Source organism: Triticum aestivum, chromosome 6D (assembly GCF_018294505.1).
Source record: "Triticum aestivum cultivar Chinese Spring chromosome 6D, IWGSC CS RefSeq v2.1, whole genome shotgun sequence".
NCBI lineage: Eukaryota > Viridiplantae > Streptophyta > Magnoliopsida > Poales > Poaceae > Triticum > Triticum aestivum.
In genome coordinates this window covers 184,291,305-184,435,483 of record NC_057811.1, presented here as the reverse complement: position 1 = coordinate 184,435,483, position 144,179 = coordinate 184,291,305, and positions in this window count along the sequence as shown.

Sequence of the window (144,179 nt, the reverse complement as noted above, 5' to 3'; positions counted from 1 at the left end):
AAGCTTAAGCCCTAGAAAGCTTCTCTCTTCTCATTTCTGACCCCTCTCCTTTTTCTACTCTTTTAGGAATGGCGAATGCAAGGAGCAAGTTCATGCAACTAGATGAAGACACGCCGTTTGGTCGACACTTGAAGGAAGTCACCAAGTACTTGAACATAGGAATACCAAGCATCACCGGAACCTACAACGCCACATTACCTGAAGAGGAGAGCTGGAAGATTCAAGTTATCATTCCAGGAAGGACGTTTGTGCCAGTTACTGAACCCATAAGATTGGTTTTCGAAGCACCAACCTGGAGTTTAGGGAAGAGCATGGCCGCACACATCGCCATGGGACGCATTGGAGAAGTCTATCACCAGGAGCTTAAGGATACAATTTACCAAATTTGTGGACGCCGAGACGCGCAATGGGAGATGATCAGAACCAAGAAGGATGGATCAATTGCAGCTTTCATCCAGGAGCAAAACCAACACATTCGTCGCCAGGAGAACCAGATGTGCTCGGACAAGGAAGAACTGAAGAAGGCATTAACGAAGATCAAGGAGCTCCAAGGAAGAACTCAAGGCTACACGCGAAGATTATTTGGAGGAAATCAACGCACTAGTAGGGAAGAATGACGACCTGGAGAAGAAGATTGGAGTATTCATGGGAAATCCAGTGCCAAAAGCAGAAGTCGACGAATGCACTTGTCCGGATAACTACATCATCATCGACGACACCGACTCGGAACCAAGTGAAGACGACTGGGTTGATGAAGCTGGAGCAGACATCATGGAGTCTTCAACGGATCAGAATTTCTAGTAGACCACCATATCAGTAGTAGTTTTCCCCCATTTAATAGTATAGTTCAAGCACTTTGTAACGCTAGTTAGATCGATTGTTTTGCCTTGTTTGAATTGATTGAGTGATATTGATTGAATTTGTCTCATGAGCATATGGGTAGTGTTTTCTCTCTAGACCTCATTCTATTCTTAACTCTCATCTTTTCTAAACCTATCAGATGCCTCCGAGACGCGACACCGGATTTGTTTTCCCGCCAGAGATCACCCAGTTGATTCAGCAACAGAATGCCCTGATGCAAGTGTTAGTGCAGAACCAAGGCAACAACAACAACAACAACAACCCACCGCCACCACCACCTGTTGATCACTTAGCCCGTTTCCTGAGGCTAAACCCGCCGGTGTTTTCCAGTAGCACCGAGCCGATTGTTGCAGATGATTGGCTCCGCAAAGTTGGAAGGGAGTTGACCACTGCAGGATGCACAGATGCGGAAAGAGTGCGTTTTGCCGCACATCAGCTTGATGGACCCGCAGCATCATGGTGGGAGAATTATACAGCCACGCACCCTATTGACACTGTCACATGGGACCAGTTTCAGCAAGCTTTCCGTACAGCTCATGTTTCAGCAGGAGCTATGGCTATGAAGAAGCGTGAGTTTCGCAACCTACGCCAAGGAGGACGCACCGTAGGCCAGTATGTGGAGGAATTCAGTAAGTTAGCACGTTATGCACCAGATGACGTTGCTACAGATGCAGCCAAGCAGGAGAAGTTTTTGGAAGGACTGAATGATGAGCTGAGTATGCAGTTGATGGTAGCAACTTTCAACAACTACCAGGAGCTGGTAGATAGAGCTCTCATGATTGAAGGGAAGCAACAGCAGATTGAAAACCGTAAGAGGAAGTATGGACAAGGGAAGTATAACTCAGGAGCTCAGCAGAAGCCTCGATTTACCCCAAAGCCGGGAGGACAGTTTCAGCATACCCATGGAGGAGGTAGTTCGCACAACCATAATGGCTCCAAGAATGGTAATGGGAATGGAGGAAGCAACGGACAGAACCGCACCAACCCATCTACCCCAGCCAAGAGGGACCTGAGCCAAGTCACTTGCTTTAAGTGCCAGAAGAATGGACATTATGCCAATGAATGTCCTGAAGCCCAAAATGGAAATGGCAATGGAAGCTCTGGGAAGAAGCCGAACCCGTTCAACAAAGGACACGTGAACCACGTGAGCGTGGAGGAGGTTGAAGCTCAGCCTGATGCAGTAATAGGTAAGTTTTTGGTTAAGTCATTTACTGCAACCGTTCTTTTCGATACTGGTGCATCGCATTCATACATATCAAGGGGATTCGTGAATAAGTTTAAGATGTCCACCAAAGTTCTCAGAAACCCTATGTTAGTAACCTCGCCAGGAGCAGAGTATATGGCCACCCAAGGATGTTTTCAGATACCATTGGCCATTGGTAGGCATGTTTTCCCCTCAGACCTCATTGTTTTGGAATCGCAAGGTTTGGATGTGATTTTGGGAATGGATTGGCTATCGTTGTATGGAGGAAACATCGATTGTGCCAGCAAGACGATTTTGCTTACCACCCCAGAAGGAAAAAGGATCAAGTATGTATCCCGGCATATGCCGAAGAGGACTCAAGTAAATTCCTTATCAGGAGTTGTACAGGAGGAAGTACCAGTGGTGAAAGATTATCCGGATGTATTTCCAGAAGAGTTGCCAGGCATGCCACCGGATAGAGACATTGAGTTCTTGATTGAACTTTTGCCAGGCACAGGGCCAATATCTAAGAGACCGTACAGGATGCCCGCAAAGGATTTGGAGGAAATTAAGAAGCAGATCAAGGAGTTACTGGATAAAGGCTATATTCGCCCAAGTTCGTCACCTTGGGGATCACCAGTACTTCTAGTGGAGAAGAAAGATGGATCGCTGAGGATGGTTGTTGATTACCGAGGATTGAATGAAGTGACCATCAAAAACAAGTACCCACTGCCGATGATCAACGATTTGTTTGACCGCCTACAAGGAGCTAAAGTATTTTCCAAGATCGATCTACGATCAGGATACCATCAGTTAAAGATTCGAGAGCAGGATATACCCAAGACGGCTTTTACCACCAGATATGGACTGTATGAGTATACCGTTATGTCATTTGGACTGACTAACGCACCTGCCTATTTCATGAACCTGATGAACAAAGTGTTTATGGAGTTTTTGGATAAGTTCGTCGTAGTGTTCATTGACGATATTTTAATCTTTTCCAAGGATGAAGAAGAGCATGAGGAGCATTTACGATTGGTACTTGAGAAGCTCAGAGAACATCAATTATACGCCAAGTTCAGCAAATGTGAGTTTTGGCTGAAGGAAGTTGGATTCCTTGGACATGTTATTTCTGGAGAAGGAATAGCAGTAGACCCTGCCAAGGTTGACACAGTGACAAGTTGGGAATCACCCACGACAGTTGGAGAAATCCGGAGTTTTCTTGGACTTGCAGGATACTACCGGAGATTCATCGAGAATTTCTCAAGGATTGCTAAGCCCATGACTGAGCTATTGAAGAAGGACACCAAATTCAATTGGACTGAGGAATGTGAAGCTAGTTTCCAAGAGTTGAAGAAACGATTGGTTACATCACCAGTGTTGATTCTGCCAGATCAACGCAAGGATTATGAAGTTTATTGCGACGCTTCTCGTCGAGGACTTGGAGCAGTGCTTATGCAGGAAGGAAGAGTTGTGTCATATGCTTCACGACAACTTAAACCCCATGAGAAGAATTATGCTACGCATGATTTGGAATTAGCAGCCGTGGTGCATGCATTGAAGACATGGAGACATTTTCTCATCGGAAACCATTGTGAGGTGTACACGGATCACAAGAGTTTGAAGTACATTTTCACGCAGAAGGAGTTAAATCTCAGACAGCGGAGATGGTTGGAGCTCATTAAAGATTATGATATGAGATTGCATTATCACCCTGGAAAGGCTAACGTAGTAGCAGACGCGTTGAGCCGCAAGAGTCATGTCAACACCCTCATGACAGGAGAGTTACCTCAGGAGTTAGCCGAGGACCTTCGCGAGCTATGTTTGGAGATAGTCCCAAGAGGCTATTTAGCGACATTGGAGATTCAGTCTACCTTGATGGAAAGGATCAGAGAAGCTCAGAAGACAGACAAGGAGATTGAAGAGATAAAGGAGAAGATGAGCAAAGGAAAAGCCAAGGGATTTCGTGAGGATGAGCACGATACCTTATGGTTTGAGGACCGCGTATATGTGCCAAATGATCCGGAGATCAGGAAGTTGATTTTGCAAGAAGCCCATGATTCACCGTACTCGATTCACCCAGGGAATACCAAGATGTATTTGGATTTGAAGAATACTTTCTGGTGGACCGGAATGAAGAAGGATATTGCGGAATATGTAGCAGTTTGTGATGTATGTCAGAGAGTGAAGGCAGAGCATCAGAAGCCAGCAGGATTGCTACAACCATTGCCGATACCCGAATGGAAGTGGGATAAAATAGGCATGGATTTTATCACAGGATTACCCAGGACTCGTTCAGGCTATGACTCGATATGGGTTGTAGTCGACCGTTTGACGAAAGTGGCTCATTTCATTCCAGTGAAGACCACTTACACCAGTGCTAAGTTGGCAAAGATATACATGACCAGGATCGTATGTTTGCATGGAGTTCCGAGGACCATTGTATCAGACAGAGGAACCCAATTTACCTCGAAGTTTTGGAAGCAGTTACATGAAACATTGGGAACCAGGCTGGAATTTAGTACAGCTTTCCACCCACAGACAGATGGACAGACCGAGAGAGTCAACCAGATTTTGGAGGACATGTTGAGAGCATGTGCACTAGATTATGGATCTAGTTGGGACGACAATTTGCCATATGCGGAGTTTTCTTATAACAACAGTTATCAGACCAGTTTGAAGATGGCCCCTTTCGAAGCCTTGTACGGAAGGAGGTGTAGAACACCGTTGTTATGGGACGAAGTTGGAGACCGTCAGTTGTTTGGACCAGATTTGATTAAGGAGTCTGAACAGAAAGTGAGGTTGATTCGCGATAGGCTCAAGGTAGCCCAGTCCAGGCAGAAGAGTTATGCTGATTCTAAACGAAAGGAGACAGTTCACGAAGTCGGAGACCGAGTTTATCTTCGAGTATCACCACTTCGAGGAGTGAAGCGCTTTGGAGTTAAGGGAAAGTTAGCGCCCCGTTTTATCGGACCATACAGAGTTGTGGAACGTATGGGAGAAGTTGCTTACAAGCTGGAATTGCCCGAAGGATTGTCTGGAGTACATGATGTATTTCACGTTTCGCAGTTGAAGAAGTGCCACGCAGAGATGGCTGAGATACCACTGAGAGATACTGTGCCACTGGAAGCGATTCAGTTGGAAAGTGATTTGACCTATGAGGAGAAACCAGTTAAGATTCTCGAGTATGCCAGCCGAGTTACCCGCAGCAAAGTTATCAAGTTTTGCAAAGTCCAGTGGAGTCACCACACGGAGGATGAAGCCACCTGGGAGCGAGAGGAAGATCTACGGAAAGACCACTCCCACCTGTTTTCTAGCCAACCCGAATCTCGAGGGCGAGATTCATCTTAAGGGGGGTAGGTTTGTAACATCCCAAATTTTCAATTTGGTATGTTATACATAGATCATCATTGCATATCATGTTTTATTGCATTTTGACAAATCCTCGATAAATCCTAAGCAACTCAAGGACCCTCGGAGAGAGTTGGGGATTTTCTCGAATTTTCATATTTGATTTTCATCAAATAATAAGACGAGGATTTTGGTTTTAATTATTTTCTCTCCGGAAAAATATTTCATTTTAAAAATAAACGAGAGGAGAAAATATGACTTCTCCAAAACAATTGAAATAATGGAGGAAAAATGTTAAAATCTTTTATTGGAATTTATTCGGATTTTATTTGCAATTTTTATTGCATTTAAAATATTGCATGTTTTCAAAATATTTATTTTGATTTAAAAAAATGTTCACCCTATTCTAGATTTTCTAACTAGACGGGGAAAATTTATTTTATATTTTTCTAATTTTTATTTATTTTTCTACGAATTATTGTCCGCGGAACTTATTTTTAAAAAAACTGTGCGACGCCCGACCGGGCCGAAGCCCAGCCGAGCGCCGGCCCGCCCGCGCCCTCTCCTTCCTCCGCACGGGAGCCGCCGCGCCGCCGGAGTCCGCCTCCCGCTCGGCGCCCCCTCCCCCAAGCCACCCCGGACCCCCCTCTTTATATACCCCCCTCTCTCTCTTCCCCTCAACCCGCCGCCGCCGCCGCACTCATCCCGCCGCCGCCGCCGCCGCCGGAAGCCGCCGCCCCTCGCCCTCGCCCGCACCCCCGCACCCCGCGCCCCGCCGGAGCCCTCGCCGGAGCCGCCCCGACGAGGTACTGCCGCTGCCCCGTTCGTCGTTGCCGGTTTCTTCTAAAAAAAACCCTTCGTTTAAAAAAACCCTAGATCGGTTTTTTTTCGGTTTTATTATTTTGCGAGCGTTCACCGAACCGTTCGTTTTAACGAACGCGTTCGTCGGTTTTTCTCTGTTAACGAACGTCCATTCTTTAACCGTTCGTCCGTTTTTTCTTTTTCGTCGGATTTTTCTGCGATTATCTCAGATTCGATTTCTGATCGAATTTTCGATTCTGTTTAACTTCTCGCTCGTTTATCGGAATCAGGCGATTCAAGCGCCTAGAGTTTCGTCTCGAAATTCTCTTTCCGTTTAACCTACTCAAACAAGTTTTGCTATAGTAAAATTTGACCTAGATCCAGATTAGTAAACAAAGTTTCTTTCTTTCGCCGTTTGACTTTCGTTGCTTCTTTCGAGTTGATTCTTTTTGCGAACCGGAGTTCTTAAGTTGAACTTTCTGGTTGGATCTTTCATTCGAGTTTTACCTGTGCATTAGATGAGTACTGATTGTATGCTTGTTTGTTTGCGATAGAGTACCCGGAGTGTGCCGCTTGTTACTTCGAATCGCTAGGTTTTGCGGATCATCAGCAAGGCAAGTAACACTTTGATCATATACCTTCCATACCCAGTTTTATTGCATTAGATCTGTTTTCCTCAAACACTTGCATGATTAGGATCTAATTAAATTGTGGGTATTGGGAAGTAGATGTGGTAGTACCTATTACCTGTTTTCTATTCAAACCCTTGGGAGTTACTTCTACGTTTGCTATTATTATTGCCATGCTATGCTCGTAGACGTGGTTTGGGTTTGAGTGAAATTCATGACAGATGTGAGATTGTTATTAATGGTTTACTTAAGGTGGCAACTAAAACTCACATCTGGGTGGATTGAGGTACCTGGGTATTCCAGGATTGCCTGTTTTTCTTTTGGACCGCCACCCAGGTTCAAAGGGATCATGAGATTATTCATGCTAGAAACTTCCGTGTGCAGCCGCAAGCTATTATGGGCTCTAGCATAGTTGACTAAGTTGTGTGAACTCTTACAGTGGTAGACTAGCAGATGTAGGGGAAAGTAGGTGTAACTGTCTACCCATACGTAAGGTGCAAACACTTCTGAAAGACTGTGTCTCGGTCATCCGTTTCTCAAACATCATGTAGTGCGAGAATCAAGCGGAGGCGATCGAGTCTTGTGGGGAAAAGTGCACAAACCTCTGCAGAGTGTACAAACTAATCATGGTTAGCCGTGTCCCCGGTTATGGACAACTTGAGTATCTAGTACTTGGATTATCATGTGAATCTCATCACTATGTTACTACTAATTAATTTTGTTGGGTTATTGATGACATTTAATTGGGATTGAGATGCTGTCAACCATCTCAATGTTTCACAACCACCATGATAGTTAAATAAAATTTATTCCTTTGAGGTAGGATAAAATTGGCTTTTCGCAAAACTGTAACCATAGAGCTTTCCACCAGCCATATATGCATGTAGTATAGCATTGTTATTGTTCATTATTCTCTATGTGTTACATTGCCAGCATATTCTATGTGCTGACCCGTTTTCGGGCTGCAACATTTCATGTTGCAGACTTTTCAGACGACGAGTAAGGTGCCTTAGGTCGTGGTCTTATACTCAGTGATGCCGCTGGAGTTGATGGACTCACTTATCTTCCAAGTCTTCCGCTGTTATCGTTATTAGATGGCCTTAAGCCATGTTTATCATACTTGATCTCTTCGGAGATATTCGATGTAATAAGTGTGTGATTGCTACTCTGTTATAAATCCTCCGTTTGTACTGTGCGTGTCAGCATTACTGATCCAGGGATGACACTGGTGCACAGCAGCACAGACCATTTGAGGTCTGGTCGCTACAGAAAATCTCATTGTAGTCAACACCTTGAACTTGTCGAAAACCTTTTGCGACAATTCAAGCTTTGTAGATAGTAACACTACTATCAGCGTCTATCTCCCTCTTCAAGATCCATTTATTCTCAATGGCTCGCCGATCATCGGGCAAGTCAATCAAAGTCCATACTTTGTTCTCATACATGGATCCTATCTCAGATTTTATGGCCTCAAGCCATTAATCGGAATCTGGGCTCTTCATCGCTTCCTCATAGTTCGTAGGTTCGTTATGGTCTAGTGACATGAATTCCAAAACATGATTACCGTACCACTCTGGTGCGGAACGTGCTCTGGTTGACCTACGAGGTTCGGTAGTAACTTGATCCGAAGTTTCATGATCATTATCATTAGCTTCCTCACTAGTTGGTGCAGGCATCACGGGAATGGTTTTCTATGATGAGCTACTTTCCAATTCGAGAGAAGGTACAATTACCTCATCAAGTTCTACTTTCCTCCCACTCACTTCTTTCGAGAGAAACTCCTTCTCTAGAAAGGATCCATTCTTAGCAACAAATATCTTGCCTACGAATCTGTGATATTGAAGGAAATATGCCCTAGAGGCAATAATAAAGTTATTATTTATTTCCTTACATCATGATAAATGTTTATTATTCATGCTAGAATTGTGTTAACCGGATACATAATACTTGTGTGAATACATAGACAAACAGAGTGTCACTAGTATGCCTCTACTTGACTAGCTCGTTGATCAAAGATGGTTACGTTTCCTAGCCATAGACATGGGTTGTCATTTGATTAACGGGATCACATCATTAGGAAAATGATGTGATTGACTTGACCCATTCCATTAGCTTAGCACTCGATCGTTTAGTATATTGCTATTGCTTTCTTCATGACTTATACATGTTCCTATGACTATGAGATTATGCAACTCCCGTTTACTGGAGGAACACTATGTGTGCTACCAAACGTCACAATGTAACTGGGTGATTATAAAGGTGCTCTACAGGTGTCTTCGAAGGTACTTGTTGGGTTGGCGTATTTTGAGATTAGGATTTGTCACTCCGATTGTCGGAGAGGTATCTCTGGGCCCACTCGGTAATGCACATCACTTAAGTCTTGCAAGCATTGCAACTAATGAGTTAGTTGCGGGATGATGTATTACGGAACGAGTAAAGAGACTTGCCGGTAACGAGATTGAACTAGGTATTGAGGTACCGACGATCGAATCTCGGGCAAGTAACATACCGATGACAAAGGGAACAACGTATGTTGTTATGCGGTCTGACCGATAAAGATCTTCGTAGAATATGTGGGAGCCAATATGAGCATCCAGGTTCCGCTATTGGTTATTGACCGGAGACGTGTCTCGGTCATGTCTACATTGTTCTCGAACCCGCAGGGTCCGCACGCTTAAAGTTTTGATGACGGTTATATTATGAGTTTATGAGTTTTGATGTACCGAAGGTTGTTTGGAGTCCCGGATGCAATCACGGATGAGATGAGGAGTCTTGAAATTGTCGAGACATGAAGATTGTATATTGGAAGCCTATATTTGGATATCGGAACTGTTCCGGGAGAAATCGGGATTTTACCGGAGTACCGAGGGGTTACCGGAACCCCCCGGGGGCTTAATGGGCCATAGTGGGCCTTAGTGGAGAAGAGGAGAGGCCGCTAGGGCAGGGCCGCGCGCCCCTCTTCCTCTAGTCCAAATAGAACAAGGAGAGGGGGGCGGCGCCCCCCTTTCCTTCCTCTCTCCCTCCTCTTTCCCACCTTCTCCTAATCCAACAAGGAAGGGAGGGAGTCCTACTCCCGGTGGGAGTAGGACTCCTCCTGGTGCGCCTCCTCCTGGCCGGCCGCACCTCCCCTCCTTGCTCCTTTATATACGGGGGCAGGGGGCACCCCAAATACACAACAATTGATTTGATCTTTTAGCCGTGTGCGGTGCCCCCCTCCACCATAGTCCACCTCGATAATACTGTAGCGGTGCTTAGGCGAAGCCCTGCGTCGGTAGAGCATCATCATCGTCACCACGCCGTCGTGCTGACGAAACTCTCCCTCAACACTCGGCTGGATCGGAGTTCGAGGGACGTCATCGAGCTGAACGTGTGCTGAACTCGGCGGTGCCGTGCGTTCGGTACTTGATCGGTCGGATCGTGAAGACGTACGACTACATCAACCGCGTTGTGCTAACGCTTTCGCTTTCGGTCTACGAGGGTACGTGGACAACACTCTCCCCTCTCGTTGCTATGCATCACCATGATCTTGCGTGTACGTAGGAATTTTTTTGAAATTACTACATTCCCCAATAGTGGCATCCGAGCTTGGTTTTATGCGTAGATGTCATATGCACAAGTAGAACACAAGTGAGTTGTGGGCGATATAAGTCATACTGCTTACTAGCATGTCATACTTTGGTTTCGCAATATTGTTGGATGAAGCGGCCCGGACCGACATTACGCGTACGCTTACGCGAGACTGGTTCTACCAACGTGCTTTGCACACAGGTGGCTGGCGGGTGTCAGTTTCTCCAACTTTAGTTGAACCGAGTGTGGCTACGCCCGGTCCTTGTGAAGGTTAAAACAGCACCAACTTGACAAACTATCGTTGTGGTTTTGATGCGTAGGTAAGAACGGTTCTTGCTCAACCCGTAGCAGCCACGTAAAACTTGCAACAACAAAGTAGAGGACGTCTAACTTGTTTTTGCAGGGCATGTTGTGATGTGATATGGTCAAAGCATGATGCTAAATTTATTGTATGAGATGATCATGTTTTGTAACCGAGTTATCGGCAACTGGCAGGAGCCATATGGTTGTCGCTTTATTGTATGCAATGCAATCGCCCTGTAATGCTTTACTTTATCACTAAGCGGTAGCGATAGTCGTAGAAGCATAAGATTGGCGAGACGACAACGATGCTACGATGGAGATCAAGGTGTCGCGCCGGTGACGATGGTGATCTTGACGGTGCTTCGGAGATGGAGATCACAAGCACAAGATGATGATGGCCATATCATATCACTTATATTGATTGCATGTGATGTTTATCTTTTATGCATCTTATCTTGCTTTGATTGACGGTAGCATTATAAGATGATCTCTCACTAAATTTCAAGATAAAAGTGTTCTCCCTGAGTATGCACCGTTGCCAAAGTTCGTCGTGCCCAGACACCACGTGATGATCGGGTGTGATAAGCTCTACGTCCATCTACAACGGGTGCAAGCCAGTTTTGCACACGCAGAATACTCAGGTTAAACTTGACGAGCCTAGCATATGCAGATATGGCCTAGGAACACTGAGACCGAAAGGTCGAGCGTGAATCATATAGTAGATATGATCAACATAGTGATGTTCACCATTGAAAGCTATTCCATTTCACGTGATGATCGGTTATGGTTTAGTTGATTTGGATCATGTGATCACTTAGAGGATTAGAGGGATGTCTATCTAAGTGGGAGTTCTTAAGTAATATGATTAATTGAACTTCAATTTATCATGAACTTAGTACCTGATAGTATCTTGCTTGTTTATGTTGATTGTAGATAGATGGCCCGTGCTGTTGTTCCGTTGAATTTTAATGCGTTCCTTGAGAAAGCAAAGCTGAAAGATGATGGTAGCAATTACACGGACTGGGTCCGTAACTTGAGGATTATCCTTATTGTTGCACAGAAGAATTACGTCCTGGAAGCACCGCTAGGTGCCAAACCTGCTGCAGGAGCAACAACAGGTGTTATGAACGTCTGGCAGAGCAAAGCTGATGACTACTCGATAGTTCAGTGTGCCATGCTTTACGTCTTAGAACCGGGACTTCAACGATGTTTTGAACGTCATGGAGCATATGAGATGTTCCAGGAGTTGAAGTTAATATTTCAAGCAAATGCCCGGATTGAGAGATATGAAGTCTCCAATAAGTTCTATAGCTGCAAGATGGAGGAAAATAGTTCTGTCAGTGAGCATATACTCAAAATGCCTGGGTATAATAATCACTTGATTCAACTGGGAGTTAATCTTCCGGATGATAGCGTCATTGACAGAATTCTTCAATCACTGCCACCAAGCTACAAGAGCTTCGTGATGAACTATAACATGCAAGGGATGGATAAGACGATTCCCGAGCTCTTCGCAATGCTAATGGCCGCGGAGGTAGAAATCAAGAAGGAGCATCAAGTTTTGATGGTCAATAAGACCACCAGTTTCAAGAAAAAGGGCAAAGGGAAGAAGAAGGGGAACTTCAAGAAGAACAGCAAGCAAGTTGCTGCTCAAGAGAAGAAACCCAAATCTGGACCTAAGCCTGAGACTGAGTGCTTCTACTGCAAGCAGACTGGTCACTAGAAGCAGAACTGCCCCAAGTATTTGGCGGATAAGAAGGATGACAAGGTGAACAAAGGTATATGTGATATACATGTTATTGATGTGTACCTTACCAGAGCTCGCAGTAGCACCTGGGTATTTGATACTGGTTCTGTTGCTAATATTTGCAACTCAAAACAGGGACTACGGATTAAGCGAACACTGGCCAAGGACGAGGTGACGATGCGTGTGGGAAACGGTTCCAAAGTCGATGTGATCGCCGTCGGCATGCTACCTCTACATCTACCTTTGGGATTAGTATTAGACCTAAATAATTGTTATTTGGTGCCAGCGTTGAGCATGAACATTATATCTGGATCTTGTTTGATGCGAGACGGTTATTCATTTAAATCAGAGAATAATGGTTGTTCTATTTATATGAGTAATATCTTTTATGGTCATGCACCCTTGAAGAGTGGTCTATTTTTGATGAATCTCGATAGTAGTGATACACATATTCATAACGTTGAAGCCAAAAGATGCAGAGTTGATAATGATAGTGCAACTTATTTGTGGCACTGCCGTTTGGGTCATATTGGTGTAAAGCGCATGAAGAAACTCCATACTGATGGACTTTTGGAATCACTTGATTATGAATCACTTGGTACTTGCGAACCATGCCTCATGGGCAAGATTACTAAAACGCCGTTCTCCAGAACTATGGAGCGAGCAACTAATTTATTGGAGATCATACATACTGATGTATGTGGACTAATGAATATTGAGGCTCGCGGCCGGTATCGTTATTTTCTCACCTTCACAGATGATTTAAGCAGACATGGGTATATCTACTTAATGAAACATAAGTCTGAAACATTTGAAAAGTTCAAAAAAATTTAGAGTGAAGTTGAAAATCATCGTAACAAGAAAATAAAGTTTCTACGATCTGATCGTGGAGGAGAATATTTGAGTTACGAGTTTGATCTACATTTGAAACAATGCGGAATAGCTTCGCAACTCACGCCACCCGGAACACCACAGCGTAATGGTGTGTCCGAACGTCGTAATCGTACTTTACTAGATATGGTGCGATCTATGATGTCTCTTACTGATTTACCGCTATCATTTTGGGGTTATGCTTTCGAGACGGCCGCATTCACATTAAATAGGGAACCATCGAAATCCGTTGAGACGACGCCTTATGAACTGTGGTTTGGCAAGAAACCAAAGTTGTTATTTCTTAAAGTTTGGGGATGCGATGCTTATGAGAGAAAGCTTCAACCTGATAAGCTCAAACCCAAATCGGAGAAATGTGTCTTCATAGGATACCCAAAGGAGACTGTTGGGTACACCTTCTATCACAGGTCCGAAGGTAAGACATTCATTGCTAAGAATGGATCCTTTCTAGAGAAGGAGTTTCTCTCGAAAGAAGTGAGTGGGAGGAAAGTAGAACTTGATGAGGTTACCGTCCTGCCCCCTTATTGGAAAGTAGTTCATCATAGAAACCGATTCCTGTGACGTCTATACCAATTAGTGAGGAAGTTAATGATGATGATCATGGAACTTCAGATCAAGTTGTTACTGAACCTCGTAGGTCAACCAGAGTAAGATCCGCACCAGAGTGGTATGGTAATCCTGTTCTGGAAGTTATGTTACTAGACCATGATGAACCTACAAACTATGAAGAAGCGATGGTGAGCCCAAATTCCGCAAAATGGCTTGAGGCCATGAAATCTGAGATGGGATCCATGTATGAGAACAAAGTGTGGACTTAGGTTGACTTGCCCGATGATCGGCAAGCCACTGAGAATAAATGGATCTTCAAGAAGAAGACTGACACTGACGGTAATGTTACTGTCTATAAAGCTCGACTTGTTGCGAAAGGTTTTCGACAAGTTCAAGGGATTGGCTACGATGAGACCTTCTCACCCGTAGCGATGCTTAAGTCTGTCCGAATCATGTTAGCAATTACCGCATTTTATGATTATGAAATTTGGCAAATGGATGTAAAAACTGCATTCCTGAATGGATTTCTGGAAGAAGAGTTGTATATGATGCAACCGGAAGGTTTTGTCGATCCAAAGGGAGCTAACAAAGTGTGCAAGCTCCAGCGATCCATTTATGGACTGGTGCAAGCCTCTCGGAGTTGGAATAAACGCTTTGATAGTGTGATCAAAGCATTTGGTTTTATACAGACTTTTGGAGAAGCCTGTATTTACAAGAAAGTGAGTGGGAGCTCTGTAGCATTTCTGATATTATATGTGGATGACATATTGTTGATTGGAAATGATATAGAATTTCTGGATAGCATAAAGGGATACTTGAATAAGAGTTTTTCAATGAAGGACCTTTGTGAAGCTGCTTATATATTGGGCATCAAGATCTATAGAGATAGATCAAGACGCTTAATTGGACTTTCACAAAGCACATACCTTGACTAAGTTTTGAAGAAGTTCAAAATGGATCAAGCAAAGAAAGGGTTCTTGCCTGTGTTACAAGGTGTGAAGTTGAGTAAGACTCAATGCCCGACCACTCCAGAAGATAGAGAGAAGATGAAAGATGTTCCCTATGCTTCAGCCATAGGCTCTATCATGTATGCAATGCTGTGTACCAGACCTGATGTGTGCCTTTCTATAAGTTTGGCAGGGAGGTACCAAAGTAATCCAGGAGTGGATCACTAGACAGCGGTCAAGAACATCCTGAAATACCTGAAAAGGACTAAGGATATGTTTCTCATTTATGGAGGTGACAACGAGCTAGTCATAAATGGTTACATCGATGCAAGCTTTGACACTGATCCGGACGATTCTAAATCGCAAACCAGATACGTATTTACTTTGAACGGTGGAGCTGTCAGTTGGTGCAGTTCTAAACAAAGCGTCGTGGCGGGATCTACGTGTGAAGCGGAGTACATAGCTGCTTCAGAAGCAGCAAATGAAGGATTCTAGATGAAGGAGTTCATATCCGATCTAGGTGTCATACCTAGTGCATCGGGTCCAATGAAAATCTTTTGTGACAATACTAGAGCAATTGCCTTGGCGAAGGAATCCAGATTTCACAAGATAACCAAGCACATCAAGAGACGCTTCGATTCCATCCGGGATCTAGTCCAGGTGGGAGACATAGAAATTTGCAAGATACATACGGATCTGAATGTTGCAGACCCGTTGACTAATCCTCTTCCACGAACAAAACATGATCAACACCAAGACTCCATGGGTGTTAGAATCATTACTGTGTAATCTTGATTATTGACTCTAGTGCAAGTGGGAGACTGAAGGAAATATGCCCTAGAGGCAACAATAAAGTTATTATTTATTTCCTTATATCATGATAAATGTTTATTATTCATGCTAGAATTGTATTAACCGAAAACATAATACTTGTGTGAATACAAAGACAAACATAGTGTCACTAGTATGCCTCTACTCGACTAGCTCGTTGATCAAAGATGGTTATGTTTCCTAGCCATAGACATGGGTTGTCATTTGATTAATGGGATCACATCATTAGGAGAATGATGTGATTGACTTGACCCATTCCGTTAGCTTAGCACTCGATCGTTTAGTATATTGCTATTGCTTTCTTAATGACTTATACATGTTCCTATGACTATGAGATTATGAAACTCCCGTTTACCGGAGGAACACTTTGTGTGCTACCAAACGTCACAACGTAACTGGGTGATTATAAAGGTGCTCTACAGGTGTCTCCGAAGGTACTTGTTGGGTTGGCGTATTTCGAGATTAGGATTTGTCACTCCGATTGTCGGAGAGGTATCTCTGGGCCCACTCGGTAATGCACATCACTTAAGCCTTGCAAGCATTGCAACTAATGAGTTAGTTGCGGGATGATGTATTACGGAACGAGTAAAGAGACTTGCCGGTAACGAGATTGAACTAGGTATTGAGATACCGACGATCGAATCTCGGGCAAGTAACATACCGATGACAAAGGGAACAACGTATGTTGTTATGCGGTCTGACCGATAAAGATCTTCGTAGAATATGTGGGAGCCAATATGAGCATCCAGGTTCCGCTATTGGTTATTGACCGGAGACGTGTCTCGGTCATGTCTACATTGTTCTCGAACCCGTAGGGTCCGCACGCTTAAAGTTTCGATGACGGTTATATTATGAGTTTATGAGTTTTGATGTACCGAAGGTTGTTCGGAGTCCCGGATGTGATCACGGACATGACGAGGAGTCTCAAAATGGTTGAGACATGAAGATTGATATATTGGAAGCCTATATTTGGATATCAGAAGTGTTCCGGGTGAAATCGGGATTTTACCGGAGTACCGAGGGGTTACCGGAACCCCCCGGGGGCTTAATGGGCCATAGTGGGCCTTAGTGGAGAAGAGGAGAGGCGGCTAGGGCAGGGCCGCACGCCCCTCCCCTCTAGTCCGAATAGGACAAGGAGAGGGGGGCGACGCCCCCCTTTCCTTCCTCTCTCCCTCCTCTTTCCCACCTTCTCCTAATCCAACAAGGAAGGGAGGGAGTCCTACTCCCGGTGGGAGTAGGACTCCTCCTGGCGCGCCTCCTCCTGGCCGGCCGCACCTCCCCCCTTGCTCCTTTATATACGGGGGCAGGGGGGCACCCCAAAGACACAACAATTGATTTGATCTTTTAGCCGTGTGTGGTGCCCCCCTCCACATTAGTCCACCTCGATAATACTGTAGCGGTGCTTAGGCGAAGCCCTACATCGGTAGAACATCATCATCGTCACCACGCCGTCGTGCTGACGAAACTCCCCCTCAACACTCGGCTGGATCGGAGTTCGAGGGACGTCATCAAGCTGAACGTGTGCTGAACTCGGAGGTGCCGTGCGTTCGGTACTTGATCAGTTGGATCGTGAAGACGTACGACTACATCAACCGCGTTGTGCTAACGCTTCCGCTTTCGGTCTACGAGGGTACGTGGACAACGCTCTCCCCTCTCGTTGCTATGCATCACCATGATCTTGCGTGTACGTAGGAATTTTTTTGAAATTACTACGTTCCCCAACAGATATAAGGTGTACCCAACATTTTCTTTTGGGTATCCTATGAAGACGCACTTCTCCGATTTGGGTTCAAGCTTATCAGGCTAAAGATTTTTCACATAAGCATCGCAACCCTGAACTTTAAGAAACGACAGCTTAGGTTTCTTGCTAAACCACAGTTCATACGGTGTCGTCTCAACGGATTTATAGGGTGCCCTTTTAACGTGAATGCAGCTGTCTCTAATGCATAACCCTAAAATGATAGTGGAAAATCAGTAAGAGACATCATAGATCGCACCATATCTAATAAAGTACGGTTACGATATTCGGACATACCATTATGCTGTGGTATTCCAGATGGCGAGAGTTGTGAAACTATTCCACATTGTTTTAAATGAAGGCCAAACTTGTAACTCAAATATATGCCTCCGAGATTAGTTCATAGAAACTTTATTTTCTTGTTACGATGATTCTCAACTTCACTCTGAAATTCTTTGAACTTTCCAAATGTTTCAGACTTGTGTTTCATTAAGTAGATATACCCATATCTGCTCAAATCATCTGTGAAGGTTAGAAAATAATGATAACCGCCGCGATCCTCAACACTCATTGGACCGCATACATCGGTATGTATTATTTCCAATAAGTCAATGGCTCGCTTCATTGTTCCGGAGAACGGAGTTTTAGTCATCTTGTCCATGAGGCATGGTTCGCAAGTACCAAATGATTCATAGTCAAGTAATTGCAAAAGCCCATCTGCATGGAGTTTCTTCATGCACTTTACACCAATATGACCTAAACGGTAGTGCCACAAATATGTTGCACTATCATTTTCAACTTTGCATCTTTTGGCATCAATATTATGAATATGTGTATCACTACGATCGAGATTCAATAAACCATTTACATTGGGTGTATGACCATAGAAGATTTTATTCATGTAAACAGAACAACAATTATTCTCTGACTTAAATGAATAATCGTATCGCAATAAACATGATCCAATCATATTCATGCTCAACGCAAACACCAAATAACATTTATTTTGGTCCAACACTAATCTCGAAGATAGAGGGAGTGTGCGATGGTGATCTTATCAGCCTTGGAATCACTTCCAACACACATCGTCACCTCGCCCTTAACTAGTCTCTGTTCATTTTGCAATTCCTGTTTCGAGTTACTAATCTTAGCAACTGAACCGATATCGAATACCCTGGTGTTACTATGAACACTAGTAAACTACACATCAATAACATGTATATCAAATATACCTTTGTTCACTTTGCCATCCTTCTTATCCGCCAAGTATTTGGGGTAGTTCCGCTTCCAGTGACCATTCCCTTTGCAGTAGAAGCACTCAGTTTCAGGCTTAGGTTTAGCTTTGGGTTTCTTCACGGGAGTGGCAACTTGCTTGCCATTGTTTCTTGAAGTTCTCTTTCTTTTCCTTTGCCCCTTTTCTTGAAACTAGTGGTCTTGTTAACCATCAACACTTGATGCTCTTTCTTGATTTCTACCTTCGCCGATTTTAGCATCGCGAAGAGCTCGAGAATCGTTTTCGTCATCCCTTGCATATTATAGTTCATCACGAAGTTCTAGTAACTTGGTGATAGTGACTAGAGAACTCTGTCAATCTTATTTGGAAGATTAACTCCCACTTGATTCAAGCGATTGTAGTACTCAGACATTTTGAGCACATGCTCACTGGTTGAGCTATTCTCCTCCATATTGTAGGCAAAGTACTTGTCAGAGGTCTCATACCTCTCGACTCAGGCATGAGTCTAAAATACCAATTTCAGCTCTTGGAACATCTTATATGCTCCGTGGCGTTCAAAACGTTTTTGAAGTCCCGGTTATAAGCCGTAAAGCATGGTGCACTAAACTATCAAGTAGTCATCATACCAAGCTTGCAAAACATTCATAACGTCTGCATCAAGGCGCATGAGGCCAGAGTGCTTAGTACCATCAATGGATGTAGCCCTATGCAGCGCCTGTCCTTGTACGCTGATGATGTGGTGCTCTTCATAAAACCAACATGGTTTGATCTCATGTTCGTCAAGGAAATTCTGACCATCTTCGGTGTGGCATCAGGGCTCAAAGTCAATTATACCAAATCTACGGCAATCATGATTAGGGCCGAGAGTGAGGATGAGGAGCTTGTCAAGTCTGCACTGGCATGGAAGATTGACACCTTTCCATGCAAATACCTTGGGCTAGAGCTAAGCATTAGGCAGCTCAAAAGATTCGAGTGGCAGCCGATAGTGGATACAGCTCTGCACATTTTGCCAGGATGGCAAAGGGGCCTTGTGACGAGGCCTGGGAGACTCATCCTTGTCAATCAAGTCATGAGAGCGCGAGCCACTCATCACCTCATGATCGCGGAGGCACCAAAATGGGCATTGGAAAGAGTGGACAAAGGCTGTCGTGCATTTTTCTGGGCTGGAACAGAGGCGGTGAATGGGGGCAAATGTGTTGTATCCTGGACTAGGGTGTGCAGGCCTAAGCACATGGGTGGGCTGGGAGTCATTGACCTATACAAGCACGACATCGCATTAAGACTAAGATGGGAATGGCTCTGACACACGGATGTCACTAGACCTTGGCAAGGGCTCAACTTGACCGCGGACAAAAAGGTGGACCAAGCATTTGGGAGCCTGGTTAAATGGAAAGTTGGCTCAGGAGGCAAGACCTTGTTCGGGAAAGACCGATGGATACACAGTGCAGCTATCAAAGATATTGCCCCATTACTTGTGGCAAAGGTGCGGACGCAAGTGGCAAACAGGAGACTTGTACGGGACGCGATGGACATGCATACAATGGATGGATGACGTTGTAGGAGACCTCTACACTGAGGGCCTCGCCCAATTCATTGGACTCTGGGAGATCCTCTTGGAAGTTCAACTAGATGCTCAAGTTGAGGACTACCCCATCTGGGCTTGGAACGCGACCGGTGTTTACACAGCTTCTTCTACGTACACGATGTTGTGTGAGGGAGGAGTTAGATTCCACTCCTTCGGGGCCATATGGAAGTGTTGGGCACCCCTTGCGTGCAAGATCTTCATGTGGCTGGCTGTGCAATACCGACTGTGGACATCAGATAGGAGAGCTAGGCACGGTTTGCAAGATCAAACATCAAAATGCTATTTGTGCGACCAGGAGGAGGACACGGTGGACCATATTTTGCTGCAGTGTGTGTTCTCACGGCAAGTGTGGTTCCGCTGCATCACTAGAATGGGATTGACGGCGGACCTATGTCCATCTAACGACTCAAGATTGGTGCAGTGGTGGACGGAAGCTAGGAAAAGAATAGATAAGCAATCTCGGAAAGGCTTTGACACTTTTGTGATGCTAATCTGTTGGACGCTATGGAAGCAAAGGAACGCGAGAGTATTTGGCACGGGCATGATCAAGAGCGAGTGGGATACGGTGGACATGATCTTTGATAATCTGAGGACCTGGGCCAGAGCAGGAGCCTTCGGAGGTCATCTATTATTAGAGTAGTCGAGTAGAGCTAGGGAGTGGTGTGGAGGCTTGGTTAGGGTCGACTTGTGACACCTAACTAGTGCATATGTAATCTCTTGTACATATTTTTCTCTCTTCTATAAAGCTATGGTACGCCATTGGCGTACCCTCGAAAAAGGACATAATTCTTCTATGCAGCAATGAGGATAATCCTCAGATCACGGACCCAGTCCGCATCATTGCTACTATCATCTTTCAACTTAGTTTTCTGTAGGAACATATCAAAAATAAAACAGGGGAGCTATACGCGAGTTATTGATCTACAACATAGATATGCAAATACTATCAGGACTAAGTTCATGATAAATTAAGTTCAGTTAATCATATTACTTAAGAACTCCCACTTAGGTAGACATCCCTCGAGTCATCTAAATGATCACGTGATCCATATCAACTAAACCATGTTCGATCATCACGTGAGATGGATTAGTCTTCAATGGTGAACATATCTATGTTGATCATATCTGCTATATGATTCACGTTTGACCTTTCGGTCTCCAGTGTTCCGAGGCCATGTCTGTACATGCTAGGCTCGTCAAGTTTAACTCGAGTATTCTGCATGTGCAATACTATCTTGCACCCGTTGTATGTGAACATAGAGCTTGTCACACCCGATCATCACGTGGTGTCTCAGCACGACGAACTGTCGCAACGGTGCATACTAAGGGAGAACACTTCTACCTTGAAATTTTAGTAAGGGATCATCTTATAATGCTACCACCGTACTAAGCAAAACAAGATGCATAAAAGATAAACATCACATGCAATCAAAATATGTGACATGATATGGCCATCATCATCTTGTGCCTTTGATCTCCATCTCCAAAGCACCGTCATGATTTCTATCGTCATCGGCTTGACACCTTGATCTCCATCATAGTGTAGTTGTCGTCTTGCCAACTATTGCTTCTACAACTATCACTAACGCATAGTGATAAAGTAAAGCAATTACATGGCGATTGCATTTCATACAATAAAGCGACAGCCATAAGGCTCCTGCCAGTTGCCAATAACTTTTAGAAAACATGATCATCTCATACAATAATGTATATCACATCATGTCTTGACCATATCACATCACAACATGCCCTGCAAAAACAAGTTAGACGTCCTCTACTTTGTTGTTGCAAGTTTAACGTGGCTGCTACGGGCCTCTAGTAAGAACCGTTCTTACCTACGCATCAAAACCACAATGGTGTTTCGTCAAGTTTGCTGTTTTAACCTTCAACAAGGACCAGCCGTAGTCAAATTTGATTCAACTAAATTTGGAGAAATAGACACCCGCCAGCAACATTTATGCAAAACAAGTTGCATGTCTGTCGGTGGAACCGGTCTCATGAACGTGGTCATGTAAGGTTGGTCCGGGCCCCTTCATCCAACAATACCGTTGAATCAAGATAAGATGTTGGTGGTAAGCAGTATGACTATCACCGCCCACAACTCTTTGTTTTCTACTCGTGCATATCATCTACGCTTAGACCTGGCTCGGATACCACTGTTGGGGAACGTAGCATGCAATTTCAAAAAAATTCCTACACTCACGCAAGATCTATCTAGGAGATGCATAGCAACGAGAGAGGGAGAGTGTGTCTACATACCCTCGTAGACCGAAAACGGAAGCCTTTGACAACGCGGTTGATGTAGTCGAACTTCTTCGCGTTCCGAACAATCAAGCACCGAACGTACGGCACCTACGAGTTCTACACACGTTCAGCTCGATGACGCCCCTCGAACTCTTGATCCAGCAAAGTGTGGAGGGAGAGTTACGTCGGCACAACGGCGTGGTGACGGTGATTGTGAAGTGATCCGTGCAGGGCTTCGTCTAAGCACTACGTGAATATGACCGGAGGCGTAAACTGTGGAGGGGGGCGCCGCACACGGCTAACAATGTTTGATGTGTGTTCTAGCGGTGCCCCCCTCATATATATAGGTTGGAGGGGAGGAGAGGCAGCCAAGGGGGCGCCCCAAGTAGGAGGAATCCTACTTGGGCACCTCCCAATTCGGCCTCCCCCCTTTCCTATTCCTATTCAGAGTAGTAAGGGAAGAGGGGGAAGGGGGAATCCTATTCCCTTTTTCCTTTCCTCCTTCCCCTTTCCTTCTCCAATTTGGCCAACCCATATGGGGGGCACACCAGCCCCTTTGTGGCTGGTGTGTTTCTAAGGCCCATATAGCTTGCCGGGATTTGCCCGGAACCCCTTCCGGTGACCTGATACGTACCCGGTACCCCCAGAACACTTCTAGTGTCCAAATACTATCATCCTATATATGAATCTTTACCTCTCGATCATTTCGAGACTCCACGTCATGTCCATGATCTCATCCGGGACTCCGAACAACATTCGGTCACCAAATCACATAACTCATATAATACAAATCGTAATCGAACGTTAAGCGTGCGGACCCTACGGGTTCGAGAACTATGTAGACATGACCGAGACACCTCTCCGGTCAATAACCAATAGCGGAACCTGGATGCTCATATTGGTTCCCACATATTCTACGAAGATCTTTATCGGTCGTACCGTAATGACAACATATGTTATTCCCTTTGTCATCGGTATGTTACTTGCCCGAGATTCGATCGTCGGTATCTTCATACCTAGTTCAATCTCGTTACCGGAAAGTCTCTTTACTCATTCCGTAATGCATCATCTTGCAACTAACTCATTAGTCACATTGCTTGCAAGGCTTATCATGATGTGCATTACCGAGAGGGCCCAGAGATAGCTCTTCGATACACGGAGTGACAAATCCTAATCTCGATCTATGCCAACCCAACAAACACCTTTGGAGATACATGTAGAGCATCTTTATAATCACCCAGTTACGTTGCGATGTTTGATAGCACACAAGGTATTCCTCCGGTATCCGAGAGTTGCATAATCTCATAGTCGAAGGAATATGTATTTGACATGAAGAAAGCAATAGCAATAAAACTTAATGATCATTATGCTAAGCTAACGGATGGGTCTCATCCATCACATCATTCTCCTAATGATGTGATCCCATTCATCAAATGACAACACATGTCTATGGCTAGGAAACTTAACCATCTTTGATTAACGAGCTAGTCTAGTAGATGCTTACTAGGGACACTATATTTGTCTATTTATGCACACATGTATCAAGTTTTTGGTTAATACAGTTCTAGCATGAATAATAAAAATTTATCATGATATAAGGAAATATAAATAACAACTTTATTATTGCCTCTAGGGCATATTTCCTTCATCTTTATCCTACACCTCCCATGGATTGATAAACCATAGGTCATCCACTTGAGGGAAAATTGCTACTGTCCTACAAAACTCTGCGCTTGGAGGCCCAACACGAGTCTACAAGAATAAAGTAGCGTAGTAGACATCAAGCTCTTTTCTAGCGCCATTGCCGCGGAGGTGAGTGCTTGAAGGTATATCTTTAGTTTCTTGTTTTATCACTAGTTTGGTTCATAAAATAAAACTACATAAAAATGGAATTTAGGTTGCATCATATTATTGATCATCTTTATAATATCTTTCTTGAAAATGATGGTTCAGAAAATTGTGCTCAATTGTTAGAAGAAGAAGTCAATAAAATGCTTGGCACAAAATATTTGAATGATGAGCATGATTGCAATGTTGTTAGTATGAATTCTTTGAATATCCAAAATGCTAATGATGATTGCACAAGTCATGACAAAAATGTTTCTTATAAGCATGTCACTTTTTGCGGAGTGAATTGGGAGTGCAATTGCACACCAAAAAGGGAAGATTAATTTTGTAAGAAGCATAAATATTTAGAAACGAAAAAGTTGCAAGAGAGGCTAGATGATTGTGCTGAAAGATGTAATTTTTTTGCCATCCTTGTGAACTTTGCAATGAGCATGGTCATTTAAATCTCCAATGCAAATTATTTCATGATCAAATCGTGTCCAAAAATTGTGATAACTTGATTACCCTTGAGCATCATAAAGAGCTTAGTCTTGTTTTGGGGTATGAGGAAATGAAATGTATAACTAAGGGTTTTCCAAATCCTGAGAGATTTCTTGATTTTGATCTAGAAGAAATTTATATGTTTTGTGCGGTAAATTGCATTGAGAATCCTTATATTGCCAACTATCTAAGGACAAGAAAACAAATAGAATATGAAGAGAGTACTAATGAAAGGGAAAATATTTCCCAATACCCTCCTAGTGTTTATTATGATGAATCAGGTAACGAGGAGGAACTTCCTATCCAATCAATATCTTCAACAAGGAGCTCGAAAAAATTAATTGAACCCACACATGATGTGGTGAAGAAGAAGAAAATAAGAAAGAATAGAGGTAAAAAGGTATCTCTCCCAAATAATGTTGCTCCTATTATTGTTGTGCCCCATGAAATTGAATCAAAAGTTATTCTGGAAGATGATGAACTTGATGATGATATTGCTTCTACGTCTTATGGCACAATGTTCGAGAGCACTATTGATGATGATTTTGTTATGCCTATTGCTTGTTGTGATGATTATGATTGGGAAGATAATGATACTTCTTATAATATTGGAAATCTTTTTGGCACTTGCTTGGAAGAATATGATAATAATGTTTGCTATACTATTGGTGCCATTCATGCTATTGATAAGAATGATTGTGATGATATGCAAAACCACAAGCTTGGGGATGCTATGTTTAATGAGTATGAAATGTTTGAAGATTTATTTGCTGGAAATAATGCTTGTCCTAAGCTTGGGTATGCTTTGCTTAATGAATATGATCCTTTGATTCCTTCTACTTTCGATAAGAAAATTTATTATGATGATAGCATGCCTCCTATTTATGATGATTAGATTGATGAAAGTGGGTTTGGAAGGGTGTCAACTCTAGGTAGTAGTGATCCCACTATTTTGGAGGGTGTTGAATCTTATTACAATATTTATGAAAGTGGATTTGGAGAGATCATGACTTTATTTAGTGAGACATCCACTATTATGGAAGAGGTTTCAATTGACTATGACAATAAAGTTGCTATCTATCATGATTATTATGGTGACATGTACGCCATAAAGAGTGATAAATCTTCTATGCTTGTGCATCATGAAAATAGTGATGTATGTGATAGTTATTTTGTTGAATCCATTCATGATGTTCCTCAAAATTATTATGAGGAAGGAACTTATGCTCTTACATCTCCCAATAATATCAAGTTTCTTCTCTATGTGTTGATTGTTTTGAAGTTGCACTTGTTTTGCCTTCATATGCTAGTTGATTCACGTTCCCATAAGTTGTTTGCTTACAAAATCCCTATGCATAGGAAGTGGGTTAGACCTAAATGTGCTAGTCATAAGCTTCATGATGCTCTCTTTATGTTTCAATTCTTATCTTTTATGCGAGCATCATTGAACTCATCGTGCCTAGCTAAAAGGCATTAAAGAAAAGCACTTGTTGGGAGACAACCCAACACTTTTACTTACTGTTTTTGTGTGTTCACATGATTATGCTACTGTATTGATCATGTTTTATTGCTTTTGTTTTAATAAAGTGCCAAGTAAAGCCTTTGGGATCATGTTGGGTGATAGTTGATTTGATCTTGCTGAAAAACAGAAACTTTTGCGCTCACGAAAATAAGTCTCATTTTTAACAGAAGAGTTTTTTTGAGTTGATTATTTTTGCAGAAGTTTAATACAAATTGCTCACGTGGTCCTAATTTTTTTTTCATAATTTTTGGAGTAGCAGAAGTATGGTAGTTATCCAGATCATTACAGACTGTTCTGTTTTTGACAGATTCTGTTTTCAATGCATAGTTTGCTTGTTTTCTAGTTTCTATGGCTTATATTGCTCAATATAAATTGTGGAAATGATATGATACAGTAGGCATTGTGTGAGAACAATTATGAATCTTGTCTTTGACAGTACCAAAAGTGAAATGGTTTGCTCTTTATCATACTAACCTATCTCACAAAGTTTCGTTAAGTTTTGTGTGATTGAAGTTTTCAAATTTTGGGTGAGATGTCGATATGAGGAGAATAAGGAGTGACAAGACCCTAAGCTTGGGGATGCCCAAGGCATCCCAAGGTGATATTCAAGGAAGGTCCAAGCAACTAAGCTTGGGGATGCCCCGGAAGGCATCCCCTCTTTCGCCTCCAACATTATCGGTAACCTCACTTGGAGCTATGTTTTCATTCGTCACGTGATATGAGTTTTACTTGGAGCGTCAATTTATTTTGTTAGGATTTTCTTGCTGTTATTTATAATAATTTTTTGCATCTTTCATTTCAATAAAAGTGGCATTGATAGCCTTTACTATGCTTATTTTGCAAATCTACATGTTGCTGTTTGAAAACAGAAAATTTACCGCTATTGCAAAAATTCCCTAGAAAATTAAGAATGTGATAAAATGTTGAAACTTTTTGCATAATAATCTCTGATAAATTGTCTACAGTGTGGTAGAATTTCATAATGTTTGGAGTTAGGGAAGTATTGATACTCTTGCATTCTTTACAGACTGTACTGTTTTGGTAGCTTGCTGTTATGTTTGCATTGTTTGCACATGTTTGCTTGTTTAATGATTCTATTTGAGGACAGGAGTATTAAATATGCAGAGGCATTTAGTATGCAATGTTGAATAATAATTTTAGTGATTTGCTATAGTAGAGAATGATAAGGTTTTTGCATTGGTTTGTACTAACTTATCTCACGAGTTCTTGTTGAGTTTTGTGTGGATGAAGCTTTTGAGATTTAGGAAAACCTTGATATGAGAAGAATTAAGGAGACACAAGAGAGCTTGGGGATGCCAAAGTCACCCCAAGACAATATTTCAATAAGTCTCAAGCATCTAAGCTTGGGGATGCCCCGGTAGGCATCCCACCTTTCTTCTTCAACAATTATCGGTTAGTGTCGGTTGAGCCTAAGTTTTTGCTTCTTCACATGATGTGTGATATCCTTCGAATGCCATTTTATTTTGTTTTGCTTGCTGTTTTAATAAAGTACTTAGATCTAAAACTTTAAAATAAAATAGAGTCCTCAAATAGTTGCCAGGGAGGCTAGGTAAGCGACATTCACATCCCGTCAACGAACCTCTTTTCTGTGGAATTGCTCTAGTGCTTCACTTATATCTTTTTGAGCAGGGTGTGCTTTAGTATTTTTGAAGAAACTCTCTCTTTCTTCACTTAAATTAATTTGAGAGAAAGAAATATTATTCTCATGATCTTCACTTATATATTTTTGGATTAGTTTGTCATTTACTCTTGTGCTTCACTTATATCCTATGAGTAAATTGTTGAATGAATTGAATATCATGAAGTTGAAATTATATCATGCCTAGTGGAAGCTTCACATTGGGTTTAGAAAGTGAAATCTTTTGAGGCTTGACAATCACAATATTGGTCATACAAGCAATTCACAAATAATTAGTATAAGGAAGAGAACTTTCACATGCAAATACACTATCATGGAAATCTTTTGTGATTGTTAGCCCCCATCAAAATATTATATGCCAAAATTGTTGACGTTGGACAAGGAAGACAACATAATATTTATGTTTGCTCATATTCACATAGAAGTCATATTGCCATAGATCCTTCAACATGTGGTGCTTGCCCCCCATCTTTGCTAGCCAAAAATTCCGCACCAAGTAGAGATACTACTTGTGCATCCAAAAACCCTTAAACCCAAATATTATTTTCAAGAGTCCACCATACCTACCTAAGGATTGAGCAAGATCCTTCAAGTAAGTTATCATCGGTGCAATAAGCAATAAAAATTGCTTCTAAAAGTGAGATCATTTAGTGTAAGAGAAAATTGAGCGTTGTACGAACTTGGATGGCAAAGAATAAAAGCGACAGACTGCATAATAAAGGTTGCCATCTTAAGGGGCAATACAACATGACGTTATTTTGCACTAAGGGATTGAGCATACAAACAAATAAGCGCATGGCAACCTCTGCTTCCCTCTGCGAAGGGCCTATCTTTTACTTTTCAGTATTTACTTTTATGCAAAGAGTCAAAGTTTTTCTCTCTATTCCTTGTTATTTTCCTCTTTTGGCAAGCATCATGTGGCGAGGAAAGATCTAGGCACACATGTCTAGTTGAATATGGGTAGCATGAATTATTATTGTTGACATCACCCTTGAGGTGAATACGTTGGGAGGCAAAATAATAAGCCCTATCTTTCTATGTGTCCGGTTGAAACGTTTTGCTCATGTGTATGTGGTGAGTGTTAGCAATCATAGAAGACTATATGATGGTTGAGTATGTGGAGTTCTTACTTAAACTCTGTTGAATAAGTTGAATTACAATTTCTTGGTGACTGAGAACATAGGTTGTCGAGTTTCAAGAGAATTCATTGTTTGAACCTTAACATGTGAATTGGTTGCTACTTTAACATGAGAAGTTTTATAAGAAAGAATTGCTGTTATGATGCTAGGAAAAGTGATTGAAATTATCATTGATCAAACTTATGCACTTTGCTAACATTAACACTTCATAAATTATTTCTTTTATCATTTGCCTACTCGAGGACGAGTAGGAATTAAGCTTGGGGATGCTGATACGTCTCCAACGTATCTATAATTTGTGAAGTATTCATGCCATTATATTATCATTCTTGGATGCTTTACAATCCTTTTATAGCAACTTTGTATATTTTTTGGGACTAACATATTGACCCAGTTGTTGGGGAACATAGTATTTCAAAAAATTTGCCTACGATCACGCAAGATCTATCAAGGAGAAGCATAGCAACGAGCGGGGAGAGTGTGTCCATGTACCCTCATAGACCGAAAACGGAAGTGTTTAGTAACGCGGTTGATGTAGTCGAACGTCTTCCCCGATCCAACCGATCCAAGTACCGAACGCACGGCACCTCCGCGATCAGCACACGTTCAACTCGATGACATCCCTCGAACTCTTGATCCAGTTGAGGCCGAGGGAGAGTTCCATCAGCACGACGGTGTGGCGACGGTGATGATGAAGTTACCGATGCAGGGCTTCGCCTAAGCACTACGACGATATGACCGAGGTGTGTAACTGTGGAGGGGGGCACCACACACGGCTAAAAGATCAACTTGTGTGTTCTAGGGTGCCCCCCTCCCCACGTATATAAAGGAGGGAGGAGGGGAGGGCCGGCCGGCCCCTAGGGCATGCCCAAGAGGGGAGTCCTACTAGGACTCCCAGTCCTAGTAGGATTCCACCAAAAGGGAGAGAGGGGGAAGGAAGGAGAGGGAGAGGGAGTAGGAAAGGGGGCGCCCCCTTCCTGTCCAATTCGGACTACTAAGGGGGGGGGGGCGGGGGGCGCGGCCTGCCCTAGCGAGCCTCCTCTCTCTCCAATAAGGCCCATGGTGGACCATTAGTTCCCTCGGGGGGTTCCGGTAACCCCCACGGCACTCCGTTTTTACCCGAAACTACTCGGAACACTTCCGGTGTCTGAATAACATGGTCCAATATATCAATCTTTATGTCTCAACCATTTCGAGACTCCTCGTTATGTCTGTGATATCATCCGGGACTCCGAACAAACTTTTGTACATCAAATCACATAACTCATAATAAAAAAAATCATCATCGAACGTTAAGCGTGCGGACCCTATGGGTTCGAGAACTATGTAGACATGACCGAGACACATCTCTAGTCAATAACCAATAGCGGAACCTGGATGCTCATATTGGTTCCTACATATTCTACGAGGATCTTTACCGGTCAAACCGCATAACAACATACGTTGTTCCCTTTGACATCGGAATGTTACTTGCCCGAGATTCGATCGTCAGTATCCTCATACCTAGTTCAATCTCGTTACCGGCAAGTCTCTTTACTTGTTTTGTAATGCATCATCCCGTAACTAATTCATTAGTCACATTGCTTGCAAGGCTTATAGTGATGTGCATTACCGAGAGGGCCCAGAGATACCTCTCCGATACACGGAGTGACAAATCCTAATCTCGATCTATGCCAACTCAAAAAACACCATCGGAGACACCTGTAGAGCATCTTTATGATCACCGAGTTATGTTGTGACATTTGATAGCACACAAGGTGTGCTTCCGGTATTCGGGAGTTGCATAATCTCATAGTCAGAGGAACATGTATAAGTCATGAAGAAAGCAATAGCAATAAAACTAAACGATCATTATGCTAAGCTAACGGATGGGTCTTGTCCATCACATCATTCTCTAATGATGTGATCCCGTTCACCAAATGACAACACATGTCTATGGTTAGGAAACTTAACCATCTTTGATTAACGAGCTAGTCAAGTAGAGGCATACTAGGGACACTCTGTTTTGTCTATGTATTCACACATGTACTAAGTTTCCGGTTAATACAATTCTAGCATGAATAATAAACATTCATCATGATATAAGGAAATATAAAACAACTTTATTATTGCCTCTAGGGCATATTTCCTTCAGTCTCCCACTTGCACTAGAGTCAATAATCTAGTTCACATCGTCATGTGATTTAACACCAATAGTTCACATCTTTATGTGATTAGTTCACATCTCCATGTGACTAATACCCAAAGGGTTTACTAGATTCAATAATCTAGTTCACATCGCTATGTGATTAACACCCAAAGAGTGGTCATGTTTTGCTTTGTGAGAGAAGTTTAGTCAACGGGTCTGCCACATTCAGAGCCGTATGTATTTTGCAAATTCTCTACGTCTACAATGCTCTGCAGGGAGCTACACTAGCTAATTGCTCCCACTTTCAATATGTATCCAGATTGAGACTTAGAGTCATCCGGATTAGTGTCAAAGCTTGCATCGACGTAACCCTTTACGACGAACTTTTTGTCACCTCCATAATCGAGAAACATGTCCTTATTCCACTAAGGATAATTTTGACCGCTGTCCAGTGATCCACTCCTGGATCACTATTGCACACTCTTGCCAAACTCATGGTGAGGTACACAATAGGTCTGGTACACAGCATAGCATACTTTATAGAACCTATGACTGAGGCATAGGGAATGACTTTTCATTCTCTTTCTATTTTCTGCCGTGGTTGGGTTTCGAGTCTTTACTCAACTTCACACCTTACAACTCAGACAAGAACTCCTTCTTTGACTGATCCATTCTGAACTTCTTCAAAATCTTATTAAGGTATGTACTCATCAAAAGTCTTATCAAGCGTCTTGATCTATCTTTATAGATCTCGATGCCCAATATGTAAGTAGCTTCACTGAGGTCTTTCATTGAAAAATTCTTATTCAAGTATCCTTTTATGCTATCCAGAAATTCTATATTATTTCCAATCAATAATATGTCATCCACATATAATATCAGAAATGCTACAGAGCTCCCACTCACTTTCTTGTAAATACAGGCTTCTCCAGAAGTCTGTATAAAACCTTATGCTTTGATCACACTATCAAAGCATACATTCCAACTCCGAGATGCTTGCACCAGTCCATAAATGGATCACTGGAGCTTACACACTTTGTTAGCACCTTTCGGATTAACAAAACCTTCTGGTTGCATCATATACAACTCTTCTTTAAGAAATCCATTAAGGAATGCAATTTTGACATCCATTTGCTAAATTTCATAATTATAAACCGCGGCAATTGCTAACATGATTCGGACAGACTTAAGCATCGCTACGAGTGAGAAGATCTCATCGTAGTCAACTCCTTGAACTTGCCGAAAACCTTTCGCAACAAGTCAAGCTTTGTAGAGAGTAACATTACCGTCAGCGTCAGTCTTCTTCTTGAAGATCCATTTATTCTCTATGGCTTGCCGATCACCGGGAAAGTCAACCAAAGTCCACACTTTGTTCTCATACATGGATCCCATCTCAGATTTCATGGCCTCAAGCCATTTCACGGAATCTGGGCTCATCATCGCTTCCTCATAGTTCGTAGGTTCATCATGGTCTAGTAACATGACTTCCAGAAAGGATTACCGTACCACTTTGGTGTGGAGTATACTCTGGTTGACCTACAAGGTTCGGTAGTAACTTGATCTGAAGTTTCATGATCATCATCATTAGCTTCCTCACTAATTGGTGTAGGAATCACTGAAACTGATTTCTGTGATGAACTACTTTCCAATTCGGGAGAAGGTACAATTACCTTATCAAGTTCTACTTTCCTCCCAGTCACTTCTTTTGAGAGAAATTCCTTCTCTAGAAAGGATCCATTCTTAGCAACGAATATCTTGCCTTCGGATCTGTGATAGAAGGTGTACCCAACAGTCTCCTTTGGGTATCCTATGAAGACACATTACTCCGATATGGGTTCGAGCTTATCAGGTTGAAGCTTTTTCACATAAGCATCACATCCCCAAACTTTAAGAAACGACATCTTTGGTTTCTTGCTAAACCACAGTTCATATAGTGTTGTCTCAACGGATTTAGATGGTGCCCTATTTAACGTGAATGCAACTGTCTCTAATGCATAACCCCAAAATGATAGTGGTAAACTGGTAAGAGACATCATAGATCACACCATATCCAATAAAGTACGGTTACGACGTTCGGACACACCATTACGCTGTGGTGTTCCAGGTGGCATGAGTTGTGAAACTGTTCCACATTGTTCTAAATGAAGGCCAAACTCGTAACTCAAATATTTGCCTCCACGATCAGATCGTAGGAACTTTTATTTTCTTGTTACGATGATTTTTCAACTTCACTCTGAATTTCTTTGAACTTCTCAAATGTTTCCTATTGTGTTTCATTAAGTAGATATACCCATATCTGCTCAAATCATTTGTGAAAGTCAAAAAATAACGATACCCGCCGCGAGCCTCAACACTCATCGGACCGCATACATCGGTATGTATTATTTACAATAAGTCAGTGGCTCGCTCCATTGTTCCGGAGAATGGAGTCTTAGTCATCTTGCCCATGACGCATGGTTCGCAAGCATCAAGTGATTAGTAATCAAGTGATTCCAAAAGTGCATCTGCATGGACTTTCTTCATGCGCTTTACACCAATATGTCCTATACGGAAGTGCCACAAGAATGTTGCACTATCATTATCAACTTTGCATCTTTTGGCATCAATACTATGAATATGTGTATCACTATGATCGAGATTCAATAAACCATTTATATTAAGTGTATGACCATAGAAGGTTTTATTCATGTAAATAGAACAACAATTATGCTTTGACTTAAATGAATAACCGTATTACAATAAACATGATCCAATCATATTCATGCTCAACGCAAACACCAAATAACATTTATTTTAGGTTCAACACTAATCCCGAAGGTAAAAGGAGTGTGCGATGGTGATCTTATCAACTTGTAATCATTTCCAATATACATCGTCACCTCGTCCTTAACTAGTCTCTGTTTATCTTGTAACTCCTGTTTTCGAGTTACTACTCTTAGCAACTGAACCAGTATCAAATACGGAGGGATTGCTATAAACACTAGTAAAGTACACATCAATAACATATATATCAAATATACCTTTATTCACTTTGCCATCCTTCTTATCCGCCAAGTATTTAGGGCAGTTCCACATGCAGTGACCATTTCCTTTGCAGTAGAAGCACTCAGTTTCAGGCTTGGGTTTAGCTTTGGGCTTCTTCATGGGAGTGGCAACTTGCTTGCCATTCTTCTTTGAAGTTCCCTTTCTTTTCCTTTGCCCTTTTGCTTGAAACTAGTGGTCTTGTCAACCATCAACACTTGATGCTTTTTCTTGATTTCTACCTTCGCCGATTTCAGCATCGGGAAGAGCTCGGGAATCGTTTTCATCATCGCTTGCATATTATAGTTCATCACGAAGTTCTAGTAACTTGGTGATAGTGACTAGAGAACACTATTAATCACTATATTATCTAGAAGATTAACTCCCACTTGATTCAAGTGATTGTAGTGCCCAGACATTCTGAGCACATGCTCACTAGCTGAGCAATTCTCCTCCATCTTATAGGCAAAGTACTTGTCAGAGGTCTCACACCTCTCAACACTGGCATGAGTCTGAAATACTAATTTCAACGCTTGGAACATCTCATATGCTCCATGGCATTCAAAACGGTTTGAAGTCCCGGTTCTAAGCCGTAAAGCATGGTGCACTGAACTATCAAGTAGTCATCATACCGAGCTTGCAAAACATTCATAACGTTTGCATCTGCTCCTGCAACAGGTTCGTCACCTAGTGGTGCATCAAGGACATAATTCTTCTGTGCAGCAATGAGGATAATCCTCAGATCACGAACCCAGTCCGCATCATTGCTACTATCATCTTTCAAATTAGCTTTCTCTAGGAACACATTAAAATTCAACGGAACAGTAGCACGGGCCATTTATCTACAACAACATAGATATGCAAAATACTATCAGGTACTAAGTTCATGATAAATTAAAGTTCAATTAATCATATTACTTTAGAACTCCCACTTAGATAGACATCCCTCTAGTCATCTAAATGATCACGTGATCCATACCAACTAAACCATGTCTGATCATCACGTGAGATGGAGTAGTTCTCAATGGTGAACATCACTATGTTGATCATATCTACTATATGATTCACGCTCGACCTCTTGGTCTCAGTGTTCCGAGGCCATATTTGCATATGCTAGGCTCGTCAAGTTTAACCCGAGTACTTTGCGTGTGCAAAACTGGTTTGCACCAGTTGTATGTGAACATAGAGCTTATCACACCCGATGATCACGTGGTGTCTCGGCACGACGAACTGTAGAAACGGTGCATACTCAGGGAGAACACTTATACCTTGAAATTTAGTGAGAGATCATCTTATAATGCTACCGCCGTACTAAGCAAAATAAGATGCATAAAGGATAAACATCACATGCAATCAATAGAAGTGATATGATATGGCCATCATCATCTTGTGCCTTTAATCTCCATCTCCAAAGCACTGTCATGATGACCATCGTCACCGGCTTGACACCTTGATCTCCATCGTAGCATCGTTGTCATCTCGCCAACTATTGCTTCTACGACTATCGCTACCGCTTAGTGATAAAGTAAAGCAATTACATGACGATAGCATTTCATACAATAAAGAGACAACCATATGGCTCTTGCCAGTTGCCGATAACTGTTACAAAACATGATCATCTCATACATCAATTTATATATCATCACGTCTTGACCATATCACATCACAAAAAGCCCTGCAAAAACAAGTTAGACATCCTCTACTTTGTTGTTGCAAGTTTTACGTGGCTGCTACGGGCTTCTAGCAAGAACCGTTCTTACCTACGCATCAAAACCACAATGATTTTTTGTCAAGTGTGCTGTTTTAACCATCAACAAGGACCAGGCATAGTCAAACTCGATTCAACTAAAGCTGGAGAAACAGACACCTGCTAGCCACCTATGTGCGAAGCACGTCGGTAGAACCAGTCTCATGAACGCGGTCATGTAATCTCGGTCCGGGCCGCTTAATCCAACAATGTCGCCGAATCAAAGTAAGACGTTGCAGGTAAGCAGTATGACTATTATTTCCCACAACTCATTGTGTTCTACTCGTGCATATAACATCTATGCATAGACCTGGCTCTAATACCACTTTTGGCGAACGTAGTATTTCAAAAATTTTGCCTACAATCACGCAAGATCTATCTAGGAGAAGCATAGCAACGAGCGGGGAGAGTGTGTCCACGTACCCTCGTAGACCGAAAGCGGGAGCGTTTAGTAACGCGGTTGATGTAGTCGAACGTCTTCGCGATGGACCAGAACACCCAGGATGGGCCAGAGAAGCACCTGGGGGTGCCCCGAGGGGGGCACAACCCACCAGGGCGTTCCCAGGTGGGTTGTGCCTACCTCGGTGGCCTCCCGCACCCCCTCTTTACCCTATAAATTCACATTCTAAAAACCCTCGGGGTTAACCTAGATCGGAATTTCCACCGCCGCAAGCCTCTGTAGCCACCAAAAACCAATCGGGGCCCCGTTCCGGCACCCTGCCGGAGGGGGAAATCATCACCGGTGGCCATCTTCATCATCCCGGCAGCCACCACGATGAGGAGGGAGTAGTCCACCCTCGGGGCTGAGGGTTTGTAACAGTAGCTATGTGTTTAATCTCTCTTTCTCTCTCGTGATCTTAAGATGTCACGAGCTTGATATATCATGGGCTTTGTTAACATAGATGGATCATATGATGTTTCTCCCCTCTCTACTCTTGTTGAGACGAATTCAATCTTTACCCTTTGAAGTTTTGTCTTGTCGGATTGAATTTTCAGATTTGAGAACACATGATGTATGTCTTGCGGTATGAATACTTGAGGTGACAATGGGGTATCATATTGATTCACTTGATGTATGTTATGGCACTCAACTTGCAGATTCCCGAGGTGACATTGGGGTAATCTATGCATAGGGGTTGATGCACCTTTTTATTATCTTTTCTCCGATAGAAACTTTGAGGTCTCCTTGTAGTTCTTTGAGTGGATTGAATATTATGATCATGAAGTTGTTTGATGCATATCGTAGACTTAACTCACGGATACTCATGGTGACATTGGAGTATCTAGGTGACATTAGAGTTGGTTGATGTGTGTCATATGGTGTTATTTTAGTACGAACTCTTGATTAGATCGATCGAAAAGAATAGCTTGCGTTATTTTAGTATGAACTCTAGGATAGATTGATCGGAAAGAATAGCTTTGAGGTAGTTTCGTACCTTACAAACAATTTCTATCTTTTGTTCTCCGCTAATAGGAATTCGGGAGTGATTCTTTATTGCACTTTGAGGGATAATCATATGATCCAACTATGTTAGCATTGTTGAGAGATTGCACTAGCGAAATTATGGACCCTAGGCCTCATTTTCAAGCATTGCAATACCGTTTGTTCTCACTTTTGTTACTTGCTACCTTGCTATTTTTTATTGTTACTATTACAAAATTCAATATCTACTATCCATATTACACTTGTATCACCATCTCTTCGCTGAACTAGTGCACCTATACAAATTACCATTGTATTTGGTATGTTGGGGACACAAGAGACTTTTTGTTATTTGGTTGCAGGGTTGCTTGAGAGAGACCATCTTTATCCTACACCTCCCACGGATTGATAAACCTTAGGTCATCCACTTGAGGGAAAATTGCTACTGTCCCACAAAACCCTGCGCTTGGAGGCCCAACACGAGTCTACAAGAATAAAGTTGCATAGTAGACATCACCCCGCTCCGGGAAAGACGATGAAAAAGGTGCCGGAGCCGCTGCTGAAGGTATGGAAGACGAGGTCTGTTTTCTGGGACTTGGAGTACTGGCACAAACTCGACATGCCTCATTGCCTTGATCAAATGCATATCTGTAAGAATGTCCTTGAGAGCTTGCTTGCGACACTGATGAACATGCCGGATAAGACCAAGCATAGGCCAAAGGCAAGAAAAGACTTGCAAGATTTGAAAATCGGGGCAGATCTGCACATGCCGCCCCGTAAAAAGTCAGAGGAGACAGAGACGGAGACGGGGGCGTGATAACACACAAGTATAGGGGATCAATTGTAGCCTCTTTCGATAAGTAAGAGTGTTGAACCCAACGAGGAGCTAAAGGTAGAACAAATATTCCCTCAAGTTCTATCAACCACCGATACAACTCTACGCATGCTTGACCTTCGCTTTACCTAGAACAAGTATGAAACTAGAAGTACTTTGTAGGTGTGATAGGATAGGTTTCAAGATAATAAAGAGCACGTAAATAAAATCTAGGGGCTATTTAGATAAAGACACAACTTAGTTACGTTTTAGTAGAGAGCTTTTGTCAACAAGAAAGTTATTTGTCCCTAGGCAATCGATAACAAGTGCCGGTAATCATTCTTGTAATTTTATATGAGGGAGAGGCATGAGCTAACATACTTTCTCTACTTGGATCATATGCACTTATGATTGGACCCCTAGCAAGCATCCGCAACTACTAAAGATCATTAAGGTCGTGAAACCCAACCATAGCATTAAGTATCAAGTCATCTTTACTCCCATACGTCATACCCCAGTTACTCTAGTTTAAGTTTCTGTCACTCTCGCAACCCACCATAAGCGAACCATGAACATATTGCAACACCCTACAGCGAGGGCCCCTCACGTTTGTGTGAGAACGGAGGGCACCGTAGGATAGCATCATAAATAAAATATACAATCATACCAACCAAGATCACGATTAACCCACAGGACAAAACGAATCTACTCAAACATCATAGGATAACCATAGATCACTGGGAAATAATATATGGAGTTGAGCACCATGTTTAAGTAGAGATTACAGCGGGGGGAAGAGGTGTTACACCGCTGTATAGAGGGGGGGCGGGGGAAGTTGGTGTTGACGGTAGCAAGATTGTTGATGTAGATCGCCGTCCCGATCGTTGCCCTAGTGGCACTCCGACGCCACCGGGAGAGAGGGGGAGAGAGCCCCCTCCTTCTTCTTCTTCCTTGGCCTCCCCCCTAGATGGGAGGAGAGTTCCCCCTCTGGTCCATAGCCTCCATGGCGCCGGAGGGGTAGGAGCCCCTCTGAGATTGGCTCTCCCTCTCAGTTCTCTTCTGTTTCGCGTTCTCCAGATCTGGCCGAAAACCGTTTCTTATATTCCTAGAGATCCGTAACTCCGATTGCGCTGAGATTTTAACATGATTTTTTTCCGCATATATGCTTCCTTGCGCCCGAAGTAGAGCCCCAACCGACGTACGAGGTGAGCACAACCCACCAAACCATGCCTGGCTCCAGGACCGCGCCCCGGTGTGTTGTGCCCACCTCGGGCCTTCGTTTGCGATGATTCCAACTCCCAAAAATCACATATATTCCAAAATAATTCTGCGTGAAATTTTATTGCATTTGGACTTCGTTTGATATGGATATTCCGTGATACAAAAAACATGCAAAAAACAAGAACTGGCACTGGGCACTGGATCAATAGGTTAGTCCAATAAATCATATAAAAATTTGCCAAAAGTATGTAAAAGTTGTATAATATGGGCATGAAACAATCAAAAATTATAGATACGACGGAGACGTATCAGCATCCCCAAGCTTAATTCCTACTCGTCCTCGAGTAGGTAAATGATAAAAAAGATAATTTTTGATGTGGAATGCTACCTAACATAAACTTGATCATATGTCTAATCATGGCATGAATATTAAGACATAAGTGATTCAAAGCAATAGTCTATAATTTGACATAAAGACATAAATACTCAGGCATCCCAACAAACAATCATGTCTTTCAAAATATCAACGCTAAAGAAAGCTATCCCTACAAAATCATATAGTCTTGTCATGCTCTGTCTTCTTAACACAAAGTATTTATCATGCACAACCCCGATGACAACCCGAGCAATTGGTTCATACTTTTTAATGCGCTTCAGCTTTTTCAACCCTGACGCAATACATGAGTGCAAGCCATGGATATAGCACTACGGGTGGAATAAAGTATGATGACAGGGGTAAATATAAAGAAGACAAAAAGTAAGAAAGTCTCACACCGATGCGGCTAACCAACGGGCTATGGAGAGGCCCATCAATCGATATCAATGCGAGCAGTAGGGATTGCCATGCAACGGATGCATTGAGAGCTATAAGTGTATGAAAGCTTAGTATGAAAACTAAGTGGGTGTGCATCTAATCCTATAATGAAAAATTCCCACTAGTTTATGAAAGTAACAACATAGGAGACTCTCAATATGAAAAACATGGTGCTACTTTAAAGCGCAAGTGTGGTAAAGGATACTAACAATGCCCCTTCTCTCTATGTTTATTTTTGTTTTCTTTTTCTTTTTTTTCTTTTTTCTTTTTCTTTTTTCCTTTTTCCTTTTTTTTCCTTTTTTTTTCTTTTTTTCTCTCATTATCCGGAGTCTCATCCCAACTTGTGGGGGAATCATAGTCTCCATCATCCTTTCTCACTGGAGCACTACTCTAAAAATGAATAATGATGATCATCACACTTCTATTTACTTATAACCCAAAGAAATAAAAATTACAACTCGATACCTATGGCAAAGTATGACTCTATATGAATGCCTCTGGCATGTACCAGGATGTGCAATGATCTAGCGTAACATGTATGAAAAATGATAAACGGTGGCTAGGCCACAAATACTATGTCAGTTATATGATCATGCAAAGCAATATGACAATGAATGCTCAAGTCATCAAATGAAAGCGGTGGAAGTTGCATGTCAATATATCTCGGAATGGCCATGGAAAAGCCATAATAGGTAGGTATGGTGGCTGTTTTGAGGAAGATATAATAAGGCTTATGTGTGATTGTAGTGACCTGACCTCAGACGTTCAAGTCTTTGTGCTTCAGTGTCATCCCTGGATCGGTAATGCTGACACACACAGTACTCGAATGGATTTATAACAGAGTAGCAATCACACACTTATTACATCAAAAGTCTTAAAAGAGAACTTATTACAATAAATATGGCTTAAGGCCATCTAAATAAGATAACAGCGGAAGGCTTGGAATATAAAGTGAGTCCATCAACTCCAATGGCATAGCTAAGTGCATGACAACGGCCTAGCGAACCTTACTCCTCGTTTGAAAAGTCTACAACATGATACGTTGCAGCCCGAAAACGGGTCAGCACATGGAATATGCTGGCAATATAACACAGTAGAGCAATGAATAGATAAATGCTATCACTACCTGCATATATGCCTGGTGGAGGCTCTAAGGTTATATTGTTTTGCGAAAAGCCAATTTTTCCCTAGAACAAAGGAATAGATTTTATTTTAACTATCATGGTGGTTGAAACATCATCTAGAAGGTTCCTCCAACTCAATCCCAATTAAATTAATCATTAACAACCCAACAAAATTTATTTAGAGTGATGAGATCAAATCGATAATTCGAGTACCAGATACTCAAGATGTCCATAACCGGGGACACGGCTAACCATGATTAGTTTATACACTATGCAGAGGTTTGCGCACTTTTCCCCGCAAGACTCGATCTCCTCCGTTGGATTTCTCGCACTACATGGTGTTTGAGAAATGGATGACCGAGACACAGTCTTTCAGAAGCATTAACTCTTTACTCTGGGTGGACAGTTACACCTACTTTCCCTCTACATCTGCTAGCCCACCACTGAAAGAGGTCACACAACATACCCAACTATGCCATAGCCCATAATGGCTTGTGGCTGCACACGGAAGTTTCTAGCATGAATAATCTTATGATCCCTTTGAGCCTAGGTGGCGGACCGTAGGACGATCACACGGGTACTCCGGGATATCCTAGGACAACACTGGATTCTCTAGGTGCCCACAAGCAATCCACCCAGATGTGTATTAAAGTTGCCACCTTAAGTTGAACCATTAATTAACAATCTCACATCTGTCATGGATACACTCAAACCCAATCCACGTCTACGAGCATAGCATAGCAATATAAGCATAACATAGAAGTAACGCCCAAGGGTTTGATAATGAAACAGGTAATAGGTTCTACCTCATCAACTACTTCCCAAACCCACATGTTAAGAGATCCTACTCATGCAATGTGTGAGGGTTGTAACTAATGCATAAAAACTGGGTAATAAAGGGGTATGATCAATGTGTTACTTGCCTTGCTGAAGATCTGCAAATCCTAAAGACTCGTAGTAGCACGCTTCGCACTCCGGGCATTCTATCGCAAACAAACAATAGAATACATAAGAAATCAAGCAAAGATGCAAGGGTAAATATCAAATAAGAAGATCTAACCATAAAGTTCAACTAAAGAACTCCGGTTTGCAAAAAGAATCAAATCAAACGGAGCAACGAAACTCAAACTGCGAAAGAAACAAGATCTGATTACTAATCTGGGCTAAAGTCAAATTTTACAGTACCCAAAATATTGTTCAAGTTGGTTAAACAGAAAGAGGGCTTCGAGACGAAGATCTAGGCGCTTGTTTCACCTGATTTGGATGAACGAGCGAAAAGTTATACTAGATCGAAGATTAGGGCAGAAATCGCGACCGAAAATAATCGCGGAAAACTCTGGAAAAAGAAAAACTGACGAATAGGCTAACGGATGAACGTTCGCTGTCAGCGGCTAACGGGTGAACGGCGTTTGTTAAAACGAACGTACGGACGAAAGTCCGCTATTTAACCGAACCGGAAAAAAACGAAACAAAACCGATCTAAAACAAAAAAAAGAGATCTAGGGTTTCGGAAAAAAACCGAGCGGCTTTCTAACAAAAACCGGCAGCGGCGGGCGGCTACCTCGGCGAGGTCCGGCGGGGTCGGCGGCGGCGGGGCGGCGGAACGGGGCGGCGGCGGCGCTACGGGGCGGCGGCGAGGCGGCGCGCGGCGGCTGGCTAGTGTTTCGGCAGGGCTGGCGGGTCGGGTGGGCTGGCGGGGCGGCTTATAAGGGCCGGCCGGGTCGGAGTCCAGGTCGGACACGGCCCGGTTAGGTCGGTAATTTAAAAAAAACCTGACGCGGAAAAACGAGTAAAAGAAATACTAAACTGACTCCAAAAATACTGAAATAAATTTTCACGGTCCTCTAATAATATCCCGAACAAAGTGAACATTTATTTGGACCTCTAATGCAATTTTGAAAAATGCATAATTTTTTCCTAATTCAAATAAAATTGCGATAAAAATCAAAATAAAATGTACTTATTGATTTTAATATCTTTCCTCCAATATTTCCTTATTTTTGGAGAAGTCATATTATCTCCTCTCATATATTTTAATACGAAATATTTTCGGAGAGAAAAATAATAAAACCAAAATGATCCTTGTTCAATATTTGGTAAAATTCAAATATGAAGAACGTGAAATCCCCAACTCTCTCAGTGGGTCCTTGAGTTGCTTAGAATTTCGAGGATCGCAAACGAAAATGCAATAAAATATGATATGCATGAATGACCTATGTATAACATTCCAAATTGAAAATTTGGGATGTTACAAACCTACCCCCCTTAAGATGAATCTCGCCGTCGAGATTCGGGTTGGCTAGAAAATAGGTGTGGGTGGTCTTTGAGTAGATCGTCCTCTCGTTCCCAGGTGGCTTCGTCCTCGGTATGGTGGCTCCACTGAACTTTGCAAAACTTGATAACTTTGCTGCGAGTAACTCGGCTGGCAAACTCGAGAATCCTGACAGATTTCTCCTCATACGTCAAATCACTATCCAACTGAATTGCTTCCAGGGGCACTGTATCTCTGAGAGGAATATCGGCCATCTCTGCATGGCACTTCTTCAACTGGGAAACGTGAAACACATCATGAACTCCTGACAGTCCTTCGGGTAACTCCAATTTGTAGGCCACCTCTCCCATGCGTTCCAAAACACGGTACGGTCCTACAAATCTCGGGGCTAACTTTCCCTTGACTCCAAAACGTTTAACTCCTCGCAGAGGTGACACTCGCAGATATGCTCTGTCTCCGATTTCATAGACTACCTCCTTGCGTTTTGAATCTGCATAACTCTTCTATCGGGACTGAGCTACCTTCAGTCTATCTCGAATCAGCTTAACCTTCTCTTCATATTCCTTAATCAAATCCGGTCCAAACAACTAGCGGTCTCCAACTTCATCCCACATCAACGGTGTTCGGCATCTTCTTCCATACAGGGCTTCGAACGGTGCCATCTTCAAACTGGCCTGGTAGCTGTTGTTGTATGAGAACTCCGCATAGGGCAAGTTGTCATCCCAACTAGATCCATAATCTAGCGCACAAGCTCTCAACATGTCCTCCAGAATCTGATTGACTCTCTCAGTTTGTCCATCTGTCTGTGGATGAAAAGCTGTACTGAACTCTAGCATGGTTCCCAAAGTCTGGTGTAGCTAGTGCCAAAACTTCAAAGTAAACTGTGTTCCTCTATCTGATACGATGGTCCTTGGAACTCCGTGCAGACATACGATCCTGGTCATATATATCTTGGCCAACTTTGCACTTGTATAAGTGGTTTTCACTGGGATAAAGTGAGCTACTTTGGTCAAGCGGTCCACTACTACCCAGATAGAATCATATCCCGATCGGGTCCTGGGTAATCCGGTGATAAAATCCATGCCAAGCTTATCCCACTTCCATTCGGGTATCGGCATAGGCTGCAGTAATCCTGCGGGCTTCTGATGTTCTGCCTTCACTCTCTGACATACATCACATACGGCTACATACTCGGCAATATCCTTCTTCATTCCAGTCCACCAGAAATGCTCCTTCAAATCCCAATACATCTTGGTGTTTCTGGGATGTATCGAGTATGGTGAGTCATGGACCTCCTGTAGTATCAATTTCCTAATCTCTGCATTGGTGGGCACATATACACGGTCCTCAAACCACAAGGTGTCGTGCTCATCCTCACGAAAACCTTTGGCTTTTCCTTCACTCATCTTCTCCTTTATCTCGGCAATTTCTTTGTCATTCTTTTGAGCTTCTCGAATCTTTTCCAATAATGTTGACTGAACCTCCAATGCTGCAACAAAACCCCTAGGAACAATCTCCAAACGAAGCTCCCTGAGATCTTCTGCTAACTCCTTGGGCATTCCTCTGCTCACGAGGGTATTGACATAGCTTTTCCGGCTCAAAGCATCCGCTACGACATTGGCCTTTCCTGGATGATAGTGCAACTTCATATCATAATCCTTTATGAGCTCCAACCATCTCCTCTGCCTGAGGTTCAGCTCCTTCTGAGTAAAAATGTACTTCAAACTCTTGTGGTCCACACATCGCAACGGTTTCCATTGAGAAAATGTCTCCAGGTCTTGAGCGCATGCACTACAACTGCTAACTCCAAATCATGTGTGGCATAATTCAACTCATGCGGTCGAAGTTGTCGTGAGGCATATGAAACAACTCTTCCGTCTTGCATAAGTACTCCTCCAAGTCCTGAGCGAGAGGCGTCGCAATACACTTGGAAATCCTTGCGTATATCCGGCAGAATCAGCACTGGGGCTGTAGTCAAACGTTTCTTCAACTCCTGGAAACTTGCTTCACATTCTTCAGTCCAATGGAACTTGGTGTCTTTCTTCAACAATGCCGTCATAGGCTTCGCAATCTTAAAGAAATTCTCAATAAATCTCCGATAGTATCCCGTGAGTCCAAGAAAACTACGGATCTCTCCAACTGAAGTGGGTTCCAACCACTCGGTGACGGACTGAACCTTGGTGGGGTCCACTGCTATACCTTCTCCTGATATAACATGTCCAAGAAAACCAACTTCCTTCAACCAAAACTCACATTTGCTGAACTTGGCATATAACTGATGTTCCCTGAGCTTCTCGAGAACTAAGCGCAAATGCTCCTTGTGTTCTTCATTCTTCGAGTATAACAAGATATCATCAATGAACACCACGACAAACTTATCCAAGAACTCCATGAACACTTTGTTCATCATACTCATGAAATAGGCAGGGGCGTTAGTCAGTCCAAATGACATAACTGTATACTCGTATAACCCGTACCTCATGGTGAAAGCTGTTTTAGGTATATCCTTTTCTCGGATCTTCAGCTGGTGATATCCTGATCGCAAATCGATCTTCGAAAACACTTTAGCTCCTTGCAACTGATCAAACAAATCATTGATCATCGGCAGTGGGTACTTGTTCTTGATCGTCACTTCATTCAACGCACGATAATCAACAACCATTCTTAACGATCCATCCTTCTTCTCGACCAAGAGCACTGGGGCTCCCCATGGTGATGAACTTCATTGAATGTAACCTTTCTCCAACAACTCCTTAATCTGCTTCTTAATCTCTTCCAGATCATTCGCGGGCATCCGGTACGGTCTCTTCGATATCGGTCCGGTGCCTGGCAACAGCTCTATCAAAAACTCGATGTCTCGATCTGGCGGCATGCCTGGTAGCTCCTCTGGAAATACATCCGGGTAATCCTTCACTACAGGCACTTCCTCCTGAACAACTCCTGAGAGAGAATTTACTTGGGTCCTCCTCGGCGCATGCCGGGATACATACTTGATCCTTTTTCCCTCCGGGGTAGTGAGCAAAATCGACTTACTAGCGCAATCGATGTTTCCCCCATACACCGATAGCCAATCCATGCCTAGTATCACATCGAATCCTTGTGACTCCAAAATAATTAGGTCTGAGGGGGAAACATGGCGTCCAATGGTCAATGGCATCTGAAAACATCCTTGACTTGCCATATACTCCGCTCCTGGTGAGCTTACTAACATAGGTGTCCTAAGTACTTTAGTGGGCAACTTATACTTATCCACGAATCCCCTTTATATGTATGAATGAGATGCACCAGTATCAAAAAGAACAATTACAGTAAATGACTTAACCAAAAACTTACTGATAACTACATTAGGCTCCTCTTCAACCTCCTCCACGTTCACGTGGTTCACTTGTTCCCCATTGAAAGGGTTGGGCTTCTTCCCAGAGCTTCCATTGCCATCCCCATTCTTCGCTTCAGGGCACTCAGTGGCATAGTGTCCAGTCTTCCCGCACTTGAAACAAGTAATGTGACTTAGGTCCTTCTTGGCGGGTGTGGCTGGAGTGGTGCGGTTCTGATTGTTGCCTGCTCCATTCCCATTCCTATTCTTGGGGCCATTGTGGTTATGGGAACTCCCTCCATTGTGGGTGTGGCCTCCATGGTTGTGGGTAAATCCTCCCGAGTTCGGGGTTAAGCGAGGCTTCTGCTGAGCTCCTGAGTTGTACCTTCCTTGTCCATACTTCCTCTTGCGGCTCTCACTCTGCTGCTGCTTCCCTTCAATCATAATATCCTTATCTACGAACTCCTGGTAGTTGTTAAATGTTACCACCATCAACTGCATGCTCATCTCATCATTCAGCCCTTCCATAAACTTCTCTTGCTTCGCGGCATCTGTGGCTACATCATCAGGGGCATAACGAGATAGCTTACTAAACTCATCCACGTACTGAGCCACAGTACGATTTCCCTGGCGCAAGTTGCAAAATTCATGCTTCTTCATGCTCATAGCTCCAGTTGAGACATGGGCTATGCGGAATGCTTGCTGAAACTGATCCCAAGTGATATTGGCTATGGGGAAAGTGGCTGTGTAATTCTCCCACCAGGAAGCTGCTGGTCCATCCAATTGGTGTGCGGAAAAACACACCTTCTCAGCATCAGTGCAACCTGCGGTGGTCAACTCCCTTCCAATCTTGCGTAGCCAGTCATCAGCAACTATTGGCTCGGTGCTACTGGAAAACACCGGCGGCTGCAACTTCAGGAAACGGGCTAAGTTGTCAACTGGAGGCGGGTTGTTGTTGTTGGTGTTGTTGCCTTGGTTCTAGACTAATATCTGCATCAAGGCATTCTGCTGCTGGATCAACTGGGTGATCTCCGGTGGGAAGACAAATCCGGTGTCACGTCTCGGAGGCATCTGATGTGTGTAGAGGGAAGAGATTAGAATAGAATGAGGTCTAGTGAGAAAACACTACCCATATGCACATGAGACAAACATAATCATTTCATATCACTCAATCAATCAAACAAGGACATACAATCGGTCTAGAACTAACGTTACAAAAGTGCTCGGACTACTACTATATACATGGGGAAAAACTACTGATCATATGGTGGTCATCTAGAAATATTGATCGGTGGAAGACTCCATGATATCTGCTCCAGCTTCGTCTTCATAATCATCATCACTACCATCAGGGTCGGAGTCGGTGTCGTCGATGATGATGTAGTCTTCAGAACGAATTTCCTTGGGTTCGTCGTCTTCTCCTCCTAGCGCGGGGTCTCCCAAGAATACTCCTATCTTTCTTATCAGGTCATCATTCTTCTCCACGAGTATCGTCATTTCCTCTTCATATCCATCGCGTGTACACTTGAGTTCCTCTTCTAGCTCTGTGATCCTAGTCATCGCCTTCTTCAAATCTATCATGCTTGAGCACATCTGGTTCTCCTGTCGACGAATGTGCTGGTTTAACTCCTGGATGAAAGCTGCAATGGACCTATCCTTCCTGGTGCTGATCATCTCACATTGCTCATCTCGGCGCCCACATATCTGGTAGATAGTGTCCTTCAGCTCCTGTTTGTAGATTTCTCCAATACGTCCCATAGCAATGCGGGCTGCCATGCTCTTCCCTAGGCTCTAGGTGGGTGCATCAAAGGAAAACTCTATTGGCACGGTGACTGGCGTGAATGTCCTTCCTGGAACTTGAACTCGAATCATCCATCGCTCCTCTTCTAGTAAAGTGGCGGTGTAGGTCCCGGTGAAGCTAGGTATTCCGATGTTCAGGTACCTAGTGACTTCCTTCAAGTGTCGTCCAAAAGGTGTGTCTTCATCCGGTTGTGCAAACTTGTTCCTTGAGTCCGTCATCCTAAAGAGTAGAAAATGGAGAGAAGTCGGAAATGAGTAGAGAGGAGTGACCTATGGCTTATCTTAGTGGTCGTGTCCTACATTCAGCATGTGCTCTGATACCATCTTGTAGCGACCCAACCTCAGACGGTCAAGTCTCTGTGCTTAAGTGTCATCCCTGGACCGGTAATGCTGACACACATAGTACTCGAATGGATTTACTCTGGGTGGACAGTTACACCTACTTTCCCTCTACATCTGCTAGCCCACCACTGAAAGAGGTCACACAACATACTCAACTATGCCAGAGCCCATAATGGCTTGTGGCTGCACAGGAAGTTTCTAGCATAAATAATCTTATGACCCCTTTGAGCCTGGGTGGCGGACCGTAGGATGATCACACGGGTACTTCGAGATATCCTAGGACAACACTGGATTCTCCAGGTGCCCACAAGCAATCCACCCAGATATGTATTAAAGTTGCCACCTTAAGTTGAACCATTAATTAACAATCTCACATCTGTCATGGTACACTCAAACCCAATCCACGTCTACGAGCATAGCATAGCAATATAAGCATAATGTAGAAGTAACTCCCAAGGGTTTGATAATAAAACAGGTAATAGGTTCTACCTCATCAACTACTTCCCAAACCCACATGTTAAGAGATCCTACTCATGCAATGTGTGAGGGTTGTAACTACTGCATAAAAACTGGGTAATAAAGGGGTATGATCAATGTGTTACTTGCCTTGCTGACGATCTGAAAATCCTAAAGACTCGTAGTAGCACGCTTCGCACTCCGGGAATTCTATCGCAAACAAACAATAGCATACATAAGCAATCAATCAAAGATGCACGGGTAAATCTCAAATAAGAAGATCTAACCAGAAAGTTCAACTGAAGAACTCCGGTTTGCAAAAAGTATCAAATCAAACAGAGCAACGAAACTCAAACTCCGAAAGAACAAGATCCGATTACTAATCGGGGCTAAAGTCAAATTTTACAGTACCCAAAATCTTGTTCAAGTTGGTTAAACAGAAAGAGGGCTTCGAGACGAAGATCTAGGCGCTTGTTTCACCTGATTTGGATGAACGAGCGAAAAGTTATACTAGATCGAAGATTAGGGCAGAAATCGCGATCGAAAATAATCGCGGAAAACTCTGGAAAAAGAAAAACTGACGAACAGGCTAACGAACGAATGTTTGCTGTCTGCGGCTAACGGGTGAACGGAAAACAAACGTGCGGACGAACGTCCGCTATTTAACCGAACCGAAACAAAACTGATCTAAAAAAAAGATCTAGGGTTTTGAAAAAAACAAGCGGCTTTCTAACGAAAACCGGCGGCGGCGGGCGCGCTACCTCAGCGAGGTCCGGCGGGGTTGGCGGCGGCGGCGGCGGGGCGGCGGAACGGGGCGGCGGGGGCACTGCGGGGCGGCGCGCAGCGGCTGGCTAGGGTTTCGGCGGGGCTGGCAGGTCGGGTGGGCTGGCGGGCGGCTTATAAGGGCCGGCCGGGTCGGAGTCCAGGTCGGACACGGCCCGGTTAGGTCGGTAACTTAAAAAAAACCTGACACGGAAAAACGAGTAAAAGAAATACTAAACGGACTCCAAAAATCCTGAAATAAATTTTCATGGTCCTCTAATAATATACCGGACAAAGTGAACATTTATTTGGACCTCTAGTGCAATTTTGGAAAACGCATAATTTTTTCCTAATTCAAATAAAATTGCAATAAAAATCCAAATAAAATTTACTTATTGATTTTAATATCTTTCCTCCAATATTTCCTTATTTTTGGAGAAGTCATATTATCTCCTCTCATATATTTTAATACGAAATATTTTCGGAGAGAAAAATTATTAAAACCAAAATGATCCTTCTTCAATATTTGATAAAATTCAAATACGAAGAATGTGAAATCCCCAACTCTCTTCGTGGGTCCTTGAGTTACTTAGAATTTCAAGGATCGCAAACGAAAATGCAATAAAATATGATATGCATGAATGACCTATGTATAACATTCCAAATTGAAAATTTGGGATGTTACAGTGATAGAGCATATCATATCACGGGGTTTGGATGCACCTGCGACGTTTGCACCACGTCTCGATGTGAGAAAGGGAAATGCACGGTACCATAGAGGCTAGCAAATTGCGGAAAGGTAAGAGTGTGTATAGTCCATGGACTCACATTAGTCATAAAGAACTCATATACTTATTGCAAAAGTTTATTAGCCCTCGAAGCAAAGTACTACTACGCATGCCCCCAGGGTGATAGATTGGTAGGAAAAGACCATCGCTCGTCTCCGACCGCCACTCATAAGGAAGACAATCAATAATAAATCATGCTCCAACATCATAGCATAACGAGAGACTATACGTGCATGCTTCGGGAAACACAAACCTTAACACCAATATTCTTACTAAACATAACCATTTACTAGTACCTACCACATATTCCATCTCTATATCGCAAAACTATTGCAAGGAATCAAACATATCATATTCAGTGATCCATAAGTTTTAGGGATAATTAGATTTATGCCCCTAGTTGTGTCCCACTCGTCTGTTTTACCCCTAATTCCCAAAAGTCACTGGTTCTGTCCAAGTCACTTTGCTCCTATTATGCTTTTTCCCTTTGACCGTTTGACCATCAGTTTGAAAACTCCATAACTAATTCATACTAAATCACAAAATGCAAATAAGATACCAAAATGTTCAGAAAAACATCACATATATGTCAGTGTCATTTGCATTCATGAAAAAAGTGTTGGAAAGTGCCCATCCGAGTTTTAGCTCTTATGCTACCACCATGAATAGTAAAATCTAAAAAAGTTCAAAAAAAATAAAAAAAGTTGGTGGCAAAGAATGACAAATGTTTTAAGTGCCTGCCAAGTTTCATCAGGGAATAACATTCGTGGGTGCCGCGGCAAAAAAAACAATCAGCACTCCAAAATAGATTATTTTTTTGCCACGACTTCCACGAATGTCGTTCCCTAATGAAACTTGGCAAGCACTTAGAACCTTTGTTGTTCTTCGCCACCATTTTTTTGAATTTTTTTAGAGTTCACTATTCATGGTGGTATCAAAAGAGCTAAAACTCGGATGTGCACTTTCCAACACTTTTTTCATGAATGCCAATGACACTGAAATATAGGTGATGTTTTTCTGAACATTTTGGTATCTTATTTGCATTTTTCTGATTCAGTATGAATTGGTTATGAAGTTTTCAAACTGACGGTCAAACGGTCAAAGGGCAAAAGCATAAGAGGAGCAAAGTGACTTGGACAGAACCGGTGACTTTTGGGGATTAGGGGTAAAACAGACGAGTGGGACACAACTAGGGGCATAAATCTAATTATCCCTAAGTTTTATGTAGGATTTTATGACTAACCATGCAATTGACCAATTCCTTTTGACTCTCTAAATAGATATAAGTGAAGCATGAGAGTTTAATTCTTTCTACAAAAGACCATGCTCTAATAAATATAAGTGAAGCAAAAGAGCATTCTACAAACCACGGTTTTCTATGTGAAGAGAAACAGGCAAGCCAAACTTCAAATGATATAAGTGAAGCACATGAAGCATTCTACAAGGCCATACTCAAAAGATATAAGTGAAGTGCAATGAGAATCCTACAAATAAACCATGGACTATCTCATACCAGCATGGTGCATAAAAGAAAAATGAAAACTAAATTCAAAAGACGCTCCAAGATTTGCACATATCACATGAACGAAACGAATCCGAAAACATACCGATACTTGTTGAAGAAAGATGGGATGCCTTCCGGGGCATCCCCAAGCTTAGACGCTTGAGTCTCCTTGAATATTTACTTGGGGTGCCTCAGGCATCCCCAAGCTTGAGCTCTTGCCTCTCCTCCTTCTCCTCACATCGAGACCTCCTCGATCTTCGAACACTTCATCCACACAAAACTTAACCGAACTTTTAGTGGCGGGGTTAGTGAATATGGCAATGAAATCCCATCATGTACTGCTGCAACATTATTGTATAATTATAAACAAACATTACCCACTGTATGCATGCTATCACAATTCTATGGCCCCAAGTCAAGGGGGCTTCAACAAGAATTCAAACATACGCAAATAATGAAGCTATAACAGCAATCTGTAAAAACAGGACAATCTGTAAAGATTTGAACATCCACCATACTTCTGTAACTCAAAAAAATCTGAAAAATTTAGGAAAAATAAAATTTTTGTATATAAAGACAGTGCAAAAAGTTTCAGAACCGTTTGATGTTCCAGTAAAAAATGTAAAATCGAACACTACAGCCAAAGTTTCTGTTTTGCACCGTACAAACCAACAAGCAATTTAAAAATCCTAAAGGTAAACCTTGGCACATTATTTTTATAATACAATGGAATTGTACAAGGGGATATTTATTTTTGTTGAAAAGTTTGTGTAATTAAGATTCACAAAGTTTCCATGGGCATGAACAAATTTCAAGGCATGCTCCCACTTCCACGGTGCTTGTCTATCTCACTTTCACTTTTCTTTTTGTGAAGTTTTAAGTTCCCCTCTATATTTTTTTTTGCTTTCAAACTTTATAAAAGCACTCAACATAAATAAATGACTCTCTAAAACTTCCGGGTTGTCTCCCTGGCAGCGCTTTCTTTAAAGCCCTTAAGCTAGGCATAAAGTGCTCAAGTAATGAATCCACCCGAATCCCAAGGTATATCAAAGCCAATTTTAATTAACAATGATTTGGCATTTAGTAGTGAGCACAAATAAACATATATCATGCAATGACGAAGTCTAAATCTCTTCCTATGCATCGGCATGTCATACAGGAACAATTCATGAACATCAAGTAAAGGCCAATACATAGCATAAGAAGTTTCTTGCAATTCTTTCGTGTTGGAAACATAGAGAGGCGGAGATATAGTTCCTCTCGCATAATAAATTTAAGTAGGAGCAGCAAGCACATGCATATTATATTCATCAAAATCATCATGTGTAGTGGTAGAATGCAACCCATCAATATAATCCTTAATAAGTGCAAACTTCTCCGATATAGTGTAGTTGGGAGAATCCAAAAAGATAAGAGGACTATCATGTGTGGGTGCAATAGCAACAATTTCATTCTCAACATAAGGGACTATATCAAGTTCATCTCCATAAGCATAATTCATATTGGCATCTTGGCCACAAGCATAGCAAGCATCAAGTTCATCAAAAAGGGATATTTCAAATGAACCAACGGGATCATAGCAATTATCATAGCATTCATCCTTCGGTAAGAATGAAGGGACATTAAACAATGTATGACTTGAAGAGTTACTCTCATTAGAAGGTGGGCACGTGTGATCAATCCGCTCTTCCACCTTTTGTTCTTCACTCTCCTCATCATCTTTTTCATCCAATGAGCTCACAATATCATCGATTTCTTCTTCCATGGACTCTTGCAAAATATTAGTCTCTTCTTGGACAGCGGAGACTTTCTCAATAAACACATCAATATCGTAATTGCATTTATAATTATCATAGCAATATTTAAGGATAGCAAAATTTTCAGGTCTATAAACTGAATCATCAAAATCTTCATACTTTTCGAACAAAGATTCAATTTCATAAGCACCCTTAAAAGAAACAAATTCTTCTATTCGTTCCACATCATAATAATCATATCTACCATTAGCATAAGAAGCCAAGGTTTCATTATCATTAAATTCACATGAAAAGGGAAGATGTGGAGCGTTCATCCTAGAGCAACAAGTATAATCATATCTCAAGCATAGCTCCCGAGCATACCAATGCAACATATGAATTTGTTCCATAACAATTTCCCTTATGAGTCAAGTGACAATCCCTAAAGTATTCACGTTGATCCAAAGTTACTCCCATTATATAGTTGAATGGGGTTTTCTCAGGATTATCAAAGTAGTGCATAATATCTTTTACATAACGAGCATCGTGGGTTTTAGGAGATTCCCCATCTCCATGAGTAGCAAGTACAACTAATTTTTTTGGTTTTTCGTGTTCCATATCCATAACTAAAGATAGAGAACAACTTAGAATAGGAAATAAAAACTACTTAGTGACAAAGCAAACAAGCACACACGAGAATATTCACCCCACGTCATTGCTCCCCGGCAACGGTGCCAAAAAAGGTCTTGATAACCCACAAGTATAGGGGATCAATTGTAGCCTCTTTCGATAAGTAAGAGTGTCGAACCCAACGAGGAGCTAAAGGTAGAACAAATATTCCCTCAAGTTATATCGACCACCGATACAACTCTACGCATGCTTGACGTTCGCTTTACCTAGAACAAGTGTGAAACTAGATGTACTTTGTAGGTGTGATAGGATAGGTTTGCAAGATAATAAAGAGAACATAAATAAAATCTAGGGGCTGTTTAGATAAAGACACGACTAAGTTAGTTTTAGTAGAGAGCTTTTGTCAACAAGAAATTTATTTGTCCCTAGGCAATCAATAACAAGTACCGGTAATCATTCTTGTAATTTTATATGAGGGAGAGGCATGAGCTAACATACTTTCTCTACTTGGATCATATGCACTTATGTTTGGACCCCTAGCAAGCATCCGCAACTACTAAAGATCATTAAGGTCATGAAACCCAACCATAGCATTAAGTATCAAGTCATCTTTACTCCCATACGTCACACCCCAGTTACTCGGATTTATTTCTGTCACTCTCGCAACCCACCATAAGCGAACCATGAACATATTGCAACACCCTACAGCGAGGGCCCCTCAAGTTTGCGCGAGAATGGAAGGCACCGTAGGACAGCACCGTAAATAAAATATACAATCATACCAACCAAGATCATGATTAACCCACAGGACAAAACGAATCTACTCAAACATCATTGGGAAATAATATATGGAGTTGAGAACCATGTTTAAGTAGATATTACAGCAGGGGGAAGAGGTGTTACACCACTGCATAGAGGGGGAGAAAGTTGGTGTTGACGGTAGCAAGATTGTTGATGTAGATTGCCGTCCCGATCGTTGCCCCGGTGGCACTCCGGCGCCACCGGGAGAGAGGGGGAGAGAGCCCCCTCTTCCTTCTTCTTCCTTGGCCTCCCCCCAGATGGGAGGAGTGTTCCCCCTCTAGTCCATGGTCTCCATGGCACCGGAGGGGTGGGAGCCCCTCTGAGATTGGATCTCCCTCTCTGTTCTCTTCTGTTTCGTGTTCTCCAGATCTGGCCGAAAACCGTTTCTTATATTCCCGGAGATCCGTAACTCCGATTGCGCTGAGATTTTAACATGATTTTTTCCGCATATAAGCTTCCTTGCACCCGAAGTAGAGCCCCAACCGACGTACAAGGTGAGCACAACCCAGCACGCCTCGCCTGGCTCCGGGACCGTGCCCTGGTGGGTTGTGCCCACCTCGGGCCTCCGTGTGCAGTGATTCCAACTCCCAAAAATCACATATATTCCAAAATTATTCTCCGTAAAATTTTATTGCATTTGGACTTCGTTTGATATGGATATTCTGCGATACAAAAAACATGCAAAAAATAGGAACTGGCACTGGGCACTGGATCAATAGGTTAGTCCAATAAATCATATAAAAAGTTGCCAAAAGTATGTAAAAGTTGTATAATATTGGCATGAAATAATAAAAAATTATAGATACGACGGAGATGTATCAGGGCGCGGGAGAAGAAGGGCAAAAAAGTAAAGGAAGAGGATTATTGCCCCCCTTCTTGATTCACCTTAAGTTTGACTGAGATGGATCGATTCTTCAAGTGCCTTACATGAATCAAAGTTAGTTCCGGTTACTGTGGGAAGATAAGCAGATTTCTAGACACGAAGAAGAGAAGGTTCAGCGGGATGAAGTCACATGACTGTCATGTGATGATGATGCAGATACTACCTGTTGCCCTTAGAGGGATAATGGACAAGAACATCCGTGACACGCTTATTGGTCTCTGTAACTTTTTCGACGTCATCTCTCGAAAGTCGATCAATGTGAAGCAGCTCCGAAGGCTACAGGAAGAGATCGTTGTGATACTAGATGAGCTTGAGATGTATTTCGTGCCCATGTTCTTTGACGTCATGGTGCATCTGTGTGTCCATATTTTCGATGACATAATAGGCCTGGGGCGGTCATTCCTGCACAACATGATATCGTTCAAGAGGATGAATGGGGTCATCAAAGGATTCGTTCGTAACATCTCCCGTCCGGATGGAAGCATCGTCCAGGGCTATCTAATACAAGAGTGCATCTCTTCCTACGAGAATTATCTATATGGCGGAGACCGGCCTGGTGTTGGTTTGCCCGTTAAGAAGCACCTTGGGAGGCTCAAAGGAGAAGGTCGCTCCAACGGTCGCAGGGAACTGCATGTGGCCTACTCAGATCGACGCAAGGACCTTGACAGTGCAAACTTAGTAGTGCTACAACACCTGGACGAGGTAGATCATTTCATGACACTGCACAAAGAAATCATTGCAAAGAAGTATCGTGACCGGGGGCTATGCAGGACGGATGCCGAAGTTACTAGAGAGCACAACTCCACTTTTCTGCATTAGTTCAAAGAGCATATTCTTGCTAATCCCCCGGAAGAGGGCTCTAAGGACGGATTGCTCATATACGCCTTAGCACATGGCCCCTCCGCCAACCTCACGACCTATCAGGTATACGATATCAACAGATACACGTTCTACATGGAGGCCAAAGATATGAACAGTGATTTCAGAACTCAGGGGTGACGATTGAATGCATGACCGGCAGCGACAACGGCGCAACTGAGAGATTCTACGGAAGGGTCGAGGAGATCTGGGAGTTTGACTACTCTGGACTGTACAGCGCGACGATGTTCCATGTCAGATGGGCTAAGAATGTCAAAGATAAAACCGGTATTTCACTACCATGTCTATACCCTACGCCAAGAGAGCTACCGTGGACGCCATCGCAAAAAAGGAGCCATGGGTACACACTAAGCATGTGACACAATGCTTCTTCATAACCGACCCAAGCAATCCCAGACGTGTTGTCGTGAGGAGAGGCAAAAGGAACATCATTGAAATGGATGGAGTCGCCAACGAGGAAGACTACGACCAGTACAGCAACCCGATGAGGGAAGATGACGATGTCGATGAAGTATACGTCAGAAGAAGAATCAATACTACATTACCTAAGAAAGATCATACTCCATGGAAAAGGAAAAGTCACAATGAGGGCTCAATTATTCGTCAACGAACAAGAAGGGAAAGAAACTCACTCAAAAAAGGAAACATCGGCGTTGAGAAACTGTTATGGGTCAAACGATGTAATATATATGTTATGGGTCAAATGATGTAATATATATGTTCCTATTTTGTATGCACACTTAACCGTTATGGGTCAAATGATGCAATATATATCGCCTTAGTTATATGCATTGTATCACCTTCCCTTTGTTCTGGCTCTCAGAAAAAAAGGAAAAGAAAAGAAAAAGAAGAAAAGAAAACGAAGGTAAAGAAAATAGAAGAAACAAACAGGAAAAGAAAAGAAAAGAAAAGAAAAGAAAAAGGAATAATGAAAACAATAGCAGAAGCGCCTGTTGAGGAAAAGCGCTATAGCTAATGGTGATAGTAGTAGTGCGGTTACGGAACACGCGCTGTAGCTACTTTAGTAAGCAGTAGCGCTTTTTTTTGGAAATGTGCTATAGCTACCTTAGCTATAGCGCATGTTTTGGAACCGTGGTACTGCTACATTGACATAACCCCCCACGGGCTTCCCTCCTCTGCTTCCTTCCCCAAATACCAACCCCGGCCTCTCTCTGTGCCCTCGCCGTCGGAGCCCCTACCCTCGCCCCGCCCGCCCTCGCCGCTGGATCCCCTGCCATCGAGCATCACCAGAGCCCCTCCCCTCGAGCATCGCCGGAGCACTCACCACTGTCTCCCTCGATAGCCACCGCTGCGCCAGCCTCGTCCCTTCCTCCTCCACCTCCCTGCCTATGTCTCCCCCGACAACCACCTCCCCACTGTAAGCCCTCCTCTCCTCTCCCCTCTTCTCTCTCTGCTCTCTGTCATTTGAACCTAGGTTAGTTAGGCTATATTATGAACCCTAGGTGCCATTTGAACCCTAGGTAGTATGAACCCTAGTTAGTATTAACCCTAGTTAGTATGAACCCTAGGTTACAAATTAGGACAGATTAGTTAAAGCAATTGTTGCTATTTAATTTTTTTAGTTAAAGCAATTGTTGCTATTAAAAAACAAAATTAGTATGGGTTAAATGAATTATAGGTATCTTAGGTGTAGTTAACAGAATTCTAGGTATTTACTTTTTTAGTTAAAGCCTTGTTGCTATTTAAATATGAAACAGAATTTGGACAGGAATTTAGCTAGGTTTTCAAATTAGGACAGAAATTTATCTATGTTTCAAATTAGGACAGAAATTTAGGTAGGCTGAATTTAGTTTCAAATATTGTGAAGAAAAATGACTTCTTGCATTTTTCTTCATGTTCTATATTTTTCTTCCTGTTACATGCAAATTTGAAGCGGACATATGTGATATGTGGACATGTGATTTGGACGTGTCATATTTGGAATTTGGACATGTCATATTTGGACATGTGATGTTTTGGACATGTCATATTTTTAAAATGATGATCATGTGCAGGGTAAATGATCCAAGTGGCCTATATTCCGCCAGAATGTTGATTCATTTCTGTTTCGGTGAATTTCAGGCGCTCGATATGTCCACTTTTTAGCAAATCTCATGCCGAAATTTCCCATGATTTTTGGCATGACGTGTGCTAGAAAGTAGGCATATCGAGTGCCGGGATTTGCTGGGAAACGACATTCCGACAAACCATAGACCTTTTTTTATGTCATTAATCGTTTTATTATAGTTTAAGGATTAAACAAGGAAACTTAATCATAGGAAACATGTCGAACAACGAAGAAACCGGGCCTTCTGACCACGATGCAGACAAGATGGATTATGAGGGTGAACAACAGTACCTCGACTATTTTTCTACTAAGCATAGTCAAGGTTTTTAGGGCGGCCTCAATGATGGTACTGACGCCGACATCGACACCGACGGTGCTGGCACCGATGGCAGCACCGAGACCGGCGGGGAAGGTACCGGCGCCGAAGCCGCTAATGAAAAGAAGAAGTAGAGGATACGAAAACCTAACAAACTCGGCATCAGACGACTGGTGATCACAAAGATGGCCCCTAGCAAGTTTGAGCCATTAGAGCCAGAAGAACCTCGCAAGTGCTACGGGAACCAAGTCGGATGCATCCTACGGGAAACCGCGAGCATCAAAGATGACCACTTAAGGGGTAAAGAACATTTGACGCAGTTGCTCCTAACAAAGCTGCACAAGAGATTCAAGTTCCCCGACCGGATAACGACATGGAACACCCGTGGGATGATCCAAAGATGAAAAAGATTAACAATCACGCCATGGGCATGTTCAACAATGATTTGGCCTCCTGTAAAGGGAGGGTGAAACGAGCTATTGAGGCTGAGGAACCCCTGTCCAAGATTCAGAAGGAAAATCCGACACTTACGGAAGAGGAGTTCCAAAAGTCAAGGACACTTGCACTACCGAGGTAGCGAAGGCTAAGGCTGCAAAATTCAAGAGCCTTCAGCAAAGGAACACAGGGAACCAATGCCTCGGAAGCCGTGGCTAGCTTGGCAAAAGGCCCATATGGGATAAGGAGGACGCGGAACGTGAAGCCACGGGTCTCCCAGAACCCTTCATGAAGTTCACCAACCCTTGGAGCGTGACTTCATCACGGCCCGCTACAAGTGGGACAAGGAAAAGAAGATTTTTTACACGGAGCCGATCATGAGGAAATTGATTAGAATACTGGTAATTATTCTTTTACCACCTTACATTTAGCTTCTGATCAAGTCGACTACACATTCGTAAATGATTCACGTTCCTTCCGCGGGACAAGCAACACAAGCTTGCAGCCGAAAGCCGGTTGTAGGATCAAAGGTATGTCTAGAGGGGGTGATTAGACTACTTGACCAAATAAAAATCTAGCCTTTTCCCAATTTTAAGTCTTGGCAGATTTTAGCAACTTAACACAAGTCAAGCAATCAACCTACACATGCAATTCTAAGAGTATAGCAGCGGAATGTAAATCATTGCATATGAAGGTAAAGGGGAGGAGTTTGGAGGGAGCAAACGCAATGTAGACACGGAGATTTTTGGCGTGATTCCGATAGGTGGTGCTATCATACATCTACGTTGATGGAGACTTCAACCCATGAAGGGTAATGGTTGCGTGAGTCCACGGAGGGCTCCACCCACGAAGGGTTCACGAAGAAGCAACCTTGTCTATCCCACCATGTCCATCACCCACGAAGGACTTGCCTCACTTGGGTAGATCTTCACGAAGTAGGCGATCTCCTTGCCCTTAGAAACTCCTTGGTTCAACTCCACAGTCTTGACGGAGGCTCCCAAGTGACACCTAACCAATCTAGGAGACACCACTCTCCAAAAGGTAATAGATGGTGTGTTGATGATGAACTCCTTGCACTTGTGCTTCAAATGATAGTTTCCCCAACACTCAACTCTCTCTCATAGATTTGGCTATGGTGGAAAGATGATTTGAGTGTAAAGCAACTTGGGGAAGGCTAGAGATCAAGATTCTTATGGTTGGACTGGAATGTCTTGGTCTCAACACATGAGTAGGTGGTTCTCTCTCAGAAAATGAATGCTGGAAGTGTAGGCACGTTCTGATGGCTCTCTCTCAAATGAAGAGGGGGTGGAGGGGTATTTATAGCCTCCACACAAAATCTAACCGTTACACACAAAAGAGCCAACTCGGTCAGACCGAATGGTGAAACTCGGTGAGACCGATTCAGTCCAGAATGTGAACGTTAGGATTTTCGGTGGGACCGACATGATCAACTCGATGAGATCGATGCACTAGGGTTAGGGCAAAACTTGATCTCAATTTGACCGATTACTTCAACTTGGTGGGACCGATTTCAGTAATAAGCAAACAGAGAGTTGGTCAGGCAAACTCAGTGGGACCGATCGCTCATTTCGGTGAGACCAAAACGTTACGAAAAGGAAACAGAGAGTTTTCATTGCCAACTCGGTGGGACCGATCGCTCATCTCGTTTATATCGAAACGTTATGAAGGGAAACAAAGAGTTTGCAATCCCATCTCGGTGAGACCGAGATCCCTACCGGTAAGACCGAACAGATTAGGGTTTCTGGCTATGGCTATGTCAAGTGAACTCAGTGGCGCCGGATAGATCAAATCGGTGGGGCCGAGTTTGACTTTAGGTTTGGGACATATGTGGAAATGAGAAAGTGGTTGAGGGATTTTGGAGCATATCACTAAGAATTTTGAGCAAGCAAGCCATTAAGCAACACCTCATCCCCTTTTAATAGTATTGGCTTTTCCTATGGACTCAATGTGATCTTGGATCACTAAAATGAAAATGTAGAGTCTTGAGCTTTTGCCAATATGTGTCCTTAGCATTTTGAGGGGTCCACATCTCTTAGTCCATGTCATGCCAATCATTGAACTATCTGAAATGATTATCTTGAAAGATTATTAGTTCAATGAGCTATATGTTGTTTAGAATTACCAAAACCACTCAGGGATTAGTTGCACTTTCAATCTCCCCCTTTTTGGTAATTGATGACAACATATAGATCAAAGCTTCGACAAGTGATAATAAGAATGAAATACATCGTGGCTTTGAGAAGTATGTGATAAGCAAGAGCTCCCCCTAAATTTGTGAATTATTTATGATTTTATTTTGAATGTGAATGCACAATAGATTAGGATCATGGGTTACTCTTCCATGTCACATACATCTTGGTGGAGCGCTCGAAATGATAGAATGTGAAATATGCACTCATCACCAAGACAAGATGTGAATGATCATACATGAGAGATAGAATATCATCATTCAAGCACAAACATTAAAGTATGATATGATCAAGCACATGAACATATAAGTATCTCACACACACATAAGTAGAGTATCAACCAAACAAGCAAGAAAATAAGTAGCAAGAGAGACCAAAAAGCAGCAAAACACACACTCTCTCGAAGCCTATGATCTATACACTTTCTCCCCCTTTGGCAACAAGTTACCAAAAAGCTCGAAAATGCATAGTGCTATACGACACTCTAAGCACGATCTCCGGGAGCTCCGGAGTGCAAAGATGGCATGGAGAGAACAACATCTGTGAAGACTTCTGCTGACGTCTGATGAGCTAGAGGGGTTGCCACTGGAGGGGCAACTGAGGCTGTGGCTGCAGAAGCTGAAATTGTGGCCCTAGAGTCAATCACTGGCACTGCTGCAGACCTCTATCTTCTAGGCACCCTCTGATAGGCATCTGTGGTTGTCTTGTCACTCCTGTCCTCAAGCTCTTCTTGTATCTTCTCCACTGAAGTCTGAATCTCTGTGACTTTGACATCCAAGTCATGAAGCTTTGTCTCAAAGATACTCTCAAGGCTATCTTGATTTCGAGTCAGGGTAGCTAGTCCTTTCTCTATTCTCACAGTGGCCTCAAGCAGATAATTGAGCTGGTCCTGCTTGGTCTTGAGATTGACTGCAGAAGGATCTGGAATCTTTGAAGCTTTTTCAGCTTGTGCCTTCTCTCTCTTCTCTTGAGCCTCAACAGAAGTTGGATGTGAAGTATCCATCACAACAATGTTATCCTCAAAATCATGCCTCAAGGGAAGGTGCTCTCTGTCCAACAAATATGTGCTTGTGCCCATCTTGGAGTTTATGAGCATTTGAATATGTGGAGCATAGCCACATGATCTTTTCTGATCTGCTGCAGTTCTCTTGATAGTCTCTACAATCAAACTCGTCACTTTAAATTTCTGTGGCACATCAAACATCTAAAGCAAGTTGATGGAGTGGCCTCTGATCATCCCGTGATCTCTTGACTTGGGCAATAAAGTGTGCCTCAATATAGTGTTCATGGTGGCCAAACCAGACAACAAGTAATATACTGAGCCTAGCTTGTGTGTCTCCAAGGCCTTGTCAGGTATCTCCTTGTACATATTGGCCATGGAGTTGTGATCTTTCTTATGCTTGCATAGACATCAGTGTCATCTTCAGCTTATTTGGGGGCATTGATCAACTTGGCCTACTCATCAATAGTAGATTGGTACCTAGTACCCTCAGTCATCCAGACCATCCTTCCATCTGGGTAAAAATGTGCAGTGGAATAGAACCGCATCACCATCTCATCATTCCATCTTGTCAACTTCTGGCCAACAAATGTGTCAATTCCATTCATTCTGAAGCTCTCATGAACTCCAAGAAAATGGTCTTCATTGTCGTCAATGTATTTCTAGTCCACCCATCTCATGTCACACACAATGGGCTTCTTGTCCAAGAGGACTGTCTCATAGAAGTCCTGATGTTCCTTAGTGTGAAACTTGTAGTCTACAGCAGTCCTTCTTCTGGTGGCATATGGGTTTGTCTGCCTCCATAGCCTGAGACCTGCATCCTTTCTTATCTTCATGTTCTCAGCAACTGGATGATTGTCATCATGATCAGGAATCTTTGGTTTGAGTTTTCTGAGCACTTGGGCTTCTTCTTCTTCTTCTTACACTTCAGGCACTGGGGCCTTATTCTTCTCAGCAGCTCGTATGTTCCTAGTTGATCTCTTGGGTGATGTAGGCTTAGAAGCTTGAGCAGCAGTAGCAGCCTTGGGGGCAATCTTGGGCTTTGATGGAGCAGCCCCTGACTTGATGGCATCCCCCATCAACTTCTGAGCTTTAGGAGTTGGGGCAGCAACTTCTTCTTCATCCTCTTCCTCATCAGATTGGATCATCATAGATGGCTTTCAAATAACTCTAGCCATGGTCTTCTTGACCCTTTCCTTCCTCCTTTTGCCTTCACCAGCCTCCTTTGCTGGCTGAGCTTCCTCCTAAGTAGATGCTCTAGCTTTTGACATTGGGATCCTTTTGGCTGGTGCCTTCTTCATACTTGGCTTGGTTGAAGTTGCTATACCAAACTCTTTCTTGACAACCTTTTTCCTTGAAGTAACTTCCTCATCAGCAACATAATCTTCATCCTAAGAATCTGAGTTTCTCTAAACTCTCTGCCTAGTTGCAGCCTTAGGCAGGTTGCCTGGGGTGCTTCTGCTACCCTCATCATAGCTGCTTGAGGGACTAGTGCCCTCACTCAAGTTAACTTGTTCCTCAGACTTGTTTTGACTATTACTATTATCTAACATGACTGAAAGATGACCCTGTGAATAGATATAGTTGAGATAGAGTGGATGAGCATCATAAAGTGCAGAGATTTTGTAAAACAAATGAGTCAAAAACTTAGTTTTAGTTTTCTACAGAAGGGATTTCGGAGCTACCGATTTGTTGAACTCGGTGACACCGAAGCAATATTAGAGTCTAAACTAGTGAAATCGGTCAGACCGAGACACAGTTCAGTGACTTCGAGATTGCTAGGGTTTCACTAAGAATTGAACTCGGTCACACCGATTTGTAAGTTTCGGTCAAACCGAAAATTGCAAGTGCAATGGCCTAGGCCAAATCGGTGAGACCGATTTCTACAACTCGGTTGGTCCGAGATGAATTCAGCGGAAACCTAACCCTAAGTTTTAGAATCAAAACTAATCTAAAGGAGTTTTTGATTGGATAGAAGTATCTCAAACATGGTAAGATTCATGGCATTGACCTAAGTGCAGGAATCAGAGGTAAAGATTGCACATAGGGATCAAGTTCATACCCTAACTCGGTGGTGAACTCGCTACAGCGACAACGTTCGGCAAAGATTCCATTGATGGCGGCGGAGACCAGTGACAGGAGGTCGCTGGTGAGGGAGACCTGGACTAAGGGGTCCTCGGACATCCGGATTATGGTACGTGGGCCGGACTGATGGGCTGTGAAGATACAAGACCGAAGACTCTCTCCTGTGTCCGGATGGGACTCTCCTTGGCGTGGAAGGCAAGCTTGGCGTCCAGATATGAAGATTCCTTTCTCTGTAACCGACTTTATATAACCCTAGTCCCCTCCGATGTTTATATAAACCGGAGGGCTTAGTCCGTAGAGATAGGAATAATCATAGTCATACAGGCTAGACTTTTAGGGTTTTAGCCATTACGATCTCGAGGTAGATCAACTCTTGTAATACTCATATTCATCAAGAACAATCAAGCAGGAAGTAGGGTATTACCTCCATAGAGAGGGCCTGAACCTGGGTAAACATTGTGTTCCCCGTCTCCTGTTACCATCAACCTTGGACGCACAGCTCGGGACCCCCTACCCGAGATCCGCCGGTTTTGACACCGACATTGGTGCTTTCATTGAGAGTTCCGATGCGTCGTCTTCAAGAGGTTCGATGGCCCCGTCAATCATCTACAACAATGCTGTCCGGGGGGAAGTCTTCCTCCCCGGAGAGATCTTCGTATTTGGCGGCTTCGCACTGCGGGCCAACTCGCTTGGCCATCTAGAGAAGATCGACAGCTACGCCCCTGGCTATCAGGTCAGATTTGGTGGCTTGAACTACGTCGCTGTTATCCGCGGAAACTTGATCTTCGATGGATTCGAGCCCACGGTAGCCGCTCCCTGCAATCGTGATGAACATGACTTAAATCTGTCATCGGACGACACCCAGGAGATAGCACCTGTAACTACTCTGGCCTTAGACCCGGAGCAGATCGCGCCATCCAAGGATGGGAAGCTCAACCCCGCCACGGAAGCCGCAGACTCAGCAGCGTTGGAGCCGCACACAGACCCAACCTCAGGTGGAATCTGTGCCACCGGAGCCTCAGACTCGTTTCCGGTTACAGGTTCTGAACCACGTGCGTCCACGTACGTCGAGCTTGATCGAACATCGGTCGTCGAGTTCAGCTTCACAGACATCTTCCGGCACTCACCTTTAGGCGATGTGCTAAATTCATTAAAAACACTCTCCTTAGCGGGGGACTCACAGCCGAATTATATCCGGTTCGAACTGGAGGCTGATGATGGAGAATTTCGCTCCCCACCCACCGCCCACTTCATAGCCACTGTCGAAGACTTAACCGACATGCTCGATTACAGCTCCGAAGACATCGACGGTATAGACGACGATGTCGAAGAGGAGTAGGGCCAAAACATGCCGTCACCGGGTGCTGGACGGCCACTTCTTCATACGACGTGTACATGGTGGACACACCTAAAGAGAACAATGGCGATAACGAGGAAGATCCAGTCAAGGATGAACCTCCTAAGATACAACCAAAGCGCCGACATCAGCGGCGCCGCTCTAAATCACGCCACAGAAAAAATAGCAATACCGGCACAGGAGAAGATAACACTCTGGACGGTGCCGAAGATAGAGAAGACCCCGACGAGCAAACTGGCGAACAGGACGACCGGGAAGATGGGAAAGTTAGCCCTGATGAACAGGCCATAAACAAAGACTCGGAGGACAGCAATTATCTACTACTCTTCGAGGAGGAGGTGAGTCTCGGTGACAAAGACTTCATCGTACCCGAGGAACCTCTCGAGCAGGAGCGCTTTAAGCGCTGGCTAATCGCCACTGCAAGGAGCCTGAAAAAGAGGCAGCAGCAGCTTCAAGCTGATCATGATCTGCTCAATGATAGGTGGACTAATGTCCTGGCAACCGAGGAATACGGCCTCGATCGCCCAACTAAGAGTCACCCGAAGCGCAAATTGTTACCTCAGTTTGATGACAAGGCGCTGGAGCCCGTACCATCATCGTGCAACGCGGCTGACCGACCACTATGTGGCCGGGACAAAGCGGCAACTCAAGCCGAACACCAGCCCGCACCACCTCACCGTACAGGCAGAGATAAAACAGCTCGGGGACATACATATGACCTGCGGCAGAACTTGGACAGTAGAGCAGGGCAGAACAGATCGATCTATGGATCACGGGGGCGTGCCCCGACACGTGACAGCGGCTACCTAGCCGGACGCAACAATCATAATCACGCCCGGGCTGAGAACCGCAGACGTACTCCATCCGAGCTACGTTGCGACGTGGCCCGATATAGAGGCGCCGCACACCCCCTTTGCTTCATCGACGAGGTAATGGAGCACGAATTCCCAGAAGGGTTTAAACCCATGAACGTCGAATCATACGATGGAACAACAGATCCCGCGGTATGGATTGAAGACTTTCTTCTCCATATCCACATGGCCCGCGGTGATGATCTCCATGCCATCAAATACCTCCCACAAAAACTAAAGGGACCAGCGCGGCACTGGCTAAACAGCCTTCCAGAGAACTCCGTTGGCAGCTGGGAAGACCTGGAAGATGCTTTTCGTGATAACTTCCAAGGCACATATGTCCGGCCACCAGATGCCGACGACTTAAGCCACATCATCCAGCAGCCCTGAGAGTCAGCCAGGAAGCTCTGGACTAGGTTCTTAATTAAAAAGAACCAAATTGTCAATTGTCCGGACGTCGAAGCCCTCGCGGCCTTCAAACACAGCGTCCGGGAGGAGTGGTTCGCCCGCCACCTCGGTCAAGAAAAACAAAAATCCATGGCAGCCCTTACCGCTCTAATGACCCGCTTTTGCGCGGGAGAAGACAGCTGGCTCACGCGTAGAAGCAACAGCGCCAGCGATTCGGGCACTTCCGAAGCCCGAGATGGCAACGACAAGCCACAACGCAATAAACACAAGCATCGCAATAATAATGAAAGGATGCAAGACACGGCGGTCAACGCCGGATTCAGCGGCTCCAAACCCGGTCAACGGAAAAAGCCATTCAAGGCAAATAGAGATGGGCCATCAATCTGTTGGGTCTTCAAACAAGTTACTCACACCGATAGAAGCTACTCACACCGACAGAAGCTGTTGGGTCTTCAAACAAGTTGGCAAGCTTAATGCCGAACACAAGGGGAAGGGGCCGCCCAGTGACAGCGATGACGAAGAGACTCACCAGCCAAATACCGGGGGTCAGAAGCAATGTCCCCCTGAAGTGAAAACCGTAAACATGGTATACGTGACGCACACCCCTACAGGGGAGCGCAGGCGCGCACTACGGGACGCATACGCCATAGAGCTGTTACCCCCAAAATTTAGCCATATCTGTCCCGGAGGTTCGGCGGCTCTGATCATCGATCCAATTATCGATGGGTTCCATCTCACGAAAGTCCTTGTGGACGGCGGCAGTAGCCTTAATCTACTTTACCAAGACACTGTCCGCAAAATGGGCATCGATCCTTCAAGAATCAAGCCCACCACAACTACCCTCAAGGGAGCAGTACCCGGCGTAGAAGCTCACTTCACGGGCTCCATCACATTGGAAGTCGTTTTTGGTTCGCCAAACAACTTCCGAAGCGAAGGCTTGACCTTTGATATTGTCCCGTTCCACAGTAGCTGCCATGCACTTCTGGGGCGTACCTCTTTTGCTCGTTTTAAAGCGGTCCCACTCTACGCCCGTGCAAAACTTAAGATGCCGGTCCATGTGGCGTCATAACAATAAATGGAAATACGGAACACTCCCTCCGTACAGAGGATCATACTATGGCTACTACAGCCGAAATACAAAGCGGCCTCCTCAAGCCGCATATCTCATCGGCCATTAAGCCGCCGGTCTCTATTAAATGGAACCGAACAATCTCAGAGCTGGATTAGCAGTTCGGCCTCCGTCGTTCGCCTCATATACCCGTGAAGTTTATACCACGCATACATAATTATGTACTTAGAATATCCTGGTCATCGGCGGAGACACAATACGGACAGCCCTACAAACACTCCCATAGCCTCCTTTTCTTTTCTAACTATTTTTTATCTTTTACCACAGGTGGCTCAAAGACTGGTCATCTCACGGACTCTTTCGGAGTTCGGGTTCGTACACTTGCCCAAAGGCTATTCCCGTTAAGGAGTCCTTACACCGAGGTAGGGCGGCGCAGACGTGCGACAGGAGGTCCAAATAATTTTTCGTAGACCGCACTCTCTATTTCGAGCCTGTAAAGTGCCTTCTCCCTCAGCCTTCGACCACCGGCATGTCAAATAGCCTGGTTCGCAGCGTTATTATCTGTAAAATGGCAATTGACATATCAATCAGGTTCTAGTGAGCATAATTCGTATTCAGTATTCGCCTTTTCTAAAGAACTGAATTTTGCTTCTTCGGTTGTTTCACACACGCACCTCGCCACAAATTGCCAGGGGCTCAATATAGGAACAAATGAATTGCCGGCAAGTCCGAACAGCTTCATAGCACACTTCGGCGTCACGAGTTTGTCCTTATATAAATCAGCTCCGAATCATGTCTTTGGTCAATAGTTGGGTTGCCCGGCTCCTGTGCTTACTACCTTACGTTCCGCTCTATCGGCTAGGGTAGTAAAGGGAGAACTACTGCGATTGTGTCCTGGTTTATCCGGATGAGCACCTCAGTAGAGAAAGCCGAAAACTGACTGTCATGATGCGGCGAGAGCTGGTCAACCACTCGATGACTTATCAGAATCTTTCGCGATTCCTTCTGTATTACACGAAGGACCGTTCTTCTGGTCACCTATGTAACGTACCGTATTCGGATAAGCATACATACCAGGGGCTATATCGTAGACCCACCGTCAAACTCCTATGGCTAAGTGAAAGTGTTAAAGCCCTATAGTCTGATTGCCTTGTTCGCCGCATTGACACCTCCTTCACGGACCAAGACGTTGGGTCAAGAGTGATCAAGTACTTTTCCGAACACACCCAGTATGCGAGGGGGCTGAAGCCGACGACTGGAAACTTTCAGATTATACAAAAATGGCCGCACAGGAGGAGCCAAAACTTTTAGGCATAGCCTTAAAATATCATAACATTGTTTTTACAATTTCAATACATTTCACTCGAATATCATATCTTTCGAGCACTGACCCTCTATCAAGCGGGCACCCTCTAAGACATCCTCAAAATAATGCTCTGGCGTGTGATGGTCCTTGCCCTTGGGTGGACTTTTCGCTGCAATATCGGTGGCCTTCATCTTCACCCAGTACGTCTTGACGCGGGCAAAGGCCATCCGTACACCTTTAATGCACGTTGACCGCTTAACGGCGTCGATACGTGGCACCGCATCAACAATTCGCTGCACCAAACCGAAATAACTATTCGGAATTGGCTCAGTCAGCCACAGCCGGACCACCACGTCCTTCATGGTAGAACTGGATATCTTGTGGAGCTCGGCTCACTGGGCCATCTGTTCGTTCAGCAACAGCGGGCGCTTTGGCATGCCAAATTATGACCAGAAAAGCTTCTCCGTTGCATACCCTTCATGCGCTTGGTAAAATTGCGCCGCATCGGAGGCGCTCTTCGGCAAGTCCAAGAATGCGTCTGGAGAGCTCCACATTTGATTAAGCGGGGCATACTTCGGATCGCCGAATTTAGTCTGTAATAAGAAAGGCTTACCGGCTCCTATCTCCCCAGCTTTCCGGATCTCCTCCCGAGCCACCCTAGACCCGGATCGTGCTTCTCTCGCCTCTTGTAAGGCCTTGTCGAGACTGGCCGCTTTGGCTTTGTTATCCCCCTCGAGGAATTCGCACCGGATAGTGGCTTCCTTTAGCTCGCGCGCCATAGTAGACATTCTCTCCTCGCACTGGCGCCGAGCAGCCTGCTCGGCTTTTAACTCATCAGCTGCCTTCTTGGCAGCCACATTACTCATCCGGGCTTGCTCCTTGGCTCGGGCAAGTTCAGCCCGAAGGGTCTCCACCGCGGCAGCACTATCTGCAGTTGCATATGTCTCAGTATATAATTCTAGCTTCATGCTCATGTTATTATACATACACACACTGACCGCCCCAACATACCTTGCGCCTCGTCGAGCCGCCTATTAATAAGCGTGATGTCGTCATCCGCCACATCAAGTTTTGGCTTCAGACCTGCAACCTCTGTAGTGTGGACAGTCGTCATGGAAGCAACAGCCTACGTTTCAATTCATTAGATTATTTCCTAGGCATATCTTTTCTGATCCTCTGATTGCCTCCCTTTGGACGCCAACCAGAGTCTCAGGGGCTACTATCTATACACAGGTGCATTTTGCGTGTAGAGCACAAAGCGAAAATACCTCGAAGCCTCTTAGCAGGCTCATGAAGGCTTCATTCAATCCGCTTTTCACGGACTGAATCCTCTCAACCACCGTACCCATCAAGGTACGATGTTCCTCTGAGACGGACGAATATCGCAACATGTCCATCAGTGTATCCAGCGCCTCCGGATTCCTGGAAGCAGTTGTGGGAGTACGGACTTCCTTTGAAAGGATATGTTTGCTCGACCCTAGAGTCGTCTCCGGCTGTAAACCGGATAGTCCGGGGCCTTTATTGTTGGTCCCCGAAGGGACCGCACACCCGGACCCTGGGCGGCCGAGGTTTCACCTTTGGGCGTTGTCTTCATTATCCTCTGTTGATCGGGAGAGATCCTCCGGGACGACACCTTGAAGCCGTCCGCCCTATTGGGCGAGGAAGCTTGTGGAGGCGTCTCTCTTTACATCATCTCCGGAAGAAGATCCCCCGAGGAAGAGGATTGTTGAGGAAGACTGTGTGCCGGACTACAAAACATATATTCTAGATGTTACCCTTGTAACAGGAAAAGGAACGGGATATGTTTAAAACACCTTTGTTCACTTACGATTCGGCTAAAGGCTTGTCCTTACGCAGGAACTGTGCGACAACGTCGCCTTCCGAGCCCGAACCGCCTGACAGGGGCGTCTTACCTCGCTTAGGAGCCTTCACCTCCCAACCTTCGGAGGCGGCCCTTTTCTTACTATGGGGAGAATGGATGTCAGCTTCTCCTTCTCTTTTGTCTTCGCAAGAGAGAGCCTTAATCTCCTCGGACACAGTGTTTGGTGTACCTTCGGAATGGAGGTTACCTTTGGCCTTCCTACTCTCCTCATTGTCCTCTTTCACCGGCACCTAGTATGGTGCCGGGACCAGCATCCTTGTTAGCACAGGACTAGCCGAGTCTTCGGGAAGAGGGGCCAAACACCTAATTCGGTCCGCCTTCTTTATCCAGCCTTGGAAGAAGATGGTTTTCTTAGTATCTTATCACGGGATATTTAACTAAGCTGTGTTCAGGAGTCAAGTGCTTACCAAGGTATCCGGATGGTTGCAGTCGAGGCCGATGTCCTCGGTGGTGTCCGACCACTGTTTTCGTGTCCCAAAATATAACTTCCACATTCCTCTGTGCGTCGCGCTGAAGAAGTGCTGAAGGGTTCGTGGTCCTTCTCGATTAAACTCCCACATACGGAGGGGCCATCACTGGCACGGGATGACCCGGTAGACTAACATTACTTGAATCACATCGATGAGATCGGTGTCCTTCTCAAGGAGACTCCTGATGCGGCTCTGTAGAGTCTGCACTTCATCGACTGATCCCCAGTCCAACCCCTTATTGATCCATGATGCGAGCTGACTTTGAGGGCCAGATTGGAACGCATGTGTAGCTGTGCACTTGGTACCACGGGGTTCAGTGATGTAAAACCACTCCCGCTGCCATAAGTCGGAAGATTCTGTGAAGGATGCTTTTAGCCAAGAAGCGTTGATGAGTTTGCTCACTGTAGCACCACCACACTCCGCTTGTTTCCCATCAACTACCTTCGGCTTCACATTAAAGGTCTTGAGCCACAAGCCGAAGTGTGGGGGAATACGGAGGAAGGCCTCGCACGTGATAATGAACGCCGAGACATGAAGAAAGGAGTCCGGAGCAAGATCATGAAAATCTAGCCCGTAATAGAACATGAGCCCTCGAACAAAGGGGTGGAGAGCGAACCCTAGCCCTCGGAGGAAGTGGGAGATGAATAGGACCCTCTCGCTAGATCTGGGAGTAGGAATAACCTGCCCTTGAGCAGGAAGCCTGTGGGGGATTTCCGCGACCAGGTATCTTGCCGCCCGGAGCTTCGCAATATCCTCCTCTATGATAGAGGAAGCCACCCACTGACCTTGAGGGCTGGGTCCGGACATGACTGGGAAGCTCGAAGCAATTAAATTGAACCTTGGGTGCTGGAGCTCGAGGTTGGAGAGGTTGAGGAAAGGGTTGGCGTGAAGAAGCAAGACAGGTCTTAGTCCCTATATAAAGGCGATGAATATCGAGTGCCTCCTCCTAAGCCTTGAAACTTGCCTATTCCTAAGGAATCATGCCAATAGGATGGTTGTGATACCCACGCCCGTATTGATGAGGATCCCGCAATAAGGGGGCACGATCTCTGCTTTGACAAGATGTGCCAATGAAACCGCGTCTCGAAACATGGAGCGGCAGGCTAAAAAACGGTTCGAAATAATAACCGGGCAGGGACGTGATGTCACGCTACAAAAAGTTGTCAGCGGATTGGACTCGTGAAATATTATACTCTCTGCGGTTGTGTGTGGTACTTGTTTTGCAGAGCCGGACACATTCGTTGTGTTCAAAGAATGTGTTGGAGTATTCAGAGAAGGAACCCGTCTTGCAATGCCGAAGACAATCTGCGCGCCGGACACGTCGTCATTGAAAGCCTGGTTCGGGGGCTACTGAGGGAGTCCTGGACTAAGGGGTCCTCGGGCATCCGGATTATGGTACGTGGGCCGGACTGATGGGTTGTGAAGATACAAGACCGAAGACTCTCTCTCCCGTGTCCGGATGGGACTCGCCTTGGCATGGAAGGCAAGCTTGGCATCCAGATATGAAGATTCCTTTCTCTGTAACCGACTTTGTATAACCCTAGTCCCCTCCGGTGTCTATATAAACCGGAGGGCTTAGTCCGTAGAGACAGGAATAATCATAGTCATATAGGCTAGACTTTTAGGGTTTTAGCCATTACGATCTCGAGGTAGATCAACTCTTGTAATACTCATATTCATCAAGATCAATCAAGCAGGAAGTAGGGTATTACCTCCATAGAGAGGGCCCGAACCTGGGTAAACATTATGTCCCCCGTCTCCTGTTACCATCATCCTTGGATGCATAGCTCGGGACCCCCTACCCGAGATCCGCCGGTTTTGACACCGACAGCTGGCGATCGAGGAGACGATCCGGAGACATCGAGTCGGCAGAGCTGGATATGCGCGGGTGAAGGGTTTCGGAGAAATTTCCAAAATTTGACCCGTGGGTATATATATCCAGACCCTGTCGGTGTGACTGACTGGAACGACTCGGTGGCACCGAGATGCAGAATAGCAAACGGTTACTGCAACTCGGTGTGACCGAACTGTTCAAATCGGTTGCACCAAGATTGAAACCTAGATCAACTCAATGAACTCAGTATGACCGAAAGGAATGAATCGGTCAGACCGAAATACATTGAGAGGTTTTGTAAGTTTAAGTCTATGACGAATCGGTGGCTTTGAGGGCTCCTCACCCAGAGGGTTCAAATCTGACTTGATCAAACTTTGTGATGTAGCATGAATAGAGTTTGAGACGAGAAAATCATAGATAGCTAGAGGGTGTTCTTAGGCATTCTTATCCATCCTTCTGGCAAAAATAAAATACCAAACAATCAAAGCAACAAATGGATGTCCTCGAATGAGAAAAATATGCACTCAACATGCTCACACAATAAGATGGCAAATGAAATATGTGGCGAAGCATGCACAAACACTCTAGCATCTATCAAGCAATTTGTGATAACTAGGTCATCTATATATGAGTATATTGACTGAGGAGTCAAATGAGAACATTTGATCTTAGGTCATACTCATCGTTTAAGCACAAGTCGGGTTACCAATTTTACATAAAGCATTGTTGTGTTCACACCATTAGAGTTGCTTTAGCTCAATTCTTTAGAGTAAAGCTCCCCCTAGATGTGATATCCCCCCCCTAAGAGGGATGAACTAACCTTGGGTTTTGTCGATGATGACTTCATGTAGGTGTTGAAGATGTAGATGCTCAATGTTAATGTAGATCATTTGGAGCAATCCATTGGAGTGAGTTGCACTTTCAATACCTACATGGGTTAGTCCCACAAGGAACAACCAAGGATATCCATAGACATAGAGTGAAGTACACACAAGATGATGTCCATGAAAGCATTAGGTTACCTTGTCCCTTGACTTACCAACAAGAGGGTTTGTGACTCCTTGAACTAGTGCAAGTGTGAAAGTTGATTGCACACGTCCTTGCCAATATGAATATGAGTGAAGTATGTTGGCGGAGTCACCCTCAAGAACTCTCTAGTTCTTCTTCTTCGGGATCCACATCATCTTGATGGGAATCCTTGGAGTTGTAGTCGTACTTTATGAAGTAGAACTTGATGTAGTCTTGGGAACCCACTTGACCAAGGCCTTTGGTGCTTCTTAAAATGCGTCAATCTCCTCTTGAAGCTTGTCCTTGCCTTTTAGCTTGTGGTCTTGTGGTGGAAGATCGTCTTGAGCTTGTGTCCCCTTGAAGGAAGTAGGATCATACTTCTCTTGTTGAGGAACAAACTTCGCCTTGGGGTATTGATCTTCTTCCCACTCAACTCCATTGGCATTGAACTTGCGTTCAAAACAAACACCTTGATTCTTTCGGTGCCTTCCTTGCTTGCGTACAATTTCCTCAAATTTCTTACTTCCGACAAGGCTCTTATAAACACATTTCTCTATAATTCCCTTCAATAAGCTATTTTCTTGCTCAAGTGTAACTTGGCTAAGAGAATCATTAGTAGAATCAAGAGAACTACTAGAAGCAACAACATTGGATTTAACATGGTTATTGTTACTACTAGAAGAATCTTTCTTACTCTTGTTGCTAGATTTAACTTGTGGCATGTAAGTAGACAAGAGTAAACGCTTGGCAATGTAAGAAGAACTTTTCTTACGAAGATCATCATTGATTGCTTTTAAGAACCCATGCTCTTGCTCTAGATTGAGCTTTTCAAAGCGTAGCTTCTCATGAGTCTTTAAAAGCTCTCGATGATCTTCCAAGGTAGTTTCATGAGCTAACTTAAGAGTGTTTAGTTCTTTAGTTAGACGCTCAATCTCCTTCTTATCATCGTCATTCGTTTTATCTTGATTAGCATGATTAATAGCAAGTTCATCATAGTTTTCATCACTAGAGTTGTCAATAAGTAAATCATCATCTCCTAGCAAATCATCTTCATCACTATTGAAATCAACATACTTGGGGTGTGATACCTTTGGACCTTTAGCCATGAAGCATCTTCCAATTCCTTCATTGGGTGAATCAAATATGTCGTAGGAGTTGGATGACACAAGTGCTAGACCGGCAACACCTTCATCTTGAGTATTTTCGGAGTCGGAGTGATAACTTCTCTCGGAGTGGTTGTCGGAGTCGAAACCAGATACCCATTTACCAACATGAGCTTGATGTCTTCGTTTTGTGTAGCTCCTTGATGACTTGTCCTTCCTTTCCGAATCCTTGCTTCTGCGAGAGGTTCTTCGTTCATAACGATCATCTCTACTCCTTCTCTCTCTTGGAGGTGATTCTTCTCTTCTACTTCTCCTTTTAGGTGAGTCTTCTCTTCTTTTGTAGGATGTCGTACACTCACTTGAGTAGTGTCCGGGTCTTCCACAATTGTAGCAATTGCGATCACGACTAGAAGGTCTATTGTCATTGTAGGACCTTGACTTGGAACTTCTTTCTTTGCTTCTACTCTTGTAGAACTTGTTGAAGTTCTTCACCATTAAGCTCAATTCCTCATTGAAGACTTGTTTCTCACTTGATGATGTAGGAGCATCACATGAAGCTTTGTAAGCGCCACTAGAGTTGTTGTGAATTTGTCCTTGAGTGACATCTCATGAGCAACAATTCTACCAATGGGTTTGGATGGCGACTCCCACCCCCCTCCCACCCACGGCGACTCCCATGGCGACTCCGGCCTTCTGCCCTAGTTTCCACCCCTGGCGACTCCAATGGACGGCCTCCTCCATTGGGACTTCTCCCCCAGCCTTAAGGTCGAGGACCACTGCGTGCACGTTTTGGATCTATGGTCCATTTCGTCCCCAACCCCAACTCCAAGGAGTTCTTCCTTGAAGTTTCTTTCTCCCCGGCCTCTTTTCCCCTCTCGGAAGATTCAGTGGGTTTGGCCTTACAATCTTGTATTGGAGGGCTCAGTGAAGGTTTCAATCTGCTCCGTTTGGGAGATCGTCGTTTTCGGTTCTCGGTGGCATCTAATCGTGTGGGTCATTTTATTTTTGTCCTAAGTGATCGCATCTGGACGGACTTCATATGCCATTTTCACCTCCATCGAGATGTTAAATCTCTCCCTCGGGTTGTTGGTTGGCATGCGAACACTGAGCTCAAAGGATTGGCCTCCTCACCTAGTCCGGCTATTAAATCCAAATGGCTTCTTACTAAGTCCAGAGATGATATTGAACCAGCCTCGATCTCGGTTTTTCAAAATTTGGGGTTGATCCCGGCGCCGATGGTGAGACATTCCGGCGGCTGTACCTTACCGAAGATTTCTTTTGGAAGTTTTTCTGGTCCGGATTCTTAGGAGGATCAATATCCTTTTCGTATTCGGACCTTCAATGTACCAATTTTTTCCGGATCTCATGTCACGTTGCCGTCTTTTCACCGACATCGGTTTTCCCAAGGTTTATGGGATGCTATTTCTGATGATAAGCTTCTGTCTATTCTGGATGGTTGGCAAGCTGGATATGATAATGAAAGTGTTAAGTTGATGGTGGATCTCTCTAATATCCCAACGAAGGAATATATATATAAACGGCTTAAACATTGCTCTCTCTGTGATAGGTTTGGTCATCTGCCTTCAAACTGTACTGGTTTTTTTGTCAAAGATGTGGGGATGTCTCTGGGAATTGTTATTGTGTGGCATCTTTGCCTCAGCAGGTAGTTGATCACAATATTCCGACCTCACCACGTCATGAGCCATGCATGTTGGGCCCTCCTCTACCTATTCTAACCTGTTTGGCTTGCTCAGCCACTGGACACCGGGCGCTCAAGTGCCCTAGGCTCCGTCGATGCCGTATTTTTCATCACCGGCTACGTAAACTGTATTGGACACAAATTAGACCGCATGCAACAAAATCTGATGAGATCCTACCCAGGAATATCCCGATATCTCCTACGGCAGGTAACTCTACAGTTGTTGGTATGACCCGTGCTAATCGGGATACGAGGGCGAGTATGATTTGGATTCAGAAACAGAGAATCCCACGCCCATCGGACGTGGCTCCCTCCCATTTCTTGACGATACGACTCCCTCCTCCTCGGGAAGTCAATTCCACCTGCCATAGACACCAATCGGCTGATGAGACGTCCTCCTCGAGCTCGCCACCCCCACCAAAAAACCCCATTTGCTCCTCGCCGCCAGCTGCTCCCACTCCGGTTCATTGTTCTCCGCCGCCGACTGCTGCTATGGCGAACTTCCAGGTGCGCCCCTTTGCCTTTGCTCTGGATGGATCGACGTTCGACAGAGGCCCTGCTCATCGCGTTCAACGCCTTGTCATGGTGGTGGATGATCCTCCGCTCAACCATGATAGGTACGCCATCGTTTCTGTCGATCCCCCCGTTCCTGACCATCAGAAGGAGTTCTAGCTTGCTGAAGTCTGCCGCATTATCACGGTTGATCTGGAGTATGATTTGCTTGATGATTTCATCTATCCGCTTGGCATTGGCTGTGTGGTGTTTGCGGATATGGAGAGCAGAGATGCTGCAATTAGGGAAGGGCCTCACGCTTTGACTGATGACTCTATTTTCTCTTTAGTTCCGCATGATGAGAGTATCAATATGCATATGCCTGCTTTTGAATATGAGGTCTGGATTATGTTTCTTGCGTTCCCTATGGATTATCAGACTGAACATTATATCCATAAGGCAGTCTCTAACTTTGGTAAACTGCTAGTCTGGCCGCGTCCGGGTCAAAACAAAGCCCGCGTTCTGGTTAAGTGTCACATTAAGGATGTTGCTGAAGTCCCGCATAGTCTTTTGGTCACTAGAGTTGGCTTGCTGCCAGGTCTTGGTCGCTCTTGGTCAGTTCCAGTGTATGTGCTCAATGGAAAAAACACCATCCCAGGTCTGGTTGGCACTAAGGAAGCTCCTCCTCTCCTTAATGCATCACCGCATCCGTATGAGCTCCCATACTATACTCTCATGCAGCAGGCCAGAATTGATGATATGGTTGCGTAGGATGCTCTGAATGAAGCTGCCTGGAATGCGCCTGTGCCTGCTCAGGAACATGTTCAGGAGAATGGGTGGCGTATGTGGCCACTGATCCTCCCACCGTACTTTGGTTTCAGCTTCAGAACCTTTTCTCAGTATGATGGGTCGTCTTTGATGGATGGAGTGGACCCTGAGCATAACATTTTGGATAACTTGTCTGATGTTTGGTCTTCTAAAGAGGAGATTGAGGCTGTCGAAGCTTTAGCTGACAGTTTTGTTCTTGGGAATCCAGTTACATGTATGGCCTTTGTTAGAGCTGGTGGAGAGTTGGTTAATTTTACTGTTGCACTTGATCATGAACTGCTGCTTTGGATGGGAGGAATGCTCAAACGCATGTACACACCTGCCCTTACCAATGTGCAGTTGGAAAATGCCATGTTCCCTCTTAATCCCTTCAAGATCATTCAGAGTCAACTGAACTCTGTCGTTGCTGCGTGGATGCTTCGTGTTGCGCCAGAACCAGTTTGTATGTCTGTGATCTTCTGTTCTAACTTTCAGTTGGGAGCCAGCATAATTCCCCATAACCTGCTGCATGAGGACTCTCTTGTCATGGTTGATACTGCCAATGTGGAATGGAACTTGGCTGATCGATCCCCTGGGCTCAAGGCTATTACCGCGAATTTTGCTTCTGAAACTGCAGGCTCTCAGTCAGTTCCTGTTGCTATGCCTGACCAAGGGAATGCCCTTCAGATGCTTGCTTCTTCGGCTCTGTTTTAGGCTACTACCTCTCGTAATGCTAAGGTGCCACTTGACACTACTGCAGTTAGAAGGAGTACCAGATCAAACAAGTATGATGTCTTCAAGGTCAACCATGTTTCTGACACCAAGCAAACCAGATCAAGGGTGAAAGCTCGTGTGGTGCCGTCTGTTAGTGCTATTTCCATGGCTGGTGCTCCTGCACAGGTTGTTGCTGGTTCTCACCCGCCTCCTATTTCCATCGAGGAAATTCAACAGATGGGCAGCCGCTGCGGGATTGCTCCTGACGATGTGTCTGCAGAGAAGCTGCTGGATGGCCAGCAGACGACCTCTGACAGTGAAATCTGATCCTTCCTTCGACATGAATAAATCTTGGAATGTGTTATCATGGAATATCAGAGGCATAAACTCTAATAGTAAACTTTTGGCTCTTAGGAATGCTATTGATACTAGCGGTTGTTCGGTGCTATGTATCCAGGAAACTAAGCTTGAATCTTTTGATTTAGCTTTTGTTAAAACCTTCTGCCCCGAGCGCTATGATAAATTTGTGTTTGCGCCCTCGTTGGGTGCCTCAGGTGGTATTATCACTATTTGGAATAGTTCTGTGTTTGTGGGAACGCCGTGGCACATTGATTCTTTTGCGGTGGGTGTTTCTTTTGTTGCCACGCAATCCAGTGAGTCCTGGAATCTAGTTAATGTTTATGGTCCCTGTTCTGGTCAGAGATGGGTGGACTTTACTTTTCTTGGTTATTTGATCTTAATATACCTGATGATGAAAACCGGTTGATCTTGGGAGACGTTAATTTCATTCGTTCCACGGCAAATAGAAATAAACCAGGAGGAGACGCTGCGGATATGCTCTTGTTTAATGAAATCATACGAGCACAATCTTTGATGGAACTCCCTGTCAAGGGCAGATCGTTCACTTGGAGCAATATGCAGGATGATCCTCTGCTCGAGCAACTCGACTGGTTTTTGTCATCATCTAATTGGACCACATCTTTCCCGAACACGATGGTCTTACCGTTGGGCAAACCTGTTTCTGATCATATCCCGTGTGTGGTGACCATTGAATCTAAAATCCCCAAGTCCAAATTGTTTCTCTTTGAGAACTTCTGGGTCAATCATGCGGGCTTCTTAGATGTGGTCACTAGCTCCTGGTCCAAGTCATGCATGCTCCTAATTCTGCTGTGCTTATCTGCAAAAAGCTCAAAACTTTGCGATATGATCTCAAGCATTGGAGCCGGGGTATCTCAAATATGAAAATCATGATTCAAAACAGTAATGAGGCTCTCGCTCAGCTAGATGACCTTGAGGACAAGAGAACACTCTACGTCCAAGAAATGAACTTCAGGTGCATTTTAAAACTGCATCTGAACATGTTGCTCAAATATCAGATTGAATACTGGAGAAAGATATGCACTGTCAGATACTGCAGGTTTGCTGATGAAAACACCAAACTCTTTCAATCACTTGCGACGGAGAGGTTTAGACATAATTATATTGCCAATATACGGGATGGAGACGTGGTGGTGAGTGATCACGTTGGCAAAGAGGGGGTGTTGTACAAAACCTACAAGGAGCACTTGGGTTCATCGAAGCCTACCAGCATGCGTTTTGATCTCTCTCGAATCATCCGACGGATTGATGGCTTGGATGAATTATTGGCCCCCTTCTCGAATGAGGAGATCGATGCTGTGGTTAAGGAAATGCCGACTGATAGGGCTCCTGGCCCTGATGGATTTAATGGTTGCTTTCTTAAGAGTTGTTGGCAGATAATCAAAGAGGATTTTTACAGAATGTGCCAGGATTTCCATGGTGGCAAGCTTGATATAACTAGTATTAGCGAAGGGTACATTACCTTGATCCCGAAGATCTCATCTCCAGAGACTGCCAATGATTACAGACCTATAACTCTGCTTAACTGCTGTATGAAAATTGCCATGAAAATTTTGGCTAGTCGTCTGTAGAAAGTCATTTTGAAAATCATACGCCAGAATCAGTATGGCTTCATTAAAGGTAGAACTATCCAAGATTGTCTAGCATGGACATTCGAATATATTCATCAATGACAGACATCATAGTGTGAGATTGTGCTCCTTAAGCTTGATTTTGCCAAAGCTTTTGACACAATCGAGCATGCCCCCATGCTAGAGATCATGCGACACATGGGCTTTGATGACAAATGGCTGGGCTGGATGGAAACAATTTTTGGCTCTGGTGTTTCTTCTGTTCTCCTTAATGGAGTTCCTGGCAGGAAGTTTTAGTGCAAATGTGGGGTACGGCAAGCCGATCCTTTATCACCATTGATTTTTGTCCTCACTCCAGATCTCCTTCAAGCCGCGATCAATGATGCTTTTGCTCGGCACCTGATTGACCTGCCCCTTCCATGCAATCATAGTGGCGACTTCCTAGTGGTGCAGTACGCGGACGACACCATTCTGGTGATGCCAGCATGCCCCGATCAATCTGCTTGTATGGAAACCATCCTGGAGGATTATGCTGCCCCGGTAGGTTTGAAAATAAATTTTCACAAGTCCACCCTGATTCCCATCAACATCGACCGGCAGTGTGCTATTGAGTTGGCGCGGGTTTTCGGCTGCTCTGTTGGCTCGCTCCCATTCACTTACCTTGGCCTCCCCATGGGCACGACGAGGCCAACCTTGCTGGAACTCATGCCACTGGTGCATGGAGTGGAAAGGAAGATGTCTACGGCACTGTCTCTGATGTCGTCCGGGGCCAAGCTCACTTTGGTCAATTCAACTGTAACGTTGATGCTGATCTATGCCATGTGCACGATCAAACTGCACCCTAAGGTGATTGAGCACCTTAACAAACTGCGCAGATATTGTCTTAGGGCTAAAAACTCTGAAGATGGGGTCAAGAACAATTCTCTGGCGGCCTGGGAGTTGGTGTGTAGAACAAAACGTAAAGGTGGACTTGGGGTTATTGACATCAAAACCCAGAACGTAGCCCTCCTTCTAAAACACCTTTTCAAGTTCTATAACCGCGAAGAGGTCCCTGGGTGACCTTGATCTGGGATGCCTACTACACGAACAAAATTCCGCATGCAACAGACCCAGTTGGCTCTTTTTGGTGGTGTGATGTAATGCAACTCAGCGATGTGTTCCGTGGGATCACTAGAGTCACTCTTGGGAACGGTTCTTCTTCCCTGTTCTGGAAAGACGCCTGGTTTGATAGTGACCGAGATGCCACCCTCATGGAGCTCTTCCCTAGGGCCTTCTCTTTGTGCGTAGATGAGGATGAATCTGTTGTTAATGTTATTACAGCTACGGATCCGAGCATGCTCTTCCACCTGCCTCTATCGACTCAGGCTAGAGAGGAAGCCAGGGAGATCCAACAAGGCTCGATGCATGTGATTCTGGAGAGGGACTGCAATGACACTTGGGAGTGCACCCTTGGTGGGAAATTCTCCTCCAAGAAATTCTATGACCACTGCTTCAGAGAGACGGTTGCTGACGATGCTTTCGTCTGGCTTTGGAAGGCCAAAATCCCGATCAAATTCAAAATGTTTGGGTGGCTGCTGCTGGTGGACCGCTTAAACACGAGAAACATGCTGAGATGTAGGCACTACGTCGTTGCGGGCAATAATTACACTTGCATGTTGTGCCAAAACCCTCCTGAGGAAACTGTCGAACACCTATTTTTTGCATGCCCGTTCAGCCAACGTTGTTGGGATAAAGTTGGCATGCAATGGCCGGCGTTGGGCAATAGAATCTCTTTGTTACAAGGTGGCAAGGAGAATTGGCAGCAACCTTTGTTTATGGACATTTTTGTGATGGCTGCGTGGAGTTTGTGAAGGAGAGAAACAATGAATATTTCAGAGGGATCCCACACTCTTTTGGTTCATGGTTGGCTAGGTTCAAAAATATTTTGGGCCTTATAGTACACAATTGTAGAGAGAAACTTTGTCCTTTCTTAGCTACTTACATACAAGGCTTGTAAATCTTGTTGTTTAGATTCTTGAGGCCATGGCCGGGGGGCCACAAAAAACCCACTTGTAACATTGATGTATCTGTTTCCCTGTGAGTAATACAAAAGTTAGTGGGAGCCTCTCCTACTATCATTTACAATAAAAAACAATTCTACCAATGACTTCCGTTGGCTTGAGATCTTTGTAATTGGGCATCATTTGGATCAATGTGCACACGGTGTCATCTTTTCCATCCAAGGCTCTTAGGATCTTCTTGATGGTGAATATGTCGGTGATCTCTTCACTTCCCAAGCCGGCAATCTCATTTGTGATGAGAGCAAGCCTAGAGTACATTTCAGCGACACCTTCACCATCCTTCATTTTGAACTTGTCAAGTTGACTTTGAAGCACATCCAATTTGGATTCCTTGACGGAGTCGGTACTGTCGGATCTGGGGTTCCGGCAAAACCCTTAAGGTTCGAACTCTGGGGTGCGCGCGAAGTTCTTTCCCTCTTACCGATCCACGCCCTAGCTCGCTAAGATCTCGCGGACGAACTCGATGAACTAGCAACACAGAATGACACGAGATTTATACTGGTTTGGTCCACCATTGTGGTGTAATACCCTACTCCAGTGTGTGATCGTGGATTACCTCCTGGGCTGATGATGAACAGTACCAGGGGAAGAACAGCCTCCTGAGGTTGGGGTGTTCTTGTGCTTGTCGAACTTGTGGGGGTGAGGACTCGATCAGATCTCTCCCCCCCACTGTGGTGGCTAGTTCTACTTATATAGGCCCTGGTCCTCTCCCCAATATTGAGCGGGAAGGGAGCCAACAACGATGGGCTAATTTAAAAGGGTACAACTAGTACAAGCTATCCTGACAAAAGTGGTCTTCGCCTGCGAAAGGCTCTGGTAGTGACGCCGTCTTGGGCTCCATGGTGACCTCCGTCCTGCTGGCCGGCTGGTCTTGGTCTCGTTGCACTGATATGGAAACCTTTGCCTGATGCCTCGGTACTCCGCGCCTGCGCTTGCTTCCTTAGCACCAAAGAGGAAACAAGGATGCTGCGCGTGCTGGCGCCTGCCTGGCACCCTCCTGGTGCCGATCGTCATGGCTCACGTCACGAGAGCCTCGCGAGGTTTTCCCCACCTTGATATCTCCGCTCCTCGCGAGGCAGCCTGGAGAGGCCGCTCCTGAGGAGGTCTTGCGTCGTCCGCCTCGCGAGGCTTGGCCCCTCGCGAGGGTCTTGGACGCCTGGTTGATGAAGATGGGCCATACAAGCCCGCTAGCATAGCCACGCCGTGGGCCACAGGCAGGCAAGTCCGGGGACCCCCGTTCCCAGAACACCGACAGTAGCCCCCGGGCCCAAGGTGCGCTCGGGCTTGGCTTCGAGGCGAAGCCAAAGGTCAAGTACGGAGCGCCGCGGGCCCCAAAAGCCTGCGGCCTTGGTTGACGCATGGCGGTTGATTGGACGTGGGCATCTTCGCTTCCCCACGATGCCTTTGAATCCGCCTGGCTATGCGGCCCCCGCATCCTACACAGTTATTCTTCCTTCGCCCACGCCTGGCTCCCCAATCTCTCTGCTTCCTCGAGACTCTGCTCCTCCCTTCCAACCTGACCTGCGCTCCGCCTGCTTCATCGCCATGGCGCCAAAACAGGCTGACATTGGGAAGAAACCTCTGTCTTTGCCAAGTGCGCCTCCGTTCTTCGAGCCTGCGCTCAGCCGTCCCCGGGTGCTCAACGACGAGGCCATGGACAAGGTGCGCCCCATGCTTGCTTCCAGTTTCAATGAGTGGGGAGAGACGGTGGCTTGGCCCGCGTCTCGTTTCCGCATTGCTCGGGCAGCCACTGAGGTCCCAATCTTCATAGATGCCCTTTGGGCTGGCCTGATTCCCCCCTTCTCCGCCTTCTTCAACGCGGTGCTCGAGCATTATCAGATCCACATGTTGCATCTCGACCCTCAATCCGTGACTCTTCTCGCCGTCTTCGCCTTTGTGTGCGAAGCCATGGTTGGCATCGCCCCTCCTGTGGCCCTCCTTTGCCATTTCTTCTCATTGCATCTGACTGACCCTCGGCAGAGCTCAGGGTGTGTGAGCTTCCAAGCCGTGGCCGCGACAGCGGGCGCGGGGATCGACTTTGAGCTTCCTCCATCCACGAGCGAGTTTCGAACCCGATGGGTGTTTGTTGACGCCGGTGTGCTCAGCCCTCTGCTCCGTGCTCCACCAGGGCCCACTGTTCCCAACTCCAGTTGGGGCCACCAGATGCTAGCGAGCCCCTGTCTCACCCCCATCTGGCTCAGGCTGAGGAGGTTGAAGGACCGCAGCGTGACAGCGCCTATGGTGGTGAAGGAGTTCGTCAAGCGCCGAGTCGCTCTGCTTCAGCGCCATTCCCGCCCGATGTGGGCCTTGCTCAGTAGTCAGGACCATATGAGGTTTCTGGAGGAGGGGCTTCCTCTTACGATGCGGCAAACGGTGCTTACGGTGCTGACGGGTGTCCCTTTGCCGGACGACATGCCCAGGAAGAGCTGTCTGCTGTACCGCTGTGAGAACAAAGCCGAATTTGCCGCGAGCATGCCCTCCTTTGATGAGTGGGGGCTGCGCCCGATCGGCCTGGTGGGGCCCCGCGAGAACCCCGTCGACGTGGTCCCCTTCCTCGCCGCCGGTGCCGAGCTCGCCCCAAGTGAGGGTGCAGGAGGGCGAGCTCCGACGGAGACCTGTGGCCCAAGCGCTGAGGAGCACATGCCGCGTGGTGATCCTGGGGCGCCGTCCTCAGGAGCTCGCGATCCCTCACCTGGGGCATTGGTTACTGAGGCGACGCAGCATGCGGTTCCCGAGGTCAAAGCCCCGGAAGCCTCGGAAGGTCGTGGCGAGACGGCGCCCGACTGTTCACCGCAGCCGGGCACCCCTGAAGTTGTCCCTCCAAGCTCTCCTTCGGCCCCGCCTCGCGCTGGCCGCCACGTCCAGCGCTTCGGTCGGCTTTGCGTGGACTACGAGGAGTTCCGCAAGAGGAAAGGATCCCCGAGCGGCAACAGCATCTTCAGGCCGTTGAAGCGGGGAAAGTACTTCGCTGTCGACGAGTAAGTACTGCACCTTGCAATTTCTTGATTGTTGCTTTCCTTCCTGACGCTAGCTCTTCAGGACCCCTTCTGCCAGGACCGTTGGGTCCCTCGTGAAGCAATCCTCGCCTTCCTGGGCACCCCGATTGGCCTTGTGCACCCCGAGCCTGCATGCCGCGCCCGGAGCTGGGCCGATCAAGGGGGTGCGCTCGCCTTCATGGAGCCTCGAATCTGCGACCTCGTTGCCCTTCCTGCATGGTCTGGCTCGGAGCCTGGCGGGCATTCCCCGTTCTCCTCCTCTGGTTACGGACAGCAGCTGGTTGGGCTCGGCCTTCAGCTCCTCCTCAAGCGGCGGGCCCCGACTGGCTAGGGCCCCCCGCAAGGACTGGCTGGCGCCTGGGGCAGCACCAGCCCCAGCCCCCTGCCGAGAGGTGGTGCGTCGCTTGATGTCCCACTTGCAGCCCCCGGGGTGGAGGATGAGGTGAGCCGTGCGTTCGAGTCCGAGCGCGGGCGAAGCGTCGTTCGCCATGAGCTCTTCTAGGAGGCGATGGGCGCGATGAGCCGACTTGGCGAAGAACTCGCGGGTGTCGACTCGCGTCTCGAGGCTGAAGGTCTTCGGCTGGCGGAGGAGTGGCGCAAGCTGAGGGTGGCTGTCAACCTGGGCCGCTACCAGCGTGATCTTGACAATGCGAAAGCCGATGCGTCCCTCAAGGTTTCCACGAAGCTCGCTCCCGAGCCTTGGAGGAGGCTCGCGAGGCTGACCATTGCCGCGAGGCTGCGGAGAAGCGCGCGTGGGAGCTCTAGGCCTGGAGTGCGTCCCTCGAGCAGCAGGTGGAGACGCGGATAGCCGCCCTTGTGTCGCTGAGGGGGACGCCTGCCGAGGAAGAGGAGGTCTGGAAGCGCGAGGAGGCGCTAGCTCTAGAAGCCGTGGAACGCAGCCTTGAGCTCGAGCAACTGGAGACGAGGGAGCGTCAAGTTGCTCAAGCAGAAGATGCCGTCGGGGCTCGCGAGGCCAAGATCCAGGAGGAAGTCGATCGCCAGGTGGCCCGGGTTCGCGCGGATCTTGAAGATCGGTACGACCTGAAGCTAAAGCTTGCAAGAACTGAGGCGGCGGGCAGGACCGCTGCTCTCAGGCCCAGGTTAGACGAGGCGGAGAGACGTGGGGAGGCCGCGGCCGCTGCCTTGGTCACGGCGCAGGCGGACTTGGCCTCTGCCCGCGCCGAGCTGCTTTTGCTCCAGAAACGGGTTGATGATGCCGAGGTCATCGCGCGACAGAACAGGGAGGAAGTGCTTCAATGGCGGACGTTGGAGCGCGAGCACGCCCCCATGCTTCAGGACCTCCAGAACAGGGCTAACACCGCCCTGGGCTTCATCTGCGACGAGGATGCACCGCCCCCCCCCCCACTCGAATGACTATGCCAGCCACCTGACCTTCTTCACCAACGTGGTGACGCGCCTGGAAGCCTGGTCGGACAGGGCCCACCAGCTCGTGGAAGAGAGGAGTCGGGGCCTGCTCGGGCGCGCGTTCTCCCGCGTCTTCAGCCATCTCCGGAACACCTTCCCCGACTTCGACTTCGACGCCGCCATTGCCCCCGTGCCACAGGCCGTCCGAGGCGACCTGGCACGGTGGGTGGAGGACAACGTAGATGCGCTGGTCAGAGCCTTCGCCTCTGACAATGATGCGGTGGTGGTCGTCGCGGACGAAGGCGACGTGGTTGACGACGGCGACGGAGGCGTCGCCGAAGGCGGCGACGGTGACGCTGAATACAACGACGACACGAGTGACGCGTCCGAGGGCGATGTAGCGAGCGACATATCTGGCTGATCCCGTGTTCTCTTGTCGTTTCATCCTGTACTCAAAAACTCGGGCATGGCGCCTAAAGATTGTGAGAGCATTTTGGGAGGGGGAGCCCCTCATGTAAGCAAATCATGATTTCTACTCCTTTATGCCGAACCGAAGGTGCGTTTTGGTCGGTCATGAGTCCGGTGGCAAGTTTTGCCGCTGCGGCTTACCTTAGCTGGAGTGAGCCCTGGATCGGGTTGTGAGGTCGAGAGTCGCCACGGGGCTCCGGAAGGGTCTGCTGACCCGCCCGAGAGGGCCTCGCGAGGTTCGTGCGCCAATCGGCGCGCGCGCCGCGTTCCCATCCCCGCTCGCGAGGGGAAGGCGGCGAGCGTGAGCTCCAGAACAAGGCAAGAACCAGATGACAAGAAATCGCTCGAACGAGAAAATACACCCCCCGCACGCAACAACAAAAGCTTGACTTCAACTTAAATCCAAATCTAGAAAGCCAGGCTACAGAAGAAGAGATGCAAAGAAATGGCTGCGTCCGGCACCTAGTCTAGTCTTCTGGTCTTCGAGTCTTCTCACCAGCGCGGAGCTAAGTGCTGCCACTAGGCGTGGGAGGGAGCCCCAGGGCCTGAGGCCGGCACCCCTGGGACTCTGGGGCGTGTACAACCCCACTCATTATTATGTGAGAGTGTCATGGGCGGCGAGCTTCACAGGCACTGGGCCTTCTTCACAGGAACCGGCCTTGCTTCATATCGCCAGACGAGGGCCCCGCCTTGCGCCACCCTCGACCACCTTTGAGCCGACCGGCAACCTGGACAACACAAAGGGGGGGAAAGGGACGCCAGCGGTGCCCCCGGCGACCACGGGTCCTCTGCCGGGGGAAGGCTCACCGGCACCTTCCCAGCATAGGGCCTACCTCCGGGCGTTGCCTGGCTTCACGCGAAGCGGGGAGGGGCCTTGCTCCTGGCTCCCTCCTCGTGGCCCCCAGTGTGCTTCCCCCGGCGGAAGGGATGCCGCTGCGCCGGGGTCGTCGACCGATGCTGTGACCTGATTCACTTGCAACCCATGGTTAGCGTAAGCCTGCTCCTGAGAGATTTGCGGTACCCTGTAGCTGTTGTTGCTGGTGCAATCATTGCGGTTCTCCGTCGGTTCCTGGAACGCTTCAACTTCTAGGGTTCCTTCTTCCCAATCTTCTCCGAGGAACGAGCCAGGGTCGTCCTCTGGTGCGTACTCCTGGTTCATCATGCGGGCACGTAGGCTTTCGGGGCCGTTACCCCGAACACCTCGCCGTGGTGCCCCACACTCCATGTCGCCCGGCCCAGCGTGGCGTCCTGAGGATGGTAGCGCGGCATCACACCTAGACCATGGGAGGCGACGCTTGCGCTCATGCTTGTCGCGGGCGGCACGGGGGCGGCGGAGCCCCCGGCGCCGCCGGCCGTGCTGGCGTTGACGAAGCCCCCAGGCACACCCATGGGCGCGTGGTGGCGGCGAGGCCCGCCGTGAGACCCCGTAGTGGCCTGAGGAGGAAGCTGGTAACAGAAAGGTGGCGCTCCCGATGCTGCCGCATCCAGCAGCTCGGCGACGCGTTCCAGCAGCGCATCCCGACTAGGTTCAAAAATCTTTTGGGCCTTCTAGTACACAATTGTAGAGAGGAACTTTGTCCTTTCTTAGCTACTTACATACAAGGCTTGTAAATCTTTTTGTTTAGATTCTTGAGGCCATGACCTGGGGGCCACAAAAAACCCACTTGTAACATTGATGTATCTGTTTCCCTGTGAGTAATACAAGAGTCAGTGGGAGCCTCTCCTACTGTCATTTACAATAAAAAAACAATTCTACCAATGACTTCCGTTGGCTTGAGATCTTTGTAATTGGGCATCATTTGGATCAATGTGCACACGCTGTCATCTTTTCCATCCAAGGCTCTTAGGATCTTCTTGATGGTGAATCTGTCGGTCATCTCTTCACTTCCCAAGTCGGCAATCTCATTTGTGATGAGAGCAAGCCTAGAGTACATTTCAGCGACACCTTCACCATCCTTCATTTTGAACTTGTCAAGTTGACTTTGAAGCACATCCAATTTAGATTCCTTGATGGAGTCGGTACTGTCGGATCTGGGGTTCCGGCAAAACCCTTAAGGTTCGAACTCTGGGGTGCGTGCGAAGTTCTTTGCCTCCTACCGATACACGCCCTAGCTCGCTAAGATCTCGCGGACGAACTCGATGAACTAGCAACACAGAAAGACACGAGATTTATACTGGTTCGGGCCACCATTGTGGTGTAATAGCGTACTCCAGTGTGTGATGGTGGATTGCCTCTTGGGCTGATGATGAACAGTACCAGGGGAAGAACAGCCTCCTGAGGTTGGGGTGTTCTTGTGCTTGTCGAACTTGTGGGGGTGAGGACTCGATCAGATCTCTCCCCCCACTGTGGTGGCTAGTTCTACTTATATAGGCCCTGGTCCTCTCCCCAAATATTGAGCGGGAAGGGAGCCAACAACGGCGGGCTAATTTGAAAGGGGACAGCTAGTACAAGCTATCCTGACAAAAGTGGTCTTCGCCTGCGAAAGGCTCTGGTGGTGACGCCGTCTTGGGCTCCATGGTGACCTCCGTCCTGCTGGCCGGCTGGTCTTGGTCTTGTTGCACTGATATGGAATCCTTTGCCTGATGCCTCGGTACTCCGCGCCTGCGCTTGCTTCCTTAGCACCAAAGAGGAAACAAGGACGCTGCGCGCGCTGGCGCCCGCCTGGTGCCGATCGTCATGGCTCACGTCACGAGAGCCTCGCGAGGTTTGCCCCACCATAATATCTCCACTCCTCGCGAGGCAGCCTGGAGAGGCCGCTCCTGAGGAGGTATTGCGTCATCCGCCTCGCGAGGCTTGGCCCCGCGCGAGGGTCTTGGACGCCTGGTTTATGAAGATGGGCCGTACAGGCCCGCTAGCATAGCCAAGCCGTGGGCTGCAGGCAGGCAAGTCTGGGGACCCCCGTTCCCAGAACGCCGACAGGTACCTTCGTGCATATCAATCAAAGTATCACAAATTTCCTTTGCATTCTCAAGACGACTAATTTTGTTGAATTCTTTGGGGCTCAATCCATTTAAGAGGATATCGCAAGCTTGAGCATTGTATTGTAACAACTTTAATTCTTCAGCGGTTGCTTCACGATTCGGTTCCCTTCCATCAAAGAATTCACCTTGCAAGCCAATACACACAATATCCCAAATGGCGGGGTTATGTCCAAGAATATGCATTTTCATCTTATGCTTCCAACAAGCAAAATTAGTACCATCAAAGTAAGGACCTCTACGGTGGTAATTTCCTGCTAAACACCATACTCTCCTAGGTTGTGAAACCAAGGCTATGATCACCAAAGCTATGGAAATCAAGGCAAATGGAGACCAAAGCTCTGATACCACTTGTAGGATGGAAAGTATGTCTAGAGGGGGTGATTAGACTACTTGACCAAATAAAAATCTAGCCTTTTCCTAATTTTAAGTCTTGGCAGATTTTAGTAACTTAACACAAGTCAAGCAATCAACCTACACATGCAATTCTAGGAATATAGCAGCGGAATGTAAATCATTGCATATGAAGGTAAAGGGGAGGAGTTTGGAGGGAGCAAACACAATGTAGACACAAAGATTTTTGGCGTGGTTCCGATAGGTGGTGCTATCGTACATCCACGTTGATGGAGACTTCAACCCACAAAGGGTAACAGTTGCGCGAGTCCATGGAGGGCTCCACCCACGAAGGGTCCACGAAGAAGCAACCTTGTCTATCCCACCATGGCCATCGCCCACGAAGGACTTGCCTCACTTGGGTAGATCTTCACGAAGTAGGCGATCTCCTTGCCCTTACAAACTCCTTGGTTCAACTCCACAATCTTGACGGAGGCTCCCAAGTGACACCTAACCAATCTAGGAGACACCACTCTCCAAAAGGTAAAAGATGGTGTGTTGATGATGAACTCCTTGCTCTTGTGCTTCAAATGATAGTCTCCCCAACACTCAACTCTCTCTCACAGATTTGGCTATGATAGAAAGATGATTTGAGTGGAAAGCAACTTGGGGAAGGCTAGAGATCAAGATTCTTGTGGTTGGAGTGGAATGTCTTGGTCTCAACACATGAGTCGGTGGTTCTCTCTTAGAAAATGAATGCTGGAAGTGTAGGCACGTTCTGATGGCTCTCTCTCAAATGGAGAGGGGGTGGAGGGGTATTTATAGCCTCCACACAAAATCTAACCGTTACACACAAAAGAGCCAACTCGGTCAGACTGAATGGTGAAACTCGGTGAGACCAATTCAGTCCAGAATGTGAGCGTTAGGATTTTTGGTGGGACCGACATGATCAACTCGATGAGACCGATGCGCTAGGGTTAGGGCAAAACTTGATCTCAGTTTGACCGATTACTTCAACTCGGTGAGACCGATTTCAGTAATAAGCAAACAGAGAGTTGGTTAGGCAAACTCGGTGGGACCGATCGCTCATTTCGGTGAGACCGAAACGTTACGAAAAGGAAACAACGAGTTTGCATTGCCAACTCGGTGGGACCTATCGCTCATCTCGGTTGGACTGAAACGTGATGAAGGGAAACAGAGAGTTTGCAATCCCATCTCGGTGAGACCGAGATCCCTATCGGTAAGATCGAACTGATTAGGGTTTCTGGCTATGGCTATGTCAAGTGAACTCGGTGGCGCTGGATAGATCAAATCGGTGGGGCCGAGTTTGACTTTAGGTTTGGGACATATGTGGAAATGAGAAAGTGGTTGAGGGCTTTTGGAGCATATCACTAAGCATTTTGTGCAAGCAAGCCATTAAGCAACACCTCATCCCCTTTTAATAGTATTGGCTTTTCCTATGGACTCAATGTGATCTTGGATCACTAAAATGAAAATATAGAGTCTTGAGCTTTTGCCAATATGTGTCCTTAGCATTTTGAGGGGTCCACATCTCTTAGTCCATGCTATGCCAATCATTGAACTTTCTGAAATGATTATCTTGAAACAATATTAGTTCAGTGAGCTATATGTTGTTAAGAATTACCAAAACCACCCAGGGATTAGTTGCACTTTCACCGGTCTTCGTCGATGAGGCCCAAGTGGGACACCCCTCTCAACCGGGCCTTGAACGAACTTAAGGGACTCCCTTAGGACCAGCGGCCGCAATATGGACGTGTGCACGACGCTGGAGACGGCACCACATGGAAGGTCTTTTACAACGAGGGCCCGGAGGCCATGAAGCAGAAAAAGAAGTTCAGTCAGGCGGACATCGACGAGAAGGTGAAGCTTGCGTTCGATAAAAAAATAGCCGAGGACGCGAAAAAAGCAGCTCAGGAGAAAAATGAGTTGGTCCGGCAGGCAGTTGCTGCAGCTGTAGATGCCTGCAGAAATTATTTCGCTACTAACTTGATCCTGGCTATCATCAACTGGACGAAGGAAAATCCAGACAATACGGTAGGTGATTTTCCCGTGCCCAGCTTGAGACGTCTCCAATGTATCTATAATTTATGAAGTATTCATGTTGTTATATTATCATTCTTGGATGTTTTAGAATCATTTTATAGCAACTTTATATCATTTTTTGGGACTAACCTATTGACATAGTGCCCAGTGCTAGTTGTTGTTTTTTGTTTGTTATTTACTTCGCAGAAAATCAATACCAAACGGAGTCCAAATGCAACAAAACTTTGTGGAGATCTTTTTTGGACCAGAAGACATCCAGTGGGCCAAAGAAGTGCCAGAGGGAGCCCCGAGGGGGGCAAAACCCACCAGGGTGCTCCTAGAGGCCCAGGCGCACCCAGGTGGTTTGTGCCCACCTCAGTGGCCTCCCGCACCGCCTCTTCGCCCTATAAATTCCCAAATATTCCAAAAACCCTAGGGGAGTCAATAGATCAGAAGTTCCACTGCCGTAAGCCTCTGTAGCCACGAAAAACCAATCTAGACCCCATATCGGCACCCTGCCGGAGGGGGAAATCATCACCGGTGGCCATCTTCATCATCCCGGTGGCCACCATGATGAGGAGGGAGTGGTCCACCCTCGAGGCTAACGGTTTGTACCAGTAGTTATGTGTTTAATATCTCTCTCTCCCTCTCGTGTTCTTGATGGAACGATCTTGATGTATCGCGGGCTTTGTCAATATAGTTGGATCATATGGTGTTTCTCCCTCTCTATCTTGTTGTGATGAATTGAGTTTTCCCTTTGAGATTTCGTTTTATCGGATTGAATATCTTTATGGATTTGAGAGCACCTGATATTTGTCTTGCATATGAATACCCGTGGTGACAATGGGGTATTATATTGATTCACTTGATATATGTTTTGGCATTCAACTCGCGGATTCCCGAGGTGACATTGGGGTAATCTATTCATAGGGTTGATGCACATTTTCGTCCTTGTTTCTCCGGTAGAATTCTTGGGGCTCTCTTTGAGGTTCTTTGTGTTCGATCGAGTATTATGAATCTGAAATTGTTTGATGTGTATCGTATAATTAACTCATGGATACTTGTGGCGACATTGGAGTATCTAGGTGACATTAGAGTTGGTTGATGCGTATCCTATGGTGTTATTTTAGTACGAACTCTTGGATAGATTGAACGGAAAGAATAACTTTGCGTTATTTTAGTACAAACTCTTGAATAGATCGAACGGAAAGAATAACTTTAAGGTGGTTTCGTACCCTACAAACAATTTCTTCTTATGTTCTCTGCTAGATAAGAATTTTGGAGTGATTCTTCATCACACGTTGAGGGATGGTTATATGATCCAATTATATTAGCATTGTTGAGAGATTGCACTAGCAAAAGTATGGACCCTAGGCCTCATTTTCCAGCATTGCAATACCGTTTGTGCTCACTTTTCTACCTTGATATTTTTTATTGTTACTATTACAAAAATCAATATCTACTATCATTACTACACTTGTATCATCATATCTTCACCGAACTAGTGCACCTATACAATTTACGATTGTATTTGGTGTGTTGGGGACACAAGAGACTCTTTGTTATTTGATTGCAGGGTTGTTTGAGAGAGACCATCTTCATCCTATGCCTCCCACGGATTGATAAACCTTAGGTCATCCACTTGAGGGAAATTTGCTACTGTCCTACAAAACACTGCGCTTGGAGGCCCAACACGTCTCTACAAGAACAAGTTGTGTAGTAGACGTCAAGCTCTTTTCTGGTGCCATTGCCGAGGAGGTGAGTGCTTGAAGGTATATCTTTAGATCTTGCAATTGCATCTTTTAGTTTCTTGTTTTATCACTAGTTTGGTTGATAAAAAGAAAACTACACAAAATGGAATTGAGGTTGCATCATATTGTTCATCTTTATAATGTCTTTCGTGAAAATGATGGAAAGGAAAATTGTGCTCAATTGATAGAAGAAGAATTATATAAAATGTTTGACAAAAAGTCTTTGAATGATGAGCATGATTGGAGTGTTGTTGGTATGAACTCTTTGAATATCCATGATGCTAACGATATGCAAAGCCATAAGCTTGGGGATGCTATATTTGATGAAGATGATATTTTTAGTCCCCCAAGATTTGATGAGAAAATTTATTATGATATTTGCATGCCTCCTAGTTATGATGATTATATTGATTAAAGTGGATTTGGAGAGGTCATGACTTTATTTAATGATGAATCCATTATTTTGGAAGAGGTTCCAATTTACTATGACAACAAAGTTCCTTTCTATGATGATTATGGTGATGACATGTATGCTATATTGAATAATGATAACCATGAAACTTGTCATCATGATTTTAATTTTCAATCCCATGATAGTTATTTTGTTGAGTTTGCTCCCACTAGTATTCATGAGAATAAATTGCTTATGTGGAGAGTAATAAAATTTCTATGCTTGTGGATCATGAAAAGAATGCTTTATCTGATAGTTATATTGTTGAATTCATTCACGATGCTACTCAAAATTATTATGAGAGAGGAACTTATGCTTTTACTTATCTTAATAATATCAAGTTTCTTCTCTATGTTTTGAAAATCTTGATGTTTTGCTTGTTTTGCCTTCCTATGCTAGTTGATTATTGTTCACATAAGTTGTTTTCTCACAAAATCCCTATGCATAGGAAGTGGGTTAGACTTAAATGTGCTAGTCATATGCTTCATGATGCTCCCGTTATGTTCCAATTCTTTATTTTTATGTGAGCATCATTGAAATCATCATGCCTAGCTTAAAAGGCATTGAAGAAAAGCGCTTGTTGGGAGACAACCCAACACTTTACCTACTGTTTTTGTGTGTTCACATGATTAAACTACTATAGTAATCATGTTTTATAGTTGTTTCAATAAAGTGCCAAGTAAAGCCTTTGGGATAGTGTAGATGATAGTTGACTTGATTCTGTGCAAAAACACTCTCCTAGAACGTGATAAATTCTTGAATTTTTTTACAGATGATTGATGTACAAAGTTCCCATGTTTTCCTAGTTTTTCAGAATTTTTTGAGTAGAAGAAGTATGGTCGTTGTCCAGATCATTACAGACTGTTCTTTTTTTTGACAGATTTTGTTTTCAATGCATAGTTTGCTTGTTTTCTAGTTTCTATGGCTTATATTGCTCAATATAAATTGTGGAAATGATATGGTACAGTAGGTATTGTGTAGCGCCCAAGATGCGATTCTATCCCAATCACGTGATGAACTCATGATTGGGGCACAACCGCATTTCGAGCGCATAGCAAGGTGAATATCATTACAACATACCATGTACTGACTAGATGAGAATACAAGATAAAGGCTTACACTCGCCACAAGCTACATCATGCATACAACAGTTCATCAGTACATAGCAATCATCAGAGAGAAGAGCATGATCTGACTACGGATGAAATCAAACGAAAAAAGAAGAACGACATCCACCCTGCTAATCCCAGGCTCCCCGACCCGGAACCTATCCCTTGATCGAAGAAGAAGAAAGAAGAAGAAGCAGAAGAACTCCAAGCAAGAAAGCATCGCACTCGCGTCAAAGCTCCACATAACTTGTACGTGCAACTGTTGTTGTAGTAATCCATGAGCCACGAGGACTCAGTAATCCCATTACCATGGGTATCAAGACTAGCAAAGCTTAATGTGTAAGGATTGGATAAGTGGTGAGGTTGCAGCAAGCGACTAAGCATTGTATGGTGGCTAACTTACGAGTACAAGAATAAGATGAGAAATTACGCAACGGTCGCAAACTAGTAATGATCAAGAAGTGATCCTGAACTACTTATGTTCAAACATAACCCCACCGTGTTCTCTTCTCGAACTCACTCGAAAAGAGACGGTCACGGTTACACACGCGGCTGGTGTATTTTAATTCGAATCGCGTGTCAAGTTCTCTACAACCGGACGTTAAAAAATTCTCATCTGCCACATAACCGCGAGCACGGCTCTCGAAAGTTTAAACCCTACAGGGGTGTCCCAACTTAGCCCATGACAAGCTCACGATCTGCGGAGACAATCCTCCATCGCGGGACATCCGATCAGACCCGGGATCCCGGTGCACAAGACATTTCGACAATGGTAAAACAAGTCCAGCAAGACCTGCCGGCGTGCCGACACCCTGCTAGTAGCCGCACGTATCTCGTTTCAGGCCATGACCGGATGGGACAACCTACGAGTAAAACCAGATGCTCGGGTTGCGCCGTGGTGGCCCTGCAGTCTACCCGTTTGGGACCAACACCATCACCACTGGTCCCTCCCTATATTATGTTGAAAGAATCCTCGGGGACGCGGCCCCCTATGCCAATTAATTAATTATTAGGTTTATTATTATGTTAGCAAATGGTAAAACCAATGTTGGGCCTTGCTGGAAGAGTTTTATTCAAAGTGAACTGTCAAGAAGGCCCATAAACCCTCATCGTGTTAGGGACGCAAAATCAGGGAACATAACACCGGTATGACGGAAACTAAGGCGACAAGAGTGGAACAAAACACCAGGCAGAAGGCTGAGCCTTCCACCCTTTACCAAGTATATAGATGTATTAATTAAATAAGAGATATTGTGATATCTCATGATATCCATGTCCCAACATGGAACAAACTGCAACTGCACCTGCAACTAGCAACACTATAAGAGGGGCTGAGCAAAGCGGTAACATAGCCAAACAACAGTTTGCTAGGATGGTGAAAAAGGTAGAGGTTGTTTCATGGCATATTGGGAGGCTTGATAAACAAGTGGTAGGTAGCGCGACATAGCGATAACATCGAGACCACTAGCAAAGCAAAGATAGTAGTGGTATCCAGGGTAACAGTCATCTTGCCTGAAATCCCGCTAGGAAGACGACCGAGTCCATGAAGTAGCCGAACCAACGTAGTCGAACGGATCCTCACAATCGCAACATAACCGTAACTATCAAGAAGAAGCAACACCGGAAAAAAGCAAACAATATAGTAAACAACCAAGCATAAACATGGCATGATGCACAATCAAGAATAATGCATGTCCAGTTTAATGAGACATGACATGGTAAAGTGCAACAAATAATACTACAAATTAAGTGGAGTTCAATATGCAACGGGTTGCATATTGACGAAACACCACATTCAAGTTATTTAGTTCTCTCTCATTTATGTACCCAACAATATTAAATGTTGGTTAACATGGCAAGAAGTGAGGCATAAGTAAACTACACATTTTAGGCAATTTAAATGAGGCCGAAAATAATTAACAACAATTCCGGAAAATCTCCATATGCATATTTTAAATTTAATGCAAACAACAGTTTTAAACATTTTAAATATTGTTATCATGATGCGGATGACATATCCAAGTTTTATGCAATTTTGTGAAAATGTTGGCATGAGCATGTTATGAAGCATTTGTCACCGTGGCGGAACGAAAGGGATGCCACGGCAACGACAACGAAAATGGTGCCACGGCAACATTCCGATGATCTGACAACTCATTGAGATACCGGTGCAAAAGAGCAAGTGTGCGGATGTGCGGAACATGCTAGAGATGGTGGGGTGATCCCGGATTACCGGGTTCCCACGGGTCGACGACATGGCGAACAAGGAGGAACGTGCAATGAGAACTCGGACATGGTGCAAACACGAGCATCTCATACAACACACATGCATTTGCCCACGGGTGGTCATCTCGGGTTTATACCTTCGAAGCGTGTGTTTTGAGGCGGACGGGTTCGATGGGATGTAGAGGGAGTAGACGTTCTCGGGACGGTCGTAGTGGAAGTAGTGGTACCCAGCGGTCTTGTCGGATCTATGGTGACGGTAGTGGTACATGGTTCAAAGAGGAACTTGACGACTCTTAGACCTCTGAGGGTCGACGGTAGTCGTACTTGACGGTCTTGGCGTTTCGGTGCGGTAGTCGTTCGGGTGTCTATGTAGTCTTGCCGATGGTGTACTTGCCGATATCCGGGGCGGTCTTGACGCATCCGTGCGTAGAGATACTTGGCAGTTTCGTGTAGTCGGTCTTGATGGCTTGAGCAGGGCCTTGGTCAACGCGTCAGGTTTTGGCCGTGGCTCGATGGGGCCTGTGTTGCTGGTCGTCTCCTTTGCGAGGTGACTGAACAAAGATGGCGGTAGGGGAACTCCAGCGCAGAACGCAGCGAGGCGGGGGCACGACGAGGACCTCCGGATCTGGCGAGGAGTCGAACGAGGAGGTCGGGGATGGGTCGTCGAGGCTGGATCCAGTGCGGAGGAGGTCATCGGCGAGGCGGTGGAAGGCGGGGCGCGGCCTAGGCTTGGTCGCATGGATGACGACGGGGTCGGGGCGGTCCAGCGATGGAGGCGGGGCAGAGGACGGGCGGAGCAGAGGAGCTGCGGCAGAAGATAGTCGGGTCCAGCGGGAGCTCCTGCAGGGTGCAACTGCGGCGAGGGGCGGCCTGAGCAAGGAGATGGGCGCGGGAGGCCGACGGCTGCGGGCGACGAAGCAGCAGAAGCGTGGGCGCCGGGCCATGGCGACGGGGAGACGAGGCTTGGGGCGACGCAGAGGCGTGGGGGTTGAGGGGATCGGGCGCGGACGCGTGCGGTGGTGGAAGAGAGCAGGGGAAGGGGTCGCACGGAGGAAGAAGAACCGCGGGGGCGGAGCTGACGGAGGAGGGAGGCACAGTGGGTCAGCCATGGGAATCGAGGCGAGGAGCTCCTCTCCTGTGGGTGTGTGGCGGCGGCAAGGGAACGAGAGGGAGAGAGTGGAGAGGTCGATAGATGGGATCGATCGGGCTAGGGTTATAGGGATCGCTGGGCTGGTGGAGGCCAACTGCTGGGCCTTGGTTGGTCGGTCGGCCTGGTTGGTGAGGCCCAAGAGGCCGGCGGGTGGAGGCTCTCTCTCTCTTCCTTTTCTTTTCATTAACAGAGAACTGGAAGAAAGGAAAGGAGAGAAGAGAAGGTTAGAGGAAGAATTTTGGCATGCGGTTAATTTTCTTGGACTCACAAAAATGAGCTTGATCCAAGAAAAATAGAAAGTGAGCATGGGTGTGAAGTTGAATTCAACCTCATTTGAATTTAATTCAAATGAGTGTGAGAAAGAAGTGGGTATTCGGTAGGTCCAAAAATGTTGAGAATTTAGGAGGAGCCTCGATAAATGGAGAAAGAATTATGGAGAAAGGTTAGAGAGTCAAAACTTGAAGACGGAAAGGCCAAGGGATTTAACATGCACATGTGTTGTGGTAAATTCCAAATTAATGAAATATTATTTTATAGCTCCCTAAATATCGAGAGGATATGTTATAAAGAGAAATCACCATGTAAATTCCCTCAATTTAAATGGATCAAAGACCCATGCAATTTATTTATGAGAAAACATTTAAGTTGGTAAAGATGACATGATGCAATGCAAATGATGCAATGATGAAAGCAATGAACAAAACAAATCACACAACGGAACTCATAATACATGGAAGACATCTGAAGTGTTGGTCTCGGGTCGTTACATATTGTGTGAGAACAATTATGAATCTTGTCTTTGAAAGTACCAAAGTGAATGGTTTGCTCTTTACCACACTAACCTATCTCATGAAGTTCCGTTAAGTTTTGTGTGATTGAAGTTTTCAAGTTTTTTGTGAGATATCGATATGAGGAGAATAAGGAGTGACAAGACCCTAAGCTTGGGGATGCCCAAGGCACCCCAAGGTAATATTCAAGGAATATCCAAGCAACCAAGCTTGGGGATGCCCCGGAAGACATCCCCGCTTTCGTCTCCAACATTATCGGTAACCTCACTTAGGACTATATTTTCATTCATCACATGATATGAGTGTTGCTTGGAGCGTCATTTTATTTTGTTTGTATTTGCTTGATCTTATTTAGAATAATGTTTTGCATCTTTTAATTCAATAAAGATGTCAAGGATAGCCTTTACCATGCTTATTTTGCAAGTCTATTTGTTGCTGTTTCAAAACAACAAGTTTGTCGCTATTGCAAAAATTCCAGAGAAAAGTCAGAATGTGATAAAATGTTGAAACTTTTTTCACAATAAGCTATGACAAAATTTCTAAAGTGTGGTAAATTTTCATAATTTTTGGCTTTAAAGAAGTATGAATATTCTTGCATTCTTTACAGACTGTACTGTTTTGACAGATTGTTGTTTTGTTTGCATATGTTTGCTTGTTTAATGATTCTATTTGAGGATATGATTATTAAATATGCAGAGGCATTTAGTATGCAATGTTAAATAATAAATTTAGTGATTTTCTAATGTAGGGAATGATAAGGTTTTTGCATTGATTTATACTAACTTATCTCACGAGTTCTTGTTGAGTTTTGTGTGGATGAAGTTTTTAAGATTTAGGGAAACCGTTATATAAAAGGAATTAAGGAGACACAAAAGTTGAAGCTTGGGGATGCCCAAGGCATTCGAAGATAATATTCCAAGAAGTCGCAAGCATCTAAGCTTGGGAATGCCCCGGTAGGCATCCCACCTTTTTTCTTCAAGAATTATCGGTTAGTATCGGTTGAGCCTAAGTTTTTGAAGGAAATATGCCCTAGAGGCAATAATAAAGTATTATTTATTTCCTTGTATCATGATAAATGTTTATTATTCATGCTAGAATTGTCTTAACCGGAAACATAATACATGTGTGAATATATAGACAAACAGAGTGTCACTAGTATGCCTCTACTTGACTAGCTCGTTAATCAAAGATGGTTATGTTTCCTAGCCATAGACATAAGTTGTCATTTGATTAACAAGATCACCTCATTAGGAGAATGATGTGATTGACTTGACCCATTCCGTTAGCTTAGCACTCGATCGTTTAGTATGTTGCTATTGCTTTCTTCATGACTTATACATGTTCCTATGACTATGAGATTATGCAACTCCCGTTTACCGGAGGAACACTTTGTGTGCTACCAAACGTCAGAACGTAAATGGGTGATTATAAAGGTGCTCTATAGGTGTCTCCAAAGGTACTTGTTGGGTTGGCGTATTTCGAGATTACGATTTGTCACTCCAATTGTCGGAGAGGTATCTCTGGGCCCACTCGGTAATGCACATCACTATAAGCCTTGCAAGCATTGTGACTAATGAGTAAGTTGCGGGATGATGTGTTACGGAACGAGTAAAGAGACTTGCCGGTAACGAGATTGAACTACGTATCGAGATACCGACGATCAAATCTCGGGCAAGTAACATACCGGTGACAAAGGGAACAACGTATGTTGTTATGCGGTCTGACCGATAAAGATCTTCGTAGAATATGTGGGAGCCAATATGGGCATCCAGGTCCCGCTATTGGTTATTGACCGGAGACGTGTCTCGGTCATGTCTACATAGTTCTCGAACCCGTAGGGTCCGCACGCTTAATGTTACGATGACAGTTTTATTGAGTTTTGATGTACCGAAGGAGTTCGGAGTCCCGGATGAGATCGGGGATATGACGAGGAGTCTCGAAATGGCCGATACGTAAAAATCGATATATTGGACGACTATATTCGGACTTCGGAAAGGTTCCGAGTGATTCGGGTATTTTTTGGAGTACCGGAGAGTTACGGGAATTCGTATTGGGCCTTAATGGGCCATACGGGAAAGGAGAGAAAGGCCTCAAAAGGTGGCCGCACCCCTCCCCGTGGCCTGGTCCGAATTGGACTAGGGAAGGGGGGCGCACCCTTCCTTCTTTCTCCTTCCCCCTTCCCTTCTCCTACTCCCACAAGGAAAGGAGGAGTCCTACTCCCGGTGGGATTAGGACTCCCCCCTATGGCGCGCCTCTCCTCTTGGCCGGCTGCCTCCCCCTTGCTCCTTTATATACGGGGGCAGGGGGGCACCCCAGAGAGACAACAATTGGTCCTTGAGATCTGTTAGCCATGTGCGGTGCCCCCCTCCACCATATTACACCTCGATAATACCGTTGCGGAGCTTAGGCAAAACCCTGCGTCGGTGGAACATCATCATCGTCACCACGCCGTCGTGCTGACGAAACTCTCCCTCAACACTCGGCTGGATCGGAGTTCGAGGGACGTCATCGAGCTGAACGTGTGTAGAACTCGGAGGTGCCGTACGTTCGGTACTTGATCGGTCGGATCGTGAAGACGTACGACTACATCAACCGCGTTGTGATAACGCTTCCGCTGTCGGTCTACGAGGGTACGTGGACAACACTCTCCCCTCTCGTTGCTATGCATCACCATGATCTTGCGTGTGCGTAGGAATTTTTTTGAAATTACTACGTTCCCCAACAGTGGCATCCGAGCCTGGTTTTATGCGTTGATGCTATGCACGAGTAGAACACAAGTGAGTTGTGGGTGATATAAGTCATACTGCTCACCAGCATGTCATACTTTGGTTCAGCGGTATTGTGAGATGAAGCGGCCCGGACCGACATTACGCGTACGCTTACGCGAGACTGGTTTCACCGTTCGGAGCACTCGTTGCTTAAAGGTGACTGGCGGGTGTCTGTCTCTCTCACTTTAGTTGAACCGAGTGTGGCTACGCCCGGTCCTTGCGAAGGTTAAAACAGCACCAACTTGACAAACTATCGTTGTGGTTTTGATGCGTAGGTAAGAACAGTTCTTGCTAAGCCCGTAGCAGCCACGTAAAACATGCAACAACAAAGTAGAGGACGTCTAACTTGTTTTTGCAGGGCATGTTGTGATGTGATATGGTCAAGACATGATGTGATATAATTTGTTGTATGAGATGATCTTGTTTTGTAACCGAGTTATCGGCAACTGGCAGGAGCCATATGGTTGTCGCTTTATTGTATGAGATGCAATCACCATGTAATAGTTTTACTTTATCACTAAGCGGTAGCGATAGTCGTAAAAGAAATTAGTTGGCGAGACGACAACGATACTACGATGGAGATCAAGGTGTCGTGCCGGTGACGATGGTGATCATGACGGTGCTTCGGAGATGGAGATCACAAGCACGGTGCTTTGGAGATGGAGATCACAAGCACAAGATGATGATGGCCATATCATATCACTTATATTGATTGCATGTGATGTTAATCCTTTATGCATCTTATCTTGCTTTGTTTGATGGTAGCATTATAAGATGATCCTTCACTAAATTATTAAAGTATAAGTGTTCTCCCTGAGTATGCACCGTTGCGAAAGTTCTTCGTGCTGAGACACCACGTGATGATCGGGTGTGATAGGCTCTACGTTCTAATACAACGGGTGCAAAACAGTTGCACACGCGGAATACTCAGGTTAAACTTGACGAGCCTAGCATATAACAGATATGGCCTCGGAACACGGAGACCGAAAGGTCGAGCGTGAATCATATAGTAGATATGATCAACATAGTGATGTTCACCATTGAAACTACTCCATCTCACGTGATGATCGGACATGGTTTAGTTGATATGGATCACGTGATCACTTAGAGGATTAGAGGGATGTCTATCTAAGTGGGAGTTCTTAAGTAATATGATTAATTGAACTTAAATTTATCATGAACTTAGTCCTGATAGTATTTTGCAAATTATGTTGTAGATCAATAGCTCGCGTTGTTGCTTCCCTGTGTTTATTTTTGATATGTTCCTAGAGAAAAATTATGTTGAAAGATGTTAGTAGCAAAGATGCGGATTGGATCCGTGATCTGAGGATTATCCTCATTGCTGCACAGAAAATTATGTCCTTGATGCACCGCTAGGTGACAGACCTATTGCAGGAGCAAATACAGACGTTATGAACGTTTGGCTAGCTCAATATGATGACTACTTGGTAGTTTAGTGCACCATGCTTAACGGCTTAGAATCGGGACTTCAAAGACGTTTTGAACGTCATGGACCATATGAGATGTTCCAGGAGTTGAAGTTAATATTTCAAGCAAATACCCAAGTTGAGAGATATGAAGTCTCCAACAAGTTCTATAGCTTAAAGATGGAGGAGAATCGCTCAAATAGTGAGCATGTGCTCAGATTGTCTGGGTACTACAATCGGTTGAATCAAGTGGGAGTTAATCTTCCAGATAAAATAGTGATTGACAGAATTCTCTAGTCACCATCACCAAGTTAGTAGAACTTCGTGATGAACTATAGTATGCAAGGGATGACGAAAGTAATTCCCGAGCTCTTCGTGATGCTGAAATCGACGAAGGTAGAAATCAAGAAAAACATCAAGTGTTGATGGTTGACGAGACCACTAGTTTCAAGAAAAGGGCAAAGGGAAGAAGGGGAACTTCAAAAGAATGGCAAGCAAGTTGCTACTCAAGTGAAGAAGCCCAAATCTAGACCTAAGCCTGAGACTAAGTGCTTCTACTACAAAGGGACTGGTCACTGGAGGCGGAACTGCCCCAAGTATTTGGTGGATAATAAGGATGGGAAAGTGAACAAAGGTATATTGGATATACATGTTATTGATGTGTACTTACTAGTGTTTATAGCAACCCCTCAGTATTTGATATTGGTTCAGTTGCTAAAGAGTAGTAACTCGAAAACGGGAGTTGCAGAATAAATAGAGACTAGTAAAAGGCGAGGTGACGATGTGTGTTGGAAGTAGTTCCAAGATTGATATGATCATCATTGCGTACTCCCTATACTTTCGGGATTAGTGTTGAAACTAAATAAGTGTTATTTGGTGTTTGCGTTGAGCAGGAATATGATTTGATCATGTTTATTGCAATATGGTTATTCATTTAAGTTAGAGAACAATTGTTGTTCTGTTTACATGAATAAAACCTTCTATGGTCATACACACTAACGAAAATGGTTTGTTGGATCTCGATCGTAGTGATACACATATTCATAATATTGAAGCCAAAAGATGCAAAGTTGATAATGATAGTGCAACATATTTGTGGCACTGCCGTTTAGGTCATATTGGTGTAAAGTGCATGAAGAAACTCCATACTGATGGGATTTTGGAATCACTTGATTATGAATCACTTGATACTTGCGAACCGTGCCTCATGGGCAAGATGACTAAAACGCCGTTCTCCGGGACTATGGAGAGAGCAACAAATTTGTTGGAAGTCATACATACAGATGTATGTGGTCCAATGAATATTGAGGCTCATGGCGGATATCGTTATTTTCTCACCTTCACAGATGATTTGAGCAGATATGGGTATATCTACTTGATGAAACATAAGTCTGAAACATTTGAAAAGTTCATATAATTTCAGAGTGAAGTAGAAAATCATCGTAACAAGAAAATAAAGTTTCTACGATCTGATCGCGGAGACAAATATTTGAGTTACGAGTTTGGTCTTCAATTAAAACAATGTGGAATAGTTTCACAAATTCATGCCACCTGGAACACCACAGCATAATGGTGTGTCCGAACGTCATAACCGTACTTTATTGGATATAGTGCAATCTATGATGTCTCTTACCGATCTACCACTATCGTTTTGGGGTTATGCATTAGAGACAGCTGCATTCACGTTAAATAGGGTACCATCTAAAATCCGTTGAGACGACGCCTTATGAACTGTGGTTTGGTAAGAAACCAAAGTTGTCGTTTCTTAAAGTTTGGGGCTGCGATGCTTATGTGAAGAAACTTCAACCTGATAAGCTCGAACCCAAATCGGAGAAATGTGTCTTCATAGGATACCCAAAGGAGACAGTTGGGTACACCTTCTATCACAGATCCGAAGGCAAGACATTCGTTGCTAAGAATGGATCCTTTCTAGAGAAGGAGTTTCTCTCGAAAGAAGTGAGTGGGAGGAAAGTAGAACTTGATGAGGTAACTGTACCTGCTCCCTTATTGGAAAGTAGTTCATCACAGAAATCTGTTCCTGTGAATCCTACACCAATTAGTGAGGAAGTTAATGATGATGATCATGTAACTTCAGATCAAGTTACTACCAAACCTCGTAGGTCAACTAGATCAAGATCCGCACCAGAGTGGTACGGTAATCCTGTTCTGGAGGTCATGTTACTAGACCATGGCGAACCTACGAACTATGAAGAAGCGATGGTGAGCCTAGATTCTGCGAAATGGCTTGAGGCCATGAAATCTGAGATAAGATCCATATATGAGAACAATGTATGGACTTTGATTGACTTGCCCAATGATCGGCGAGCCATTGAGATTAAATGGATCTTCAAGAGGAAGACGGACGCTGATAGTAGTGTCACTATCTACAAAGCTAGAATTGTCGCAAAAGGTTTTCGACAAGTTCAAGGTGTTGACTACGATGAGAGAGTTTCTCACTCGTATCTATGCTTAAAGTCTGTCTGATTCATATTAGCAATTGCCGCATTTTATGAAATCTGGCAAATGGATAAACAAAACTACATTCCTTAATGGATTTATTAAAGAAGAGTTGTATATGATGCAACCAGGAGGTTTTGTCAATCCTAAAGGTGCTAACAAAATATGCAAGCTCCAGCGATCCATCTATGGACTGGTGCAAGTATCTCGGAGTTGGAATATACGCTTTGATAAGTTGATCAAAGGATATAGTTTTATACAGACTTGCAGTGAAGCCTGTATTTACAAGAAAGTGAGTGGGAGCACTACAACATTTCTGATAAGTATATGTAAATGACATATTGTTGATCGAAAATAATGTAGAATTATTCTGCAAAGCATAAAGGAGTGTTTGAAAGGAGTTTTTCAAAGAAAGACCTCGGTGAAGCTGCTTACATATTAAGCATCAAGATCTATAGAGATAGATCAAGACGCTTGATAAGTTTTTTCAATGAGCACATACCTTAACAAGATTTTGAAGTAGTTCAAAATAGAACAGTCAAAGAAAGAGTTCTTGCCTGTGTTACAAGGTGTGAAATTGAGTAAGACTCAAAGCCCGACCACGGCAGAAGATAGAAAGAGAATGAAAGTCATTCCCTATGCCTTGGCCATAGGTTCTATAAAGTATGCCATGCTGTGTACCAGATCTATTGTATACCCTACACTGATTTTGGCAAGGGAGTACAATAGTGATCTAGGAATAGATCACTGGACAGCGGTCAAAGTTATCCTTAGTGGAATAAGGATATGTTTCTCGATTTTGGAAGTGACAAAAGGTTCGTCGTAAAGGGTTACGTCGATGCAAGTTTTGACACTAAATCTAGATGACTCTAAGTCTCGGTCTAGATACATATTGAAAGTGGGAGCAATTAGCTAGACTAGCTCCGTGAAGAGCATTGTAGACATAGATATTTGCAAAATACTTACGGATCTGAATGTGACAGACCCGTTGACTAAAATTATCTCACAATCAAAACATGATCACACCTTAGTACTCTTTGGGTGTTAATCACATAGCGATGTGAACTAGATTATTGACTCTAGTAAACCTTTTGAGTGTTGGTCACATAGAGATGTGAACTATGGGTGTTAATCACATGGTGATGTGAATTATTGATGTTAAATCACATGGCGATGTGAACTAGATTATTGACTCTAGTGCAAGTGGGAGACTGAAGGAAATATGCCCTAGAGGCAATAATAAAGTATTATTTATTTCCTTGTATCATGATAAATGTTTATTATTCATGCTAGAATTGTATTAACCGGAAACATAATACATGTGTGAATATATAGACAAACAAAGTGTCACTAGTATGCCTCTACTTGACTAGCTCGTTAATAAAAGATGGTTATGTTTCCTAGCCATAGACATAAGTTGTCATTTGATTAACGAGATCACCTCATTAGGAGAATGACGTGATTGACTTGACCCATTCCGTTAGCTTAGCACTCGGTCGTTTAGTATGTTGCTATTGCTTTCTTCATGACTTATACATGTTCCTATGACTATGAGATTATGCAACCCCCGTTTACCGGAGGAACACTTTGTGTGCTACCAAACGTCACAACGTAAATGGGTGATTATAAAGGTGCCCTACAGGTGTCTCCAAAGGTACTTGTTGGGTTGGCGTATTTCGAGATTAGGATTTGTCACTCCAATTGTCGGAGAGGTATCTCAGGGCCCACTCGGTAATGCACATCACTATAAACCTTGCAAGCATTGTGACTAATGAGTTAGTTGCGGGATGATGTGTTACGGAACGAGTAAAGAGACTTGCCGGTAACGAGATTGAACTAGGTATCGAGATACCGACGATCAAATCTCGGGCAAGTAACATACCGGTGACAAAGGGAACAACGTATGTTGTTATGCGGTCTGACCGATAAAGATCTTCGTAGAATATGTGGGAGCCAATATGGGCATCCAGGTCCCGCTATTGGTTATTGACCGGAGACGTGTCTCGGTCATGTTTACATAGTTCTCGAACCCGTAGGGTCCGCACGCTTAACGTTACGATGACAGTTTTATTGAGTTTTGATGTACCGAAGGAGTTCGGAGCCCGGATGAGATCGGGGATATGACGAGGAGTCTCGAAATGGTCGAGACGAAAAAATCGATATATTGGATGACTATATTCGGACTTCGGAAAGGTTCCGAGTGATTCGGGTATTTTTCGGAGTACCGGAGAGTTACGGGAATTCGTATTGGGCCTTAACGGGCCATACGGGAAAGGAGAGAAAGGCCTCAAAAGGTGGCCGCACCCCTCCCCATGGTCTGGTCCGAATTGGACTAGGCAAGGGGGGCGCACCCTTCCTTCTTTCTCCTTCCCCCTTCCCTTCTCCTACTCCCACAAGGAAAGGAGGAGTCCTACTCCCGGTGGGAGTAGGACTCCCCCCTATGGCGCGCCTCTCCTCTTGGCCGGCTGCCTCCCCCTTGCTCCTTTATATACGGGGGCAGGGGGGCACCCCAGAGACACAACAATTGATCCTTGAGATTTCTTAGCCGTGTGCGGTGCCCCCCTCCACCATATTACACCTCGATAATACCGTTGCGGAGCTTAGGCGAAGCCCTGCATCGGTGGAACATCATCATCGTCACCACGCCGTCGTGCTGAAGAAACTCTCCCTCAACACTCGGCTGGATCGGAGTTCGAGGGACGTCATCGAGCTGAACGTGTGTAGAACTCGGAGGTGCCGTACGTTCGGTACTTGATCGGTCGGATCGTGAAGACGTACGACTACATAAACCGCGTTGTGATAACGCTTCCGCTGTCTGTCTACGAGGTTACGTGGACAACACTCTCCCCTCTCGTTGCTATGCATCACCATGATCTTGCGTGTGCGTAGGATTTTTTTTGAAATTACTACGTTCCCCAATAGTTTTTGCTTCTTCACATGATGTGTGCTATTCTTGGAATGTCATTTTATTTTCTTTTGCTTGCTGTTTTAATAAAATACTTAGATCTGAAATTTTTAAATAAGAGAGAGTCCTCAATTAGCTACCCATTTACTTAACTACTCGCTTGATCTTCACTTATATCCTTTTGGAGTAGTTTATCATTTACTCTTGTGCTTCACTTATATCCTATGAGTAAATTGTTGAATGAATTGAATGTCATGAATTTGAAGTTATATGTCCATATCATGCCTAGTAGTAGCTTCACATTGGGTTTAGAAAGTGAAATCTTTTGAAGCTTGATAATCACAATATTGGTCATACAAGCAATTCATGAATGATTAGTATAAGGAAGAGAACTTTCACATAGAAATATATTATCTTGGACATCTTCTATGATTGTGAATACCCATAAATTATTTTCAAACTTGAGCAAATTAGTTGAAGTTGGACAAGGAAGACAACGTAATGAGTTATGGTTTTGTATATTTTCATAGAAGTTATATTGTCATGGATCCTCCAACATGTGGTGTTTGCCTAGGATCATTTGCTAGCCAAAAATTCGTACTAAGTAGAGATACTACTTTTGCATCCAAAAACCCTTAAACCCAGTTTCTTGCCATGAGTGTCCACCATATGTCGTGGGAAACCACGACCACCTATGGGGCCATGAGCCCCTTGTGGTTCAGCAGGGGGATGAGCACATTGCACAAGGAGCGAAGAACGTAGCACAACACGACAGAGATCACACGGGCAATTTTACCCAGCTTTGGGCCGCCGTGAGGCGTAAAACACTACTCCTGCTTTGGTGGATTTGATGGTGGATTGTGGTGGAAACGCAACGCTCTAGCCTGGCAGGGTTGCCACGGGGCGAGAACGGCTACGCGCGTATGAGTGTACAAGGGTCCCAATCCTTTCTATGGTTGCCACGGGCCTCCTTTTACAGATCAAGGGGTCACCACAATGGAAAATCAGTCATTGTGTACTGATTAGGTAGCAAACAGTGCTATCATACCTAACTCTGCAGACAGGGCAGAACGCATTAAATGCGCCGCTTAGTGTCACATCATGGCATGCCCGACAAGCCTTGCTGGGCAGTTCGGCCACCTCCTCGCCTACCTGCATGAGACGTCTTTGGACAAGTGTCATTTGGAGGTGATTTCCATAGGAAGTGGCTATCGTGTGTGAAGAAACAGCCATTTAGTCACTTGGGGGCTTGACACTGCACCGATCGATGACTTGCGTTGCTGTGAGGTGGAGCGGTGGAGCCTTGGCGGGGTGGTCCACCCTTGGTATCCTCGGCAAGCCTGCCGGGACAGTCTTGAGACTTGTCTTCGAAGCAACCTCGACCTCGCCAGGCTTGCCTGCCCGACAAGGGAGGTTTTCCCTTAGTGGTATCTTGCTTCGTTTGGCTTGACTTGGTATTCTTGATCCGCTCTCTGACTCCTCAAAGAGTTGATCTATGTTGCTTGGTCTGGTCTTGGATGTCACAATCTTGCCAGGCTGGTGGTTTGCTGTCCGTGCACAAGTCAGGGGGAAACATACACCCCTGTTTGTGTACCCTGACAGAAGCCCCCGGGCCTGAGCCATACGTGTCACTGGGCACATTGGGTTAGGCCCCAAACAGTGCACGGATACACGTGGTGAGAGAATGCTGCGCGTGCAGCGGTTTGTCATGATAACCAATCAATCCAACGTCTACTTCGTGTATACCGTGGGTCGTGGGGTAGTGGGATTGCAGCAGTTAATTGTGAAATGGTAACTTTATGATGGGCCGTGCCCTCCCCCACGTCCTTTCCTTAAGAGAGGAAAACGCAGAAGGGCACTGCTCATTCATTGCCCGCTCCGCCCCTCTACCATCTTCTTCCGCAAGCCAAACGACCGTTCTTCCTCCTCGCCCATACTCACCGCCGATCCCTTACCCAACTTCCTTCCTCCATCCGCGTCGCAGCTTGTAGAAAAGGGGAAGAAAGCTGCCGCCAAGGGGAAGCAAGCGGCCACCGCGAAAGAAGCGACCGCTGAGGGGACCAAGAGAGCAACTGAGCTAGACAGGAGGCGGAGGGGAGGTGCCATCTTGTTCCCACTGAATCTGGACAGCGAAGTGCTAGAAGCAAGGTACGGATATCTGTGGGGGAGGGAAGTCCCGAAAGGGCATGGCGCACCCAAAGTTCTGGCGGAGGGGAAAGAGGACCCGCTAGATTCATACCGATTCTTCTGTGTGTATTTCATCTGCGGCCTCTGCCCTCCTTTCTCGGGTTTGTTTGAAGCAATGACAGATTCCATCTTCTGGATTTCACGCCAAATGCAATGGCGTGCATGGCAATTTTTGCCCACTTGTGCGAGAACTTTGTTGGAGTTGCCCCAATGCCGATTTGTTAAGGCATTATTTTGTCCCGCGGGTGGAGAACAAAGCCCACCATTCCGGGAACATAAGTTGGATGCCACGGGTGGCGAGGGGAAGCTGGGATTACCTCCCAGGTCAGCAGCGCGATAGATGGACGGAATGGAGAGCAAATTGGTGCTGGATCCAAGACAAGAAGGCCCCAGATTTCTGCCAAGCGCAGATAGAGTGTGTCGAGCGCGACAACGATTGGAGGGAAGTCAGCCTTTCCGACACAGGCTCCGCCCGACGATAAAAAGGATCACCCGCCTAAAGGCTACCGGGCTAACTATCGGGCATGTGGGAGCTCTCCGATACACAAAGTGACAAATCCTAATCTCGATCTATGCCAACCCAACAAACACCTTCGGAGACACCTGTAGAGCATCTTTATAATCACCCAGTTACGTTGTGACGTTTGATAGCACACAAAGTGTTCCTCCGGTATTCGCGAGTTGCATAATCTCATAGTCAGAGGAATATGTATAAGTCATGAAGAAAGCAATAGCAATAAAACTTAACGATCATTATGCTAAGCTAACGGATGGGTCTTGTCCATCACATCATTCTCTAATGATGTGACCCCGTTCATCAAATGACAACACGTGTCTATGGTCAGGAAACTTAACCATCTTTGATTAACGAGCTAGTCAAGTAGAGGCATACTAGGGACACTCTGTTTGTCTATGTATTCACACATGTACCAAGTTTCTGGTTAATACAATTCTAGCATGAATAATAAACATTTATCATGATATAATGAAATATAAATAACACCTTTATTATTGCCTCTAGGGCATATTTCCTTGAGTCTCCCACTTGCACTAGAGTCAATAATCTAGTTCACATCGTCATGTGATTTAACACCAACAATTCACATCTTTATGTGATTAGTTCACATCGCCATGTGACTAACACCCAAAGGGTTTACTAGAGTCAATAATCTAGTTCACATCGCTATGTGATTAACACCCAAATAGTACTTAAGGTGTGATCATGTTTTGCTTGTGAGAGAAGTTTAGTCAATGGGTCTGTCACATTCAGATCCGTATGTATTTTGAAAATTTCTATGTTTACAATGCTCTGCATGGAGCTACTCTAGCTAATTGCTCCCACTTTTAATATGTATCCAGATTGAGACTCAGAGTCATCCAGATTGGTGTTAAAGCTTGCATCGACGTAACTCCTTACTATGAACTCTTTATCAGCTCCATAATCGAGAAATATTTCCTTATTCTACTAAGGATAATATTGACCGCTGTCCAGTGATCCACTCCTGGATCACTATTGTACCCTCACTACTGCAAGATACTGCTAACACGACACTACGATCAGAGTCCCTTTGCCGAAACTGTGTGCGATGCAATAATCGCAAACGGTGGTGTAAAAAAACCGTCAAAAAATGTGTAAAACGTTTGCAATAGTGGGGCCATCAAACACGGTTCAGATTTTAGTTGCGTGTGTGATGCAGGACACACGATTAATCCATTCAAACTGTCTGCGATGAGGCAGAACAAATGAAACGAGCAGCCATAACAATGTGTATGCGATGCAGGACACACGGTTAATCCATTCGAACTGTTTGCGATGAGGTAGAACAACAGAAACGAGCAGCCATATCAATGTGTGTGCGATATACGGCATACGGTTAACTTGGACGAACTGTTTTCGATTAGGGAACACAACATGAATGGTTCAACTTAACAAGACGTGTGTGATATGCGGCATACAGTTCACATGGATGAACTATTTGCGATGAGCCAAAAGAACACAAATGAGTCGTGTAAACAAGATGTGTGTGATACGTGGCGAACAACCGACTCGGGTGAACTATTTGCGATGAGAAATTACAACACAGACGGTCAATGCAGTTACTTCATGTGCAATTCTGTGTGTACAAAAAACTTCGAAAAATGCAAACTAGTTGCTTGCGGTGGCGGAGTATCGCACACGATGCGTCTGCGAGTACTCGTGTGCGATGATTAGTATGTTACACATACGTTTCCTTATGTTAACATGTGTGTGAATTTGCAATATGGACAGTTAATATGCAAATGCCTTCTGGTCATTGGGCACACGCTTAAACTCAATGAACTGTGTACGATACTAATACTTTCCATGAAAATTTATGAACTTGGGTAACAGCATTTGAGTAACATATATATAGTGGTTACACTATTCGACAAAAGGAGGATCTTCGTAACACGGTTTTGACAACCATATGGTCCATATCTACATACTTAACATAGTAACAACTATCACATTTTAAGAGGCTAAGGGCCAACAACCATATGGTCCATATCTACATACTTAACATATATAGTAACAACTAGCACATTTTAAGAGGCTGAGGGGCCAACAACCACAACTATCCACTGGAAGCAGCTTGATCATGGTGACTCGGCATCTCGTCAATGAAAAGGAAGAGCCCTCCCGTGCATTGGTAGATCATGAGTAGAACAGTGTCTCCAATTTTCCAATATGGATGCATTGCCACGAGAAGCGAGAACTTGTTAATTTGAATGGTTCCATTTCTGCGGGAAATGTAGTACCTTGCAATCACTTTGGCGTTATTAGCAGGCACAAGTGTAATTCGACCACGCCGGGAAATCGATCCAGGAACTGCTACAGGGGGATTTCTGTTGACGTGTAGAATATAAAACAGTTGTAACATATCATTGAAGATATATATAGTTTATGAGCATCAACATTAAAATAAGACTTTTTACCAGCATTTTGTGCACACAATTGGTCTTGTTCAGTGTGTGCACCATAGGTCTAATTAATCCCATCCAAAATCCAGCGTTCATACGTTGTGCTATCTCTGTCAGATTATCAACAAAGTTTATGACATGCTTCAAGTCCTTCCAGTGAAATTTGGTACGCTTAGTAACATACAGATCGATCACTATGCATCCAACATATCCTGCTTAAAAGGTGGGAAGGTATTATTTATTCAGAACATGGTAGAAGAATAAATAGTGCGCATAAATTGGTAAATAATTTGTTACTGCCTAGGAACGGAGTCAGAATATGATATCACAATTGGTTGCTTAAATAGTGATCAATTGGTTGCTTAAATAGTAATATGACAGCAAGGAGAAAGTTGAAAGGACACTAACCTAGATCAGACTTTGATCGGCTGATGACGTTGGGGAAGTAAACATCCATGTTAATTAAACCAGGCTGTGGTGCATGCACTAGAATTGTATTGCCAGCTTTTAGTTCATAACACTTAGACATTTTTCTCCAAAGGTCCGCATTAAAATAGGAGTGCCATCTGTATCAAGTTTTACGCTAACTGTCATTGTAAATCCATGATGCGTTGTCAATATGACATCCTGGGAGTCATCAGCAAAGTAAAGCCCAAGATTTCCTTCTACTCCTGTTCTTGCAAAGCAAGGGATGTACTGCTTGAAATGAAAATTAAGATCGTAAATTAGACATATTGAAATAACAGAGCAAGATGCAAATATGGGAGTAACTAATAGAACAGATCCATATATATATATATATATATATATATATATATATATATATATAGAGAGAGAGAGAGAGAGAGAGATATGAAAGCAAAGTACAAAATATAGAATTAAAAGTAGATAATGTAACAAAGATTTGATGCAAATATATAGATAATGTAGCAACAGACGGTATATGTTCACAAATTTAGGCCATGCCGACCGTGGTAGGTTGAGATTGAACATACCGAGCTCCTTGAAGTCATCCGAATGGTGAGATAGAACTTCGTTTCCGACTGGGAAAGACCACAGTTGCCCGATTTGTGCTCGCACTATGGACACATGAATGAACACCCACGAATCAGCTAGAACAAAAATGATTCCACGGTGATTTCTGCCGGTTGATTAACAGCGACGGACGGACTGCGATAAGAGATGAGTGAATATTTGGCTAATTAAGTTGATTACCTTCTCCATGAGAAAAATCCCTAGCCCAATCCCGATGAAAACCCCATTCGACCAGAGTCTAGAATGTCGGTGTAGATAGGCGGCGGAAAGCGGTGGAGGCGAAATCCTGTGCCGTTTGGAGCGCGACCTACGCCCGCCGCCAACAGCCATCGAGCTTAGGGTGCAGAGTTGCGGAGGAGTCTGTGGCGAGTGAGTGGGGATGAAGTGGGCGAGGGTTTTCTTTTCCTTTTGCATGTGTGAGTGAACACACACGGTTCATGGAGGCGACGAAGATGAATCGCGTGCGATAGTAAATAACCGAGATTGAATGGGAATCCAAATTTCCTTTGTTCTTCATCCATGAGTTTTTTTTCTACATGAACATAAACCCTGCTAATCACCGTGTTCAAATTTGACACTTTTCCGGGTTCATTTACAGTGTTTAGGAGATTATGTGCATTTTATAGGCATTAATGCACGTAATTCAAATTCAAACAATCGGTGCATGAAAGGGTGCTCAATAACGGTCTGGAAAAACCATACTTGTGGTATTTAGTAACTTCTCAAGCCTTTTACAAGGAATGGGCAGAGATTTCAATGGAATGCGTGGCAATAGTCAACCACAAACGCATCATTTACTGGGTTATCAACTATAGAACAATGAAATATGTGCTTGAAAAATGTGACGGCTGGCATGGTGCCATGGTATGGCCTCACCGTGCCCTGGTTAAAAGCTGAGAAGGTTTGATTTATATCGTCATGCACTCCCTTCATAAATCGAACCATGACCGAGGAAGTTTAATGCTTTCGAGAGGGAAATCACCAAGATTGAAGGGGAATCCAAATTTCCGTCCTAGTTTGTCATTCAGTTTTTTTTCCAACGATCAACATACTGCCTCAAATGCAACGTGTTCAAATTTGACATTTTTCGAACTCATTAACCATATTTAGGGGATTATGTGCATTTTCTAGGCATTAATTATGCACATAATTCAAATTCGAACAATCGGTGCATGAAAAGGTGCACAAGAACGGTCTGGAAAACCATGCTCGTGCTATTTAGTACATTCTCATGCCTTTTACAAGGAATGGGTAGATATTTCAAGGAAATGTGTGGCAATAGTCAACCATAAATGCGTCGTTTACTGGGTTAACAACTATACAAAAATGAAATACATGCTTGGAAAAACATGACGCCTGGTGTGGTGCCATGGTATGACCTCACCGTGCCCCGGTAAAAATGTCCTCATGCACGCCTTTCATAAAACGAACCAACAACGAGGAAGTTTCATGGTTTCGAGGGGGAAATCACCAAGATTGAAGGGGGATCCAAATTTCCTATGTCCTTTGTCCACGAGTTTTTTTTCTATGATGAACGTACAACCTGCAAATCACCGTGTTCAAATTTGGCACTTTTCCGGGTTCATTTGCCGTATTTAGGGGATTATGTGCATTTCTTAGGCATTAATGCACATAATTCAAGTTCAAACAATCGGTGCATGAAAGGGTCCACAAGAACGGCCTGGAAAACCATGCTCGTGCCATTTAGTAAATTCTCATGCCTTTTACATGGAATAATGGATAGATATTTCGATGAAACGTGTGGCAACTGTCAACCACAAATGTTTGTTTGTTGGGTTTTCAACTATAGAAAAAATGAAATAAATGCTTAAAAAACATGATGCCTAGCATGGTGCCATGGTATGACCTCACCATGCCCTGGAAAAAATTTGATAAGGTTTGGCTTATGTCGTCATGCACGCCCTTCATAAATTGAACCAGCACCAAGGAAGTTCCATGCTTTCGAGAGGGAAAATCCCCAAGATTGAAGGGGAATCCAAATTTTCGTCCTAGTTTGTCATTCAGTTTTTTTTCCAACGATCAACATACCGCCTCAAATGCAACGTGTTCAAATTTGACATTTTTCGAACTCATTTACCATATTTAGGGGATTATGTGCATTTTCTAGGCATTAATTATGCACATAATTCAAATTCGAACAGTCGGTGCATGAAAAGGTGCACAAGAACGGTCTGGAAAACCATGCTCGTGCTATTTAGTACATTCTCATGCCTTTTACAAGGAATGGGTAGATATTTCAAGGAAATGTGTGGCAATAGTCAACCATAAATGCGTCGTTTACTGGGTTAACAACTATACAAAAATGAAATACATGCTTGGAAAAACATGACGCCTGGTGTGGTGCCATGGTATGACCTCACCGTGCCCTGGTAAAAATGTCGTCATGCACGCCTTTCATAAAACGAACCATCACCGAGGAAGTTTCATGGTTTCGAGGGGGAAATCACCAAGATTGAAGGGGGATCCAAATTTCCTATGTCCTTTGTCCACGAGTTTTTTTCTATGATGAACGTACAACCTGCAAATCACCGTGTTCAAATTTGGCACTTTTCCGGGTTCATTTGCCGTATTTAGTGGATTATGTGCATTTCCTAGGCATTAATGCACATAATTCAAGTTCAAACAATCGGTGCATGAAAGGGTCCACAAGAACGGCCTGGAAAACTATGCTCGTGCCATTTAGTAAATTCGCATGCCTTTTACATGGAATAATGGATAGATATTTCGATGAAACGTGTGGCAATTGTCAACCACAAATGTTTGTTTGTTGGGTTTTCAACTATAGAAAAAATGAAATAAATGCTTAAAAAACATGATGCCTGGCATGGTGCCATGGTATGACCTCACCATGCCCTGGAATAAAATTGATAAGGTTTGGCTTATGTCGTCATGCACGCCCTTCATAAATTGAACCAGCACCAAGGAAGTTCCATGCTTTCGAGAGGGAAAATCCCCGAGATTGAAGGGGAATCCAAATTTTCGTCCTAGTTTGTCATTTAGTTTTTTTCCAACGATCAACATACTGCCTCAAATGCAACGTGTTCAAATTTGACATTTTTCGAACTCATTTACCATATTTAGGGGATTATGTGCATTTTCTAGGCATTAATTATGCACATAATTCAAATTCGAACAATCGGTGCATGAAAAGGTGCACAAGAACGGTCTGGAAAACCATGCTCGTGCTATTTAGTACATTCTCATGCCTTTTACAAGGAATGGGTAGATATTTCAAGGAAATGTGTGGCAATAGTCAACCATAAATGCGTCGTTTACTGGGTTAACAACTATACAAAAATGAAATACATTCTTGGAAAAACATGACGCCTGGTGTGGTGCCATGGTATGACCTCACCGTGCCCTGGTAAAAATGTCGTCATGCACGCCTTTCATAAAATGAACCATCACCGAGGAAGTTTCATGGTTTCGAGGGGGAAATCACCAAGATTGAAGGGGGATCCAAATTTCCTATGTCCTTTGTCCACGAGTTTTTTTTCTATGATGAACGTACAACCTGCAATTCACCGTGTTCAAATTTGGCACTTTTCCGGGTTCATTTGCCGTATTTAGGGGATTATTTCCTAGGCATTAATGCACATAATTCAAGTTCAAACAATCGGTGCATGAAAGGGTCCACAAGAACGGCCTGGAAAACCATGCTTGTGCCATTTAGTAAATTCGCATGCCTTTTACATGGAATAATGGATAGATATTTCGATGAAACGTGTGGCAATTGTCAACCACAAATGTTTGTTTGTTGGGTTTTCAACTATAGAAAAAATGAAATAAATGCTTAAAAAACATGATGCCTGGCATGGTGCCATGGTATGACCTCACCATGCCCTGGAATAAAATTGATAAGGTTTGGCTTATGTCGTCATGCACGCCCTTCATAAATTGTACCAGCACCAAGGAAGTTCCATGCTTTCGAGAGGGAAAATCCCCAAGATTGAAGGGGAACACAAATTTTCGTCCTAGTTTGTCACTCAGTTTTTTTCCAACGATCAACATACCGCCTAGAATGCAACGTGTTCCAATTTGACATTTTTCCGAACTCATTTACCATATTTAGGGGATTATGTGAATTTTCTAGGCATTAATTATGCACATAATTCAAATTCGAACAATCGGTGCATGAAAAGGTGCACAAGAACGGTCTGGAAAACCATGCTCGTGCTATTTAGTACATTCTCATGCCTTTTACAAGGAATGGGCAGATATTTCAAGGAAATGTGTGGCAGTAGTCAACCATAAACGCGTCGTTTACTGGGTTAACAACTATACAAAAATGAAATACATGCTTGGAAAAACATGACGCCTCGTGTGGTGCCATGGTATGACCTCACCGTGCCTTGGAAAAAGTGTCGTCATGCACGCCTTTCATCAAACGAACCATTACCGAGGAAGTTTCATGGTTTCGAGGGGGAAATCACCAAGATTGAAGGGGGGGTCAAAATTTCCTTTGTCCTTTGTCCACGAGTTTTTTCTATGATGAACATACAACCTGCAAATCACCGTGTTCAATTGCCATATGTAGGGGATTATGTGCATTTTCTAGGCATTAATTATGCACATAATTCAAATTCGAACAATCGGTGCATGAAAAGGTGCACAAGAATGGTCTGGAAAACCATGCTCGTGCTATTTAGTACATTCTCATGCCTTTTACAAGGAATGGGTAGATATTTCAAGGAAATGTGTGGCAATAGTCAACCATAAATGCGTCGTTTACTGGGTTAACAACTATACAAAAATGAAATACATGCTTGGAAAAACATGACGCCTGGTGTGGTGCCATGGTATGACCTCACCGTGCCCTGGTAAAAATGTCGTCATGCACGCCTTTCATAAAATGAACCATCACCGAGGAAGTTTCAGGGTTTTGAGGGGGAAATCACCAAGATTGAAGGGGGATCCAAATTTCCTATGTCCTTTGTCCACGAGTTTTTTTTCTATGATGAACGTACAACCTGCAAATCACCGTGTTCAAATTTGGCACTTTTCCGGGTTCATTTGCCGTATTTAGGGGATTATGTGCATTTCCTAGGCATTAATGCACATAATTCAAGTTCAAACAATCGGTGCATGAAAGGGTCCACAAGAACGGCCTGGAAAACCATGCTCGTGCCATTTAGTTAATTCGCATGCCTTTTACATGGAATAATGGATAGATATTTCGATGAAACGTGTGGCAATTGTCAACCACAAATGTTTGTTTGTTGGGTTTTCAACTATAGAAAAAATGAAATAAATGCTTAAAAAACATGATGCCTGGCATGGTGCCATGGTATGACCTCACCATGCCCTGGAAAAAAATTGATAAGGTTTGGCTTATGTCGTCATGCACGCCCTTCATAAATTGAACCAGCACCAAGGAAGTTCCATGCTTTCGAGAGGGAAAATCCCCAGGATTGAAGGGGAATCCAAATTTTCGTCCTAGTTTGTCATTCAGTTTTTTCCAACGATCAACATACCGCCTCAAATGCAACGTGTTCAAATTTGACATTTTTCGAACTCATTTACCATATTTAGGGGATTATGTGCATTTTCTAGGCATTAATTATGCACATAATTCAAATTCGAACAATCGGTGCATGAAAAGGTGCACAAGAACGGTCTGGAAAACCATGCTCGTGCTATTTAGTACATTCTCATGCCTTTTACAAGGAATGGGCAGATATTTCAAGGAAATGTGTGGCAGTAGTCAACCATAAACGCGTCGTTTACTGGGTTAACAACTATACAAAAATGAAATACATGCTTGGAAAAACATGACGCCTGGTGTGGTGCCATGGTATGACCTCACCGTGCCTTGGTAAAAATGTCGTCATGCACGCCTTTCATCAAACGAACCATTACCGAGGAAGTTTCATGGTTTCGAGGGGGAAATCACAAAGATTGAAGGGGGGGTCCAAATTTCCTTTGTCCTTTGTCCACGAGTTTTTTCTATGATGAACATACAACCTGCAAATCACCGTGTTCAATTGCCATATTTAGGGGATTATGTGCATTTTCTAGGCATTAATTATGCACATAATTCAAATTCGAACAATCGGTGCATGAAAAGGTGCACAAGAACGGTCTGGAAAACCATGCTCGTGCTATTTAGTACATTCTCATGCCTTTTACAAGGAATGGGTAGATATTTCAAGGAAATGTGTGGCAATAGTCAACCATAAATGCGTCGTTTACTGGGTTAACAACTATACAAAAATGAAATACATGCTTGGAAAAACATGACGCCTGGTGTGGTGCCATGGTATGACCTCACCGTGCCCTGGTAAAAATGTCGTCATGCATGCCTTTCATAAAACGAACCATCACCGAGGAAGTTTCATGGTTTCGAGGGGGAAATCACCAAGATTGAAGGGGGATCCAAATTTCCTATGTCCTTTGTCCACGAGTTTTTTTCTATGATGAACGTACAACCTGCAAATCACCGTGTTCAAATTTGGCACTTTTCCGGGTTCATTTGCCGTATTTAGGGGATTATGTTCATTTCCTAGGCATTAATGCACATAATTCAAGTTCAAACAATCGGTGCATGAAAGGGTCCACAAGAACGGCCTGGAAAACCATGCTCGTGCCATTTAGTAAATTCTCATGCCTTTTACATGGAATAATGGATAGATATTTCGATGAAACGTGTTGCAATTGTCAACCACAAATGTTTGTTTGTTGGGTTTTCAACAATAGAAAAAATGAAATAAATGCTTAAAAAACATGATGCCTGGCATGGTGCCATGGTATGACCTCACCATGCCCTGGAAAAAAATTGATAAGGTTTGGCTTATGTCGTCATGCACGCCCTTCATAAATTGAGCCAGCACCAAGGAAGTTCCATGCTTTCGAGAGGGAAAATCCCCAGGATTGAAGGGGAATCCAAATTTTCGTCCTAGTTTGTCATTCAGTTTTTTTCCAACGATCAACATACCGCCTCAAATGCAACGTGTTCCAATTTGACATTTTTCCGAACTCATTTACCATATTTAGGGGATTATGTGCATTTTCTAGGCATTAATTATGCACATAATTCAAATTCGAACAATCGGTGCATGAAAAGGTGCACAAGAACGGTCTGGAAAACCATGCTCGTGCTATTTAGTACATTCTCATGCCTTTTACAAGGAATGGGCAGATATTTCAAGGAAACGTGTGGCAGTAGTCAACCATAAACGCGTCGTTTACTGGGTTAACAACTATACAAAAATGAAATACATGCTTGGAAAAACATGACGCCTGGTGTGCTGCCATGGTATGACCTCACCGTGCCTTGGTAAAAGTGTCGTCATGCACGCCTTTCATCAAACGAACCATTACCGAGGAAGTTTCATGGTTTCGAGGGGGAAATCACCAAGATTGAAGGGGGGGTCCAAATTTCCTTTGTCCTTTGTCCACGAGTTTTTTTCTATGATGAACATACAACCTGCAAATCACCGTGTTCAATTGCCATATTTAGGGGATTATGTGCATTTTCTAGGCATTAATTATGCACATAATTCAAATTCGAACAATCGGTGCATGAAAAGGTGCACAAGAATGGTCTGGAAAACCATGCTCGTGCTATTTAGTACATTCTCATGCCTTTTACAAGGAATGGGTAGATATTTCAAGGAAATGTGTGGCAGTAGTCAACCATAAACGCGTCGTTTAATGGGTTAACAACTATACAAAAATGAAATACATGCTTGGAAAAACATGACGCCTGGTGTGGTGCCATGGTATGACCTCACCGTGCCTTGGTAAAAATATCGTCATGCACGCCTTTCATAAAATGAACCATTACCAAGGAAGTTTCATGGTTTCGAGGGGGAAATCACCAAGATTGAAGGGGGGTCCAAATGTCCTTTGTCCTTTTTCCACGAGTTCTTTCTATGATGAACATACAACCTGCAAATCACCGTGTTCAACTGCCATATTTACGGGATTATGTGCATTTTCTAGGCATTAATTATGCACATAATTCAAATTCGCACAATCGGTGCATGAAAAGGTGCACAAGAACGGTCTGGAAAACCATGCTCGTGCTATTTAGTACATTCTCATGCCTTTTACAAGGAATGGGTAGATATTTCAAGGAAATGTGTGGCAATAGTCAACCATAAATGCGTCGTTTACTGGGTTAACAACAATACAAAAATGAAATCCATGCTTGGGAAAACATGACGCCTGGTGTGGTGCCATGGTATGACCTCACCGTGCCCTGGTAAAAATGTCGTCATGCACGCCTTTCATAAAACGAACCATCACCGAGGAAGTTTCATGGTTTCGAGGGGGAGATCACCAAGATTGAAGGGGGATCCAAATTTCCTATGTCCTTTGTCCACGAGTTTTTTTCTATGATGAACGTACAACCTGCAAATCACCGTGTTCAAATTTGGCACTTTTCCGGGTTCATTTGCCGTATTTAGGGGATTATGTGCATTTCCTAGGCATTAATGCACATAATTCAAGTTCAAACAATCGGTGCATGAAAGGGTCCACAAGAACGGCCTGGAAAACCATGCTTGTGCCATTTAGTAAATTCTCATGCCTTTTACATGGAATAATGGATAGATATTTCGATGAAACGTGTGGCAATTGTCAACCACAAATGTTTGTTTGTTGGGTTTTCAACTATAGAAAAAATGAAATAAATGCTTAAAAAACATGATGCCTGGCATGGTGCCATGGTATGACCTCACCATGCCCTGGAATAAAATTGATAAGGTTTGGCTTATGTCGTCATGCACGCCCTTCATAAATTGAACCAGCACCAAGGAAGTTCCATGCTTTCGAGAGGGAAAATCCCCGAGATTGAAGGGGAATCCAAATTTTCATCCTAGTTTGTCATTTAGTTTTTTTCCAACGATCAACATACTGCCTCAAATGCAACGTGTTCAAATTTGACATTTTTCGAACTCATTTACCATATTTAGGTGATTATGTGCATTTTCAAGGCATTAATTATGCACATAATTCAAATTCGAACAATCGGTGCATGAAAAGGTGCACAAGAACGGTCTGGAAAACCATGCTCGTGCTATTTAGTACATTCTCATGCCTTTTACAAGGAATGGGTAGATATTTCAAGGAAATGTGTGGCAATAGTCAACCATAAATGCGTCGTTTACTGGGTTAACAACTATACAAAAATGAAATCCATGCTTGGAAAAACATGACGCCTGGTGTGGTGCCATGGTATGACCTCACCGTGCCCTTGTAAAAATGTCGTCATGCACGCCTTTCATAAAACGAACCATCACCGAGGAAGTTTCATGGTTTCGAGGGGGAGATCACCAAGATTGAAGGGGGATCCAAATTTCCTATGTCCTTTGTCCACGAGTTTTTTCTATGATGAACGTACAACCTGCAAATCACCGTGTTCAAATTTGGCACTTTTCCGGGTTCATTTGCCGTATTTAGGGGATTATGTGCATTTCCTAGGCATTAATGCACATAATTCAAGTTCAAACAATCGGTGCATGAAAGGGTCCACAAGAACGGCCTGGAAAACCATGCTTGTGCCATTTAGTAAATTCTCATGCCTTTTACATGGAATAATGGATAGATATTTCGATGAAACGTGTGGCAATTGTCAACCACAAATGTTTGTTTGTTGGGTTTTCAACTATAGAAAAAATGAAATAAATGCTTAAAAAACATGATGCCTGGCATGCTGCCATGGTATGACCTCACCATGCCCTGGAATAAAATTGATAAGGTTTGGCTTATGTCGTCATGCACGCCCTTCATAAATTGAACCAGCACCAAGGAAGTTCCATGCTTTCGAGAGGGAAAATCCCCGAGATTGAAGGGGAATCCAAATTTTCGTCCTAGTTTGTCATTTAGTTTTTTTCCAACGATCAACATACTGCCTCAAATGCAACGTGTTCAAATTTGACATTTTTCGAACTCATTTACCATATTTAGGGGATTATGTGCATTTTCTAGGCATTAATTATGCACATAATTCAAATTCGAACAATCGGTGCATGAAAAGGTGCACAAGAACGGTCTGGAAAACCATGCTCGTGCTATTTAGTACATTCTCATGCCTTTTACAAGGAATGGGTAGATATTTCAAGGAAATGTGTGGCAATAGTCAACCATAAATGCGTCGTTTACTGGGTTAACAACTATACAAAAATGAAATACATGCTTGGAAAAACATGACGCCTGGTGTGGTGCCATGGTATGGCCTCACCGTGCCTTGGTAAAAATGTCGTCATGCACGCCTTTCATAAAACGAACCATCACCGAGGAAGTTTCATGGTTTCGAGGGGGAAATCACCAAGATTGAAGGGGGATCCAAATTTCCTATGTCCTTTGTCCACGAGTTTTTTTCTATGATGAACGTACAACCTGCAAATCACCGTGTTCAAATTTGGCACTTTTCCGGGTTCATTTGCCATATTTAGGGGATTATGTGCATTTCCTAGGCATTAATGCACATAATTCAAGTTCAAACAATCGGTGCATGAAAGGGTCCACAAGAACGGCCTGGAAAACCATGCTCATGCCATTCAGTAAATTCGCATGCCTTTTACATGGAATAATGGATAGATATTTCGATGAAACGTGTGGCAATTGTCAACCACAAATGTTTGTTTGTTGGGTTTTCAACTATAGAAAAAATGAAATAAATGCTTAAAAAACATGATGCCTGGCATGGTGCCATGGTATGACCTCACCATGCCCTGGAAAAAAATTGATAAGGTTTGGCTTATGTCGTCATGCACGCCCTTCATAAATTGAACCAGCACCAAGGAAGTTCCATGCTTTCGAGAGGGAAAATCCCCAAGATTGAAGGGGAATCCAAATTTTCGTCCTAGTTTGTCATTCAGTTTTTTTCCAACGATCAACATACCGCCTCAAATGCAACGTGTTCCAATTTGACATTTTTCCGAACTCATTTACCATATTTAGGGGATTATGTGCATTTTCTAGGCATTAATTATGCACATAATTCAAATTCGAACAATCGGTGCATGAAAAGGTGCACAAGAACGGTCTGGAAAACCATGCTCGTGCTATTTAGTACATTCTCATGCCTTTTACAAGGAATGGGCAGATATTTCAAGGAAATGTGTGGCAGTAGTCAACCATAAACGCGTCGTTTACTGGGTTAACAACTATACAAAAATGAAATACATGCTTGGAAAAACATGACGCCTGGTGTGGTGCCATGGAATGACCTCACCGTGCCTTGGTAAAAATGTCGTCATGCACGCCATTCATAAAACGAACCATTACCGAGGAAGTTTCATGGTTTCGAGGGGGAAATCACCAAGATTGAAGGGGGGGTCCAAATTTCCTTCGTCCTTTGTCCACGAGTTTTTTCTATGATGAACATACAACCTGCGAATCACCGTGTTCAATTGCCATATTTAGGGGATTATGTGCATTTTCTAGGCATTAATTATGCACATAATTCAAATTTGAACAATCGGTGCATGAAAAGGTGCACAAGAACGGTCTGGAAAACCATGCTCGTGCTATTTAGTACATTCTCATGCCTTTTACAAGGAATGGGTAGATATTTCAAGGAAATGTGTGGCAATAGTCAACCATAAATGCGTCGTTTACTGGGTTAACAACTATACAAAAATGAAATCCATGCTTGGAAAAACATGACGCCTGGTGTGGTGCCATGGTATGACCTCACCGTGCCCTGGTAAAAATGTCGTCATGCACGCCTTTCATAAAACGAACCATCACCGAGGAAGTTTCATGGTTTCGAGGGGGAGATCACCAAGATTGAAGGGGGATCCAAATTTCCTATGTCCTTTGTCCACGAGTTTTTTCTATGATGAACGTACAACCTGCAAATCACCGTGTTCAAATTTGGCACTTTTCCGGGTTCATTTGCCGTATTTAGGGGATTATGTGCATTTCCTAGGCATTAATGCACATAATTCAAGTTCAAACAATCGGTGCATGAAAGGGTCCACAAGAACGGCCTGGAAAACCATGCTTGTGCCATTTAGTAAATTCTCATGCCTTTTACATGGAATAATGGATAGATATTTCGATGAAACGTGTGGCAATTGTCAACCACAAATGTTTGTTTGTTGGGTTTTCAACTATAGAAAAAATGAAATAAATGCTTAAAAAACATGATGCCTGGCATGCTGCCATGGTATGACCTCACCATGCCCTGGAATAAAATTGATAAGGTTTGGCTTATGTCGTCATGCACGCCCTTCATAAATTGAACCAGCACCAAGGAAGTTCCATGCTTTCGAGAGGGAAAATCCCCGAGATTGAAGGGGAATCCAAATTTTCGTCCTAGTTTGTCATTTAGTTTTTTTCCAACGATCAACATACTGCCTCAAATGCAACGTGTTCAAATTTGACATTTTTCGAACTCATTTACCATATTTAGGGGATTATGTGCATTTTCTAGGCATTAATTATGCACATAATTCAAATTCGAACAATCGGTGCATGAAAAGGTGCACAAGAACGGTCTGGAAAACCATGCTCGTGCTATTTAGTACATTCTCATGCCTTTTACAAGGAATGGGTAGATATTTCAAGGAAATGTGTGGCAATAGTCAACCATAAATGCGTCGTTTACTGGGTTAACAACTATACAAAAATGAAATACATGCTTGGAAAAACATGACGCCTGGTGTGGTGCCATGGTATGGCCTCACCGTGCCTTGGTAAAAATGTCGTCATGCACGCCTTTCATAAAACGAACCATCACCGAGGAAGTTTCATGGTTTCGAGGGGGAAATCACCAAGATTGAAGGGGGATCCAAATTTCCTATGTCCTTTGTCCACGAGTTTTTTTCTATGATGAACGTACAACCTGCAAATCACCGTGTTCAAATTTGGCACTTTTCCGGGTTCATTTGCCATATTTAGGGGATTATGTGCATTTCCTAGGCATTAATGCACATAATTCAAGTTCAAACAATCGGTGCATGAAAGGGTCCACAAGAACGGCCTGGAAAACCATGCTCATGCCATTCAGTAAATTCGCATGCCTTTTACATGGAATAATGGATAGATATTTCGATGAAACGTGTGGCAATTGTCAACCACAAATGTTTGTTTGTTGGGTTTTCAACTATAGAAAAAATGAAATAAATGCTTAAAAAACATGATGCCTGGCATGGTGCCATGGTATGACCTCACCATGCCCTGGAAAAAAATTGATAAGGTTTGGCTTATGTCGTCATGCACGCCCTTCATAAATTGAACCAGCACCAAGGAAGTTCCATGCTTTCGAGAGGGAAAATCCCCAAGATTGAAGGGGAATCCAAATTTTCGTCCTAGTTTGTCATTCAGTTTTTTTCCAACGATCAACATACCGCCTCAAATGCAACGTGTTCCAATTTGACATTTTTCCGAACTCATTTACCATATTTAGGGGATTATGTGCATTTTCTAGGCATTAATTATGCACATAATTCAAATTCGAACAATCGGTGCATGAAAAGGTGCACAAGAACGGTCTGGAAAACCATGCTCGTGCTATTTAGTACATTCTCATGCCTTTTACAAGGAATGGGCAGATATTTCAAGGAAATGTGTGGCAGTAGTCAACCATAAACGCGTCGTTTACTGGGTTAACAACTATACAAAAATGAAATACATGCTTGGAAAAACATGACGCCTGGTGTGGTGCCATGGAATGACCTCACCGTGCCTTGGTAAAAATGTCGTCATGCACGCCATTCATAAAACGAACCATTACCGAGGAAGTTTCATGGTTTCGAGGGGGAAATCACCAAGATTGAAGGGGGGGTCCAAATTTCCTTTGTCCTTTGTCCACGAGTTTTTTTCTATGATGAACATACAACCTGCGAATCACCGTGTTCAATTGCCATATTTAGGGGATTATGTGCATTTTCTAGGCATTAATTATGCACATAATTCAAATTTGAACAATCGGTGCATGAAAAGGTGCACAAGAACGGTCTGGAAAACCATGCTCGTGCTATTTAGTACATTCTCATGCCTTTTACAAGGAATGGGTAGATATTTCAAGGAAATGTGTGGCAATAGTCAACCATAAATGCGTCGTTTACTGGGTTAACAACTATACAAAAATGAAATCCATGCTTGGAAAAACATGACGCCTGGTGTGGTGCCATGGTATGACCTCACCGTGCCCTGGTAAAAATGTCGTCATGCACGCCTTTCATAAAACGAACCATCACCGAGGAAGTTTCATGGTTTCGAGGGGGAGATCACCAAGATTGAAGGGGGATCCAAATTTCCTATGTCCTTTGTCCACGAGTTTTTTCTATGATGAACGTACAACCTGCAAATCACCGTGTTCAAATTTGGCACTTTTCCGGGTTCATTTGCCGTATTTAGGGGATTATGTGCATTTCCTAGGCATTAATGCACATAATTCAAGTTCAAACAATCGGTGCATGAAAGGGTCCACAAGAACGGCCTGGAAAACCATGCTTGTGCCATTTAGTAAATTCTCATGCCTTTTACATGGAATAATGGATAGATATTTCGATGAAACGTGTGGCAATTGTCAACCACAAATGTTTGTTTGTTGGGTTTTCAACTATAGAAAAAATGAAATAAATGCTTAAAAAACATGATGCCTGGCATGCTGCCATGGTATGACCTCACCATGCCCTGGAATAAAATTGATAAGGTTTGGCTTATGTCGTCATGCACGCCCTTCATAAATTGAACCAGCACCAAGGAAGTTCCATGCTTTCGAGAGGGAAAATCCCCGAGATTGAAGGGGAATCCAAATTTTCGTCCTAGTTTGTCATTTAGTTTTTTTCCAACGATCAACATACTGCCTCAAATGCAACGTGTTCAAATTTGACATTTTTCGAACTCATTTACCATATTTAGGGGATTATGTGCATTTTCTAGGCATTAATTATGCAGATAATTCAAATTCGAACAATCGGTGCATGAAAAGGTGCACAAGAACGGTCTGGAAAACCATGCTCGTGCTATTTAGTACATTCTCATGCCTTTTACAAGGAATGGGTAGATATTTCAAGGAAATGTGTGGCAATAGTCAACCATAAATGCGTCGTTTACTGGGTTAACAACTATACAAAAATGAAATACATGCTTGGAAAAACATGACGCCTGGTGTGGTGCCATGGTATGACCTCACCGTGCCCTGGTAAAAATGTCGTCATGCACGCCTTTCATAAAACGAACCATCACCGAGGAAGTTTCATGGTTTCGAGGGGGAAATCACCAAGATTGAAGGGGGATCCAAATTTCCTATGTCCTTTGTCCACGAGTTTTTTTCTATGATGAACGTACAACCTGCAAATCACCGTGTTCAAATTTGGCACTTTTCCGGGTTCATTTGCCATATTTAGGGGATTATGTGCATTTCCTAGGCATTAATGCACATAATTCAAGTTCAAACAATCGGTGCATGAAAGGGTCCACAAGAACGGCCTGGAAAACCATGCTCATGCCATTTAGTAAATTCGCATGCCTTTTACATGGAATAATGGATAGATATTTCGATGAAACGTGTGGCAATTGTCAACCACAAATGTTTGTTTGTTGGGTTTTCAACTATAGAAAAAATGAAATAAATGCTTAAAAAACATGATGCCTGGCATGGTGCCATGGTATGACCTCACCATGCCTTGGAAAAAATTTGATAAGGTTTGGCTTATGTCGTCATGCACGCCCTTCATAAATTGAACCAGCACCAAGGAAGTTCCATGCTTTCGAGAGGGAAAATCCCCAAGATTGAAGGGGAATCCAAATTTTCGTCCTAGTTTGTCATTCAGTTTTTTTCCAACGATCAACATACCGCCTCAAATGCAACGTGTTCCAATTTGACATTTTTCCGAACTCATTTACCATATTTAGGGGATTATGTGCATTTTCTAGGCATTAATTATGCACATAATTCAAATTCGAACAATCGGTGCATGAAAAGGTGCACAAGAACGGTCTGGAAAACCATGCTCGTGCTATTTAGTACATTCTCATGCCTTTTACAAGGAATGGGCAGATATTTCAAGGAAATGTGTGGCAGTAGTCAACCATAAACGCGTCGTTTACTGGGTTAACAACTATACAAAAATGAAATACATGCTTGGAAAAACATGACGCCTGGTGTGGTGCCATGGAATGACCTCACCGTGCCTTGGTAAAAATGTCGTCATGCACGCCTTTCATAAAACGAACCATTACCGAGGAAGTTTCAGGGTTTCGAGGGGGAAATCACCAAGATTGAAGGGGGGGTCCAAATTTCCTTTGTCCTTTGTCCACGAGTTTTTTTCTATGATGAACATACAACCTGCAAATCACCGTGTTCAATTGCCATATTTAGGGGATTATGTGCATTTTCTAGGCATTAATTATGCACATAATTCAAATTTGAACAATCGGTGCATGAAAAGGTGCACAAGAACGGTCTGGAAAACCATGCTCGTGCTATTTAGTACATTCTCATGCCTTTTACAAGGAATGGGTAGATATTTCAAGGAAATGTGTGGCAATAGTCAACCATAACTGCGTCGTTTACTGGGTTAACAACTATACAAAAATGAAATACATGCTTGGAAAAACATGACGCCTGGTGTGGTGCCATGGTATGACCTCACCGTGCCCTGGTAAAAATGTCGTCATGCACGCCTTTCATAAAACGAACCATCACCGAGGAAGTTTCATGGTTTCGAGGGGGAAATCACCAAGATTGAAGGGGGATCCAAATTTCCTATGTCCTTTGTCCACGAGTTTTTTTCTATGATGAACGTACAACCTGCAAATCACCGTGTTCAAATTTGGCACTTTTCCGGGTTCATTTGCCGTATTTAGGGGATTATGTGCATTTCCTAGGCATTAATGCACATAATTCAAGTTCAAACAATCGGTGCATGAAAGGGTCCACAAGAACGGCCTGGAAAACCATGCTTGTGCCATTTAGTAAATTCTCATGCCTTTTACATGGAATAATGGATAGATATTTCGATGAAACGTGTGGCAATTGTCAACCACAAATGTTTGTTTGTTGGGTTTTCAACTATAGAAAAAATGAAATAAATGCTTAAAAAACATGATGCCTGGCATGGTGCCATGGTATGACCTCACCATGCCCTGGAATAAATCTGATAAGGTTTGGCTTATGTCGTCATGCACGCCCTTCATAAATTGTACCAGCACCAAGGAAGTTCCATGCTTTCGAGAGGGAAAATCCCCAAGATTGAAGGGGAATCCAAATTTTCGTCCTAGTTTGTCATTCAGTTTTTCTCCAACGATCAACATACCGCCTCAAATGCAACGTGTTCCAATTTGACATTTTTCCGAACTCATTTACCATATTTAGGGGATTATGTGCATTTTCTAGGCATTAATTATGCACATAATTCAAATTCGAACAATCGGTGCATGAAAAGGTGCACAAGAACGGTCTGGAAAACCATGCTCGTGCTATTTAGTACATTCTCATGCCTTTTACAAGGAATGGGCAGATATTTCAAGGAAATGTGTGGCAGTAGTCAACCATAAACGCGTCGTTTACTGGGTTAACAACTATACAAAAATGAAATACATGCTTGGAAAAACATGACGCCTGGTGTGGTGCCATGGAATGACCTCACCGTGCCTTGGTAAAAATGTCGTCATGCACGCCTTTCATAAAATGAACCATTACCGAGGAAGTTTCATGGTTTCGAGGGGGAAATCACCAAGATTGAAGGGGGGGTCCAAATTTCCTTTGTCCTTTGTCCACGAGTTTTTTCTATGATGAACATACAACCTGCAAATCACCGTGTTCAATTGCCATATTTAGGGGATTATGTGCATTTTCTAGGCATTAATTATGCACATAATTCAAATTTGAACAATCGGTGCATGAAAAGGTGCACAAGAACGGTCTGGAAAACCATGCTCGTGCTATTTAGTACATTCCCATGCCTTTTACAAGGAATGGGTAGATATTTCAAGGAAATGTGTGGCAATAGTCAACCATAACTGCGTCGTTTACTGGGTTAACAACTATACAAAAATGAAATACATGCTTGGAAAAACATGACGCCTGGTGTGGTGCCATGGTATGACCTCACCGTGCCCTGGTAAAAATGTCGTCATGCACGCCTTTCATAATACGAACCATCACCGAGGAAGTTTCATGGTTTCGAGGGGGAAATCACCAAGATTGAAGGGGGATCCAAATTTCCTATGTCCTTTGTCCACGAGTTTTTTTCTATGATGAACGTACAACCTGCAAATCACCGTGTTCAAATTTGGCACTTTTCCGGGTTCATTTGCCGTATTTAGGGGATTATGTGCATTTCCTAGGCATTAATGCACATAATTCAAGTTCAAACAATCGGTGCATGAAAGGGTCCACAAGAACGGCCTGGAAAACCATGCTTGTGCCATTTAGTAAATTCTCATGCCTTTTACATGGAATAATGGATAGATATTTCGATGAAACGTGTGGCAATTGTCAACCACAAATGTTTGTTTGTTGGGTTTTCAACTATAGAAAAAATGAAATAAATGCTTAAAAAACATGATGCCTGGCATGGTGCCATGGTATGACCTCACCATGCCCTGGAAAAAAATTGATAAGGTTTGGCTTATGTCGTCATGCACGCCCTTTATAAATTGAACCAGCACCAAGGAAGTTCCATGCTTTCGAGAGGGAAAATCCCCGAGATTGAAGGGGAATCCAAATTTTCGTCCTAGTTTGTCATTTAGTTTTTTTCCAAAGATCAACATACTGCCTCAAATGCAACGTGTTCAAATTTGACATTTTTCGAACTCATTTACCATATTTAGGGGATTATGTGCATTTTCTAGGCATTAATTATGCACATAATTCAAATTCGAACAATCGGTGCATGAAAAGGTGCACAAGAACGGTCTGGAAAACCATGCTCGTGCTATTTAGTACATTCTCATGCCTTTTACAAGGAATGGGTAGATATTTCAAGGAAATGTGTGGCAATAGTCAACCATAAATGCGTCATTTACTGGGTTAACAACTATACAAAAATGAAATCCATGCTTGGAAAAACATGACGCCTGGTGTGGTGCCATGGTATGACCTCACCGTGCCCTGGTAAAAATGTCGTCATGCACGCCTTTCATAAAACGAACCATCACCAAGGAAGTTTCATGGTTTCGAGGGGGAAATCACCAAGATTGAAGGGGGATCCAAATTTCCTATGTCCTTTGTCCACGAGTTTTTTTCTATGATGAACGTACAACCTGCAAATCACCGTGTTCAAATTTGGCACTTTTCCGGGTTCATTTGCCGTATTTAGGGGATTATGTGCATTTCCTAGGCATTAATGCACATAATTCAAGTTCAAACAATCGGTGCATGAAAGGGTCCACAAGAACGGCCTGGAAAACCATGCTCATGCCATTTAGTAAATTCGCATGCCTTTTACATGGAATAATGGATAGATATTTCGATGAAACGTGTGGCAATTGTCAACCACAAATGTTTGTTTGTTGTGTTTTCAACTATAGAAAAAATGAAATAAATGCTTAAAAAACATGATGCCTGGCATGGTGCCATGGTATGACCTCACCATGCCCTAGAAAAAAATTGATAAGGTTTGGCTTATGTCGTCTCATAAATTGAACCAGCACCAAGGAAGTTCCATGCTTTCGAGAGGGAAAATCCCCAGGATTGAAGGGGAATCCAAATTTTCGTCCTAGTTTGTCATTCAGTTTTTTTCCAACGATCAACATACCGCCTCAAATGCAACGTGTTCCAATTTGACATTTTTCCGAACTCATTTACCATATTTAGGGGATTATGTGCATTTTCTAGGCATTAATTATGCACATAATTCAAATTCGAACAATCGGTGCATGAAAAGGTGCACAAGAACGGTCTGGAAAACCATGCTCGTGCTATTTAGTACATTCTCATGCCTTTTACAAGGAATGGGCAGATATTTCAAGGAAATGTGTGGCAGTAGTCAACCATAAACGCGTCGTTTACTGGGTTAACAACTATACAAAAATGAAATACATGCTTGGAAAAACATGACGCCTGGTGTGGTGCCATGGAATGACCTCACCGTGCCTTGGTAAAAATGTCGTCATGCACGCCTTTCATAAAACGAACCATTACCGAGGAAGTTTCATGGTTTCGAGGGGGAAATCACCAAGATTGAAGGGGGGGTCCAAATTTCCTTTGTCCTCTGTCCACGAGTTTTTTTCTATGATGAACATACAACCTGCAAATCACCGTGTTCAATTGCCATATTTAGGGGATTATGTGCATTTTCTAGGCATTAATTATGCACATACTTCAAATTCGAACAATCGGTGCATGAAAAGGTGCACAAGAACGGTCTGGAAAACCATGCTCGTGCTATTTAGTACATTCTTATGCCTTTTACAAGGAATGGGTAGATATTTCAAGGAAATGTGTGACAATAGTCAACCATAACTGCGTCGTTTACTGGGTTAACAACTATACAAAAATGAAATACATGCTTGGAAAAACATGACGCCTGGTGTGGTGCCATGGTATGACCTCACCGTGCCCTGGTAAAAATGTCGTCATGCAGGCCTTTCATAAAACGAACCATCACCGAGGAAGTTTCATGGTTTCGAGGGGGAAATCACCAAGATTGAAGGGGGATCCAAATTTCCTATGTCCTTTGTCCACGAGTTTTTTTCTATGATGAACGTACAACCTGCAAATCACCGTGTTCAAATTTGGCACTTTTCCGGGTTCATTTGCCGTATTTAGGGGATTATGTGCATTTCCTAGGCATTAATGCACATAATTCAAGTTCAAACAATCGGTGCATGAAAGGGTCCACAAGAACGGCCTGGAAAACCATGCTCGTGCCATTTAGTAAATTCTCAAGCCTTTTACATGGAATAATGGATAGATATTTCGATGAAACGTGTGGCAATTGTCAACCACAAATGTTTGTTTGTTGGGTTTTCAACTATAGAAAAAATGAAATAAATGCTTAAAAAACATGATGCCTGGCATGGTGCCATGGTATGACCTCACCATGCCATGGAAAAAATTGATAAGGTTTGGCTTATGTCGTCATGCACGCCCTTCATAAATTGAACCAGCACCAAGGAAGTTCCATGCTTTCGAGAGGGAAAATCCCCAGGATTGAAGGGGAATCCAAATTTTCGTCCTAGTTTGTCATTCAGTTTTTTTCCAACGATCAACATACCGCCTCAAATGCAACGTGTTCCAATTTGACATTTTTCCGAACTCATTTACCATATTTAGGGGATTATGTGCATTTTCTAGGCATTAATTATGCACATAATTCAAATTCGAACAATCGGTGCATGAAAAGGTGCACAAGAACGGTCTGGAAAACCATGCTCGTGCTATTTAGTACATTCTCATGCCTTTTACAAGGAATGGGCAGATATTTCAAGGAAATGTGTGGCAGTAGTCAACCATAAACGCGTCGTTTACTGGGTTAACAACTATACAAAAATGAAATACATGCTTGGAAAAACATGACGCCTGGTGTGGTGCCATGGTATGACCTCACCGTGCCTTGGTAAAAATGTCGTCATGCACGCCTTTCATAAAACGAACCATTACCGAGGAAGTTTCATGGTTTCGAGGGGGAAATCACCAAGATTGAAGGGGGGTCCAAATTTCCTTTGTCCTTTTTCCACGAGGTTTTTTTCTATGATGAACATACAACCTGCAAATCAACGTGTTCAATTGCTATATTTAGGGGATTATGTGCATTTTCTAGGCATTAATTATGCACATAATTCGAATTCGCACAATCGGTGCATGAAAAGGTGCACAAGAACGGTCTGGAAAACCATGCTCGTGCTATTTAGTACATTCTCATGCCTTTTACAAGGAATGGGTAGATATTTCAAGGAAATGTGTGGCAATAGTCAACCATAACCGCGTCGTTTACTGGGTTAACAACTATACAAAAATGAAATACTTGCTTGGAAAAACATGACGCCTGGTGTGGTGCCATGGTATGACCTCACCGTGCCCTGGTAAAAATGTCGTCATGCACGCCTTTCATAAAACGAACCATCACCGAGGAAGTTTCATGGTTTCGAGGGGGAAATCACCAAGATTGAAGGGGGATCCAAATTTCTTATGTCCTTTGTCCACGAGTTTTTTTCTATGACGAACGTACAACCTGCAAATCACCGTGTTCAAATTTGGCACTTTTCCGGGTTCATTTGCCGTATTTAGGGGATTATGTGCATTTCCTAGGCATTAATGCACATAATTCAAGTTCAAATCGGTGCATGAAAGGGTCCACAAGAACGGCCTGGAAAACCATGCTCGTGCCATTTAGTAAATTCTCATGCCTTTTACAAGGAATAATGGATAGATATTTCGATGAAACGTGTGGCAATTGTCAACCACAAATGTTTGTTTGTTGGGTTTTCAACTATAGAAAAAATGAAATAAATGCTTGAAAAACATGGTGCCTGGCATGGCGCCATGGTATGACCTCACCATGCCCTGGAAAAAAATTGATAAGGTTTGGCTTATGTCGTCATGCACGCCCTTCATAAATTGAACCAGCACCAAGGAAGTTCCATGCTTTCGAGAGGGAAAATCCCCAGGATTGAAGGGGAATCCAAATTTTCGTCCTAGTTTGTCATTCAGTTTTTCTCCAACGATCAACATACCGCCTCAAATGCAACGTGTTCCAATTTGACATTTTTCCGAACTCATTTACCATATTTAGGGGATTATGTGCATTTTCTAGGCATTAATTATGCACATAATTCAAATTCGAACAATCGGTGCATGAAAAGGTGCACAAGAACGGTCTGGAAAACCATGCTCGTGCTATTTAGTACATTCTCATGCCTTTTACAAGGAACGGGCAGATATTTCAAGGAAATGTGTGGCAGTAGTCAACCATAAACGCGTCGTTTACTGGGTTAACAACTATACAAAAATGATACATGCTTGGAAAAACATGACGCCTGGTGTGGTGCCATGGTATGACCTCACCGTGCCTTGCTAAAAATGTCGTCATGCACGCCTTTCATAAATCGAACCATTACCGAGGAAGTTTCATGGTTTCAAGGGGGAAATCACCAAGATTGAAGGGGGGGTCCAAATTTCCTTTGTCCTTTGTCCACGAGTTTTTTTCTATGATGAACATACAACCTGCAAATCACCGTGTTCAATTGCCATATTTAGGGGATTATGTGTATTTCCTAGGCATTAATGCACATAATTCAAGTTCAAACAATCAGTGCATGAAAGGGTCCACAAGAACGGCCTAGAAAACCATGCTCGTGCCATTTAGTAAATTCTTATGCCTTTTACGAGGAATAATGGATAGATATTTCGATGAAATGTGTGGCAATAGTCAACCACAGATGTTTGTTTGTTGGGTTTTCAACTATAGAAAAAAATGAAATAAATGCTTAGAAAACATGACGCCTGGCATGGTGCCATGGTATGACCTCACCATGCCTTGGTAAAAATTTGAGAAGGTTTGGCTTATGTCGTCATGCACGCCCTTCATAAATCGAACCATCACCGAGGAAGTTCCATGCTTTCGAGAGGGAAAATTCCCAAGATTGAAGGGGAATCCAAATTTTTGTCCTAGATTGTCATTCAGTTTTTTTCCAACGATCAACATACCGCCTCAAATGCAACGTGTTCAAATTTGACATTTTCCCGGGCTCATTTACCATATTTAAGGGATTATGTGCATTTTCTAGGCATTAATGGACATAATTCAAATTCGAACAATCGATGCATGAAAAGGTGCACAAGAACGGCCTGGAAAACCATGCTCGTGTTATTTAGTACATCCGCATGCCTTTTAAAAGGAATGGGCAGATATTTCAAGGAAATGTGTGGCAATAGTCAACCATAAACGCGTCGTTTACTCGGTTAACAACTATACAAAAAATGAAGCACATGGTTGGAAAACATGACGCCTGGCGTGGTGCCATGGTATGGCCTCACCATGCCCTGGTAAAAATTGGAGAATGTTTTCCTTATGTCATGATGCGCGCCTTTAATAAATCGAACCATCACCGAGGGGGTTTCATGGTTTCGAGGGGGTAATCACCAAGATTGAAGGGGGGGGGTCCAAATTTCCTTTGTCCTTTGTCCACGAGTGTTTTTCTACGATGAACATACAACCTGCAAAACACCATGTTCAAATTTGGCACTTTTCCGGGTTCATTTGCCATATTTAGGGGATTATGTGCATTTCCTAGGCATTAATGCGCATAATTCAAGTTCAAACAATCGATGAATGAAAGGGTCCACAAGAACAGCCTAGAAAACCATGCTCGTGCCATTTAGTAAATTATCATGCCTTTTACAAGGAATGGACAGATATTTCGATGAAATGTGTGGCAATAGTCAACCACAAATTTTTGTTTGTTGGGTTTTCAACTATAGAAAAAATGAAATAAATGCTTAAAAACATGACACCGGGCTTGGTGCCATGGTATGACCTCACCATGCCCTGGTAAAAATTTGAGAAGGTTTGGCTTATGTCGTCATGCACGCCCTTCATAAATCAAACCATCACCGAGGAAGTCCATGCTTTCGAGAGGGAAATCCCCAAGATTGAAGGGGAATCCAAATTTTGTTCGTTCTTTGCCCTGGAGTTTTTTTCTACGACGAACATACACCCTGCAAATCACCGTGTTCAAATTTGGCATTTTCTGGGCTCATTTACCATATTCAGTGGATTATGTGCATTTTCTAGGCATTTAGCGCATATAAATCCAATCCAGCTACAGGTGCACGGGTGTGATGTGAGGGACGTGGATTGCCATTTGATCGCGGCGCATCCAACGGTGCACACGCGCGATCCGCGTCGCTGGGGTTCCGACCAATCATAACGCAACACACAATAGGCTCAGCGCACACTGTTTCCGGAAGCGACGGAGATGAACCGTTTGCGATAATGGACGAGCAAAATTGTAAGGGAAGCCAAATTTCTGTTGTTGTCTGTCGTTGAGCTCTTGAATACCACCACACTGTACGGCTGCCCGGCCTCTCCATCCCAGAGCTCTCTCCAGACGTTGTCCATGGCACCGCGACGCACAGTAACAGGTAAGGAAGCGATGGCATCCCGCCACGCCACGTTCCTCGCCGCCTGCGACCGCACACATGGTAAGGAAGCGATGGCATCTCGCGGCGCCGAGTTCATCGCCGCCGGCGGCCAGACAGTTACATGGGCGGACTTTGAGGCTCCCATGGCCGAATGGGTGGTGGATCTAGAGGCGGCCAAACCCGCACAGAAGGAGCGGAAAAGGCAGAAAACAGTCAAGAAAAGAGAGTCCCGCCACCGCAAGAAAAAAGAGGCCGCACGCCGTGGTGAGGAGAGCTTGGCGGAGATCGAAGCACGGTGGGCTGCCGCTACAAGGTCGGGAAGGAGAACGCCGGCGTCTGGCCAGCATGCCCTGATGGCAGCATGTGAGAAGTAGTTTAAGTTTGTAGTATTAGAGCAAATTACCAGTAGTACTTTAAGTTTGTAGTATTAACGTACAATGTCGGTAAGAGCATCCTTTGAGGGCTTTGAGCGTTGATTAGCATGTGTGCCCGTGTGCGTTTTTTGCGTTAATCATTAGAAGATCATAAAACACACAGTTTCTATGTCGTACCCGTCTGCATTTTTTTGCATTAATGACCCATAAGTCAGTTACCTATGTGATATTTCCTAATAAACCATGCGTACCATTGACAAAAAAAAATCAAGTACACGTGTACATTTTTTTTGGAGACGGGATCTGCCAACTTTCTTTTTTCTCGCACACGATTATTTTACGCGCTTCGTCTGCGTTGTGTGTTTCCCCAGCCCAAGTTTCAAGTTTCGCACCGAAATTTTCATTAGGCGCGCGATTTCAGAATTTATTCCTCCAACCACATCCCCTTCCCCTCAGTATCCCCCCTCCCTCGCGCCTCCCCCTACCGGCATCTCAAACCGCCACTGCCGCAACCATAGCTTCAACCACATCTACATTCTGCTCGGATCCAGTTAGGTAACCCACCGATCTCTATCACATCCCCTGCCTGATTGTTTAAATGGCGCCTGCGAAACATCCTCATGCCTCCAAATCCCCCACCAGGAGCTGATGGCGGTCCATGGCGCGATGGCCACTGTGTGTGTTGACCCGGAGGAACACCTCGCCTCCTCCGCCGCGC